The sequence below is a fragment of the Aquarana catesbeiana genome, linkage group LG01 (genome assembly GCF_042186555.1).
Source record: "Aquarana catesbeiana isolate 2022-GZ linkage group LG01, ASM4218655v1, whole genome shotgun sequence".
NCBI classification, from domain to species: Eukaryota; Metazoa; Chordata; class Amphibia; order Anura; family Ranidae; genus Aquarana; species Aquarana catesbeiana.
In genome coordinates, this window is record NC_133324.1 from 825,494,362 (window position 1) to 825,638,540 (window position 144,179).

At 43.1% G+C, this 144,179-nt stretch overlaps 1 protein-coding gene across 2 annotated transcripts; it reads right to left on the reverse strand.

Annotated features, from left to right (window-relative positions):
- Window positions 1-8,319: 8,319 nt before the first annotated feature.
- Window positions 8,320-103,901, reverse strand: SLAIN2 (SLAIN motif family member 2). Of its 2 annotated transcripts, XM_073608476.1 has the most exons (9): window positions 103,381-103,901; window positions 57,157-57,305; window positions 52,216-52,383; window positions 44,772-44,936; window positions 39,820-40,179; window positions 36,566-36,703; window positions 23,136-23,207; window positions 20,856-21,138; window positions 8,320-17,828 (listed from the first exon to the last, which is right to left on the reverse strand). In XM_073608476.1, the coding sequence occupies exons 1-9, from the start codon at window positions 103,746-103,748 to the stop codon at window positions 17,762-17,764; spliced, it is 1,770 nt and encodes a 589-aa protein (XP_073464577.1). In that variant the 5' UTR covers window positions 103,749-103,901; the 3' UTR covers window positions 8,320-17,761. The 2 variants fall into 2 exon arrangements, with proteins under 2 accessions (XP_073464577.1, XP_073464578.1); XM_073608477.1 differs by lacking the exon at window positions 23,136-23,207 and having other exon boundaries at window positions 103,381-103,898.
- Between the last annotated feature and the right edge of the window lie 40,278 nt (window positions 103,902-144,179).

The following is a 144,179-nucleotide window of genomic DNA, read 5'->3' on the forward strand; positions in this document are numbered from 1 at the left end:
TCTGTCCATTAATGGGCAAAGCCCTGACTTGGTGGGGACTGGTATTATAAAGTTAATTAAATATAATTTGCTTGAGTCATCAAGGCTAAGCAATTTTGAGAAGGATAATTTGATTTGAGTTATAATTATGATGTTATTATGAGAATTATTATTTTGTGTAAATCAATAAAGGTGCAGCGGCCAATTTTTGCCAATATTAAGGAATCGTGTTTATTATTTATGGGGTGTGTTTGGAGATGGGGGGGGGGGGGGGGGTAAAGGGTGCAGAGTGCAATTCCATGTAACAGGAGGGCACAATTATTGGGCACACCTGCATGGGTTTGCCTGTGCTTTCCTCCCAGGTGTTAGCTGATTAACAGAGGCAGATTATTGCAGAGTAATTAGGGGAGTTTTGGCCCTCCTGTACACCCGGGGCAGGCGAGAAGAGGCCAATGAGTGTGGAGAGAATTTTCTGGAAGCAGCGTGGCTCATTATAAAAGGAAGAGCCCACTATTCCAAAATGTGGCTGACAGGCTGAAGGTCCAGTTAAAGGAAAGATTACCCCCCCCGTCGCGTGCTCTTTATGTGGTATATCACCTTACATATAAGGGGGACTGGTATTATAAAGTTAATTAAATATAATTTGCTTAAGTCATCAAGGCTAAGCAATTTTGAGAAGGATAATTTGATTTGAGTTAGAATTATGATGTTATTATGAGAATTATTATTTTGTGTAAACCAATAAAGGTGCAGCGGCCAATTTTTGCCAATATTAAGGTATCGTGTTTATTATTTATGGGGTGTGTTTGGAGATGGGGGGGGGGGGGTAAAGGGTGCAGAGTGCAATTCCATGTAACAGGAGGGCACAATTATTGGGCACACCTGCATGGGTTTGCCTGTGCTTTCCTCCCAGGTGTTAGCTGATTAACAGAGGCAGATTATTGCAGAGTAATTAGGGGAGTTTTGGCCCTCCTGTACACCCGGGGCAGGCGAGAAGAGGCCAATGAGTGTGGAGAGAATTTTCTGGAAGCAGCGTGGCTCATTATAAAAGGAAGAGCCCACTATTCCAAAATGTGGCTGACAGGCTGAAGGTCCAGTTAAAGGAAAGATTACCCCCCCCCCGTCGCGTGCTCTTTATGTGGTATATCACCTTACATATAAGGGGGACTGGTATTATAAAGTTAATTAAATATAATTTGCTTAAGTCATCAAGGCTAAGCAATTTTGAGAAGGATAATTTGATTTGAGTTAGAATTATGATGTTAATATGAGAATTATTATTTTGTGTAAACCAATAAAGGTGCCGCGTCCAATTTTTGCCAATATTAAGGTATTATGTTTATTATTTATGAGGTGTGTTTGGAGATGGGGGGGGGGGGGTGTGCAGAGTGCAATCCCATGTAAAAAATGACTCCACAGGAGACACGGATAAAAGTCTCATAGTGTAGTCATTTTTAATCAAGTAAAAACAGCAGCAATGATAGCAGTTACACTCACATGTAACAGTGCCTGACCTGGCACTAGGTGTAAACAGCGTGTGTGTCAGCTGATCCCTAGGGGTAGCGTGCATTCCACGTCTCGCTCCGAAGGTACAAACCCTGATGTGGGGTATCAAATATGAACCCGGAAATGATGGATTCCTCCGCTCCGACATGTTTCGCCCTGAATTGCACTTAAGGAAGGAGGCTTTGCACCTTCGGAGCGAGACGTGGAATGCACGCTACCACTAGGGATCAGCTGACTCACACACACTTTTTACACCTAGTGCCATGTCAGGAACTATAACATGTGAGTGTAACTGCTATCATTGCTACTGTTTTTACTTTATTAAAAATTGCTATACTATGAGACTTTTATCCGTGTCTCCTGTGGAGTTATTTTTTACATTCTAACTCCTTCCTGAGTGGCCATAGGAGTGGATTTATTCCAGTAGTGGAACCAATCTGGTGTACCAAGATTGTGTTTTTTGACCATCCTTTAAAAAGGGGTCAAACAACTCTGGTGAGTGGTCATCTTCATACTGAGCACTCTTGGTGGAAGATCTAGAAGTTTTATCTCTCATTCATTCACTTATGGACTTTATGCTTGCTTATTTTTTCATTCATTAATGTGCACATTTAAGTTTGATGCAGTGTTTTCTTTGTGCCAGTTTTTTTATATGAACATGTATAGCGCCTTATTCTTTATTTTAGACTTCTGCACAGGTCTGGAGACATGCTTGGCCAGTCCATCACCTTTACCCTCAGCCTCTTTAGCAAGGCAGTGGTCATCTTGGAGGCGTGTTTGGGATTGTTATCATGTTGGAATACTGCCCCGCAGCCCATTCTCTGAAGAGAGGGGATCATGCTCTGCTTCTGTATGTCACAGTACATGTTGGCATTCATGGTTTCATCAATGAACTGTAGCTCCCCAGTGTCAGCAGCACTCGTGCAGCCCCAGACCATGACACTCCCACCACCATGCTTGACTGTAGGCAAGACACACTTGTCTTTGTACTCCTCACCTGGTTGCCGCCGCACACGCTTGACACCATCTGAACCAAATAAGTTTATCTTGGTCTCAACAGACCACAGGACATTGTTCCATGGCCTTAATCTGCTTGTCTTCAGCAAACTGTTTGTGGGCTTTCTTGTGCATCATCTTCAGAAGAGGCTACCTTCTGGGACGACAGCCATGCAGACCAATTTGATGCAGCGTATGGTCTGAGCACTGACAGGCTGACCCCCCCACCCCCTCAACCTCTGCAGCAATGCTGGCAGCACTCATACGTCTATTTCCCAAAGACAGCCTCTGGCAATGACGCTGATCACGTACACCCAACTTCTCTGGTCAACCGTGGCAAGGCCTGTTCTGAGTGGAACCTATCCTGTTAAACTGCTGTATGGTCTTGGCCACCGTGCTGCAGCTCAGTTTCAGGGTCTTGGCAATCTTTCTATAGCCTAGGCCATCTTTATGTAGAGCAACAATTCTTTTTTTTTTTTTTTTTTAAGATCCTCAGAGTTCTTTGCCATGAGGTGCCATGTTGAACATCCATTGACCAGTTTGAGAGAGTGAGAGCGATAAAACCAAATTTAACACACCTGATCCCCATTCACACCAGAGACCTTGTAACACTAACGAGTCACATGACACCAGGGAGGGAAAATGGCTAATTGGGCCCAATTTGGACATTTTCACTTAGGGGTGTACTCACCAGCAGTTTAGACATTAATAAGCTGTACACTCACTACTTTATATTGTAGCAAAGTGTAATTTCTTCAGTGTTGTCACATGAAAAGATATAATACAATATTTACAAAAATGGGAGGGGTGTACTCACTTTTGTGAGATATTGTATGTAATTAGGATGATTGGTCTGTTTTAAACAGCACTTTAATGGTAAATGAACAAAGTTAGGAAGGCATTTCCAAAGCTGTGAAGGGTGACACATGGCCTTTCAGAAAACCAGCAGTGGTTCACTTTGTTATGCAAAAACACCACATTCATGAACTTAAGAACATAGTGATCTAACATGTCAATCAACCTGCAAGAGGCCAAGACCATGACTGTCTCCTATGTCGCGAGGCTTTCTGAATTTATTTACCTGGAACATTACAGCCTGGTGGACTGAATATTATTTCCTCAGGTTTGCTTAATAACAGATGACCTAGATCATATACCTAATGAAGGGGTCCTGCATGGCCCGGAAATGTTGAAATTTACTGCTGTGATCACTTTATTACATTTTTACACATCATTTTAAAGATCCATAGTGTACTGACGATATATGCTTTGATGTGTGTTGATAACGGTTTCCGGCAGGTAGTTGCTACACCACCAACTTGCTTCAAGCCATCTCCAGGACCATGAGTGATGGGAATATTCAATTTGAGTTAGACTGCATTACAGAAACCTCAGATCTATAACTCACAACCCAACCAATATACAGTACATGGTCTATGCTTTTGAGAGGGGAATAAAGATCTGAGATTGGATACTTCTGGTTCCAGAAGAAACAGTAGAGATTGGAAGCTTTCTTACCTGTCAAATCACAATTTACATGATTGCTCTCAGCTGGCAAGGTCTTCCCATTCCCCACAGACATTATTCTTTTAGATGGGGCTAGAAACAGCTGGGTTGGACAGCAATCATCTCATATGTACTGTACCTTAAAGTGTATTTCCACATTTGCAGCCAAATTGGAAAAACACATACTTTTATACTTGTTGCATGTGCCCATTCACAAACTTTAAAACTTGCTGCTTACATTTTTTTCATATGCTTTTGTGAAAACGCCAGGATTGAAATGTCCTACTTCTTTCTTCCTTACAATGTAATGTTTATGAGGGAGTTGGGGCTTGTTTGATCTGAAAGCTTGGGTGAGGTGCCTCCAAAGAAGCAATGAAAAAAAAAAAAAAAGGTAGGATTTTTTTTCTCGAATATTTGTAGTTATGCTGTGTGAACTGGGACCCCTAACAAACATATAGTGTAGGTTTCTGAAGTTTGACTTCAAAGGTGGAAATAGACTTTCAAACAAAATAAGTCATAGTAATGCTACTTGCTCCAAACATAGAAGCTGCCTTACAAATGTGACTGTGGGTAGATATTCATTGTGTAAACAAGGCAAACCAGCTATTCAGGCTAATTTTATAGATAGTAAACAGAGTCTGTAATTAGTGATGTTAAATCACATAACGATTACAGTTGTCATCATGTCGCTTCAGATGGAAGAAATTCTTTAATCAGGTTAATCATTGTAATTTACAGTCTATGTGTGGTTACACTGCCTCATTCTAGTGCAGAACCTCTTACATACTTCTGAAAGTAATAAAAGGAAAGTCAGTGCAAAACTAAACCGGCTTATTTACCCAACTCCTGATCATCTGACAACAGACAAGATCCTCCTCCAATACATTCATAAACCAGGGGTCCAGTACCTATATAGTTTAATGGCAAGAAGTGAGATGACACATTTCCTTTTGAGTACCTAACCTACCCTGCAACTGTCTGAGTCCTTTGGCTGGAACAAAAGTTTGGGGAGGAATGGTCACTGCAAGTTGCACAGCAATGCTACTCACCTCCTTGTATACACTCCTTGAACCACAAGGCATTTCTACACGCTGGCATATACACTGATAAGCCATAATCCATTGAGGCATGAACTCCACTAGACTTCTGAAGGTATACTGTGTTATCTGGTACCAAGCCATCAGCAGCAGATCCTTTAGGTGCTGTAAGTTACAAGGTGGGACCTCCATGACTAGGACTCGTTTTTTCCAACGCATCTCACAGATGCTTGATTAAATGGAGATCTGGAGGCCAAGTCAACACCTTAAACTTGTTGTGTTCCTCAAACTATCTTTGAATTCATCAAACTATGCCACCTTCTTCCATTGTTATGTCATCCAGTTCTGATGCTCATGTGGGCCCATTGAAGGTGCTTTTGGCTGTGGCCACGGATCAGCATGGTCATCCTGACCAGGCTGCAGCTACACTGCCCCATACACAAAAAAACTGCAATGTATTGTGTGTTCTGACACTTTTCTATTGGAATCAGCATGAACTTTTTTAGCAATTTGAGCTACAGTAGCTTTCCTATTAGATTGGACTACACAGGCTAGCCTTCGCTTGCATCAGTGAGCCTTGGTTGCCCATAACCCTGTCACCAGTCTTGCTTTCTTGGACCACTTTTGGTAGGTCCCGACCACTGCAAACTGGGAACATCCCACAAGAGCTGCAGTTTTGGAGTTGCTCTGACCCAGTCATCTAGCCAATACAATTTGGCCCACGTCAAAGTCTCTCAAATCTGTATGCTTGCCCATTTTTTCTGCTTCAGCACATCAACATATTCACTTGCTGCCTAATATATCCCACTCAATTTTAGACATCATTGTAACAAGATAATCAATGATATTCACATTACCGGTCAGTGATCATAATGTTATAGCTGAATGGGGTACCTTTCAACTTTGAGACATGAGCACAAAATATGTAGGCAAAGGATACACTGTGGCCATGTCCCAGGTGCGGGCCACAAAAAATTAACACACAAATGATTGGTTTAATGCATGAGTACTTAAGAAAGCAACATATTCAATAGCAATGATTGACTGAAGGGGTTGTACAAGTTTAAAGTATAACTAAAGCCAAAACTTTTTTTTTAAAATTTTGGATGGAGTGGAGAGGGATTAGAACGCCTGTCAGTTTTTATTGCTGTCTGTGCCTCAGTTAAAGAGATTCACACTCTATTTGTCCTATTTACCATTATCATTGAAAGTGAAAGTAGGAGGGGAAATCTTCTAATGGGGACACTAGTTCTGGTGACCTGGGGGTCCCCAGAGAATTCCTTACATTTGCAGGGATTTCCTCTCACTTCTTGTTTAGCTATGGGACAGGAAGTGAAGGGAAATCTCTGCAATGGGACACAAATTGTGAAAAAAAAAAATCTGACAGGGGTTATAACCTTCCCTTGCTTTGTCCAAAATGAAAAAAAAAAAGTTTTGCCTAGAATTCTACTTGAACTCTGTCGCCAATGGGCTTCTTAGCTTAAACTGTTTTATGTCATGACCTACAGCACAGAAGATGCCACCAATACATTCTGCTGCTTTTGTTGATCCATGGGTTCTTGTGTCGCATCTATATCATGATGATGTATTATTGGTTGTTTGTGCTGCTAGTGCAACTTGTCATATGATTTGACAGTTCCAGATTGCATGATAAGTCGCACCCTATTGTCGGCAATGAAACCATTCAAATCGGTGCGACGCCGACTTTGTGGTGCCATACCAAATTTTAGTTCTGCAGTATTTTTGGCAATTTCAGGTGCGACTTGCATAGATATCTGTGCATGAAATCGCAAACACGTCAGCCAAAGTCGCACTGACATGCAGCTTTGAAATCGTGGGATTACAAAGATGCATTCAGTGTGAACCAGGGCTTATTTATAGTATTGACTCAAGTAAAGTAGCAGGGCTTTTAATATCTGTAGAACAGCTCACATCAATGGGTGAACAGCCATGTGCAATAACATGGACAAAAAGCTTTTGATACATGCGAGCACTGCCAGTCTTTTATAGCCTGAACAGTAACAATGAATGAAAGTTGGGAACGTTCCCAGTGAAGGAAGTCCATACTGTGAGGACCATAACTCCAACTGGAAGACAGACTTCAGAGGAGAAGAGCAGCAGGGGGATGGGGAAGCGAAGAAGGAAGGCTTGCAGACTGGTGGCGAGGACAGCAGAGCAGTGGTGCAGCAGTTAGACATTAGTCTTTTTTGGACCTCACACTGCAAGAGGGTATTGACATCAGGAACTCCCCTGTCCGTGGTTGTTTTCAACATCCATTACCAAATTTCTTTGGATTGGCCCACTTTTTCCTTTCCTGTTTTATAGCCCTCTGCTAAACCACACCCCCCAGTCCAAGATGACCTGATAGGTCCTCTTAAAGTTACATTTTCACTGTTGGTTTTAATTGAGAGAGTGTATTATGGATAACTGTCATAAATTACTATGATAATCTGAAGAAGTGGTGTGTAACCGTGAAACGCGTGATCTTATCTACACACTTGACAGTATCTTGTTTGTATCATACAATTTCATTGAAGCATCCAATGTTATACATGTTTTTAATCCGATTCAAATTTTGTACAATAAAGCTTTCACTGTTTTATATAAATATTTAGTGTATTTGTTTGAGAATATAGAAATACCAGCAGGTTACTAAAAGCCCTTATTACTTTTCCTCTTTTTGGGGTGGTGACCTGGTATAAATTACCCTTTGACTCCCATACAGCCCCACTGTATATACAATTTTGTTGCTCATTGCAATAAGTGTACAACATACGTGTGCTTTAATTACATTTTTGCTTGGGAGGCATCTTGTGCTTTACTTGCCTGTGACCTCTGCACTCTGTACATTACTTACTCCTGACCCCTGCACTCTACGCGTGGTAGCAGGCTCAGACTCAATTACACCACAACTAATATTTAGCATAATTTAACCACACCCACATTTTCGACATGGTGCAGATCCCATTACTCCTTGTGGTATGCCTTCTTCTCCGGTTCTAAAGATGGAAATTATGCTGAATTTTTGGAAGGTTGTGGGGACACTGGGGTGTGTGTGTGTATTTTAAAGTATATGGGGGGGATAATTGGGAGGTGTTGGGGGGACTTATCAGGTAGGCTGTACAGGGCCCCATGATTTCGGATGGCTGACCTGTCTGGCATTCTTACAACCATTACTCAGCACAATGGCCTACCCCTTCTCTACAGCTTGCATATCTATTTTCACAGATACTGTATTAATATAAAAAAAATCATTATCACTCCACATCAACGGCATGAAATTAAACCAGACAAGTTTCTTGTTAAGAATAAATCTGTATTTTTACAATTTGTACATTTTAATATCACACATACAAAAATTTAAATACCTTTGGAAGCAGTAAAGTTACACAATCTGCTTGCTTACATACAAATGACAATTAAGATGCATTGGCACAAAAATAATCCACATTCAAAAGATCTTTTTAATACACAAAAACATAAATAAATCATAGGCACTATTTATCATATCCACACTTCTCTCAAAAACATCTTTTAAGTATAGAAGGTTAACCCCCGTTCCTGATACAGTAAAATAGAACAGGTAGGTTTTTTTCAAATGTTTATGAATAGAGGTACCAGAAAAGGTATGTCAAATTAAATGAAAGCACACCTGCACACAGTGGATAAACATTGCTTCAAATAAAGGGTCAGCAATACCGAAATTGTTAAGGGGGTGTTATGTCAGTGGTGAAGCATTGGTTTCCTTGAATGTCTAGGCCTGAATTAAACTTACTTGGCTGTGTCCTTCAGCAGCACCACTGTTGATTAAGCCCTTACTCCATATACCTCTCTTAGCTACATGATTCTTCCTTCAATATGAAATTCTAGCTACACTAGAACCTAATGTAGGTTTCCAGAGTTACAGCTTAAGAGGATGACATATCATGGGGTGTGGCACGAGCTGACAACTTGGCAGCCAGGCCCCCTGAATTAGAGGTCAAAGGTTAAGCCTTTGCTTCATTCCTGTACAAAGTGGAAGCACCATGTTGTTGGTTGGCCTGTACAGCAGAGGATGTGGTCTATGATTTTGCTAAAGGCCAACATGAAGTACATCAATACGACTGTAATATTGTTGGTTTCTAGTAAGTTGATATGTTGGGCTGTATATTTTAAAGCCACACAACATTGGTGTCACCACCACGCATAGGTGGCAGGTTCATTTTATATTTTCATCTTGCAATACCTTTTAGAAACCTGTTCTTAAAATTCTTATAGATGTGCTTGGTCTTTACTGACCAACTTTTCTAGAACACAAGAGATTTATCTACATGAGTCACTTCCTTGTTGTCTGCCTACGGCAACCAGTCAAACCTGTGTTTGTCAGTCTGGCAACAAACTCAATGAAGTTGCACTCTTATTGGTTGTAAGGATCTTTGCATATCCCTGCTCATTAGGACTATAAATTTATTTAACCTCATTGTAAAACCAAGCTCGGTCAAAAGGATCCCTAAATCCCTACTGAATAGCAAAGTGACTGCTCACTTCCAGTGCTAAATAGCACACAGACATGGCACACTAGTGGCAATGGGGATATAAAATTACTTATAAAGCAAGCTGAAGGCAAGAACAAAATCTGTATTTTGTGAAATACTGTGCCACTGAGGGTCCATTTAAACTTTCATGCTGCAGTAACATGAAGATCTGATGACCAATTTTTAGTGCAATTGTGTTATTGTGAATGGGCCCTTAAAGCAAACCTTTCCTGAGAGAAGCGTGGGGACTCTTTGCCGATCTCCTAAAACATGCTAACTGTATGGCTAGTATACCAAGTCACAGACCTGGAAGTATGCAGATCATAAAGTGATAAGCCCTTATTTGCATACTAGCCCAGAATTAGTGACTCAAAGAACTGAATCAACATGACAGCCATTTGCAGAATGATCAGTGGCAGCCTCCATGTTTCTCTCTTGAATTTCTATCATCTTATAAACTGCAAGCTTTTGGGACACACAGATCCATTCTTCCAGCAACAATGACAGAAGTACGGGTATAATCATAGAGTTTGTGTCCTGCGAAACATGCGACGCAAAAAATAAATATCCTTATTCTCCAAAAATCATTCATACACATCCACTACTTAATAAACCATTTTTCATTAAATTGTTTCTTACTGCAGGATTTTTGACTCCTTGTAATGTACTCCGTGAGCTTCTGAACCTATCCTCTCCCCCTTAATTTTCCTTTGCTTGAAACTAGCAGTGTGAGTTAAATATGCACAGCTATATGCACACAACAAATCCCATCAACAATCCCAAGTTCATTTCAGGAGCGAGAAAGAGGGTAGCTATGCTCCTACTTACAGTGGGACCATGGAGAATGAATGTAGCCACCTTCTAACATGAAGCCAGATCACAGCAGCGCAAAAAAATAAGAATTTGGAGGCGGCTGAAAGCAATAAAAGCTACATTTTGGTGTTAGGAATACATAATTGAATAGAATATATATATTTTTTAAACCAGAGTTTAGTGTTGCCTACGTACAAATGTTCTTGTGTATAATGAAGAGCTTGATTTCTAGCTGGCACAGTAGGTCTCTTGGTCTAAGAAAGAAATTAGGTGAATGAGGATTTCAAGCTGTTTGTAACACCAAAATATACTGTAACAATTTTTAGATACATGTAATTATTTTTGCCATAAGGTCATCCCCCACCATTCACTGGAAACAGCAAACATAGCAGTTCACAAACCCAAAGGCTGAACATTTGCTGGGCCTATTAAAATAATTCGAAAAATCAAATGTGGGAATAGTAGAAACTTAGTGGAAATAAATTGTAAAGCCTGGTGCCTGCCAAGACAAAGGGCCCATGGTTTTTGGCATGAGGTGATTGGATTGCCCATATAACTTGATTGAGAAGTACATATGCAGTACCCCAAATAGTCCAATTTGTGCTATTTTTTCTAAAGCTGGGATTGTCTTAGGTAAATTTAGAAAGCAACCTTCTGTGTTATTGAAAGGAACAGAAAAGTCTCCACCGTATAACATGCATTGCATTCCACTGAAACACGCATTTTCACAATGCAATAAATAACTTACTTTAAACAAACCACATCTGATATTGTAATTATGAGTGAATATTGGTATTAGTTACCCCATGGCTTCTCATCTCTGAGTACAGAGGCTGCCACTGCAGAAAATACTAGCTTCCTGGCTGGCATACTGATGCAATGTTTTCAGTGCATTCTAAAGCAATAACCTGGAACACATATGCAAATTAGGATATTGGACTTCACCCTGGCATTGTAATCTACATATTTGTGCCAGTTCAAAGTCTCACAGCGTAAACTATATACACCCAGGCAACTAGCATTTCTGAAGCCTCTGTTTTTTTTCGCATACATATACTTTGAGTGCCCAAACAAGCTGCCTGCAGCAGAGCACCTGGCTCTGCCACACTCATTATGGAATTCCACCCTCTGGTTGCACCCGGGAGTTCCAATTCTCAACCAGCATACTCTGCATTGTAAATAAAGTTAGCGATGGACCTTGGCCCAGACTCAGGGAATTGAACTATGTAAATAGTCATATCTTTAAAACAAACCCACACTTGCCTCTCTAGCAGCTTGTATTATGAAGTAATTTATTCCCAAAGATCTTTAATGATTACAAGAAAGTGGGGTTTCAGTTGGTTTGGAACATGTGATATTTATTTACAGAAGAGATTATGCGCATGAGATTTGCTCTAGAAAAAAAAAATCTAAGATTTCAGTGCCTTTGACATTTAAAAATTTCCTTGCCGTCAGAATACATAGATCAGCACCGCAGCCCATTGGCTGCAGGCGCTGATCAAATGGAAATTTTCCAGCAGGACAGTTCATAAGAAGTTGATGAATGGATCGACTTCTCACGAACAGAAATGACCATGGATGGACAAAAATTAATCCGGTTGCTACTGAACCAGAAGAATTTTGATCCATGTATGACCAGTTTTAGATCCTAGGCTAGGACTTGTTGTATGAAAATCACAAGACTGTAAACCTTACAAGTACTAATCTTCAAATGAAAAAACAAAAAACAGAACTAGATGTCTGCAAAGCAATGATCAACAGATCTGATTCAAATGCTTCTGGCCAAAGTTATAACAACTGCATTGATTGGACGGTGCAGAAATCAGACTGGAAAGACATAATGGGCTCAGGTCTCCATAACATTTTCTATTTTGCTGGCAGAGAAGACAAGGTCACAGGCATCCCCCTGAAGTATGTCAGGATTGTACAGTTATTTGGACTGTCTACATCATTGAATGTGGCAATAGAGACTGAAAATTCATTGCAAAGAAAAAAAAATGCATTAGCATGTTCCCTTTAGTGACAGGAATTTGACCCTGCCCCCCCCCCCCCCCCCCGCCAACCCTATTGCTCCTTTAGGCAGGGTTCACATATGTGGGGCCGCCGTTCCGAGCACGGGGTCAGGTGCATTTCTGTTTACCGGTTCAGATGCAATTTAAGTCCGAATTTTTGCCTGAATTTGCACCTGAACTGGAACCAAAAACACACAGGACTGTTGGAAATTGCACCGCGGCCACCCCGGACCTGTATGAACTGGCTACATTGAGAGCCAGTCCCACTAGCCTGTAATGTGAATTGGATGGGGTGAAAACCCCATCCAATTTGCACACATGTGTACCCGGCCTGAATGTGATCAGTGACCTTAATGACAAATAAGGTTGTATTATAGTGCCATGCCAAACACTTTGAGGAAAATTTGAAAAACAACTTCATCTACTTATACATCTGAAAATGCTGATCACACTTAAGATTGTCTTTGCTTATACTCGTTTTTCAGCATATGCTCTGCCTCAACACCCTAGCGCTATATTATATATATATATATATATATATATATATATATATATATATATATATATATATATATATATATATATATATATATTTTTTATTATTATTTTTTTCCCTCCCAAGGCAAGGTGCTTGAAAGTACATGTCAAAAGTTACGCACTCTCTACTATAGGAAGGCTGCAGCAGAAGTGTTGTATAGAAGAACTGGACTCCAAGTACTGAAAAGACACAGTCATTTGACTGGCACTTTCATATACAAAGGAGCCACATTCTTGATCCCAAGAAGAGATCCATTGCTGTGAAGCTTATCCAGCTAATCTCTTTACCATGTCATTTCAAGCTGTCGTCTTCATTCCTATCCCAATACATCCTTACATCACTAAGATAAATGTGAATCAGACTATACGATGGGGCTGCCAAAGTAAGAACGCTTTACACAATGTCTGCCCCATTACTTTCCAGACAAAATGTCATTATTGTTGTTGGCAGACGTCTTATTTAAAAGGTGATGTATACTGCAAGCAAATGCAAAGCAAAGCTGGAATTCAAAACGTACTTACTTGAGGAAGCCCTATGTGAAAAAACAACTAAGAAAAAAGGTATATGGCATTAGGCCTGCTCTATGTATAGGACACAGATGTGCACTAATGCATATAATGGAACACAGTAAAATGATTGTATGTTGTATGGTGTGTGGTAACATTCCACAATAGACTGTAAACAGGTCAATAATGACAAATGCTGGCATATATTATGTTACATATAGGATACGTAAGGCAAAGTACATTAACTGCAATACTGAAAGGCGCCCAGGAGGAAAAATGTTATTTACATCTTAAATACGTATGTAATGTAAAAAGCTAAAAATAAAAATAAGATAATGATTTGCAGAGAAGAACATGCAGGAGCTCGTCTATATTTTAACCTTATCACCACAGGAAGTCATTTTAAATTTCCAGCACAAAACGGCTGTGGGGCTACTTGGCACAGAGGGATTCACTCCACATGGTATCTCAGGTCTTGTTCACATGGGATTCAGCTTGTATAGGAGCAGGGAGTACAGAAGATTTTGCAAAGCACTTGTAGAGCTTTTGGCAAGCTTTGTTGAAGCTTTTAAATATACCATTCAGATCCAGTTTCAGAATGTTACCCACTTGTACCAGCCTGTATATATGCCATCATTGCACTTGAGGACACTTTTCTGTTTTCAGGGCTGTAATAGTTTGACCGACAAGTACTTGGTCATGCAACAATGCACCCAAATGTATATCATTTTTTTGAGACAGAGGTTTCTTTTAGGGATATCAAATACCCCTGTTTTTATTTATTTTTTAATAAAAAACAAAACATTGTTTGGTAAAAAAAAACAGTTTATGTTATTTTACAGAAATATCAAATAAAAAATGATAGGACAATATGAACAGCATAAAAAAAAAAAAAAAAAAAAAAAACCCTTTTTGGAAAGTAGACACCCCTAGGTGATGACTTTTTTTTTTTTTTGCAAATGAAGAAACATGCTGATATTTAGATGGTTCAAATATGGAACATGCTAATTGGGTACTAGATACAATGCATCATTAAGAAAAAAAGTCATCAGCTACAAATCCTGTAGCTGAAGACTTTTAATAAATGGACACTCACCTGTACAGGGATACAGCTCCCTCCTTACCCGGGCTAGTTCACTAGCCTTTGGGTTCCCAGCACCAGCAACCTAACTGTGGGCAGCCGGATATGTCGCTTTTAGCTTCACAGCCATCTGTACGCTGCGCTTGCACAAGCCGCGCTGTGCTTTGTGATCAGTCCCACAGTCTTCTGGGACCTGTCAAATGTCCCAGAAGACTGTGGGGAGGGAGGGGGGAGAGGCCCCTAGATCACTTTTACAGAAGAGCCCCCCCCCCTTTTTTTTTACTGGGCTCTGCCTTCTGACCAGGGAACCTGGTAAGGATGTGATCAGCGGCATCCACTTCCTGGGACACGATGCTGTTCCTTCCACTGTGTAACATTCAAAACCGGAAGCGATGAGAACTGATGAGATGCTTTGGAGGCCAGGGGTGAGCTATGCAGTCTGATAGGTCCTCTTTATGGAGAAATCTATCACAACCCATGCTATCACAAGGGACGTTGTTCATCCCTTGTGATAGCAATACAGTTGATCCACAAAAATAAAGTATAAAAAAAAAAGAAAAAAATCTAATAAAATAAAAAAAATTAAAGCGTCCCACCACGAACATCAGAGCAAGAGCAATAACTAACGTCAGACCTAGCCTATGGATATTTTTAGCCACTGTAGTTTCGCGCCATTCCACAGATGTACGCAATTTTAAAGCATGACACGTTAAGTATCTATTTACTTAGTGGTGTAACATATTTTATGTTTTACCAAAAATAGGGTATTATATGGTTGTTTGTGTTTCTTGGAAATCTGCAAACGCAATATCATGCAACATAAAAAATTGCAACATATATATATATATATATATATATATATATATATATATATATATATATATATATATATATATATATATATATATATATATATATATACATATATACATATACTCAGAATCCCCAAACATATATCATCATACATATACACACGTTTGGGGGTTCTAAGTAATTTTCTAGCAAAAAGAATGCTGATTTTTATATGTAGAATTGGCTTGGACTGGAAGCGGTTAAACAAGCTAGGAGATCTAAGGAAGCTTCAACACTACGTTGAGATTGTTGAAAGCCTGCTAGCAGCTTTCTTGGTGGCAAACAGCACTCCAATAAGATCTGTGAACAATCCAAAAACAGGCTAAAGAGTTCTTTAAAGGCTTCAAGAAAGTTGCTCTAAACTTGGCAAAAACTCTGCAGTCATACAAGCCGATGCCAGTGTGAACAAGGCCCAATGGGTTAACAATCCTACACCTCAAGTATATCAACAATGTCTATAGATGGAAAAACTGCATAATATCTGTGTACAGGCAATCTCCTAGTTACAAACAACCGACTTACAAACGACTCCTACGTACAGAGGGAGAGAAAATCTACCCCTAGTAAGAGAAATTCACTCCTGTAAGAGTTATCATGGGAAAAAGGTGTCTTCACTGAAGCTTGATCACCAATCCTTGTTTCAACAACCCAAAATTTTCAAAATTCAATTGTCATTGGGATAGAAGGTGAGGTGAAATCTTCTGAAGAGGAGCACAGACAGCAAAACAAATGTTACAGGGGTGTTAACCCTTCCCTATGCTATCCAAAAAGTAAAAAAATAAGTTTTTTGGCTGGAGCTGCACTTACAAAATGTACCTGTTCCAAATTACAAATTCAACTTAAGAACAAACCTACAGACCCCATTTTGTTTGTAACCCGGGGTCTGCCTGTATATTATATCAAAATGATGAATGTGTAAAAGATTCACTGTACACACAAGTCCGTATAAGTTTGAAAGAGCAAGAGCAAAGGTCACAGCCTGGTCTCCCCCCATTTTAAAATTCTAGTGTAATACCGCCAACAATGAGCACCCCTCTTATATATGCTCAGGATAGAAGACAATGCTATGTAGAACTGTAGAGCCACTCACACAGCCCAGCAGAATGCTGCAGATCTGAAATTGAGTATACTGTACATTCAATTTATGAATGTCTGTTAACAGGTTTCACATAAAAAAAAAAAAAAGTCATGTCACGCAGGTACACATAAATATCTTTTGCTGAAACACAAAATGTACAAAACGAATACTAAAAATGATAGTACTTTTCAACTTGTGAAAATATAAAACAATCTTTGAAGAGATACTCCAACCTTCTAAATACAACTGAAAGCAATCTTCTGTATGAACTGTCTTACTTGGCAAAGGTTTCATAATTCTTACCAGCCAGTCCGTGACCCATCTCATGTCATCTCTCTACCTCCAGACCACTGATTGGAAAGATGGACAACATCACAATACAGATTCGCTGTCCGGTCAGTTGGCTGATAACAAAAAGGTGCGGCACGGCTAAAAAAGAATTACAAACCCCTAGACAGGTAAAGCATTTCGAGCATATAGAATGTACTTCAACTATGCATTTAAGGGTTGTTGCTGTTATGCAAATGATTAAACTGCAGGTAAAAAGACTGCATATATAAGCTCGTTGTTAAATTATTATTATTTTTTTTTTTTGGAAGAATTGCAAACGTCAGACAACTTTGCCTACTTGTCTCAGATCAATTTTGTGAATTATTAGACATATGCTTCCTCAGAGAATTTCAAGCATGAGCCCTGTGTTTCTTCTAGTAAAATATGTGATGGTCCATTCACTGACAGAAGTGAAGAAGCTGATGGCTGGGAAGATTCAACAGCTATTACATAGAATAAAAGGCAACAAAGTTTCTCTCTGTATAAAACTGGAAAAAAAAAAAATCAGTCTTCAGAAGACCCAGTCTACCAAATCATATACCCCTGTAGACCTTTGAAGTATTAGTGCTAATATGCATATTCAATTTTAAAAGAGATTATATATACATTTTAGATGCATGTATAAAAAAGCATTTGAGGAGTTGTTCTTTGGCATTAACCAGATATTTTTTCAGAAAGAAAAGTTGTTTGCTACCCAAGGTTATTTATTTTGCAGTTAGTTTACCAAGAAGCCAGGAGATAATGCAGTGTGTTTGTGTCTAGATTATAAAGGGTTAAGATTACAGGCGGCAAAAATAAATTAGGAGAAATACCATGAAGGGGTGATTGATGACAAACATCTGATGGTCAGTGTCAATAAAGTGCTCCTTTTTGTAGCCTCTCCCGTTTGTGCTAGATACGGACAGAGGACCCTGGGATCAAACAGCAAAATCCCAAATTGTCCCATCCCATGGATGACGTAGAGTCCATTGAGCAGTCACACTTGAGGATTTTTTTTTTTGGGGGGGGGGGGGTCAGTAGCAGCCTTCTTTCCAGCTGTCATCTTTCATTAAGCCGTAATTCTTGGGAGCTGGCAATGATCTACAGGAAATGTAATGAAGATGAAGACATCAAATTAGAAGTTAGTTTAATAGTCCTAATGTACTTACATCTAACAATGCAATGTCTATTGTATGAACCACCTATAGATAGGCCCAGGCACCAGCACATGAGAAATGAGGCATGCTCATGTACTTCCTCTCCATAAGTTAGAAATTGCATATGCACTTTGCTTCAATAACGATGACTATCAAGTCTGGAATTGTCCTCTGTGCATTGATGAGAGAATAAAATTACTTCAAAATCACAGAATTGCTGTTAACACTAAAGTCTGTATTTGTTACAAAAAGTCAAAAATGTTATTGAACAGTAAGCCTGCAGAAATATGAACGTTACATAGAACAGACTCAGACTACATTCACGTGGGTGATGGCAGCGTCAGGAATCTGCTGTTTTGCCACCTCTGAGTGGCTAGCAGGTAATCCCTATCTATGTGAACAGCTATGGGATAGTTGCGGCTATTGCTGACCTGTCATTAAAGTGTACCAGCTCAGAGACCGCAGCTAGCCACTCACAGGTGACAAAAACAGCAGCAGGAATCAGTAGATTCCCGCCGCTGCCAGTCGCACTGAGCCAAGTCGCCGTGCAAATGTAGCCTAAGGTAAATGCATACCAACTCAAAATATGCACTCAATTAAAATGAAATATTTTCAATTTACATAATTAAATCTAAAAAGATCATGTACCATAATCCCAGTGTAACTAATTAGCACACAGTGTCCTCCAGGCCTCTAGCCAACTACCATGTACACTTCAGTATTATCAGGTTGTGTCTCACCACTCATATTAGAGGTAGTGAGCTAGTCAAAAGTAAATGGCTTCAAGCATGCTTGGGACAAAAACAGATCTATACTCAAGACAAAAAGGTAACAAAGAAAAAAAAAATTATATTATATACATACACACACACATATTATATATATATATATATATATATATATATATATATATATATATATATATATATATATATATATATATATATATATATATATATATATATATACACACATACACACACTACTTCCAAGAATCTCTGGAACCTTTCCCCTGTCTAACTAAAAAAGAAGAAAAAAAACAAAAAAAAAACAAACGCTATACATAAACCTTAAATGTGATAGGAGGAAATAATGCGCATAAAATTTTCATTCAACATCTAGTCAGTCTGAAGTGATTTCAAATTCACTCACAAATATAGGGGCCTTGAAAGGCATATTCTACTGGCAGTGTTTTTTTAGGAAACTATAGGAACTATAGGAAGCCCTCTACAATCTTCCTTATAACAGGCAAACCAGCGTGGCAAGTGCCAGAATTCCAAGACATACATACTTGCATATCCTTCGGTATGCAAGACTATAACTATACATGTATTTGTGTTTTAACTATTTCCCTGGATATTTTTATTTTTAACATTTAGGTTTTGTTGGCTTTGATTTTTCCCAATTCACAATTTGTATCATGCTGTACAGCCATTGGAAATATATATCGATCAGCCATTATATTATGACCACCCATCATACCTGTCCACGCATGGACTCCACTAGACCTCCAAAAGGTATGCTATGGTATGTGGCACCAAGCCGCCACTACCAAATCCTTTAAAAGGATAAGTTCACTGTAAAAAAGAAAAATTAAAAAAAAATATTTAAATGCACATCTTTTTGCAGGTAAAAAAAAATGTGCATTTATTATTATTAATTTATTTTTTTATTAGGAGCCCATGAAGCATTGCACCCATGATCAGCAGATCGTGGGAGCAATGCATGGTTAATGCAAACTGTCAGTGTAAGTTGTCTGCTCATAGCTCCTATGAGCAAGCAGTTGCACAATGACAGAAAGCATCAATGAACTACCACAGAGCTCACTTGCGCTTTGGTAGTTAATTTAAAACTACAAGCGGTCAGCCGCAAAGGGTGACAGTAGTTGTAGTATTCCAATTCACAGAACTCTATGAATGAATGACCAGGCGGGAAGGCGGATCCCCACATGGCTGCATTTGCTTTTAAATTGTGACAACGAGATCAGGGAGAAGCTGCAGCAGTGGAAGCATGTTACATGTTCCACCCTACAAAACGGGTGGGAACATGTAACATCTTCCCAAAGGTGAACTTATCCTTTAAGTCCTGTAAGTTGCGATGTGGAGCTTCCTTTGATTGGACTTGTTTATCCAGTATATCTCATAGATGCTCGATTGGATTAATCTGGAAAATTTTGAGGCCAAGTCAACACTTTATCGAACATTCTTGAATTCATCAGACCAGGCCACCTTCTTCCATTGCTCCGTGGTTCAATTCTGATGCTCACTTGCCCATTGTAGGCACTTCTGGCTGTGGACACGAGTGAGCATGGGCACAACACAATTACAACTACGCAACCCCATATATAACAAACTGAAATGCACTGTGTGGTCTGACTCCTATCAGAACCAGCATTAACTTTCAGCAATATGAGCTACATTAGCTCTGCTATTATGATCAGACTACAACGATGAGCCTTCACTCCTCGCGTGCATCAATAAGCCTTGGCTGCCCATGATCCTGTCACCGGTTCACCAGTTTTCCTCCCTTGGACCACTTTTGGTAGGACCTGACCACTGCAGACTTTTTTTTCGACAACTTCAGGTTCAACATGTTCACTTACTATAACTACTTAATATACAGTACCCCACCCACTTTCAAATGCCATTGTAATAAGATAATCAATGATATTCACTTTGTCTGTTAGTGGTCATAATATTATGGCTGATTGGTGTATTAACACATTTTTGTTTCATAACATAAGTGAATGTAAGTTTTATTTAAAAAAAAAAAAAAAAGGATTACTTTTTAAAAGCAAATACAGAGCAATTAATGTGTGTAAGGGGAAGTAACCTATAGAAACCAGACTTGTTTCCTGAAATCACATGAAAGATAGATTTTCATTGATTGCCGGGCTTGCTGTGCTTTTTTTCAGTAGCTTTTGCTTTACTGAGTAAACCTCATAATACGAACAAAAACTTGAAACAATTACCTGCGGACAGGCTGTGCAAGTTTGCTGCGAGGCACTGGTATGCTTCCTCCTGAAGGCGTGCTAGGTCTGGGCAGTCCACTCCTCATTGGCGTGCTGGCTCGTCCAATGGGACTTGCAGAGCCAGACTGCTGGCTAGGAGGTGGCCCTGTTGGAGGGATGTTCTGCGCAACAGAGGTTGCTTCTTGTGCAATTTGAGAACCATGATTAGACAAAGCCTTCATAGGCTGCCGTAATGCCAGTGGAGAGGGTGTTGCAGGGGAGCGCAACTTGCAAGGGGAAGGTACTGTCCAAGGAGAAGAAACAATGGTTAGTACAGAGTTTACAGGAATTGTCAGCATGCTCTTCATTTTATGAGCAGTAAAATCACTTTCACAAAGAACAAGCAGAGAAGACTAGTCAGGAGAATCTAGAATTGCACGGGTTCAAATTCTCTAGACATTCTGCCTGGGAAATGTGATAAAATATTTGCGAAACAGAAGCAAAATAAAAGCAAATCAAGTGGCAAGAGTGTATTAAGAGTACTAAATTAAAACGGTGAGCAACAATAAAATGACATATAAAATCCCCTTCTTACATTCAATTACCGATAATAAGACAAGACAACACAAGCAACACTGAAACACCAATTCAGAAAGCATGCTTCTAACTCGGCACTTCTGTCTGCAACCACCCAACAAGTATTTACCTGAAAACACAAACCAGCCAGTATAAGTACCATTAAATGCCAAGTTCACCTTAGTATAAAAGTAAATAAATGCACAGGATTTTGTAGGTTAAAAAAAATGTACATTCATTTTTTACACTGCAGCCTGCAAACTACTCATGACTACTGGATTGTGGGTGTCATTCAGGCTCCCGCAGACACTCAGTACACCTCCATACAGGCAGACAATTATTGAGGCTTTAGGGAGCGCTAAATACAGCTCTCCCAAACCGCCCCGAAGATGCTGCTTGCAGGACTTTTTCTAATGTCCCGCAAGTGCACTGCCCCAGTGTGAAAAGTCACACTGAAATGAATGGGAGGCGGTTTTCAGGTGCTTTTTCTAGTGCTAAAGCGCCTAAAAACCACCTCAGAGTGAAAGGGGTCTTTGGCTTTCCTGGCACAGGGGTTCATCAGTACTGCCATCAGTTATGCTAAAATCAATAAGGCAGTAAACCACAGCAGTATAACAGCTATTCTATTGCTATGCTCACTCTAAACTGGCAAAACATAAATGGCATTGGTAACTAAATGCTGCTATAGATCACTGTTTATTTTATTAATAAAGAAGTCAGGAGACTGTGGTGTACTATCCTCCTCTAGAGGCCCTGACTACAAAGATAAATGGGGTCAGGAAAGAAGAGATGGTCTACTTATCAGTGGGTTTACCTAGTAATTGGGTCTTTTAAAAGTACATTTTATTCAATCACAAAGGGCAAGGACATCAATAGATCTGGGCTGTATGTTGTAGATATAAAGTTCTACAACTGGGTAAGGGCCTTTGCTGACAGGCTTTTTTTTGCCTTACAACTCTATGGGAATGCAATACCAGCCTGCAGCAGGTAAGATGAATCTGTTAATGAATTTTGAAGGATCTCAGAAGTGTCTCAAACCTTTGACGTAAGCCCAAAGTCTGTGGACACAGGTCCTAAAGCAGTTTTCACTTCCAAGCGTCTGTACAATCCAACCAACTACGCCCAAAGGGAATTTACTAAAACTGGAACACACCAAATCTGGAGCAGTTGCGCATAGTAACCAGTCAGCTTTTACCTCAAAGGCCGGGTTCACACTGGTACGACAAACGCTCCAACATTGGGAGCTCATGTCGCATGAGGTGCGAAAATCAATGTTTCCCTACGAGAGCCATCTTAACTGGTCCGACACAAGTCGGTCCAACTTTGAAAATGCTCCCTGCACTACTTTGGTCCGACTTTGATCCTACTTCAGCCCATTGAATATCAATGAAGTCGGGAGGGCGCTAAAGATTCATACCAGACACAAAGTGCCTGCATTGTCAGGATCAAAGTCAGATCCCCATTCATTGAAGTCGAACGGATGTCGGACTTCAAGTTGCAGGGCAAAGTTGGATCCACAGTGGTACGACTGTTGTGTCATACCAGTGTGAACCCTCAACCTGTTTGGTTAGGCTTTGAAAAAAACAGCTAGAAGCTGTTTGGTTACCATGTACAGCTGCTCCAGATTCTGGCTGCCCCAGTCTTAGTAAATTCCCCTCTAAGTTTCTGTCTTGAATTAGTGCTACACTGAACATATCTGTGAACATTGTAGTGTCTCAACATTACCTCCTTTAGGGCCTGCAACAACCCGTTTTGCTTTCTGGGTTGTACGTGGCAAATTTATCTGCCTTTTTGATGCTGTTGGAACACAAGGAAATATTACATTTCTTTTAAAAAATAATGACATCGAGGAACATGGAGTTAATTAGGTGAGGTCATTAGAGAGGGAATGCATAACATAAAATGTTATGATTCATAGTGGGTTGAGAAAGCCGCTGCAGCCTAGAATAGAAAAGTGGTGTGTAGAGAAGCGTGGTGGAAATAATAGTTCAGGGTGAAAGCAGCTATTAAGGTTTGCCACTAATAAGTAGTATCAGGTAAATCTATTCAATAACTAATGTCAACATCTGGCACCTACAAATAACTGGATCAGCTATTACCTAGACATTTGAAGCATAGAAATTCAGGAAAATGTGAAAGTGAACAGATCCTGGCATAGCGAGCGACCACACATACTACAATCCAAAGTGTCTGAATGGAGACGGCTATGTTTCTCCACAAACTCTTCAACGTAGTTTGCAGATCCCTCATGGTTTCTGGCAAACTCCCAATGGTAAGTAATCCTTTCTTGTTTTCACCTGATCACCAATATCATATCAGGATACAAGCGTCATCTCCCTTCTCCTGAAAACCACCAAACCAGATCCGCTCACCCCATCCTACGCGGGACTCTATAAGGCAAACTTTCCTCCTATACTTAAGAAGCTGACGGACATGTTGTCCTCCTGGACTCATCTCCCATTATCCTGGTTCAGCAGGATCGTGGCAATTCGTATGACATACCTCCCGAAATTACTCTACTTCTTTAGAGTCCTACCGGTCCCGATCCCGCCGCATATCCTACGAATACACCAGCGCAAAATCCTGAAATTCGTCTGGGGTTCTACCTGCCCCATGATCAATAAGCAAATACTATATGCCCGCAGAATCAATGGTGGACTTTCAGTCCCTAACCTACAAACCTACTATATAGCTGTAAACATAGCCCCATTATCCCAACTCCATGCACAACACCAAATGCCGCTATGGGCCACTATGGACCTAGTGGATTCACACCCAACACCCATCTCCTCATTGCCCTGGCTCCCTCCCATACATCGCCCTCTCGTGACAGGGCCATGTCTGGCCCATTCCCTTTACATGTGGGACTCTGTCAAGTATTCGACTGGCTTGATTTCTCCTCATCTACCCCTACTTCAACTTCTCCAGTGCCCATTGTTCCCACCAGGCTGCGAAAATCCCCAGCAGTTCTCCTGGTGGAAAACAAACGGATTCACGGACATTCACTCTTTTTTCACCCCCACCAGGATAATATCATTTGAGGCTCTACGTTCCTCTCACGATATCCCGTTACGCGAACACTACAGCTACCTACAGATTCGTCACTTTCTCCAGGGGCTCATAAAATCTCAACCGACCCCTTATATTTTGACCCCCTTCAAGAACTTTCTGCAGAGCAAGAGCCCAAACCTCGGGTTTAATATTACTGATCTATTCCTCTATTATTACCTCTAAAAAACCACCGACACGGCTCTGTCACCTTCAATGGGAAAGGAAACTAGGAAAACAGCTCGATCCGGAGGACTGGCAGGTCATGACTATAGCAATATGCAAATGCTCAAGGAATGTCATCTTTTTAGAAAAGGCCTATAAAAGGTACTTTACAGGTGGTACTACAACACACCTGCTAAACTGACCCGGTTCATGCAAGCCTACTCTCCCTTGTGCTTCCAAGGGTGCTCCCAGGAGGGCACAATGTCGCACATCTGGTGGACCTGTCCGAGGGTACGCAGGTTATGGATCAGAGTTTACTCCCTCCTCCGAAACATACTCCATGCTGACCTCAAAAAGTATCCGTTCGAGGCACTTCTCTGCAACCCAATTGCAGAGCTGCTTCGCCCGGAGCGCCAACTGGCTCTGCATCCCTTTACTGCAACCAGACTAACGATAGCTAGGGCATGGAAGACACAGACACTAAGTTATGAGGCGGTTAAGAATCGCATGGACGATATAATGGTTAATGAAAAGCTGACTGCTGTCCTTTCGGACACTCATGATAAGTTCCTGAAGGTATGGAGGCCATGGGTCGAATATACTAAACCCACTAGATTTGATAACCCCCTTCTTCGGATTTAATGCACTCTTGCTCCCCACCGCGAGGACCCACCCTCCCCCCTTCCTTCCTCTTCTCTCCTTTCCCCCTATTCTTTACTCCTCCGTTCTTAGCTAATCTCTGCCCCTAGCTCTTCTTTAACCTCCCTCTCAAAACTGTTTTCAGCCTCTGTTATATTCTTATTGTTTTGTTTTTCTTTGATTTACTAGCATACTTATTTTATTTATAAGATGCTAAACTTTATGTTATGTTTATTCATGATGCATTATCTACACTGTTAAACTGTGAAATTGCTATGATTATCAATAAAACCCTTTGTAAAAGAAAACCACCAAACCCAAAAGGTGCTAAAGTGCTGTTCTTCTCTGCATCCTATAACTGAATGTTTGCTCTTGCCTTAGATGACCATTTAATTTGTCCCAACATCTGCCAAGGACATATTACAGGTTTGGCCAGAGAAGTACAAAGGATAAGCTGCCTTCCATCTGCCAAGTGGGCAGACAACAAAGAGCAGAAGCTCTACAAACTGATCTATGGAAGTGTATATCATGAAGCTTAAAGGGATTGTAAAAGTTCTTTTTTTTAAAAAATATAAACAACATGTTATACTTACCTGCTCTGTGCAAGGGTTTTGCACAGAGCAGCCCCAAACCTCCTCTTCTGGGGTGCCCAGGTGGTGCTTCTGGCCCCTCCTCTTCATCGAGTGCACCCACGGAGAGCCGCTTTCCATGGGGGCACCTGCGCAGGCATGCTCACGAGTCCCGATGCTGAGTCCATTGACACAGAAAGCAGGACTCGACCCCAATGGCTCCTGTTGCTATCAATCTATCCAATGAGGAGAGAGGCAGCGGCTGGAGCCGCTGGGCTCATGCTCGTCGCTGGAACTAACAGTTTCAGGTAAGAAAAAGGGGGGCTCTGGGGGGCAGCTTCAGCACAGAAGGTTTTTCACTTTAATGCATAGAATGCATTAAGGTGAAAAAACTTGAGACTTTACAACCCCTTTAAGGATGATCTACTTACAGAGCTCAAAAGGACGGTCATTATATACACTATATTGTCAAAAGTATTGGGGCGTCTGTCTTTACACGGACATGAACTTTAATGGCATCCCAGTCTTAGTTCGTAGGGTTCAATATTGCGCAAGCCCACTCTTTACAGTCTTAGTCCGTAGGGTTCAATATTGAGTTGGCCCACCCTCTGCAGCTATAACAGCTTCTGGGAAAGCTGTCCACAAGGTTTAGGCGTGTGTCTATGGAAATGTTTGACCATTCTTCCAGAAGTGCATATGTGAGGTCAGGCACTGAAGTTGGACTAGAAGGCCTGGCTCACAGCTCACAGCCTCCGGTTTAATTCATCCCAAAGGTGTTCTATCAGGTTGAGGTCAGGACCCCATGCAGGCCAGTCAAGTTCCTCCACCCCCAAACTGGTCCATCCATGTCTTTATGGACCTTGCTTTGTTTACTGCGGAGACTGCAAGCCAGGCCTTCTCGTCCAACATCAGTGCCTGACCTCACAAATGCGCTTATGGAAGAATGGTCAAACATTCCCTTGTAGACAGCCGTCCCAGAAAAGTTGAAGCTGTTACAGCTGCAAAAGGTGGGCCAATTCAATATTGAACCCTACGGACTAAGATTGGGATGCCATTAATACTTTTGACAATATAGCGTATATAATGAATATGAATATATTGAAACACAAGACAGAAAAATAAACAGAACCATTTAAATTATAAAGACCATACAGCTGTTGCAAATTAAAATGGAATACTACTTCACAGGTAAACCAACGTTTTTATTGCAAACATAAAATAAAACCAAGTAAAAGCTGCACAAGGTTAACTACACCAGAGCCCTTTTCAGTGTAAATATCAGTGAGAAGCACAGAGGGGAACAGACTGCATAACTGGGCACATGCATCACAGCAGCTGGCAAGCACACATGCACACCAAATAAGATCATTGCACCTTAATCTAAAGTCTACCATTTCCACATCATCACATGCAATATTAACATTTATTTTCAAAATACCATAAATGCACAATATACTTTTATTTTTAACTAGAAAATGAAGACAATCACAAGGGTGTATCTACAGGTATTTTAAATAAATTAGTGACACACGCAAGGCAATTCCAACTGTGTGCATGAGCAGAGGTTCATTTCAGTGAACACTGCATGTCAGACTGATCAGTGGATGAAGTTAGTTGCAAATCCTCAGGATTCCTGTAAAATCTTAACTTGGTCTTGTCCCCTACTGATACTCCCCCATTGATCCTTTTCTGCCATGGTTGGCCTCACTGACCAACATGGATGATTGTGCAGAGACAAATATAAACAACTCATCTCTGTATCTATAGATCAATGGCCAGGTTGAATTGCCTAGCTTCGCCTCAAGTTTAACCACTAGAGATCCGCGCTATAGCCGAATGATGGCTACAGCGCGGACCTGCTTTGCCTGGACGACGTCCATTGACGTCGTCCCGTGCACGAGTGGCCTGCGCGTCCCGCTCTGTGATCAGCGAGTCTATGAGACTCGCCTGATCACAGATCGGAGTAAGGGGTCGATCCCGACCCCTTACCACATGATCAGCTGTCAGCCAATGACAGCTGATCATGTGACATCAACAGAGCCGGTGTTTTGCCGATAAAGTTCCCCTCGGCGGATAATGACCACCCTGTAGTGCGCAGGCGCAGCGCTTGCGCGGTAGGAACAAGGGAGCCGCCAAAAAGTGCCGAAGCTGATCACCGGAGTCAGCTGTACACGGCGCGCCTGCTTGCCAAGACAATAGTAAAAAAAAAAAAAAAAAAAAAAAAAGACTTTGTAACAGGCACCTCGATACGCTCGCCACGCTTCGGGCACAGCCTCGCTACGCTTGGCATTTTAATATTCTAACTCTATGTCCACTTGGATGGTGGGGCTTTAACATAGACTTAGGTTAGAATGTAGTGTGCAGGCACCGTATACAGCTGACGATCAGCTGTTCTTCGGCAATTATCGGCGGCTCTGTAGTTGTTCGTACTGCGCAAGCGCAGCACATGCGCAGTACAGGGGGGTCCTTATCCGCCGGGGGAACTTTCTCGGCAAGACACTGGTAATAGGCTATTTTTTCTCCTCGCGCTGACAGCGTGAGGAGGAAAAAAAGACGATCACCGGCGGCCGTGAGAGGGACATCAGTCCCGATCACGGCGAGCACCACCAGATCCTCAGTGCCAACCTGTACCCTCTGCCAGTGCCACCTAGCAATAGTCAGCAGTGCCACCCATCAGTGCCCACAGTGCCTCAACAACAATGTCGCCCATCCGTGCCGCCCCTTCTGTCCCCATCCGTGCCGCCCCTTCTGTCCCCATCCGTGCCGCCCCTTCTGTCCCCATCCGTGCCGCCCCTTCTGTTCCCATCAGTGCCGCCTTATCTGTGCCTAGCAGTGCCCATCAGTGCAGCCTAGCAGTGCCCACCAGTGCCGCCTCATCAGCGCATATCAATGAAGGAGAAAAATTACCTGTTTGCACAATTTTATAACAAACTATGAAACTTGATTTTTTTTTTTTTCAAAATTTTCCATCTTTTTTTGTTTGTTTAGCAAAAAATAAAAATCCCAGCTGTGATTAAATACTACCAAAAGCTCTATTTGTGGGAAAAAAAATGATAAAAATTGCATTTGGGTATAGTGTTGTATGACCGCGCAATTGTCATTCAAAGTGCGTCAGCGCTGAAAGCTGGTCTGGGCGGGAGGGGGGTTTAAGTGCCCAGTAAGCAAGTGGTTAAATAAAAAATGTCTAGTCAAATTTCAAGGATATAGGACAAGGATTTCAAGGAGATAGGACAGGATTAAAACCATTATCAGGTTTGGATTGCTATCTTGGGCTTGATTAGAAAGATATCCTCATTGCCTGGCAACAAGTTTCACCAGATAGGAATTAGGGAAAGTCTTCAACAGGAAACAAATAATAAAAAGTATTTTTTCAGTAGTGCAGGGGAATTTTAGAACTCAAGACAGCTTTCTATTGCTGTCGGTCACGGTTGCAGATTTTCCCTCACTTTCAGGGCTGGTTTACACCACAAAAATGCACCCCAGATCCGTTCCGAATGCATTTCTGCATTCGCGTTTTTGACACGTTCTGATGCATTTTTTCTTGTTTTTTTTCACTGTACTGGGGTCCGGTGCATTCTGGTGTGTTTTGATGCATTTTACCGCGTTCCAGTCCAGTCAAACCTGAGTTAGACTTACCGGTAACTCATTTTCTAGGAAGACTTCCAGGACAGCCTTTGAAACCTTGGGCTCCTACCTCCGGACAGAAAACACATACCCCGCTTAAGATAAAAAGCGGTCCTCCAGGCCCACACCTCAGTATCACCAAGGACCATAGAAAGGCACTGGAAGACAAAACACAATCATTACAGCATAATAATATAAATGCTAGAAAACACATTGGGGGGGAATCCCGGCTGTCCTGGAAGACTTCCTAGAAAATGAGTTACCGGTAAGTCTGACTCAGGTCTTCTCCAACCGTCTTCCAGGACAGCCTCTGAGACGATTCTCCATTACTTGCCATTTAGGGTGGGACCACCACCTGGAGGACTTTACATTCAAACGCCTGATCTTTGCTTGTAAGCAGATCTAGGCGATGATGCTTTGCAAAGGTAAAGTAACTGGACCATGTCGCAGATTTACATATTTGCTTTAGCGAAGCACCAGCTCTCTCTTCCCCACAACGTTCACAAGTCTCTGGTTAAGTGCGCGTTGATAAATGGAGGTGGGGTTCCCTGCTGGCTATAACATTCAGCAATAACGAATCTGAACCACCTAGCTTAAGTGGACTTGGGTGCTTTTTGAACTCTGCGTACACCGGCAAAAACTATAAAGATTCTGACTTTCTAAACGCTTTAGAATTCTCAATGCAACATAAAAGACTCATTCTGACGTCTAATCGACTGAACAATTCCTATTCCTTGTTAGCAGGATTGGAATAGAAGGTGGGTAGAACAATATCCTGGGATTTATGAAAGGCCGAGGCTACCTTTGGGAGAAACACAGAATCTGTCTTAAGTATTACCCTAGCCTTGAAAATAGATAAAAATGGCTCCCTACTGGAGAGAGCCTGTAATTCACTGACCCTTCTTGCAGATGTAACTGCTACCAAGAAAACGTTCTTTAAAGGTTAGCCATTTAATGGATGAATCCTTCAAGGGCTCAGCATTAAAGCGGAGTTCTGCTTAAAAAAAAAAAAAAAAAATATTTAGATACTGCAGCTGCTGACTTTTAATAAATCGAACACTTACCTGTCCCAGGGTCCAGCGATGTGGGGGAACGAAGCCCTGCTCGTCTCCCCCTCCTCTCTGCGGCGCTGGCATTGTAACTGTGGGCGCCTGGCTGTGGCTTCACAGCCGGGCACCCACTGCACATGCGCGAGCCACACCATGTGCCTTGACTGGCCGGGCAATCATCTGGGACCTGTGACGTGTCCCAGGTGATTGCCGAGAGGGAGGGGGGAGAGGTGATCTCCCTTCCAGTGCCGTGGTGTGCCAGGAGGAAGTGGAAGCTGGGACCCTCTAAAAAGAGCGTACCCCCCCCCCCCCCCCAAAAAAAAATGACATGCCAAATGTGGCATGTCAGGGGGGTCACCTCCTTTAAAGCAGAAGTTCCATTTTTGGGTGGAACTCCGCTTTAATGCTTTAAGCACTAAAGATACCAGGCTGGACAGGACTTAACTGCCTGTGCTTTAGCGCTGGATAAAGCCTTAAAAGAATTGATACAAAATGATTCTGTTGTAGAGTAGTCTGAAAACACACACTGAGGGCCGAGGCCTGCACTTTTAAAGTGCTAACAGAGTCCTTTGTCTGCCCCCTCCTGAAAAAACTCCAATACTGTATGAACATCTGGGGTTGCATGGCCCTGGCTTGACATCCAAGAGTTTAACTTTTTCCACATCTTGGAGTAAATTGCCCTGGTCACGGGCTTGCGACAGTTAACGAGGGTCTTTACCACCTTCTCCGAAAAACCCTGCAGTTTTAGAAGCTGTTCCTCAGAAGCCATGCTGATAGCTTCAATGTTGTCACCTGAGGGTGAAGAACTGGTCCCTGCGTGACCAAGTCCTTCCTCTCTGGGAGGAGGATGGGTGGAACTGTAGAGAGGCTTTGTAGTGTGGAGAACCACAGCCTTTTGGGCCAAAAAGCGGCCACCAAAATGAGGTTGGCCTTTTCTGAAATAAATTTCCAAAGAACTAGGGGAATTAGTGTCACTGGGGGAAAAGCATACGCAAGACTGAATACCCAAGGATTGGCTAAAGCGTCTATACTTATCGCCTGATCCCGAGGGTTTAGAGAAAATAAATTTTTCAACCTCCTGGTTCTTTTTTGGGATGCAAAGAGGTCTACCTTCAGCATCCCCTATTTCTGTGCGATGGCTGTAAAACCTTCTTGACCGAGTGCCCATTCGTCCTGACGGCTGAGGAAATTCGCCAGCGAGTTTTGAGACCCCTTTAGGTGTATGGCTGAGATTGAGGCCAGCTTCTGTTCTGCCCAAGGAAAAATGTTGTTTGCAATTACCTGCCGCCGCCGACTTCCCTGCTTGTTAACCGCCGCAGTTATACTGCGTAAGGTTGGCTCCACTGCGCGAGCCGTCATAGCTATACGTCGGCTCGCGGGGCCGAGATAGTAGGTGCGCGCCACGCTGATGACCGCTGGCCACGAGCGATCGTGAGCAGGAGACACAGAACAGGGACGAGCGTGTGTAAACACACACTTCCCTGTTCTGACAGGAGTGACAGATTGTGTGTTCCTATTAGCTAGGAACCACGATCCGTCACTTCCTCTAGTCAGTCCCCTCCCCCTTCAGTTAGAATCACCTCCCAGGGAACACAGTTAACCCCTAGATCGCCCCCTAGTGTTAACCCCTTCACTGCCAGTGACATTTTTACAGTAATCAATGTATTTTTATAGCATTGAACTCCGTATTAATGCCAATGGTCCCAAAAATGTGTCAAAATTGTCCGATGTGTCCGCCATAATGTCGCAGTCACAATAAAAATCGCAGATCGCCACAATTACTAGTAAAAAAAAAAAAATATAATAATAATAAAAATGCTATAAATCTATCTAACTTTTGCGCAAACCAATCAATATACGCTTATTGCGGTTTTTTTTTTACCAAAAATATGTAGAAGAATACATATTGGCCTAAACTGAGAAAAAATTTGCTTTTTTTTGTTTTTTTTTTAAAAATGGAGATATTTATTTTAGCAAAAAGTACAGAATAATGCGTTTTCTTCAAAATTGTCGCTCTTTTTTTGTTTATAGCGCAAAAAATAAAAACCGCAGAGGCGATCAAATACCACCAAAAGAAAGCTATTTGTGGGAAAAAAAGGACATCAATTTTGTTTGGGTGCAACATCGCATGACCGCGCAATTGTCAGTTAAAGCGACGCAGTGCAGAATCGCAAAAAGTGCTCTGGTCAGGAAGGGGGAAATTTCTTCCGGGCCTGAAGTGGTTAATGTATGCCAATCGTGGTTACATTGTTCGAGTGGATCTGAAGAACCCTCTAGTTCTACCTGAAATGCACTCACTGCCTGCCGGACTGCCTACAACTCCCTTTGGTTGGAAGACCACCTTGCTTCTCTAGGGGACCAAGTCCCCTGGGCTACCCTGCTTCCCAGATGCGCTCCCAAACCAAAATGACTGGCATCAGTGGTTAAAACGTTTGTCTGTGGAGTAGTCCATTCCAGGCCTCTGCACAGGTTGTGCTGAGCCCACCACCAAAGGGATCTCTCAATCCTTGAGAGAAGGGAAACTTTGGTGTCCAGGGTGTTTCTGTTCCAATTTTTTATGAGAAAAGCCTGCAAAGGTGGAATTGGAACCTTGCCCAAGGCACTGAAAGAGAACAGGACGTCATAACGCCACCTGTGAGATTTCTCTCAGCAAGACCAATTGACTGCCCTGTAGTTTTGCCGCCAACCGGTTCATCTTTTTTTTTTTTTAATTCTTTTTATGGAGTTTTACATTTGAAGATACAAAAAACAGAGCCTATTGGGTATACCCAGGCTCAGCACGTAACATTGCAATAACACTATATAAAAAATAAAACCTTAACAGTAGTGCCACTATTGGCAATAGGACAAAACTACATGCTCCAACAACAGGTGAAGTTGTTGGTATATTATAGGTATCAGCTACTCAGGGATAGCATTAAGCAAAATTAACAAGATGGAAATTACAACTCTTAGACATGCGGATTAGGTGTGGGTTCTACACATGTTCACCTGGGTTTGTTAAATCGGTCCATCTTAAAAATAAAAAGTTTCTTTTGGTAGAAAATTCTTTCCCTCCACCGAGGCACTCTCGTAACCCTAGGTATGAGAACCTCTGGGAAGGTACTAGGCAGGATTTGTCCCGGTTGATCAACCAACCTAAAGCCTGGAGATAATCCTGAAGCTCCTTCAGTTCTGCTGTTAGTTGGTGATAGCACCTGGCTATCAAAAGAAAATTGTCAAAAAAAGGAATGATCATGATTGCTCTCATCAGCAAGGGAGACAAGGCCTCCGCTAGAATTTTTGTAAAAATTCTTGGAGCCGAAGCTAGGCCAAACGGCAGGGTCTGACATTGAAAATGGCGTATCTCTGATCCCATCCTGACCGCCAATCTGAGATATCTTTGAAGCGCTGGGTGAATTGGGATATGGAGATATGCATCTCAGAGATCCAGAGTGGTCATGAAACAATTCTGAAATAGGAGGATTCTCAATGAGAAGATGGACTCCATTTTGAAGTGTTTGTATCTCAGAGATTGATTCAGGGGTCGAAGATTGAGAATTAGTCGAAATTTGGCTGATGGTTTCTTCACCACAAAGACATGTGAATAAAACCCCTGTCCCTGTTCTTTCCAGGGAATTGGGTGAGTACTTTCTGGTCCAAAAGATCTCCTATTAGGAGACACAGTGCCTCTGCCTTTTCCCGATTCTGGGGGAGGCTTGTCACTAGCAACCTTTTTTTTTTTTGGGGGGGGGGGGGGGGGGGGGCATTGAGTTTTACAGATTCGAACTCCAACCTGTAGCCATTGTGGATCAGATCCAGACAGAATGTACTTGGAGGAAGTTGCTGCCCATTGAGGGAATAAGTTCCCCAGCCTTCCTCCCACTGGGAGACTGGAGGAGTCATTGGGTTTTAGTGGGTTTCCGAGGAGGATTGAAGTGTATCCGTCCTCTACCTCTACCCTTGTGTCCCGTCTAATGCTTTTTTGGGTGGTTATCCAGGTCAGGTTGTGCTCGTTGTCTCTGGCCACGAAAGAACTACCAGTTACCGGCTTTCTTTTTAGCCTCCAGGAAGGCCTTCTTTTTGTCTGCAGTGCGCTCTAGCACTTCCTTTAGGCCTGATCCAAAAAGAAGATTTCCTGAAAAGGGGATGCTGCAAAGGTGAAATTTGAACTCTGAGTCCCCTGTCCATGTTTTCAGCCAGAGGGCTCGTCTTGCTGAGTTCACCAAGGCAGCAGATCTGCAGGTAATTTCACTGACTCTGCTGAGGCATCTGCCAAATAACCTACTGCTTTAAAAAGCAGAGGAAAATAGTTTAAAATCTGCTGTCTTGAGGTCCCAGCCGACAGGTGTGACTGAAGCTGGGAAAGCCAACATTCCAGATTTCTGCCACTAAGGCTGGTTTTAGGTTGACCGAAGTGGAATCCCATGCTCTGTGCAGTAGGACATCTCCCCTTTTGTCCATTGGGTCTTTCAAAGCCCCCATATCATCGAAGGCCAAGTCCGATTGTTTGGCAAGAGAGGTGCATCCAGCTTTGGTACCTTATTCCAAAGTTTGGATGCATCTTCCTCAAAGGGGAACCTACTTTTTTAGGCCCCATAAAAAAAAAAAAAAAAAAAAATTGGGCACAATTAGCCATTTTCCCTTCCCGGTGTCATGCGACTCGTTAGTGTTACAAGGTTTCAGGTGTGACTGGGGAGAAGGTGTGCTCAATTTGGTGCTATCACTCTCTCATACTGGTCACTGGAAGTTCAACATAGCAAAGAACTCTCTGAGGATCTGAAAAAAAAAAAAAAAGAATTGTTGCTCTACATAAAGATGGCCTAGGCTATAAAAAGATTGCCAAGACCCTGAAACTGAGCTGCAGCACGGTGGCCAAGACTATACAGCAGTTAAACAGGACAGGTTCCACTAAGAACAGGCCTCGCCATGGTCGACCAAAGAAGTTGAGTGCATGTGCTCAGTGTCATATCCAGAGGCTGTCTTTGGGAAATAGACGTATGAGTGCTGCAGAGGTTGAAGGAGTGGGGGGTCAGCCTGTCAGTGCTCAGACCATACGACCATAGATGATGCACAAAGAAGCCTGCAAGCATTTTGCTGAAGATGAGCAAACTAAATACATGGTTTACTGGAACCATGCCCTGTGGTCTGATGAGACCAAGATAAAACTTATTTGGTTCAGATGGTGTCAAGCGTGTGTGGCAGCAACCAGGTGAGGAGTACAAAGACAAGTGTGTCTTGCCTACAGTCAAGCGTGGTGGGTGGGAGTGTCACGGTCTGGGGCTGCATGAGTGCTGCCGGAACTGGGGAGCTACAGTTCATTGAGGGGAACCATGAATGCCAACATCTATTGTGACATACTAAAGCAGAGCATGATGCCCTCCCTTCGGAGACTGGGCCGCAGGGCAGTATTCCAGCATGACCAATGACCCCAAACACACCTCCAAGACAAACACTGCCTTGCTAAAGAAGCTGAGGGTAAAGGTGATGGACTGGCCAAGCATGTCTCCAGACCTAAACCCTATTGAGCATCCTCAAACAGAAGGTGGAGGAGCGCAAGGTCTCTAACATCCACCAGCTTCCTGATGTCGTCATGGGAGGAGTGAAAAGGACTCCAGTGGCAACCTGTGAAGCTCTAGTGAACTGCATGCCCAAGAGGGTTAAGGCAGTGCTGGAAAATAATGGCGGCCACACAAAATATTGATACTTTGGGCCCAATTTGGCCATTTTCACTTAGGGGTGTGCTCCCTTTTGTTGCCATTAGACATTAATGGCTGTATGTTGAGTTATTTTGAGGGGGACAGCAAATTTACGCTGTTATATACAAGCTGTACACTCACTACTTTACATTGTAGCAAAGAGTCATTTTGTCAGTGTTGTCACATGAAAAGATATAATAAATTATTTACAAAAATGTGAGGGGTGTACTCACTTTTGTGAGATACTGTATCTGCAGGCTAATCCCAAACTTCCTTTAACATTTGAGCGCTTGCTGATCACATGACCAAACCACTGTCATTATAGAACACCTAATAATATATAACTCAGTAAGCAGCGTGAAGCAACACAAATTTTCACTTACTGGAAGTGCTCAGCGCTCGGGAGGATCCTCCATTTGGAACCTGCAGATTTGACTCACAACTTCTGCTGTTTTTTACAGCCTCTGCGGTTTGAATGCCTGTCGCCTTAGAGAGATTTGGAAGACTCCGTCTCAGTTTCTCTGTGCAAACAAAATACAAAAACAGTACGTAAGTAAAGAGTGCTGAGCAGCATACAACAGTTAGGCCTCATGTACATTGATGCTGCTAAACGGATGTTTAGGAGCAGTTGGGCATTTTTTTCAACTGCTCCTGAACTCTCCTCTATGTTATCTTATCAGTACATGTACACAGGGTCATTTATAGTCCTTTCTAGGCAGTTGAGTTTAGAGGACTTTTTTGGAAAGCAAAAAAATTAGTTCAGACGCTGAGTTTAGAGGCATTTCAAGCACCAAACGCTTCTAAAACGCGGTAACTGGGTTTCGTTTATAGGCATTTTTAATTTTTGGCTATTTTGAAAAAAAAAAAAAAAAAAAAAATAATATATATATAAAATTTTTTTCAAACGCGGCAAAACACCGCTAAACGCGGCATGTAAACACGGCAAAACGGACGTTTTAAACGTGGGTTACTATCTGTCAAGTTAAATCGTTCAGGAGAGGTTGTAAAAATGTCCCGTGTACATTAAGCCTAAGAGCTCAAGTGCCTAAAAGATAACTGAACAGATACAAGTCAAATTTTTACCCATGCAAGAAAGATGGACAGTCATCTCATATTTACCAGTTCTCACATCTTTAATGCTGTCTACATACTTTGCTTGGCTGATAACCTGGCTTGGAATACAGATGAGATCTTACATCAATTACTTTTCTGTTTTGCAGGCAGTCACAGCAGCCTTAGAGCTTCAGTCAGGGAATTACTGAACCATCTGATAAAAGGTGGGTGTGGGGAACCCTTTTCCCAGAAGATGACAGTTCCAGGAGCAGAAGGGATGGCAGGGAGGGGGGGGTCACACACTTCAAATTAGGACTGTTCTCAGTCTACAAAGTGCTATAATGGTGCAGCATAACAGCAAACTAAATAATCATAGGAATAGAAAAAACAGAAATAAAAACTGCGCTATAGAATATGTGAACGATTAATGATATAAACAGCAGCAATTCTAACAATAAACATCAATTGTAGAATCAAACATAGAAAAATAAAAGAATTGCGCTAGCTAAATGTGCAATTTAACATACATAACATAAATAAAAAAATCATGTGAAGGAGGATAAATGCAAAAGACAGCTGCATATAATCCACAATAGTGTCCCATCAAATGAAAAAGAAAAAAGAAATAAGATGAAGTAGTGACTCCTGATCATTTATGGGTGATCTGGAGTCACTACTTCATCTTATTTCTTTTTTCTTTTTCATTTGATGGGACACTATTGTGGATTATATGCAGCTGTCTTTTGCATTTATCCTCCTTCACATGATTTTTTATTTATGTTATGTATGTTAAATTGCACATTTAGCTAGCGCAATTCTTTTATTTTTCTAATCATGGGAATAGTCTAACCAAAGTTCTGATGTGAGAAAGCGGAAGAAAATGCTTCAAAGCTTGAAATTCCAGCACAGTTTGATTGTCTGACTTGTGTGGTTTAGAGGAATTCCCAGACATTACACAACGGAACCGAGGGTGCAAGACATCACAAAGTCGATCACAGTAATCCTAAAAATTAAAGCCTAACTCAAGCCAAAATATGTGTTTTTCCCCCAATTGAAAAAGAAAGGGGAAGAATTTAAATTTGTTAGGGTTTTGCTTCTTTCTATAACCCCTTTGGGGAAAATTTCCCTCCTCCTGTAATGCCTGTGGAAAAGAAAGGGGGTTCAGACTTTACCAATACTGAAAGCAGCAATAAAAACACCAACAAAAGTTCTAACCTTCATTCTGCAAAAAAATTGTTTTTTGTCTTTCTCCCAAAAAGAGGGATATTTCACTACCTTTCCTGACAGGGAGTAGGAAGACATCTTCCCAGCAGTGACACAGATTGCCAAACCCTCCCTCACTTCACCAAACAAAGCATGAAGGCAAATCCACAAACCAGCAAAGTGCACTACAAGTCCCAGCTTCTAATGTCCAGTGTCTGCAATATCAATGAGATTCACTCCAATCGGAATCCTAATCAGCATAGTCAGGGAATATGACAGGAGCATCCTGCAGCTTCCAGAAGAGCTCCTTGATGATCCAAAGCAGCTCAAAGAAAACAGGAGCAGAGGACCCTCATCAACATAACAGTAATCACTTATAAAGAAAAAAAATAGCACTTACAGTTAAAATTCTTGGTAATCAAAATGTCCTGGCCGGCATCACAGGGACCCCCTCTGACAGCTGTCAAAAAGCCACCAATAGACAGCAGTTAGTGCCGCTGCCTAATGCCTCGTGGTGGCCTCTATGGGCTGGTGAAAAGAAGGGGGGGGGGGGGGGGGGCTGTAACATGTTTTGAAGGACAACTCTTCTTTCTCAAACCAACCCCTAAAGGTAACAATTGGACTTGAGGTTTGAGAAAGAAGGGTTGTCATTTGAAACATGTTACCGCCTACCTTTTTCCACCAGCATGTAGAGGTCACCACAAGGCATAAGGCAGTGGCACTGGATCTGCCGTTTTCTCCTGTATACCTCCACCTTTGCGATTCCTACCACTTTTGCTAAAAGTCCAAGAATTTTAACAGTAAGTGTGCTATTTTGTTCTTTTAATAAATGATTATGGTTATGCTAATGAGGATCCCGCGCTCCTGTTTTCTTGTCACTTCACCAAACAAAATGTTTGGCTGGAATTAAATCAGCAGACAAGCATGTGAGCTAATAAAAAGAAAATGGTGCCATTAATCACAGTGCAGTGGATTTAAATAACTTCTGCCTTCCAAAGTAAGTAGCCGTTATTCAAGCTGCTGCTAAGATTTTCTTTATGAAAAGAGCTCCATGTGACCCCGTATTCTGCTGACTAGAAAGAATCTCTTTATAAAAAACTACCTCAAATCAATCCATTAAGACTGCGGTCCTGAGCAAAACTACGCTGCTCTGAGCAGTGGTAGCCTTACAGATGATACCGGTAGCTTCAGCTGTTAAAAGCTGATCACCATGGGATTTTAACTGACAGGGTCCTCAAACATTATAAGGGAACAAGTGATTGGGAGTTTATACTTCCTCTGTGAAAGTAGAAATCCTCTCAAATAGGTTCACATAACATGGAAATCTTAGAATAATGGATATCCAATAGAAAGTACAAGTGCTTTTTTAACAGTAACTTACCTTCATTTTTCACCACATTTGTCTGTAAGTCTGTGGTGTGCCCCTGAAGCGAAAGGCGGGGTTGCTGTAGACGGCTAAGCATGGGTTGAGGGGATACACCTCTGTAATCCAAGCTGCGTGCCGGAGACCTGGAGCGCGGAGAGTTCCTGGGAGACTGTCTGGGAGAGGGGCGAGGAGAGTGACGTGGTGAGGGTGAGAATCTGCTCACAGGCAAATGACCTGAATGGTGACTTCCATCTTCGTCATCTTCTAAGCTCTGAGCATCAAGTTCCTGGTCACTATACGCCCCTCTTCTCATGGAGTGACATGATGAACCAGAGCTGCGTCGAGAAGCTGAAGCTGCATACTCTTGTCGAAGACCTTAATGTAGAAAAGGAAGACACTTTGTGACCCAGCAGAACCTTTCACAAACATGATATTTCTCTAAAACAAACCATAAGCTCGGTAGCAGTTTACTGCTATCTGCAGTACTTTTGGAGCTATGAAACTTTGACCATTTGCTCCTTTTTTTCAGCAGAGATCAGGCTCTCTTGGCACTATATAAGCTTGCTGGCTTTTCTTTTTCCCCCCAGTATGAGAAAAGAATGGGACATATAAAACATTTTTTTCTCATCCACCTACAAATATACATAAAAAGTAAAAACTTATCTGAAAAAAAAAAAAGAGCTAGAGAGCTAAAAACCTGCATTTACTGAACCCTAAATGCATAATCCTGCCCATTATTACAAGACCACAACTGTCCAGTAACACGATTTGCTAGCATCTTACTTACATCGATGCCTGAGATGCCAGAGTAGCCATTTTACTTCACTAAAAAAGTAATCTCTGTTATCAGTATGTGGAAAATACTCCCACTTGCTGACATTGTTGTGTCAGCATTGTAAAAGTATCAGCGTGAAATACGTAGGCCAAGTGTGAGGAAAGGTCATGAGGGTATGGCTCATTAAAGTGCTTATAAAGCCTAAACATTTTTGACCCTAATATACTCCTTGCCTTAAGGTAAAAAAAATGTTTAGGCATCTGTATCGTCCTCTCACCTCCCCTCTTACCTACCTACCTGAGCCCTCATTGGGTCCAGCACTGTGTCTGTCTGCAGCTTTTCTCTCCTGTCAATTCCTGGTCTTACTGAGGCAGCAGTTCAATTGGCAATGACAGGTAAGAGGGGGACGGAGCTGCGTCCCACTGTCTGTGTCTATAGATGCAGAGAGCTGGGCTATAGATTGCACTGCGCAGGCAAGTATAAACCTGTTCCTTTTTAACAGCTGCTGGAAACTGCCCTGAGAGCCTAGCTTCTGGTATGCTAAATGTTAACAGCAGCCGCTGCTACTGAGAAAAGTTGCACTGCTCAGCCACCTCCTTCTGCCCACTCAGTATTATAAGGGATATGAATGACAATTCTCCCACAAAGCATTGCATTTTGCAAATAGAGGAGCAGTTGTTGAATGACCATCAGCCATTCAAAGAACACAATGAATTGTGTGAGTGGTAATATGAACAATATGAATGGCAGAAGAAAATTACCAAACTTCAGCTTTAGGCCTCATGCACACTGGATGTTTTTACAGCAGTTTTTGACTTTGGGTGTTTTTTTTTTTTTCTGCAGCCAGTAAACTCCTCAGCAGTTATCTTTAGGGCTGAAATAACTAATCGATTAATCGACAACTAATCGATTATGAAATTAATCGATTACTATTTTCATAATCGATTAATCGGCCAGTAACATAATAGGGTTAAAAAAAAACTAAAATGAGCCCTTTATAGTACAAAAAGAGCAAATAATCGCTACTGCAAATATTAATTTCACAGTTCTACACTAAAAAAAATTAACCCCTTACAGTAGTGATTATCTGCTTTTTTTTTTTGTACTATAAAGGGCTAATTTTAGTTTTTATCACCCCATTATGTTACTAAATGTCTTAGACCTGGTTCACATCTATGTGTTTTTTGGTGCTTTTTGCAGAAACGCACTACAGTTCATTCACATGGCTTCCTATGGGACACGTTCACACAAAACGGTGCTTTTTTGGTTCAATATATAGAGAAGCTGCAGAAAAGCATGTAATGCGTTTTTGCAGCAATATGTGTTTTTTAATCTGCCCAACAACAAATTGGCCAAAAAACTGCAAAAACGCAAATCGCAGCAAAATCACATGCACAAAAATCAAAACGCACAGCAAAAAGCACTGCAGAAACAGATGAAAAGCAAACTGCATAGGTGTGTACTGAGCCTTATGCTGGCCACACAGATCAATTTTTAGACGAGAATATTCAGACGAAAACTCTTTGTACATTCACTGAATGAAAGAACGAACGTTCTTAAAATTACATTTTTTTTTAAGGAAGACATTGTTTTTGTTTTTAATAAAAAAAATTGATCTCTGAGTCTGATGGTATTTACCAGATTCACCCTTTAATAGTATATACAGTATATCTCCTCTAATAGTATATACAGTATATCTCCTCTAATAGTATATACAGTATATATCTCCTCTAATAGTTTATACAGTATATCTCTCCTCTAATAGTTTATACAGTATATCTCTCCTCTAATAGTTTATACAGTATATCTCTCCTCTAATAGTTTATACAGTATATGTCTTCTGTCTGTTATTCTCAGAGTGGATTCGCTATTTTGCACCCTGACCATATAGTTGGTTATTCATATTTACCAATGCATAGAGATATTTAAGAATAAATTGCCTTTTTTTTAAAACTGTACACATTAACTAAATTATACACCACACTTTTTTTATAAGGTTATTAACCGAATAATCGAAACAATAATCGGCCAACTAATCGATTATGAAAATAATCGTTAGTTGCAACCCTAGTTATCTTACGTGTACAACCTTCAAAATGCAAAGCACACATACAGGCTTTAACAAATCAGGGTGGGCAAATTTAAGTGAACCTGCCCTGGTCTAAAATGTTCCTAAGCTTACACCAGTGATGAAGCAGTGGCACCTTTTTGTACCTGCAAAATCAATCCCTGTGTCTCTACAGAGCCCCTTGCATCCTAGGACTGAGTTGCACAAGACCTTGCAAGTCGAAAACAATAAGTACAACTAAAGTCTCCTATATGACATATATATATACCAAATCCAATTACTATGTGATGCCCAAGCCTCACAAAGCAAACAAAAAACTTCCTTTACCTGCCCTAACTGAGCCAGATCCTCCTTAATAGGTGTCCCACACACTCCCCCTCCCAGACACTGCAGATCACAGTGAGGGGTTTCAGCAATATATGCAGTGCTGTCAATCCAGAAAGCAGTGGGCAAGGCTAGGTGTGGCTGGGTGCGGATTCAGAACATGCAGGCTTGTGAAATAGCAGAGACAATGCTGACTGCCATGCCCTAATTTTTTCATCCCATTGTAGTGCAAACAGGCACAGCCTACATGAAAGTAGCAGTGCCACTCTGAATTCAGGAGTAGTGCAGCATCATCCCCACAGATCATAGGAAGTTGCACTAGGTGGACTTCACAGGTAGGATTAACAGGTATTAAGGGACTCTGCAGGGGGACTAAGAAAAAATGTGTAAGTGCAGATGCACTTATAAATTAGGGCATCTATTCAGCCCCTCTAAACGCCAGGTATAAAAAAAAGGTTATATGTGCATTTAGGAGCATCTGGCATTTTTTCCAGCTCTTCCCCTGAACATATCTTTTGCTGTTTTATTATTCAGCCTGTAAATGATCCTTTTCTAATACGCCTGCAAACGTATGTGCGTGTGCTTTTATTGGCAAAAAGAAAAACAAAACAAAAAAAAAAAATGAAAGCCAAAAACCTGTTTTTTTTTTTTTTTTTTTTTTTTTTTTTAAAGCCCAGTGTGTATGAGGCCTAACAGACTGAGAAGGCTCTAGTTTTTGACATCTGAATGGCAGGTAGTAGGGCCAAACCTTGAAAATAAACACAAAGGTTGAATTAGAGGTTCTTTATGGATAATAAATTTCACTTTAGAGATGTAATATATGAAGTCTAATCCTGTATCTTAAAAAGATACTTAAAAGGTAAATTTAACCAAAAAAAACCCCAAACATATACTTACCTGCTCTGTACAATGGTTTTGCACAGAGCAGCCCTGATCCTCCTCTTCTCAGGTCCCCCCGCTGAGTGCCCCTATAGCAAGCCTCTTGCTATGGGGGCACTCATGTGTGCTTGCATCCGACTCGGTGGGAGGGATTGCCCTGTCAACACTGTGTTGATGGGGGAATAGAGCGAATTTCTTTCCTGCAAGAAAGAAATTTGCTCTGTGTATGGCCTGCATTAGTATTATGAGTTACATGAGTTACATGAATACAATAGGAAATGTATACAATATATACAGTAAAACCTTAGCATAATTCGCTCCAGAAACATGCTTGTAATCCAAAGCACTTGTATATCAAAGCAAATTTCCCCATAAGAAATAATGGAAGCTCAAATGATTTATTCGACAACCATTTATTCATAAGTCCTTCAGTTTATAGTCCATATAAAAAGATTACAGCAATGGTAACCAGGTAGTGGAATCATAAAATGTCCATCCACAAATGGAAGCCTCCACAAGGGGATTAGAAGCAAAAATCAGCAGGAGCTACAGAGTATAAAAGAGAAGAGGGGCATCTCTAAGTGTAAAAATAAGTTGCTAAATGTTGTACCTTCATTAAATGTAACCATATTACTACACTTAGAGGCGCCTCTCCTCTTTTATACTCAGTTGTGACATGACGCTACTTGTATATCAAGTCAAAATGTATTAAAACATTTTACCTGTCTTGCAAAACACTCTCAAACCAAGGTCTTACTGTATATATTTATTTTTTATTCTTTATTTGCAAAAGTCCATTATGTTCAGCTGTCATTGTGTAAGACTTAATCCAAAAGTTAGTCACATAACAATACAGTCCACAAAACGTGACATAATAAAATGAAAATAGGATAGATTTCTAATAAAATGTTCCATACTCACTTTCTTCCTGCATCCGGGCCAATATCTGGACATCTGTGACATCATTTAGCTTGTAATTTGAACCTACGGAGTCTTCGTCCATCTCAGATGTACTGAGCTCACTGTCCACTGAGGATTGTGGGCTGACAGGAGGGGGGTTCCTGTCAGAGGAGCTTTTATAAAGTCCTAGTGAACAAAACACAGAAATTAAAAAAAAAAAAAAATTATAGTCTTTTTTCAACTAAAATAGTATAACATAAAACAAGGATTTTTCTAACCAATATCTGACAATTTCTGCCGTATACAGAGTATGCATTTAACCCACGTAAAGCAAATCCCTCCCTTCAAGTCTTTAGCAGGATTGGAGGAGGACTTTTGTCACAATGTCACATTTGACATTTTTCAGGGTTGACTAGTTTGTATACTAAAAAGTTAACCATACATGATCAGATTTCACCGCCCAGGTTCACACTAGTGTGATCTTAGATATCGCATGCGATTTTCACCCACACTGCAGGTGCCGATCACTTGCAATCTCTGTGAGATGCGAGTTCAGCCATACAGTTGTATGGCTAAACTCGCATTAAATTCACAGGGAAAAAAAAAAGCGCAGGGACTTCCCCTCCCCCCGCACTAAAATTGGATCGCATAGCTGTTCTCACTCTTGTGCGAGTTCACAGTTCGCACTGCTATCTGTGTACCGATCTGGGGGTATTGACACCTGCAGCGGCTCGCAGAAGGCAGTGTGAACTGCCTGCGGGAGAGATAGGATGTGGGAACCAGCGCTGTATTTGCGCTGGGTCCTGCATCGCATCAGGGCCGCTTTACACTGCAGTGATGCGGGAACCCTGTGAATCCACTGCGGGTTCCCACATCACATGTCTCCTGGCAGCAGTTCACACTAGCCCTATGTAAACTGCTGGAAGCGTCAAAAGTTAATGACAAATAAGTTTGCATATCACAATGTGATCTGCAAATTCGGACAGGAATCGGATCACATGGGTGTGAACATCCGTGCGGTGCGATTCTGCTGCGGACCAAAAAAAAAAAAAAAAAAAAAAAAAAAAAGAAAGGGTCCTATGCGAGTTTGTCCGAATGCAATTTCAGCCATACTATCTGTATGGCTGAAATCGCATTGCACAGATTTGGCATGCGATTTGCATTGTGGCGCGAATCACATCCGACCTTGGACAACGCTGCAGTGTGAATCGGCACTTAGTGTGAACCTAGGCACACGATGTATTGACAACCGCAGAGGTTCGCAGAAGGCAGTGTGAACTGCCTGCAGGAGAAATGCGATGCGGGAACCAGCACTGTAATCGCGCTGGTTTCCGCATCGCATCAGTGTGAACCTAGGCTCCATCTACATGGGACAGTGTGGATGGAGGAATCTCAGCTTCCAGCTATTGTTTTTATGCAGCCCCTGCACCCCCAGCTGCCTTAATATACAAACAGGGTCAGGGTGTGAAGAACAAATGCAATGAGATAAAAAAAAAAAAAAAAAAAAAAAACTTAAGTGATTTGTAACTCTAGGAATTTCAATTTTAGTTATTTCTATATGTAAATATACATTTGTATAATTGTGAATGATTTAGCCCCTTATTAAGCACAAGCTCACTTTCCAACACAAATTATATGGTATGACAAGCCAAATTCCTTTTTTATATATGTTCTGGAAATATTGTCAGGAAACAGACCAAGCACAACACAACCCTACCATGATGTCAAGGACTTATTTAAAGAGGTTTGCCACAAACATTTTCTCTAATCAGTATAATTTTAGATGTCTATGTCTAGAAATAATGGTAACGCCATCTACTATATTTCTAGTTGCCTTGCATTGTAGCGGTGAGTTTTCAGTTGTTGGCTAAAGATGTTCAAAGAGACTGGTTGCTAGGGGCCCTTCCAGCCAAGCATGCAGCTTGATCCTACATAATGACACTACACCCCCTACTTATATCTTCAGACACAAGGAAAGCAAGCTGGGCCATCTACAATGAATTCCTCATGCTATGGCCGGCCATACTCAGAAATAAGATGCTCTAATCAGATAACCAGACATACTTTGCCGGATTGTTTGGGAAATCTGGTCGTTTACATCTGCAGGTTTATAACCAGTTTTTTCCTAGGGCTCCATTAACAATTGAATTGTTGTAAAGCTGGATACACTCTATACAAATTTTCTGCAGATTTTTTTTCTTTTAGATTTACCAAAACCATATAATATGAGGTCAAACCTAAACACTTTCAATTTGCATGCAATCAGGCAGGCCCTTGCACTACATAGTTCAAGATAAATCTAAAGGAAATCGAACAAAAGTTGTATAGTGTGTATGCAGCTTAAGGTGGTTGTAAATCTAGTTACACCACAGGTAAGCCTATAATAAGGCTTACCTGTAGGTACTGTAAATATCTCCTAAACCTGCACGGTTTAGGAGATATTTACCATATACGCTTGCGCCTAAGTCATCGGCGCATGCGCACTGAAGAAATGGCTCGCTCGTGCCGTTTCTTCAACGGTCATGCCGTGACCGGCGGCTCCCGGAGTGACGTCGGCCAATCACAGCATCGCAGCCCACGAACCCGGAAATAACTCCAGGAGACATGTTGCCGGTCACAGCAGTGTGTTGATCTAAGGTAAGTATTTCATAATGAGCTAGTATGCGATGCATACTAGATCATATGTCTTTGTCTTACAGGATTTGATTTTTTTTTTTTTCTTCGGGTTTACAACCACTCTAAGTAGTTTCCTCTTTGCTTGTTGGCAATGTCTTCATTTGTAGCACATTGAAATGAACAAATAGACCAGTCTCTTAAGCTGGATACACACTATACTTTTGTTGTTCGATTTCCTTTAGATTTACCTTCAACTATGTAGTGCAAGGACCTGCCTGATTACATACAAATTGAAAGTGTTTAGGTTTGACCTCATATTATATGGTTTTGGTAAATCTAAAAGAAAAAAACTGCAGAAAATTGAATAGCGTGTATCCAGCTTAAGTAGTAAAGTAATAAAAACTGTCAGCATAGCAACGACTTTGTTCTTTAACTTTAACTCATCATTGAGATGCAATACTCAAGAGGCTGATAAAGAGTCACACCTAAAGTGTATCTAAACTGAAAAACAAATTCAGTATATAGAAGCCAAAAAAAATAAAAATAAAAAAAGTGTCTGTACTTGATCAGCAGATTGAACTCTTATAGCCATGGCCGAGCTTAGTGCATCCACCAGATTAGACTTCATATTGATCTTGTCAGATACACTTATGACCGAAATGACTCCCAAAGGAGTAGGCTTTGAAGGTTCTGAATTGGAGTCAGAAATAATGATAGGGGCCTTAGACATTGGCGAAGTCTCAAGAAGGTCAGAGGTAGTTGCTCTGTCTGAACATCAGACCAATTTATTAATCGGACACAAACTGAAAAAGTCAGCAATGGAGATTAGAGAGGGGTTGAGGACAAACCTATGGTATATAAAACGGGGGTACCAGAATGTTGACTAAAGACATCTGTTCCTACATGGGAGAAAGACAAATTGTCCTCAGAAACTGTAGGGGAACGTGGGACAAGGTCACCTGATATAACTTGACTGTCCTCTAAACCTTTTTAGAAATACATAATACACTTGTAGGTTGTTGTATGACAACTAGGGCAAATAGGAGGTAAGGCCTCAGATAATCATAAACCAGGGCAGATTAATATGGAGTGAGGTATAAGCAGTCGGAAGGTGACAACATCACTGAAGGCAGGCAGTGGGTCAGACTGGAGAATCTACATGGGGTTTCTAAAGTATGAGGACAGAAAAGAGGCAGAGTAGCATGTATGCATTGCTCTGTGCTGCAAGTGAGGTCAGCACTGACTTCTCACAGTCTGATTGCATCTTAGGGGAGAAAAAGCAGGAAGGTTTAGCTAAAGCTAAGGCCCCTTTCACACGGACGGATAGAATGGTGCTTTTAGCTGCGGATTTTCTAATTTTCTAACGCAGCTAAAAGCACACAATGCTTTCCATACTCATTCACATAGGGTGGGGGGCCGGGATCTGGGGTCTCCCGGATTCCAATAAGCCCTCCGCCCGCAGACCCCGACAACCAACGGCCAGGGTTGTCGGGAAGAGGCCCTTGTCCTCATCAACATGGGGATAAGGTGCTTTGGGGTGGGGGGGGGGGGTCGCAGGGCGCCCCCTCCCCCAAAACACCCACCCCCCATGTTGAGGGCATGCGGCCTGGTACGGCTCAGGATGAGGGGGGCGCTCACACGTCCCCACCCCCTTTCCTGACCGACCGGGCTGCGTGCTCGGATAAGGGTCTGGTATGGATTTGAGGGGGACCCCACGCCGTTTGGCATAGGGGTTCCTCTTAAAATCCATACCAGACCGAAGGGCCTGGTATGCCCCTGGGGGGGAACCCACGCCATTTTTTTATTTAAAATTTGGCGTGGAGCTCCCCCTCAAGATTCATACCAAACAGTGCTAGTCGGCACCCTGTCGGGTTGCCATGGAAATGGCGAACCGCAGCCAAACGCGACCGCAGCTAATCGCACTGTGCAAATACAGCTGATCGCAGTGCCTGGAGTCTTGAACTCCACAGGAAAAAAAAAAACATGCTTTTAACTGCGGCAGAATAGCCATCCATGTGAAATTCGCCTTAGTGTGTGAGAGCTGTGAGGCAATTCCTGCTATGCCAGAATCAGAATTCCTCCACAAATGAGTCAAAGGGACAGGGTGACACTCGAAAGCCACTGTTGTAGGTCTAGAAAAAGGAGACAGTAGTGCACTATTTCAGTACTAAAAGTTAATCAAGGTCACATCAAAAAGTGTTAACCATAACAGACATCTACTGATGGAGTTTGAAAACAGTGCTCTACCCATACAGGCACAGTACAAGGTCTGGGAAGTGCCATGGCAGAGCTGGATGTTCAAAGGAGACTAATTATATTGCATCGGCCCATGCAAGTTATTAACAGACTGAGCGAAATAATGAGAGCATTCATATGGCTAATTGACGTAGAACACGCAAGTCTGAGAGGCACCAAAATGCAGAGCACAGTGTAACATGCAAGGAAGGTGACATGACAGGATGATGTACTTCCTCAATGTATGTGTTAACGTGAAAATGGCAGAGGCTGGGTTAAACCAAAGGTTGTACCAATGCTCTGAATATTGTTAGCACTGTGTGACCAACTAAGGTGGCAGTAAGCAAAGGTGTAGCGAGATGTATATTTAAAAAAAAAAAAAAAAAAAAAAAAACCTTGGACCCGAACAACCCAAGTTCGCAACAGGAGTCTAAGTATAAGAGTCCCATGCAGACATTATGCAAACTCTACATGCAAAACCAGGAGCACAAAATTGTTACTACACATCAGGCCCTAGATGCAATGAATAACATAAAACCTTTGGCTTAAAAAAGACAGACTTGTGCTAAGGCTGTAAACTTACCCTAGAGACAGATTTTTAGAGAATGTGTATGGCAAGGAAAAGTGAATGTATCCCCACATAACCACTAAGGTATACAAAGGAGTGAAGGCTAAAACAAGTAACAAGGCCTTTATCAAGAGCTGGGAAGTTTTCTAATTCAGGCTCTCAAGCTCCGCTCCAGTGGGAATAGAAGGCTCTGTGAGAGACAGGTGGAGGTGACATTTCTGGCAGCTCTGGGTTGTATTAACAGTCTGCAGACTCTACCATGTGTAGGAAGGTACAACCTAATGCCTGGGAGTCAGCCAAACCCAGGTAACCGCAAATAGAAACAATTAATAATAATTAATGTGATCTGTGAGCTTACAGTGGGATTGGAAAAACCTTGTCCTCCCTTAAGGACTAATACTGCACATGCCAGTTTGCAAAAACAGACTTTCCCAGACTTGATTGTCAAGCCCACTAGATAGCCCCTAAAAGGACATCCACATTTTCTAAAGACATTTAGCTCTTGGAGATTACGTTCCTCTGTGCTTTCCTCACTGCTGGGGAATTAGCAACTACAATCACAGAAAGAATCATCCTCCTCTCCACTTAAAGTAGAGTAAATTTCCTTTCGCTGGACTTCCTACATGAATCAGCTGGGAAAGTCAGTGGCGTCGCTAGGGGGTGGCTTCTGGGGCTATAGCCCCAAGTCTCTTACCAGGTGCAGCGGTGCCATCAGGGCTGGACTGGCCTACCGAGAAATTTCCCGGGAGGCCGCCTGCCCTCAGTGCTCTGGGGACGCTTTGGGCTCAGAGCTTGCCTTCGAGTTAAAAGAAATGCAGTCAGCAGCCAAATTTTCCAGCACTGTCCACTGAACTGTTACCTGCAGGCTGTGGAGTTATATGCCTGAGTTCAGCAGCAGGAGAACAGAACGGCCGGCTGGATTTCTCATTGCATCCAGCCGGCGCCGCCCACTAGCCTGGTGCCTGACCTGCAGAGTCACACTGTAATTATGCCTGAGGGCAGCAGAACAGAACGGCCGTGGCGGAAGAGTTAAGGTGCTGCTGGAATCTGGATATATTCACTCATTCATTCTCTCCCCTTTCTCCTTAAGAAAAAAAAAATAAAAAATTGGGGGCAAGAAGGCTGGCAAGGGACCTAAGAGGAGAACCCAGGCTGCCCTGCGCAAAATCACTGCACAGAGCAGGCAAGTAGAACATGTCTGTTATTTTTAAAGAAGAAAAAAAAAAATAAACAAGAATTTAGTATCACTTTAAAGTGTATTTGGTGATCCATTTCCTGTTCTTGTTGGAGGAGGTGCCTATAACTCATATGCTCTCCTGGAAGACTATTTTGGAAAACTTTTTGAAAAAGGCCATGCTGCCGTTTTTATAGAATCCTGCTACTAAGAACAGATAACCCAAAACTGTCATTTTTTTCTTTTTGCATCTGTCTGAGATCAAATACCCTTGACTGGTTAAACCATGGATGGAAACTTGGCTGGTTCAGCAGGGACAGGCCGAGCTTCGATCCATCTATGGGCAAGCTGTTTGTACCAAAGTCGATCCATCGATCAACTTGGGTACACAACCAGCATGTCAGATTTTTAGCATGCAATTTTTTCCAGTGGCTGCAGCCGCCAGCAGTAATCATTGTGCTCGGCAGGGACAGCTCCCCTCGCCCCCTCCCTGCCAGGAGAACACAATAGCTCTGCAGGAGGGATTTCTCCATCAACACTGACTGTTGATGGGGGAATTGAGCCATTTTCAATGTAAACAAAATCGCATAATCTATGGCCTGCCTTAGAGCTCACAAACATTTGCTCATAAATAAAATCCTAAACTTGTATTGGCCTGCCCCTCTACAGTTGTACAAGTCAGCTACAGCCACCAAAAAAGCCTGCTGGGGATATCACCTCAATGACCAAAAACAGAGCAAAATGTCTGTGCTGACAAAACATGCAAATTCATAAACAAAACTCTTAAAGCACATACATAATGCAGACACGTTTTAAAATGGCACAGAAAAAAACCGCCATCCCCGCTCAAGTAAATACTGATGTTTACTCACCTGTGTTGCTAGGCAGAACCAGCTGCCGCACTACTGGGGGTCTCACTGGAGTGGAGGATGGGGAGCTATAGCCGCTGTTGTATGGGCTTCCACTAGGATTGGGACTGTAGGAGCTGGCATAGCTGGATGAACTATAAGGAATGCTGTACATACTCTGCCTCTTGGTGGCTGTAAAATAGAGAAATAGTTACATTACCATGTCAAATGTGTTCAGGCATTAAGGTATGTAGGTTTTATTTTCAATGTTATACAAAAACTATATAACTACATAAATAGATTTGGCCTTATAGTAGAACGGTTTAAATCTCTAAATATAAATTTACCAGTATAGGGAGTTTTTTTTTTGTGGACCAAACCCCACCAATGACAGCTATGACTTGGTTGGTACCCATCACCCTAAAGCGGTATTAAACCTTAAAAATGTATTACCAATTATTAGAAGGGTGGCTGCATTCGTTTTCTTTTCTCTAGCTTTTCTCCCCTCTGTTTTTACCTGGCGATATGACCAGTAATACATCTATATTAGCGAGACACAACTCTGGAGGAATGAGAACAGGAGGCATAGCAGGCAGCAATAACTGAAGCCAATCTCCAGCTCACACTTTATAATCAGTTACAGCAAACATTTTTTCTCCTTTTGGGATAAATGTTTAGCTTTAGCTCATGAAAAACAGACTTGCTGACTGGATTACCAGATGAAAATAGAAGAAAGCAAGCTTAAAGTGTTACTAAACCCTCAATAAAATCAGTCTGTATATGCAGTAAGGCGTGCTTATTACACTCACTGTGAAACCTAAGGGGTTAACCCTCTGCATTGTGTAAAAAGGCTGTTTGATCTGGTCTTCTCTGATCCTCCCCTTCTTCCACTGTCCCCATCTATCTCCTGATAAGACAGAGCCTTTGGCGTCAGGCTGCACATGCCCAGTTTGATGTGTATTGCTAGAGCGTTTTTCTTTTCCTTTTTTTTCTTGGGAGGGCGTATGTAAACCGCACGGGGCCAATCAGCACTGTCCAGACAGAGGCTCAGGGGTCATGCAGCCTCATAGAACAGTCAGAGTAGAATGAAAACTCCTCCTACAAGCTTTAACCAGACAATGATAGAAGTTACAAGATGGCTATATACTGCTGATGAGAAAAGGTATTTGGCAGTTTACATTTACTAAAATAATTGAATTTCCATGTTCTGTGTACTGTGGGAGACCAGATATAGTGAATGCAGGGTCCTGGGTTTAGTAACACTTTAAAAAAGAAAAACAAATGCAGCCATCACATCTAAGAATTGGTAAGCTGCAATATAATAGAGGTTTGCTTTTGGTTTTAATACTGCTTTAACAGACATGGGAATACCATAAGCGCTGTTTATGAGGTTTGGCGCTTTCCTTTTCTCAGAAAACCAAACAGGTCAATGTTGGCACAGATTTAGCATGGCTATCCCTAATCCTCAATGATCCTAAAGGGAACATGTCAGGATAGCAATGGAGAGTGCCTTACTTCAAACTTCATTTTAAAAGCTGTAGGCTCCATTGTTATCAATCGGTTTCTGGTTTCACCAAATAGTGAGCCAGGGATCCAGAACAAGCAAGCATTTAATGAATCTGAAAAATATAAAACTACTGCCTTCTATACTTGAACTAGGTCAGTGAATTCTCAGTTAGTAATCCCATGATCAGGATAACAGAGCATTGCAGTCTGCAACATTTAAAGTGGTTCTAAATGCATTCTCTGCATAAAAAGGTAAAAAACCCGTGTTCAGCTCCCACCAAGCCCCTCTTTATACTTAGGCATGCCATACACGGTGCAAATTCTTTCCTGCAATCACAGGTTGCAGGAAAGAAGTTTGCGTGATCCCCCCCACCCCCCATCAACACAGGCAATGCCGACAGGGGAATCGATTCTGCTGAGCAATTGTCTGCTCCCGGCAGGGGAAGCCAGCAAAGACAGTGATTATCGTTAGCAGCTGCTAGTGTTAAGAGAATCCGGCATGCTGGTTATACCCAAATTGATCGATCAACTTGGTGCATTCAGCCTGTCCATTAACAATTCAAATCTCCTACTGAACTGGCCGAGATTGGAACAGTGTATGGCCGGTCTTACCTGAGCCCGATCTCTATCCACCGCTGTGCTTGAGAGCAGCGACTCTCGACGCTCTCTCCCTCCTCACAGGGCAGATTGATAGCAAAGGGAGTCATCGGCTCTTCCTGCTGTCAATCAAATCATGTGCCGAGGGAGGGGTGGAGCCAAGCCATGGTGTTTGTGTCTATGGACACAAGCAGTGCGGCTTGGAATTGAGCCTGCCACAATAGGAAGCAGCTTCCTACATGGCACACTGAGAAGGAGGAGGAGCCAAGAGCGCTCACAACTGCTTTAAATTCATGGCAGCTTCCATGTTCCTAATTTCACTGGTTTCCTTATAGACAGTGAGGACTCATATTACACATTAAAAAAAAAATTGCATTAAGAAAAAAAACACAATCCAATATTAATCACCACCCAGGATAGCTGCACTACATGTTGTTAGCTAGAGTCAGTTAGCATAAAGGTCTACTGTACTAGTCTTATGTGAAAGAACGACATTATTCTCAGTTTAATTATCTACTTATGGTAGACACATTAAACAGTATGTAATTAAAAATAAAGCCTTTATGTTAGAAAATTTGACATGACAAATTGAATACTGCATTCCGTGCACACGAACATACTGACAGACAGTGCCGGCTGGTGGTTTTTTATTTTTATTGGGGGGGGTCTCTCCCCTCCCCGGCGCCCTTAAAGGACGGACTGCCCCTGCTGACAGAAAATGTTTCTTGGGGTAAACCTGTCTCTTATAGATCATATAGTGTCCGGCATCGATACTAAAAGACATCTAAACAAAACTTCAGTGGTTATATGTTTAGTCAGCTAGGACATCATGTCGAGAAAAGTAACACTCCCTACAAAACATACAAAGAAGGACAATGATTTCATTGTAATTCCTCCCAAAGCATTTGCTACTTGTAAACATGATTTACTCAATAGACTGGGCATTTAAGGAAAAAAAAAAAGTCACCAAGGCAACTAAAACAAATATCCTGACCCATCAAAATGTGTTCACACATTGGGGTTGTTTAATAAAGGCAAATAGACTGCACTTTACAAATGCAGTTGAACTCATTTTCTGCAGAGCTTAGAGCATGTGGGGAAGCTTCACTTTGTAAAAGAATACCCAATCAAGTGCAAGAAAAAATAAATTAAAAAAAGAAGCATTTTTGCTTTTGCGTGCACATGATTGAATGATGGAAAATCAGTAGAGCTTCGCACCACTAAGCTCACTGGACAATGACCAACTGCATTTGCAAAGTTCACAGGCTAATATTTCTATCCATTTAGTAAATCAACCTCACTGTAACCAGATCTGTGGTAAACAGATCACATAACACAGGTTGTTTAAAAAAATAAAAAAATAAATAAAAAAGCTTGCTATTCAACTCCAGTGGTGATTACATTTTTGGGGGTGATTTTGAAGGGTTGCAGCCTCTGTCAGGCTTTTATTTCTGAGTGTGAGGAGATTTTCCCCTCTCCTAACAACCAGCATAAAACTAAGGGGAAATATAAAAACAGGAATGCAAGCAGGTCTTAAAGCCTGATAAAGAATGTTTCCATTGAAAAGAGTCCCCCTTACTTCCAGTACCAGTGAGAACATAGGAAGTGTTTCTAATCTTTCCCCCCTCACCCTCCATAATGGTTTTGGTTGGAGTTCGACCTTAAGGTGGTTCTGCTGCATTAAGGTAAAAAACCTTCTGCAACCAGCTGTACATCCCCCCCCCCCCCAAAAAAAAAAAACTTACCTGAGCCCCATCTCGATCCAGCGATGTGCACGCTAGAGAGGCCCTGGGCTCTCTCCCTTCTCAATGGCTCAGACACAGCAGAATAATCCAGTGGCCATCAGTCACAGATCAGGAGCGAGCATGCATGAGTGCCTTGCTATGGGGGCATTCAGCGGGGTGGGGGACCAGGAGAGCCAGGGGGAGGTATAACCAGGGTCGCGGGTGAGGCACTCAAGGAGAAGAGGAGGATCAGGGCTGCCCTGTGCGAAACCATTGACCTTAAGGTGGTTCTATAGGCGAAAGGTTTTTTACCCTAATACATTTGCTGCATTAAGTTAAAAAACCTGCAAGCAGCTGCCCCGCCGTATACTTACCTGAGCCCATCTCGATCCATCAATGTGCAGGAGAGCAGTGGCTCTCTCCCTCCTCAATGGCTCAGACACAGCAGCAGATGCCAGTGGCCGTCAATCACGGCCAGAAGACCCACGCTCAGAGCCGGTGTCTGGCCGAGAAAGTTCCCCCAGTGAATAAGGACCCCCCGGTACTGCGCATGCCCTGCGCTTGCACAGTAAGAACGACTACAGATCCGCCGAAAGTCTCCGAAGTTGAACAGCTGATCGTCAGCTCTACACAGCGCCTGCGCACTGAGTCCAGGTTCAAGCCCCACCATCCAAGTGGGCATAGAGTTTGAATAAAACTATGCTGAGTGAAGCAAGGCCATGCCCAAAGCGTGGTGAGCGAAGCCCGCGAGGGGCCCTGTTACAGGCGCCGTGTACAGCTGACTGTCAGCTGTTCAGCTTCGGCTATTTTCGGTGGCTCGTACTGCGCAAGCGCTGCGCCTGCACAGTACAGGAGGGCCCTTATCCGCCGGGGGGAACTTTCTTGGCAGAACACTGGCTCAGGATGAGAGAATGCATGAGTGCCCTGCCATGGGGGCACTCAGCGGGGTGGGAGACCAGGAGCACCAGCGCAAGGGGTGGAAACCAGGAGTGCCAGTGAGGGACTCGAGGAGGAGGAGCAAGTATAACATGTTTGTCACTTAAACAAAAAAGCTTGGCTTTAGAATCACTAATAGGGAGAGCAAAGCCTGAGCTATATATTTCTGGGTCACGTGTACAGTGCATGATGTACTACTCACCTGACATTGTTTGCTCAAGTCTGTGGATTAGGTTTTTTTTTGCACACTCCACATCAGGTGTAGGACTGTCAAAAACCTGCCGACACCAAACCAGGGGACTGACTGTTTCCTGTGATGAGGGTAATTTTTTCTTTGGTGAAGTATACAACCTAAAAATAAAAACACTGTTTAGAATAGGGCCGAAAACAAATAATCGATTAATCGACAACTAATCGATTATGAAATTAGTCACCAACTATTTTCATAATCAATTAAATCGGCCAGCCGATTAGTTGGCCTGCATACAGAATGCATTATTTGTTTACATATCATGAAATACAGTGCAGCACACATGCTGCTCAGTACACCGTCCATACATGTCAGAAGACAAAGTGCAACATACACACAGCTCAGTACACCGTCCATACATGTCAGTAACTGCCTTGGAACTTGTGAATGTGTGAGGAGCAATGCCTCATGGGACATGTAGTCCTGGGCAGGAAGTGAGTGGGTCTAAAGGCAGTAGTTATTTTTTACCTTGCTATAGGGGCACGTTATATTACACTTTGCAGCTTGCTATTGGGGCACTCTGAAGGCAGGAGGAGCAAAAAGCCTTGGTGGGGGACCCCAGAAGAGATTCAGGGCTGCTCTGTGCAAAACCATTACACAGAGCAGGTAAGTATAAAATGTTTGCTGTTTAAAAAAAAATTACTTTAAAAACTCTGTGCAGGGAAGATCAGCATCTGAAACCAGAGAAGATGGAAGCTGATGGCCATAAGACACTCATGGTCATGTGCGTCTTATGGAGCAAAAAATACGGTATATCTCCCTCCCCCTTTCATATAGCTTTATGTCTGACTCCTAGTTATAATGCCCATAGATCCTACATCTGGGTGTATTAAAAAAAAAAAAAAGTATATATTATATATACACACAATATATTACTTTCACTGTTTCACAGTATAAATTAAACTCTTATAGTAGCGATTATCTACTCTTTTTGTACTATAAAGGGTTAAGTTTCATTTTTTTTTTTTTTTTAACTACATGATGACAGGTGATACAAAAAAAAAATCATGCTGCTGCTACTAAACGTCTTAGGACTGGTTCACACCTATGCGTTTTTTTTTTTGTGCTTTTTGCAAACGCACTACAGTTCATTTAACATGGTTTCCTATGGGACACGTTCATATCTAAGCTTTTCAGCCGCTGCATATTCGGAAATGGTCAAGGACTTTTTTCAACGCAAAATAGTGCTCTTTTTGGTTCAATAGACTTCAATGGAGAAGCTGCAGAAAAGCATGTAATAAGTTTTTGCAGCAACTTGCATTTTTTAATCTGCCCCACAACAAATTGGCCAAAAAAAAAAAAGCATAGGAGATGCAAATCGCAGCAAAATCGCATGTGATAAAATGCAAATGCACAGCAAAAAGCAGTGTAGAAACGGATCAAAAGCAAACTGCATAGGTGTGTACTGAGCCTTATGCTGGCCATACACGTATCGATTTTCAGACAAGAATATTCATATGAAAAATCTTTGTACATTCGCTGAACAAAAAAGACTGTTATTTGAAAATTTCCCTTGCTTTTAACATTCAATTTTAAAATGAATCTAATTTCTGAACAAAAACCACATACACTGTCTGAAAATTCCTTTGACCAAGAAATTTTTCATACTGCTCCTTCAAATTTTCACATCACTGTGGTCGAAAACGAACGTCTTTCTGACCCCACTAACGATTAGAAAATCAAACGAATGTTCTTAAAACGACATTTTTTTTTTGAAGGAAGACAGCATATTGCCAGCATATAATATACAGTTCTGTCTGAAAATCGGCAAAACAGTCTTTAATTTTTTTTTTTCTTCTTTAAATAAATTTTAGTCTGATATTTACCAGATTAGACTTCTAATAGTATATACAGTTTAGCTCTTCTGTCTGTTATTCTCAGTGTGGATTCGAAATTTTGCTCCCTAACCATATAGTTGGTTATTTTTACCACTGCATATAGATATTTAAGAATAAATTGCCTTTTTTTAAAGGTCATTATCCGATTTATCAAAACTATAATCGGCCAACTAATTGATTATGAAAATAGTCATTAGTTGCAGCCCTAGTTTAGAAAATAGCACAGAGAAAGCATTCAAGGAAAAAAAAAAATAAATTCTTGCTTACTGTGAATGGCAGATACATTTAGGTGTGTGCTTGCTATTTTACCATGGAAAAAAGGTTCTATTTATCTCCAATTGTCAAATTACCAACATAGTGGTATTTCTTAATGAATTAATGAGGGCCATAGCGCCAGCAAATAAAAGCGTGGATTGAAGAACTACCTGTTTTTTTATGCAAGAAAACTGTGCACGGCTTAGATAAAATTGGTGCAGAATTTCCAAGAACGGCCCATGGCACCAGAAAAGTGTTGCAAATGCTTTATTGAATCATTGCCCAATGCCTTATTTCTATACAGGCATGATCATCAGCTAAGGGTACGCCTGTATTTGTGAAGAGGACGGGATAATATTATTTTTAATCATTTATCATTTTTAAAGTGATTGTAAACACTTTACAACCACTTTATACTACAGGTAAGCCTATAATAAGGGCTTACCTGTAGCTACACTGGATATCTAGGAGATATCCCTGTATTTGCATGTGCCGACGTCATTGACGCATGCACACTTAAGCAAACTGAAGCAATGGCACGTACATGTTGTTGCTTCAGTTGTACTGTGCCGTTACTGGGAGTGACGTAATCGCGGCTCCAGCCAATCACAGCGCCGGAGCCGCGATACCCGGAAGTAACACCCTCCCAGGGGGATGTTGGCCGCCGGATCAATGAACAAGGACTGCTGTGGGGGCTTCAATCTCAGGTAATCAATTCATAATGAGCTAGTATTCTAGCTCATTATGCCTTTGTCTTGCAGGGTCTTTTTTTTTTTTTTTAAAATGGGTTTACAACCACTTTAAAGCTGTCCTTTACACCCCCCACAAAAAAATACATTTACAGAACTGAAATATAGTTACTATCCAAGCTCGCCAACACACAGATAAACAAAGTCCCCTCCATTACAAGTGTCACCAATCTGCCCCTTTGATATACTCCATATTGAGCACTGCACATCCTGCTGTAGGAGAACCTTGGATATCAATCATTCTTGAAGAGTGGAAATCTCAGAGAAGATATATAGGATGTCATCAGCCAGGAATGTAAACAAGTGTCTCATGGGAACACACACACTTAATATAGGCTGCCATGACTCTAAGAGGGTAGAGAAAACCGTGTGTAAATGTGGGCAGCAGCCAGAAGCAGCACAAAGACCCCTTACTGAAAACTTTGAGCAAGAGGAAATTTGTGCATTTCTGTTCATTTAGGTTCACTGCAGGAACAAAAGACTTCAACAGTGTAGAACATACTCCTTCTGAAGGTATGAAAGTGGTTGTAAAGGCAGGTTTTCTTTATCTTAAAGTGGGAGTCCGGCGACCAATCTTTTTTTTTTTTTTTTAGGTCATTGAGACACTTTGCTAATCCCAAAATAATACTCACAGTTTGGGTGTAATATTTCCACCTCTGTCTGTTTTCGTACTGAAGAATAACTTTAAAAATGTGATGCTGGCTGTTTCCATCTTGCTTGTGGGCATGTGAAGCCCACAAGCATTGATTTCCTGGATGCGGTGAATGCTGTTCATTCACAGCTTGTTCACACGCATGATCATTGTTCCCGCACTGAATCTTGGGAAATCTGACACTAAGCTCCCAGGAGACAGTGCGGCGCCGGGGAAAGGCAATAAACACGCCTACTCCCATGGGAGGAGAGACAGGAAGTGCCACAATAAAGTACAATATAAAGGTAATTACAGCGATAAAAAAAAATTTTCGTGCGGCATTTGAACATCTATGCAATTAACTGAAGGGGGTAAGATTAAGTTAAAAATTTGAGTGGAACTCCGCTTTAATGCATTCTATGCAATAATATAAAAATCCTTCTGTGTGCAGCATCCCCCCTAATATTTACTTGAGCCCCATCTCAATCCAGCGATACTGCACAAGAGTCTTGGCTGTCTGGGCCTCCTCTCCTCATTGGCTGAGACAGCAGCAAGCCCCATTGGCTCCCGCTGCTGTCAAAGTCAGTGAGCAAATGGGGAGAGAGGGGGCGGGGCCGAGCCGCAGCTCCGTGTCTGAATGGACACAGGGAGCCGCTGCTCAGCTCTGGTGCCCCCCATAGCAAGCTGCTTGCTGTGTGGGCACTCAACAGGTGGGAGGGGCCAGGAGAGTCGGCGGGAGAGCCGAGAGGAGGAGGATCCAGGCTGCAAAACCACCTGCGCAGAAGAGGCAAGTATAACATTTTTTTTTCTTTAAAGACTATCACTTTACAGTGGAACTTTAGATCGAAAACTAAGTCCTGATAGATCAGTTCAGGCTTGCCCCTTTTGCAGGTATAGCTATGTTAAACATTAAAAATAAGTGCCTATATGGTTTAAAATCCAGTCTCATTCTGCACATGCTCAGTTGCTCACCATTTTTTAGGCACTGCCAAATTTATAGAGGCCGATCTGCCGACAGCCTTAACCACTTGTCTACTGGGCACTGAAACGGCCTTCCTGCCCCAACCAATTTTCAGCTTTCAGCGCTGTCATACTTTGAATGACAATTGAATTACTCAGTCATACAACACTGTACTCATATGATTTTGTTTTTCGGCTTTTTTTCCACACAAAATAGAGTTTTTGGTTTTTTTTTGGTGGTAATATAATCACTACTCTATTTTTTGCGCTATAAATGAAAGACCGAAAATTTTGGAAATAATTATAAAAAAACAAAAATTCTTTGTTACAGTTATAAAATTTTGCAAATGAGTAGTTTTTCTTCATAAATTGTGGCCAAAAATTATACGGTTACATTGGTTTGGTAAAAAAAATAACCCAAATCAATGTATATTATTTGGTCTGTGTGAAAGTTATAGCCCAGGTTCATGCTGACTGGGGGTTAGAAATCGTGCGAGTTCAGCTGAACTCGCATGATTTCAAACCGGCAATGCAGTTTGACAGACATCTGTGCGGGTTCATGTACAGATGTCTATTCAAATCGCCCACGAAGTCACCAAAAGTTGTGCAGGAACTACTTTTGGAATCGGTGCGGCAAGTTGACGTTGAATTGATTCGGACAGTGCTGTTGCTGGCAATAGCCGCCGATTTGGCATGTGATTTGACATGTCAAATCGCATGCCAAAGTGGCCCGATGTGAACGTGGGCTTAGAAAAGGTCAGCACGATTCTGGCTAAAATGAGAAACACAGTTTTTTTTGCTTAGAATAAAGATCACGACTCCCTCACGATTCTCGCGGCTTAAAGGGGTTGTAAAGCTTCCCGTTTTTTTCACCTTAATGCATCCTGTGCATTAAGGTGAAAAAACATCCGATGCTTACAGGCCCGCTCCCAGCCCACCCGTTTACTTACCTGAGCCCTTGAAAGTCCCGCATCATGAACGCGCTGGCTTCTCAGCCCGGGCTTCTTGGATCTTCATTGGATAGATTGATAGCAACACAGCCATTGGCTCGCACTGCTGTCAATCAACTGAAATGACGCGGCGCACCAGGGGGGTGGGGCCGAGTCCTCTAGTTGGCGGCTATGGACGACGAATACAGGAGTAGGGAGTGCGCCCGCAAGGTAACCCCCCTGGGAGAGCGCTTCCCAGAGGGGGTTATCAGAAGCGGGGAGGAGCCGAGACAGCCGCCGAGGGACCCCAGAAGACGAGGATTGGGGCCACCCTGTGAAAAACGAGCTGCACAGTAAAGGTAAGTATGACACGTTTGTTATTTAAAAAAAAAAAAAAAAAAAAAAAAAAAAAATGTGAAGCTTTAGTATCACTTTAACATCTTTCACATTAAAAAAAAAATTGGGCTAACTTTAGTTTTTTTTTTTTTTTAAATTCATTAGTGTATTTTTCCCAAAAAATTGCATTTGAAAGACCGCTGCGCAAATACCGGCACATTATTCTCTAGGGTCTTTGCTAAAAAATATACATATACTAAAATGACTGTAAAGCGCCGCTAAAATTAGCAGCACTTTACCACTAATGAGGCCAGCGCTTCAGTGTGAAAGTGCTTTAAAAACGGTAGTAGACCCTGCTGACACTTTTATTGTTTTTTATACCCCTGTAAGGCAAAAGGCATAATGAGCTAGTATGCACTGCATACTAGCTCATTATGAAATACTTACCTTAGAATGAGGCATCGGTAACTCACCTGGTCCACACGCCAAGGTAGCTGACATGTTGCCTCGGCATGTCTTCCGGGTATCGCGGCTCCAGCGCTGTGAGTGGCTGGAGCCACGATGTCGTCTCCCGCGTGCATGCGCGGGAGTGACTTCTTTCCGGCAAGGTCCGGTGTCTGCCGGGCTTTCAGACAAGAATCCCCTGTGCGCATGTGCCGCTGTCAGTCAGCGGCTCATTGCAAGGGGAATATCTCCTAAACCGTACAGGTTTAGGAGATTTTTTTTTTACCTACAGGTAAGCCTTATTATAGGCTTACCTGTAGGTAAAAGTTAAAAATTTGACTATGCAACCACTTTAAGTCTTTAAAGTGATTGTTAAGGTTTGTTTTTTTATTTGTTTAAAATAACAAACATATACTTACCTCCACTGTGCAGCTCGTTTTGCACAGAGTGGCACCAAACATCCTCTTCTGGGGTCCCTCGGCGGCTTTCGCGGCTCCTCCCCACATCAGATAACCCCCTAGGAGAAGCTCCTAGGGCGCGCTCCCATAGTTACATAGTAGGCGAGGTTGAAAAAAGACACAAGTCCATCAAGTCCAACCTATGTGTGTGATTATGTGTCAGTATTACATTATGTATCCCTGTATGTTGCGGTCATTCAGGTGCTTATCTAATAGTTTCTTGAAGCCATCAATGCTCCCCGCTGAGAACACCGCCTGTGGAAGGGAATTCCACATCCTTGCCGCTCTTACAGTAAAGAACCCTCTACGTAGTTTAAGGTTAAACCTCTGTTCTTCTAATTTTAATAAGTGGCCACAAGTCTTGTTAAACTCTCTTCTGCGAAAAAGTTTTAACCCTATTGTGGGGTCACCAGTACGGTATTTGTATATTGAAATCATATCCCCTCTCAAGCGTCTCTTCTCCAGAGAGAATAAGTTCAGTGCTCGCAACCTTTCCTCATAACTAAGATCCTCCAGACCCTTTATTAGCTTTGTTGCCCTTCTTCGTACTCGCTCCATTTCCAGTACATCCTTCCTAAGGACTGGTGCCCAGAACAGCATACTCCAGGTGAGGCAGGACCAGAGTTTTGTAGAGCGGGAGAATTATCGTTTTATCTCTGGAGTTGATCCCCTTTTTAATGCATGCCAATATTCGGTTTGCTTTGTTAGCAGCAGCTTGGCGTTGCATGCAATTGCTGAGCCTATCATCTACTAGGACCCCCAGAGGTTCTCCCCCCAGTGTATAGATTTCATTCATAGGTTTGCCACCCAAATGCATTATTTTACATTTTTCTACATTGAACCTCATTTGCCATGTAGTTGCCCACCCCATTAATTTGTTCAGATCTTTTTTCAAGGTTTCCACATCCTGCGGAGAAGTTATTGCCCTGCTTAGCTTAGTATCGTCTGCAAATACAGAGATTGAACTGTTTATCCCATCCTCCAGATAGTTTATGAACAAATTAAATAGGATTGGTCCTAGCACAGAACCCTGGGGAACCCCACTACCCACCCCTGACCATTTTGAGTACTCCCCATTTATCACCACCCTCTGAACTCACCCTTGTAGCCAGTTTTCAATCCATGTACTCACCCTATGGTCCATGCCAACGGACCTTATTTTGTACAGTAAACGTTTATGGGGAACTGTGTCAAATGCTTTTTCAAAATCCAGATACACCACGTCTACGGACCTTCCTTTATCTAGATGGCAACTCACCTCCTCATAGAAGGTTAATAGATTGGTTTGGCAAGAATGGTTCTTCATGAATCCATGCGGATTACTGCTAATGATACCGTTCTTATTACTAAAATCTTGTATATAGTCCCTTATCATCCCCTCCAAGAGTTTACATACTATTGATGTTAGGCTAACTGGTCTGCAATTCCCAGGGATGTATTTTGGGCCCTTTTTAAATATTGGTGCTACATTGGCTTTTCTCCAATCAGCTGGTACCATTTCAGTCAGTAGACTATCTATAAAAATTAGGAACAACGGTCTGGCAATCACTTGACTGAGTTCCCTAAGTACCCTCGGATGCAAGCCATCTGGTCCCAGTGATTTATTAATGTTAAGTTTCTCAAGTCTAATTTTAATTCTGTCTTCTCTTAACCATGGAGGTGCTTCCTGTGTTGTGTCATGAGGATAAACACTGCAGTTTTAGTTACTGAAGCCCCCCGATTCACTCATGAAGACTGAGGAGAAGAATAAATTCAATACCTTCGCCATCTCCCCATCCTTTGTAACCAAATGTCCTTCCTCATTCTTTATGGGGCCAATATGGTCTGCCCTCCCTTTTTTTACTGTTTACATACTTAAAGAGTAAAAAAGGGAGGACAGACCATATTGGCCCCATAAAGAATGAGTCCAGCATTCGGCGTCCATAGACACGAATGCCGACTCGGCCCCGCCCCCCTAGTCATTGGATTTGACAGCATCGGGAGCCAATGGCTGCGCTGCTATCAATCCATCCAATCAGGACCGGAGACACCGGCTTTTGCTGGTGTGCTCATCCCCGGGACAAGATAAAGGGGGTGCAGGTAAGTAAAACGGGCTCAGGGAGGCTGCAGCATTACAGGAGGCTTTTCACCTCAAAGCATAGAATGCATTGAGGTAAAAAACCTCGAGGGTTAACAAACCCTTTAAGTGGATAAACTGCCCCCATCTACAGATAGAAGTTCATTCCTTTGATCTGGATTCTAAAAGAACAAGATGTTACTAGACCTGTGCAATTCATTTTGTTCCAAATTCGTTTTTACAGACATCTGTGCGGGTTCCTGCACAGATGTCTTGTATAGACAAATCACCCCCGAGGTCGCCAAAGGTAGTACAGGAACTACTTTTGGGAATTAACTTTGTATGGACACCCGCACTGGTTCGCATATGGTAGTGTGAACTGCCTGCGATTTGGGTGCAATGCGAGAACGCACAGTGGATTCGCAGGGTTCCCGCATCCAATGTGAACCAAGCTTTAGCCTAGGTTCAGATTGAAGAGATTTGGCATGCAATCTGACATGTCAAATCGGCAGCTAATCGGCTGCCAAAAAAAAAAAAAGGGCGTCCTGCAAGACTTTGGTCCAAATGCAATACAAATTCAGCCATACAATCTGTATGGCTGAATTTGCATCACACACAGACATCGCATGCGATTTGTACAGCAGTGCGAAACACATGCAATGCTGGAGAGCGCACCAATGTGAACCAAGCCTAAGGCAATTTGAATGACAATTGCGTGGTCATGCAACACTGTACCCAAACTACATTTTTATAATTTTCTTCCCACAAATAGAGCTTTCTTTTGGTGGTATTTGATCACTTCTGTGGTTAAAAATGTTTGCGCTATAAACGAAAAAAGACCGACAATTAAAATAAAAAACAAAATAGGCAGCACTGACGAGGAGCTACTGACAGGCATTACTGAGTGGCACTGATTGGCGCTTTTTTGGGCACTGACCAGTGTTTATTATGGGGACAGGCTGGCAGGAGTCGGGCACTGATTGGCACCTTATGATGGGGGCTGTGCTGATAATCAATGTGCTGATTATCAGCACAGACCCCCCCTCTGACAGGGAGAGCCGCCGATTGGCTCTCCCTGTCAGCGTGAACCAAGGAAAGAGGTTCCTGGTTCACGCCATGATCAGCTGTAATTGGGCACAGCTGATCACGTGGTAAGAAGCCTCTGTCAGAGGCACCATACCATGATCAGAGTTGCGGTGTGTCAGACCGACACAGCACCTCCGATCGCCGCGGGCGTGCGGCGGCTGTGTTATCCTAATTATGTCATATGATGTCCGGTCAGGACATCACAACCACTATGCTGCCGTCATTCTGCTATATGGCGGGCGACAAGTGTTAAGGAATCTCGAACAACCTCTGGAGGAACCTTAGCTGGACTAGACTATAAAATAAACTCAAAGTACAATCCCAGTACGGAGTGAGCTACGACTAAGAGCTAAGAAAGCATGAAACGCATTAGCTGGTGATGCTGTTCCCCTCTATTTGTGGTTTTAGATATGTTTTTATGGACTTGCTGAAATAAAAGGTAATTTTATTGGACGTGCGGCCAACCAGAATTCTCTTTTGCTCATTACAATCCCTGTACTAAAATGTAATAGTTTAAGAAAGTGCGAACTGTATCCGATTGGCAAAAAATAAAACCGAAAAATTAGTTTAATTTTGATTTAAACATTTCTAAAAAACTGGATTGCAAAACAGTGATAACCAGATCTAAAATAAGACCAAAATCTGCCTGCGTTGTCTGGATTCAACACACCCTGAAATTATAAGTAAATCTCGGCCCTGTCACATGAAAAGCACACATCTGTCACACCAAGCTCTACTACTCTATAAATCTGTTACTATGTGTGTAAGGTATGCAGGGCTGAGCAGATCATTGCTTCTGTCTATAATGAGGTGGAGGCAGGATAACTTAAAGGCAAACTGACAACAGCTGCTAATTCTGACAGATTACAAACAAGCCTATAAAAAGTATTGTCTGGACAGAACACAGACTATGGCTGCCACAATGCCCATTATCCCTAAGCTGGTCACATACAGGAAGAGGAGGTCATCCCAGACAAAAATTGTTTCCATCACTAGGCCAATTACTATAAGAACTACTACAGTCCATTCAATTGACCGATGGCCATCATATGACGTTCTGGTCTTTCAGCTGTTTTTTTCCGCCAGTGATTCCCTTCACCGCAAGAACATTCATAGCGGTCGACACTTGATCGTTCTTACAGGCGGCAGGAGGGGACGTCCCCCCCTCCCGCCACCCCCTGGCGCTTCTCCCGGATCGCACGTACGATCGGCGACCCAGAGAAAGAATCCGCCTCGGGCAGAAGTTAGCCATAGAGATTTCCGAGGGACAGATGGTGCCCAGGAATCTCTATGACTCTCGAAGGCCCGGGCGCGACGTTATGACATCACGTCTTATAGACCCCACATCTCTCCAGAAAAAGGACCGATCATGCACTATACCTATTACAAGGGATGTTTACATTCCTTGTAATAGGAAAAAGTGATCAAATTTATTTTTTAAAAAGGGAAAGGCGAACGTGAGGCGAACGCATACATAGGTTGTGCCCACATATGTAAACAATGTTCAAACCACGTATGTGAGGTATTACCGCAAATATTAGAACGAGAGAAACAATTCTAGCACTAGACCTCCTCTGTAACTCTAAAAACGTAACCTGTAAAAAATTTTAAAACATCGCCTACGGAGATTTTTTATGTACTGAAGTTTGGCGCCATACCACAAGTGTGCGCAATTTTAAAGCGTGACATGTGAGGCATCCATTTACATGGCATAACATCATCTTTCACATTATACAAAACAATTGGGCTAACTACTTTGTTTTTTTTGTTTTTTATTCATGAAAGTGTTTTTTTTTCCCCAAAAAAAAAAAAAAAAAAAAAAAAAAATCACATTTGAAAAATTCCTGCACAAATACCGTGACAAAAAAAGTTGCAATGACTGCCATTTTATTCTAGAGTCTCTGCTAAAAAAATATTTATAATGTTTGGGGGTTCCGAGTAATTTTCTAGCAAAAAAATGATTTTTACATGTAGGAGAGGAGTGCTGAAATTCGCCCGGTGGGTAAGTTTTCAACATGGGACACGTTCACATCCATGCTTTTTTCAGCCGCTACATTTTTACAAAGCGTCAGGGACCTTTTTAAAAGCAAAAGGATGCATTTTGACTTCAAAGGAGAAGCTGCAGAAAAGCATGTAGTGCGGTCTTGCCGTGATTTGCGTTTTTTAATCCAACCAACAATAAATTGGCCAAATAAAAAAAAAAAAAAAAAAACTGCATAGGTGCAGGGTGGATTTGATTTAAATTAAGTCGATTTAAATCATAGTTTTTAAAGAGCCACTCTCATCTTTGTCCTGCAGCGGCTATTCTTCTGACCCGCTGGTGACTCACCTACAGTCCCATTCACTTTAATGGGACAGCTGGTGATGCTGCAGTGACACAAGGTGAGGGACGTGGCGGCAGCAGATGAGTGGATGCCCACTAACAGGCACTGCCATGATGGATCTGAAATAACAGGTGCTCTTTAATCACTTCCTGCCCGGTCTATAGAAGATTGATATAGGTTCGACTTTTTGATCCATTTGGGAAAGAAAAAAAAAAAAACACATAAAAACTCTAATAGATGCTAAAAACGCCATTACAAAAACTTTGAAAAACTCACTGCAAGGCTACTGCCATTTTTATAATGTTATTTTAACGTCCAGTGTGCATAAGGCCTGACAGACAGACAGACAGACAATCTCAGTGATAATTCAATGTAACATTTTAACCACTTCCATACCGGCCCATTGTCATATGATGTCCGCAGGAACACTCAGTTTCCCCTGGGCGGGCGTCATATGACGTCCTGGGCTTCTCACCACTCCTGCAGGCCCCCGGGGGCCCGCAGAGCGGCGTTCGGGGATGAGGCGTGTCCCTTGGGGACGCAGCCCATCCCAGATCAGTGTAAAGAGCCAGAAAAAAAAAAAAAAAAAAATCGGCTTTTTACCACTTGACCGGCTGTGTCCAGTCACAGCCGGTCACATGCATTGTCCTCGGGCACGAGGCTTGCCACACTCACACAGCCCATTCTCGATCGCAGTAAAGAGCCAATAAAATTGGCTCTTTACCGCGTGACTGGCTGTATCCAATCACAGAATGTCAACAAACCGCAGTAACAAGCCGCTACCAGACTCTCCTCCTCACACACACAGCTCATTACCGCCTACAGTATACACCAAACACACTGTCACCAGGCCATCAGAGTACCTATCTGCAGCCCATGCCTCATAGAATATGTCAGGGTGTTTGCTGTCCAAAATTGAGTCATTTTGTGGGCAATTCCATTGTCCTGGTGCTTATAAATCTTATCTTATAAATTGACCACTTTCTGTAAAAAAAAAAAAAAAAAATACTTTAAATTTTCTTTCCACGTTTTCCGAAGACTTGTGGAAAAAATTAACCGTTCAAAAGACTCATTATGCCTCATAGAATATACTTTAGGGTGTTTGCTTTCCAAAATAAAAAACCCAGTGGTGATTAAATAACAAAGGAAAGCTCCATTTGTGTGAAAAAAAAAAATGATAAAAACTTTGTTTGGCTACAGTGTTGCTTGACTGAGTAATTGGCATTCAAAGTGCTGGAGCACTGAAAATTGGTCTGGGCAGGAAGGGGGTATAACTGCCTTGTTGCCATGTTTCTATTTTAAATTCTTAGCTGGAAACATTTTTTTTATGAAGCACGTATATACATTGTTATCTTTAAGGATTTACTGTTGAAAAGAATACATGGTTTAGTCCGCGTCCAGCCCAAGCTGCCTTTTCCGGACCGCCGCGATTGCGCCATTTAGTCGTCGCTTTTGTCCCCAGCCTCCTCCACTGTCATTAGAGTAGAGAGGAGCAGACGGTGGGAGGAGGGACAATTCAATTCTGGACTAGAGGCGGGATCAGCACTGCGTGGAGAGAGGTAGCTGCCTGTCACGTTAATCGGGAGGTGACTGGCTGCTAGGAGGCGGTCCTACCAGCCAATCACTAATATGAAGTTAACCCAGCAGCTCCCGCGTCCCGCCCAGTGCTGCTGTGCCTTCAGTTTAGGATTGTCCCGCCTCCTGCTCTCCACTCTGTGAAAGGTGGGAGAGTGAAGGGAGGGAAATACATGGAACTGTGAACGATGGGGAGCGGGGGAAGGGGGGCAATGCTGTGTGGGGGTGATATGTGAAGGGGGGCAATGCTGTGTGGGGTGATATGTGAAAGGGAGTAATGCTGTGTGGGGGGGTGCCCATGCTGACCGGTGACCACTGCCAAAAGCACCTTCAATGGAGTACCTGAGCATCAGAACTGGACCACAGAGCAAGAATAGTTTTGGAAACACAAAAATGAGTTAAAAGGTGTTGACTTGGCCCCCAAATTCTCCAGATCTCAATTGAATTGAGCATCTGTGGGATGTGCTGGAAAACAAGTCCAATCCATGGGAGGCCCCACCTCACAATTTACAGGACTTAAATTGGTAGTATACCCCAATTTGTCATTTTTACCTACAGGTAAGCCTATAATAAGGCTTACCTGTAGGTAAAATTACCATCTCCTAAACCTGTACAGTTTAGGACAGGGGTCTCAAACTGGCGGCCCTCCAGCTGTTGCGAAACTACAAGTCCCATAAGGCATTGCAAGGCTGACAGTTACAAGCATGACTCCCACAGGCAGAGGCACGATGGGACTTGTAGTTTTGCAACAGCTGGAGGGCCGCCAGTTCCTGGTTTAGGAGATATTCCCTTTGCATGCAGCCGCTGACGTCCGTGGCACACGCGCTCTGAATGCTCGGCTGAAGGTCCGGCAGACGCTGCCAAACCTTGCCGGGAAGAAGACTCCTGCGCGCACGCGACGTCAATGCGGCTCCAGCCACTCACAGCGCCGGAGCCGCGAAGGGGGAAACGCCGAGGGCTAGATTTCATCTCCCTCGGCGTGGACTGGGCTGCGATACAGGGGCTTTGATCTAAGGTAAGTATTTCATAATGAGCTACCGTAGTATGTACCGCAAACTAACTCATTAGCCCCGCAAGGCAAAGCCTTACTTTTTTTGATGTGTGGGTATACAACCGCTTTAAAGGATGTGCTACCGATGGCTTGGTGCCAGATACCACAGCATACCTTCAGAGATCTAGTGGAGTCCAGGCACTGAGGGGGCTATGGTGGGTGGTCATAATATTTTTTGCTGATCAGTGCATATGAAGTTCATATCCTGTGAAGTGGTTTTACGATATGGGGAGCAAACACTTCCCAGTTTTAGCATGCCAGGGAGTGCTCGGAGCGAGTAAGGTTTGTGTTCCAGCAGAATGAGGCAAGCTCAGACAATAAAAATAAAATAAAATTCATCTTTGCTTTTTCACATGTTGAAAATCACAAGAAAGTGTTTTTAAATTAGTAATACATTCACAAACCCAATATACAAAGTAAACTGAACTAATTGTCCTAAAGTCAAACAAAAAGGCAAAACTGTTGTCATTTTGGATAGAGTGAGAAAGGGTATAACTCATCAATATATTTCTTTTCAGCCTCTGTGTTCCCATGGGGAGATTTCTTTGCATTTCCTGTCCCACGGCCAAAACAGGAAGTGAGAAGGAACTCTGTCCAAAGTAAGGGGTTGTCACCAGAATTAGTGTCCTTATTCTAAGATTTCCAATCTATTCCTGCTATGGTGACAACCCAAAATGTGGCCTCACTTTCACTATTGGTGAACAGTAAACAGGATAACCAAAGAGGGTAAATCTCCCCAACGGGGGCACAGACGGCAATAAAAACCTGACAGGAGTTCTAATACTCTCCACTAAATCTAATTAAAAAAAAAAAAAAAAAGTTTGCCTTTAGTTATATTTAAACCCAGCCTTTTACTACTTAATACACGTTATATTGACACATTTATAAAACGTAATGGCAGAAAAAATGGCTGTGGAGACCACCGGAAGCTGACGCGGTAATTGTCGTTTATACACAACAGAGTTCAATCCAAATTTCCAGGGCATACAGGGGAAGCCGAAGAACATTCTTTGTTAAGCCCACCAGAATGACAGAAAAGTGCAGATACAGAATAGGATGAGAAGTGATTAAATGAGGTCCTTATCCCAACAAAATTAATATGTATGTAAATCGGAATCCTTTTTTCTGTGGATTCTTACCGCCAGTTCTATTTGTAGTCTACATGCGTTTTTAGGAGACTGATAAGCTTACAGGAATGCATGTGACATCGGAGCGACACTTTCCAAGCTATATAAATAGATGTATAAAATACCCAACTGTACTGTAGTGTGAAAAGAAATCCTATATAGTGTGCTGTTCAGACTGTCTATGGTAAGCACAGCTGGATGTGACAGTCTATGCAATACAGGACGGTTTATTCTGTACACATGAATATTGTAGTGGTGTTATAATGACAAAGTGTAAAGTTGTGTATTTAAACACAAAGCAGGTTTCAAGTGCACTGCCTGGGGCAGCTAGCAAATCCCTCTCTGCAATACTGGGACACACTAGGCAAAACTCCTGGCCACCATCAGACAACCTACCTCCTCAAAGTAGGTGTAGGTGGCAAGCAATGTCACTATTCAGAGAGGACTCCAAATCCTTTCTGAAGGTCAGTGACCACAAGTCAGAGATCTGCATGCTTTTACTGAGCAGATTGGTGTTATAGCCGAACTCAGTGCACACATTTGATGCAGAATAGAAGGCTCATTTCACTAGGGATGATCTCATACAGGGGAATGTATACCTTAAAGTGATTGTAAAGTCTTTTTTTTTGCTTTAAAAATGAGGAGGGGAGTCCCGGGCAGACGAAACACTCGTGCAACATTGCTGGATAGAGACGGGGCTCAGGTAAGTATTAACTGCTACACACAGATTTTTTATCTTAATGCATAGAATGCATTAAAGAGATTGTAAAGGTTCGGTTTATGTTTTTTTTTTTAAATAACAAACATGTTATACTTACCTGCTCTGTGTTAAAGTTTTGCACAGAGTGGCCCCAATCCTCCTTTTCTGGGGTCCCCCGGTGGCACTCCTGGCTCCTCCTCTTTACTGGGTGCCCCCACAGAGAGCTGCATTCCATGGGGGCCCTCCCGAGTCTTGCTACTGTGTCTATTGACACAGAGAGCAGGACTCGGCCCCACCCCCGCTGGATTTGATTGACAGCAATGGGAGCGAATGGCTCCTGTTGCTATCAATCTATCCAATGAGGACCCGAGACAGCGGCTGGAGCTGCTGGGCTTGTTCTCGTCGCTGGAACGATTGGTTTCAGGTAAGAAAAAGGGGAGCTCTGGGGGGCAGCTGCAGCACAGAAGGTTTTTCATGTTAATGCATTAAGGTGAAAAACCTTGAGGGTTTAACAACTCCTTTAAGATAAAAAAAAACAAAACAAAAAAAAAACCTTCTGCTTTTACAACCCGTTTAATCTATGGTCCGGCTGCAGCCAATGGACAATTTCTCTGCTAATGAGTACTGGTCCTGCATTGTACTTGATGATGTTGGGGAAAGTGACAAGACCATTATGGTGTGCGGTTGGGCTTGGCCCTTTCGTTCCAGTGAAAGGAACTTTTAATGCGTCAGCATACCAAGACATTTTGGACAATTTCGTGCTCCAAACTTTGTGGAAATAGTTTGGGGATGGCCCCTTCCTGTTCCAACAAGACTGCACACCAGTGCACAAAGCAAGGTCCATAAAAACATGGGTGAGCGAGTTTGGGGTGTTTAGCTGCAAAGGGTGGGCCAACTCAATATTGAACCATACAGACTAAGACTGGGATGCCATTAAAGTTCATGTGTGTACAGGCAGGCGTCCCAATACCCAAAAAAAGTGTGCAAAAATAAATAAACCCCTTTAAGGTTTGATCTAAATCAGTGCCAGGATTAGTGTGACCGTCAAGTAAGGCTCAAAAGGTGAGGGTCAGTATATTTTGGACAGGATTTTTTTGTTAAAAGGAGAATTTATCTTGGGTTGTTCTTTGGTGGTAGGTTATGGCAGTGACAAGAAATCTACAGCTTTTTTTTTTTATTTAAATTTTGGGCCAACTTTGATAATAAAAAATAAAGAAAGAAAGAAATAAATAAAAAGCAGGGTGAGGTATCCATAACCATTTACCACAAAAAAAAAAAAAAAAAAAAAAAAAAAAAAAAAAGCCCAATTTGTCTAGAAAAAATAAAAGATACAGTCCACAAAGTAGTTGTGATGATATGTATGGTTCTACTAACACATATCAAAGTTGAAAAATTGTGCTTAGGAATTACCATTTTACTCTTAAGTGTGAAGGGGATAAAAAAAAGAAAGAAAGAAAAAAGCGCAATACCACAACTACTTTACACATTACAGACTCGAAGGCTGGGTTCATACCTATGCCAACTGGATGTTGGGAACCTGCATCCAATTTGCAATAGCAGGAGATTTTTACTGGCTCTCTATGGATCCGGTTCACATATCTCCGCTGCGGCTCCGATGCGAATTTGCACAGATGCCCTGTGCGTCTTTTGGTCCATTTCAGGTCTGATTTAAAAAATTCGGGCTGAAATTAGACCTGAAACGGTGAACCAAGACGCACCAGACCCCTGCTGTGAGCCGGATGCTGCGATGGTGTGAACCGAGCCTAAAGTCAGCAATTATTTCCCCCCGTATGAAAAGCATTAAAGGAAAATTTACCAGATATCTTTGGACACTTTCTCCAGCCAGAATTACTCCACTAAAACCTACGAAGGGACTGGGTATGCCCAACTCTTTTTTCTTGGTTTCTTTCTGGATCAAAGAAAAACAAAACAAAGGTTTTCTGACATTCCATTACAAAGAACGCCCTGGATCTCTTCTTGTACTTCTTTTGGGCATCCCGCGATTCTGCTTGTGTGTTTTTACCGCAACTGGACGGGCGACAATCATGGCAAAATCGCACTGCGATCTGGTGCCATTCAAAATAGTGGAGATTGCAAAGGCGTCCTACGATTTGCGACGTTTCCGAATCGCAGGCAGAATGGCGGCAATTCCTCCCACAAAACAGAATGCCAAGGTGTGAATGGAGCCTAAATAAGTATTATTTTTTTTTGTTAGAAGCCTGTAAAGCATTGCACTCATGATCAGGAGATTGTAGGTGCAATGCCAGGCTTCTACAGACTGTCAGAGCTGTCTGCCCGTACCTCCAATATGGGCAGGCAGTTACTGAATCGGAGGAAGACAAATGAACTACAAGAACGGTCACCAGCACCCTCGCAGTTCATTGAGAACTACAAGATGCCAGCCGCAATGGATGACGGTAGTTGTAGTTCATTCATTTGCACAAACGATGTGGCTGTGCAGGCGGACCCCCACACACGGTTAGACAAATTAAACTATGGAAGCCCGACTTTGGTAAAACTAAACATTCTCCTTTGCTGTGGAAACACTGGAAGGGTTAAAAGCTCATTTCTGTCAGGATGAGAACAGCACTTTTCCTTACCCAATTTTTCAACTCACCCAGCAGCTGGCACTCCCCTATGCTCTGGCGAAAGGCTGTCCCTTGGCATCCTCACATCCAATGAAGGGCTACAGGCCCTGCATCGGTCTTGATGACAGAGGATCTTAGAACATAGGGAGAAGAGGCTGCAGGGACCTGTCTAGCAGGGCATGGCAGCCTGTGGGAATGAAGACTCAAGCATGTAAAACTGTTGTAACCAGTCCCCTATACATACACAGTTAACCCTTGCGACACAGGCAAAGCCTCACTGCAAGAAAGGTATCTTAGCTTTCGCAGAGTTCAGATTTAAAAAGTGTTTTAAACCCCGGACCCTGCATTTACTAAATCTGGTCTCCCACAGTACACAGAACATGGAAATGCAATCATTTTAGTAAATACGAGCTGCTTAATACCTTTTCTCATCAGCAGTATATAGCAGTCTTGTGACCATCGGTGTCCGGCTGAGCACTGGTTAAAGCTTGTAGGAGTTTTCATTCTTCTCTGACTGTCCTATCCGGATGCAGAACCCCTGACCCTCTGTCTGGACACTGATGATTGGCCCTGTGCTAATCACATGCACCCTCCCAAGAAAAAAAAACAAAAAAAAGCATGTGCAGCCTGACTTTAAAGCCTTTTTACACAACTGTCTTATCCGGACCTGTTTTGGAGTCCGTGGAAGAAAGGGAGGATCAGAGAAGACAGGATCAAACAGCCTTTTTACACAATGCAGAGGATTAACCCCTTAGGTTCCACAGAGTATAACAAGCATGCGATTCTGCATAGACTGATTTTACTGTTGTGGGTTTAGTAACACTAACTTTTAAAATCATTGCTATGATTCAAGACACAAGGTTGTAAAAACTGAATGATTATAACTGGTTTAGATATCAGAATGAAACTATAGTCATAGTCAGTACACTTCTATAATATGACCTCTCCCTGGATAGGTTGAGTTGTCTCTTCACATCTTCCTCAGTGGCTGGAGTCATGCAACATTACCGCCTGAAGCTTTTTTTTCTATCAGATTCTGTAATGTGCATTATAAACTATCCAGTGACCCAAAATCAACCTCCTCCCTTTTTTTCCTGGCAAATGAAGCCATACTTCTACACGCTGCAGATTTATTACAGCTTAACAGAACATTTGCTGCCGGTAGCATATTTTCAATTCATTCCAATTTCAGAATGAAAGTGTAAAGGATAACTATAGGTATAAATACGGTGTTCCCAATTGCTGCCCCCCCCCCCCCCCCTTGCCGTCCCAAGCAAAGCTATTTGGCCCAACAGAGACTTTAGATCAGACAGTCATTCCGTCTAAAAGGCCAGTTCACTTTCTCTTTGGTTCAGTATCAGTTACTCCTGTGCTGAGGCCTACAATGCAGTCTCCAGATTTCATAGAGGGGGCAATTGCAAAAACCTTATGTAAAATTATTTTTAAAAGGAGATGTAAAGTCACAGCATACACTTTTATTTTTATAACATCAACATTTGCAACATTGTAATAGCAATACAATAGTTATTAGGGTTGTCCCGATACCACTTTTTTAAGACCGAGTACAAGTACCGATACTTTTTTCCAAGTACTCACCGATACTTTTTTTTTATGTCATGTGTTATGCATTCTCTTTATAAAGGGGGGGGGGGGGGGGGGGGTGGAGTGGACAGCGTCAGTGTGTTTTTTATTTTATTTTTAATTATTTTTTACAATGAATTTCTTTTAATTATTTATTGCAATTCTTTTGTTTTTTATTATTATTATTATTATTAGCCCTGTTGGGGGGGCTTTGGCAAGAAATCAGGGGTCTTAACAGACCCTTGACATCTCCCCTTTGAGACAGGGAAAGGGACTGAGGACACGTTTCCCAGTCCCCTTCTCAGCAGCCTCAGCTGCACCGAAAATGAATGGAGAGGAGACAAGGCTCCTCTCCATTCATAAACACAGGTTACGATGTTTCAGTTATGTGAATGGACACAGTCAGTTATCACTGACTGTTCATTCAGAAAGGGAAGAAGCCAGATTTACTGGCTTCTACCTCTGCTCCGTCCTAAGAGATCGAGGGGGCAGAGGAGAACGGAGATGGGCAGCAGAACAGAGGAGAATGGAGGGGAACGGAGGGGGGCAGCAGAACGGAGGGGAACGGAGGGGGGCAGCAGAACGGAGGGGAACGGAGGGGGGCAGCAGAACGGAGGGGAACGGAGGGGGGCAGCAGAACGGAGGGGAACGGAGGGGGGCAGCAGAACGGAGGGGAACGGAGGGGGGCAGCAGAACGGAGGGGAACGGAGGGGGGCAGCAGAACGGAGGGGAACGGAGGGGGGCAGCAGAACGGAGGGGAACGGAGGGGGGCAGCAGAACGGAGGGGAACACGGAGGGGCACGGAGGGGGGACAGGAGCACGGAGGGGAACACGGAGGGGCACGGAGGGGGGACAGCAGCACGGAGGGGGGACAGCAGCACGGAGGGGGGCATTGAGGGGGACAGCAGCAGAACAGAGGGGGACTGGAGGAGGATACAGGGACAGTCAGCGGTGATCGGTGCAGCTTTGGGGGCGGTTACAAGCACTGATCACCGCTGTGTAGATTTCACTAGAGCAGCTGAAAGGGGCGGGGGGAGAGAGAGAAGTGGAGAAACGGCTGTCAGGCTCAGGCAAATGCTCAGTATCGGTACCGATACTAGTATCGGTACAACCCTAATAGTTATATTTGACAATCCAATATCAGCTTACTTGGGAAAATCTCCTTTCATGCTGGTCATCTCTTTTCACAATTTCCTAGACTCCCTGCATGCTTAGCAGCTTCTCCTCTGCGGTTTACTTTCAGTTTATAAGGACTATATATCCCATGGTACCTTACTGCCTGCAAGCAATGATGCGGTATGTTTCCTGCACCGATTACGCCTCCTGAAACTCCTCTCAGCATCAGGGGCTTAGATATGGCAATTTGGGCAAAATTAAAAAAAAAAAAAAAATCTAAATTTTTCAAAGCTGCAGTTTTTTTTTTTTTTTAACGTACTGGGGGCCCCTTTACAGCATAGGCACTATTCCTGAAAACTACTTTCCAACTTAGGGGGTTAACTAAAACTAGAGAGTATATACCTGGTGCATCTGTGCATGGTAGCCAATCGGCTTCTAACTTCAGCTTGTTCAATTAAACTGTTGAAGTCAGTCATGAAATCTGAACAAAAGCACATATCTGCAGTGTTTACTTATTTCTCCAAAGCTCTAAGTGTCCTTTCTCTCTCTGGTACTTCTTTCCTCTTATCTGAATGAGTCATAGAAAGTTTCGGGGAGGAGAGCTCAGCACACAGCTGGTCTATTCACAACACCGGTCTTCTGCTGTGTGTAAAGTGGGTGTGTTCCTTTCCTACAACCAGCTCTCACACAGTGTAACTGCAGCTCTCCTCCCCCCTCCTCTGTGATACTAACAGATGCAGAAGAATTTTAACATGATTCTGCCCTTTTGAAAGGGGTAGGGAAGAGAAGACTTCGGATAAACAAGTAAAACCTATGTAGGAGGATTTGTTTCATCTTTGTGTATCATCTGAAACTATTCACTTCATGTGTATATTTGAGGGTTTACAACCACTATTTAGGCTTTGACAAAAAACCTGGAAGCCAATTGTGGTTTCTATGCAGAGCTGCACCAGATTTTGCACTCTCCAGCATCAGTAAATCAACCAAATTGTGCACTTTCCCAACATGCATGGAAATGCACTGTTCTTTAGCAGACACACAGAGGTGCCAATAATAATTAGTGGTTCCCCCACACATCTGCTAGCGCATGCTAAAAGGTATGGTACTGCAGCACCATGTGGTTCAGTGTGGCGCAACTTTGCATAAGGGTCGGGGACTTCCTTTGTGTGTTTTTGGCACACGCGCTTGTCGCATGCCCAATGCGTGACCCTGGTCCAAAAAAAAACAAACTTGGCCCTTAACACCCTATTTACATAAACCACTTTTTGCACTGTAATTTATATACCGTACTGGTGTCTCTATCAGACAGGAATGTGGCCCACAAATTTCCATCCTGACATTCCAGAATATTTGCTATCCTTTGGTGTTCTCTTGGCAATATACATTTGAGATTCTGTATCAGCTAAATAAATTTAATGTGAAAACCCAAAGATGATGATCATGCAGGATAAGCAAGTTGTAATTATCTTGTTATACTAAAACTGGCTTTCATATTAAATCCTGGAGAAAATTCCTCAAAAGAGAAGTCAGCCTGCTCGTGCCACAAAATCAGAACACAGAGTAGCAGCTTTTCTATTCAACAGACTTGGTTTATTGTGCTGACTGTAATGCTATGTTCACACTTGAAAAACAATATAATGCTGACACTAACTTAAATCAACAAGCCTATAGCATTAATAAGCGTTTTAAGGAGTTATTAAAAAAAAAAAAAAAAAGCACCCCAGACACAAAGTGCTTTTTTTTATGGAGATGCTGTTGAGTTAAGAAAGAGATCTAATGGGATAATTAAAGTAGTTGTAAAGGCACAAGGTTTTTTTACCTTCATGCATTCTATGCATGAAGGTAAAAAACCTGTGTGCAGGAGCCCCCTCAGCCCCCCTCTCAATTCAGCGATGTCCACGAGAGCTTTGCCCTTGCACAATGCCCCCATCCCTGGTCTAAAAGCATACTGTATCTGGAAGCTACATGTACCCAATCCCTATAACAATAGAACTCTAATGCCCTGTACACACGATCAGAAATTCCGCCAGCAAAAGTCGGATGTGAGCTTTTGGTCGGAAATTCCGACCATGTGTATGCTCCATCGGACTTTTGCTGGTGGAATTTCCCGCCAGCAAGAGATTGAGAGCAGGTTCTCTACTTTTCGGTCGGAAAAAATTCCGATAGTCTGTACCAATTAGGGCGCATGCTCAGAAGAATTGAACTTCATTTTCTTGGCTCGTCGTCACCGCATACATCACCGCGATCTTGACGGTCGAACGTTCATGGAACTTGTGTGACAGTGTGTATGCAAGCCAAGCTTGAGCGGAATTCCGTCGGAAAAACCATCCAAGATTTTTCCGATGGAAATTCCGCTCGTGTGTACGGGGCATTATAAACATCACTAAGTACCAGGAAAACATCACTTCACCAATCCCCATTTTATTGCTACAGTGTCCATGGAAATATCACTCATTTCCACTGCAGACTCAGCAATGCCATAGAATAAATCAATAATCATTCCACAGGACAAAGGACTTTTTTTATGGAAAATACCTTCACTTGGGATGCAGTTTTTATAAATGGCTCCCTAAATCTGACTTGCATGGGCTTTATGCATATTAGTGTTCCACAGTCCCTTATGGTGGAGCCATTGTTAGAGAAAAGGACAATGACATCATTAGGCCAAGTATGAATTCCGTAGGCAAATCTTGTGGAGTAGAAAATAATGAAATGCTGTGTGCTCCTGATGCTGACCACATTCATCAGACATCTATAAATGGAAAAGACTGCTCATGTGCGCTGCCAAGTTACTATTTACACTGACGACAATGGATTACAAAATACTCATAACGCTGGCAAGCTTAGATAGAGACTGAAGCAAATGTCATACAGAACGCTGTCTGCCTATAGCTACATAGGGCACAAAATATAGAGATCTTTGTAACACAGATAAACCAAAAATCCCGGTAAAAGGAGATGGATCCAAGAAGCTAAACTATGTCAAACATGTACTATAACATAAGACTCTCTGTTCATCATTCAGATATCGGCGTTCTCAGCTGTCGATTTCCTACGCCATAAGAACGATCATAGCGGCTAGTCAGCCGCTAGATCGTTTTTATGGGCGGCGAGAGGGGATGCCCTCCCCCCTTCCCGCCACCCTCCGGTGCTTCTACCGACTCCCCTCTGCGATCGGCGAGTCTGAGAACGGATCAGTTGGCCCCGGATGTCCACAATAGAGATATCGGCGAGTCTGAGAATGGATCAGCTGGCCCCGGATGTCCACCATAGAGATTTCCGGCGGAACAGATGGTCACCAGAGTCTCTATGATCATCGGAGGCCGGGTGCGATGTTATGATGTCACGCCCGGCCTCTGCATTAAAAACAAACAGAGCTGGGAAGCTGTGATCTTTTTTTTTTTTCTTTTTTTTTTTATTTTAGGCTTCCCAGCCTAGAGGTGAGATGTGGGGTCTTATTGACCCCATATCTCACTGTAAAGAGGTCCTGTTATGCCATATTCCTATTACAAGGGATGTTTACATTCCTTGTAATAGAAATAAAAGTAAAAAAAAAAAAAAATGTTTTGATCAAAGTGTCAAGTTAGAAAATTAAGTAAAATTAACAATAATAAAAAATTTTTTTAAGTGCCCCTGTGTGCTCGCACGCAGAAGCGAACGCATACTTAAGTCCCGCCAACGTATGAAAAGGGTGTTGAAACCACACATGCGAGGTGTTGCCGCAAACGTTAGAGCGAGAGCAATTATTCTAGCCCTAGACCCCCTCTGTACCTCAAAACATGTAACCAGTAAAAAATGTTAAAGCGGCGCGTGTGCAATTTTGAATCGTGACATGTTGGGTATCTATTGACTCGGCGCAACTTCATCTTTCACTTTATGCAAACAAAATTGGGCTAACTTTACTGTTTTTTTTTTTTTAAAGCATGAAACTGTTTTTTCCCCAAAAAAAGAGCATTTGAAAAATTGCTGCGCAAATACCATGCAAGATAAAAAGTTGCAATGACCGCCATTGTATTCTCTATGGTCTCTGCTAAAAAAACATATATAATGTTTGGGGTTGCTATGTAATTTTCTAGCAAAAAAAAAAAAAAAAAAAAAAAAAAAAAATGATTTTTACATGCAGGAGAGAAATGTCAGAATTGGCCTGGTGGGCAAGTGCGGTTAACTACAAAAACAAACAGCATACCCTAGCAGAACGTATAACAATTTTTAGGCTCCATGCACACTGGAGCTGATAAACTGCAGTTTATTGGCGCTTGGGTGTTTCTTTTAAAAGCCCATACACTTCACTCTATGTTAGCCTATGTGTCCATGCACACATGGACGTTTTTTTTAGCTTTAATGAGCAGTGGAGTTTATGGGCTTTTTTCTGAACGCCAGAAATTCGCGTTCAAAGTGCCGTTTTTCACTGCTAAAAAAAGCCAAACGCAGATTAACGCTCATAAAAGCGCGTTAATTAGCGTTCGGCGTTCTATTTTTTCAATACATTGTGGGGGTTTGGAATGCATTGTGGGATTTTTTGGAGTGTCCTCTGTGTATTTTTATTAAAAACGCCCATAATTGCTAATGCTAAAAAACACTCATTAACGCTAGTACAAGCTAGTTTTTCAACCAGCGTTTTCTGCCAGCAATTTGGCGTCAAGAAAAAGCTTTTTTGAGCTCCAGTGTGCATAGAGCCTTATGGCGTATGTGTTTAGTATCACTTTAAGTTTTAAAACAATGCACGCCTTCAGGGGAGTCATAAGGATTCTCATATAAAATACAGAAAAGGTTCAAGCTGTCACTTGATGGAAAGCTACAGCTTAAAGCGGTTGTAAACCCTTACAGACCACTTTGACCTACAGGTAAGCCTAGACTAAGGCTTACCTGTAGGTCCAAGAAATATCTCCTAAACCTACACGGTTTAGGAGATATTTGCAAAAAGACAGGCACCGCTGTCTACGTCGCATGCGTCGTAGACAGCGTCGCGCAGGCGCACTGAGCATGCCGCTGCTAACAGCGATATGCTGTTAGTGGCGGCTCCTGTGCGCATGCGCGGGAGTGACGTCATCGCGGCTCCGACCAAGAAGATGGACGCTCCGTAGCAGAAAGGACAGCGGTGACATCGCAGGCTCCTGTGTCAGTTAAGTGACACATAATGGGCTACTACGATGCATAGTAGCCCATTATGCTTTACCTTTGCAGGGAAACAAAGAGGAAGTAAACCCATCAGGGTTTACTTCCTCTTTAAAGAGAACCATTGATCATTCACAGTCACCCATTATGATAGAACTGTAGAAGCTATTCTCGTTTTAACTTCAACTTTGTCTGAACACACACACAGTCAATATAAAAAGTCTACACACCCCTGTTAAAAATGTCAAGTTTCTGTGACGTAAAAAAAAAAAAAAAAAAAAAAAAAAAGGAAAAGAAAAGATAAATCATTTCAGAACTTTTTCCACCTTTAACGTGACCTATAAACTGTACAACTCAGTTGAACAACAAACTGAAATCTTTTAGGTGGAGGGAAGTAAAAATAAAAAAATAAAATATGGTTGCATTAAACGAATACTTTGTTGAAGCACTTTTTTTTTTTTTTTTTCAGCACTCAGTCTTTTTGGGTAAGAATCTATCAGCATGGCACATCCTGACTTGGCAATATTTGCCCACTCTTCTTTGCAAAAACGCTCCAAATCTGTCAGATTGTGAGGGCATCTCCTGTGCACAGCCGTCTTCAGATCCCCCCACAGATTTTCAATGGCATTCAGGTCTGGGCTCTGGCTGGGCCATTTCAAAACTTGAGTCTTCTTCTGGTGAAGCCATTCCTTTGTTGATTTGGATGTATGCTTTGGGTTGTTGTCATGCTGAAAGATGAAGTTCCTCTTCATGTTCAGCTTTCTAGCAGAAGCCTGAAGGTTTTGTGCCAATATTGACTGGTATTTGGAACTGTTCATAATTTCCTCTACCTTGACTAAGGCCCCTGTTCCAACTGAAGAAAAACAGCCACAAAGCATGATGTTGCCACCACCATGCTTCACTGTGGGTATGGTGTTCTTTTGGTGATGTGCAGTGTTGTTTTTGCACCAAACCTATCTTGGAATTATGGCCAAAAAGTTCAACCTTGGTTTCATTAGGCCATTACAATGTTTTCCCACATGCTTTTGGGAGACTTCAGATGCGTTTTTGCAAAATTTAGCCGGGCTTGGATGTTTTTCTTTGTAAGAAAAGACTTCCGTCTTGCCACTCTCCGTCTTGCCACTCTACCCCATACATATGAAGAATACGGGAGATTGTTGTCACATTTCCAGTTATTTCCACAGCTCATTTAATGTTGCTGTAGGCCTCTTGGCAGCGTCCCTGACCAGTTTTCTTCTTGTCTTTTCATCAATTTTGGAGGGACGTCCAGTTCTTGGTAATATCACTGTTGTGCCATATTTTATCCACTTGATGAGGACTGTCTTCACTGTGTTCCATGGTATATATAATGCCTTAGAAATTCTTTTGTACCCTTCTGACTGATACCTTTTAACAATGAGATCCCTCTGATGCTTTGGGAAGCTCTCTGTGAACCATTATTTTTACTGTAGGATGCGACTAAGAAAATGTCAGGAAAGACCTACTAGAACAGTTGAACTTTATTTGGGATTAATCAGGCATTTTAAATGATGGCTGGTGTGTACGGACTCCTATTTAACATGAGTTTAAATGTGATTGCTTAAAGCGGTAGTAAAGTAATAAGGCTTACCTGTAGGTAAAAAGAAAATCTCCTAAACCTGTACTGTTTAGGAGATATTCCCCTCGCAATGAGCCACTGACTTCAGCGGCGCATGCGTTCTGGGGATTCTAGGCTGAAAGTCCGGCAGATGCCAGACCTTGCCAGAAAGAAGTCTCCCACGCGCATGTGCGGGAGTGACGACATCGTGGCTACGGCCACTCACAGCGCTGGAGCCACAATACACGGAACACATGCCGAGGGAAAATGTCAGCTCCCTCGGCGTGGACCAGTTGAGATACCGGCGCCTCGCTCTAAGGTAAGTATTTCATAATGAGCTAGTATGCGGTGCATACTAGCTCATTATGCCTTTTCCCTTACAAGTGTAGAAAAAAAAAAAAAAAAAAATGGTCAGCAGGTTTACTACCGCTCTAATTCTGAAAACAGCTGCATCCCCATTTATAAGAGGGTGTGCAAACTTATGCAACCACACTATTTTAGTTTTTTATTTTTTAAATCAGATTTTTTTGATTTAACCACTTCAGCCCCCAGAAGATTTTACTCTCTGACCAGTGCACTTACAATTTGGCACTGCGTCACTTTAATGGACAATTGCGTGGCTGTTCGACGCTGTACCCAAACTAAATTTGCGTCCTTTTTTTCCCACAAATAGAGCTTTCTTTTGGTGGTATTTGATTACCTCTGCAGTTTTTATTTTTTGCACTGCAAACAAAAAAAGAGCGACAATTTTGAAAAAAAAAAAAAAAAAAAAAAACTAAACTTTTTTTTTACTTTTTGCTATAATAAATATCCCCAAAATAAAAAAATAAAACCTAAAAAAAAAAAAAAAAAAAAAAAGTATTGCAATAAGCGTATATTGATTGGTTTGCGCAAAAGTTAAAGCGTCTGCAAACTATGAGAAAGATTTATGGCATTTTTATTATTATTTTTTTTTTTTTTTTTACTAGTAATGGCAGTGTTCTGCGATTTTTAGTGGTACTACAACATTGCGATGGACAGATCGGAGACTTTTGACACATTTTTGGGACCATTGGCATTCATACAGCAATCAGTGCTATAAAAATGCACCGATTACTGTGTAAATATCACTGGCAGCGAAGGGGTTAATTGTGTGTTACCATCAGTGCATTCTAACTGTATGGGGGATAGGATTGACTAGGAGAGGAGACATATCAATTTCCCTACTTAGTAGGAACAAACAATATGGCTCCTCTCCTCTGACAGCACAGGGATTTTTGTGTTTACACACACAAATTCCCATGCTGGCGCTCATGCACGCTATTGCACGTAGCCGGCAGCGATCGTGTCCGCAGCCATGCGCATCGAGCCCCCCGCACACGCCCTCCGGTGCCGAAAAAGGGTGGGACGTAACCGTACGGGAATTCGCTTAGGAGAGCCATTGCGCCGCAGTAGATCTGCGTGACATGGTCAGGAATCGGTTAAAGAAAATTTTTTTTTAAAAAAGTCGATTTTTATTTTTATCCAATTTTTTTTTAATAGAATGCTTTTGGAGCAAAAGTCTAATAAAATGCTTTTGGAGCAAAAGTCTAAAAGATAGTTTTCTATTTAAGATACATTAATAATTTAGTTTATTCAGCATGAAGTGGAGCTTAGTTATGTAGCATAAGGCTGTATATTCTGCAATATTCACATTTTTGGTAAACTCATTCAATTAATCCAAGCTCTGCAAGCTGAGATAACATGCACTACATTGATGCATAAACACGACTTCGCAGTAACCATGAGATAACCCAAAGTTCAGCAATATTCCTTTATCCCATTGTTGTGCAAATCTATGTACACTACAAACTGTAAGATTGAATTGGTTCTGATTTTCACTAACCTGACAGCTTATTATCCTAAATAGGAAAACTTTTGTTTGCAAATATTAAAGATTCTAACTACCAGCAAGAATAAGGCCTGACATTTAAAGAGCACCTGTCATTTCTGAAATTGAAAGAAAAAAGCACTTAGATTGCCACGTCCGTAAATTTAGGGAGAAAAAGGAGGGTACTACTAGGGTAACCTGGCCTTCAAAGTCCGAATTCTTGGTTACCCTAGTAGTACCCTCCTTTTTGCCACCTGTCATTATAGAGCCATCATGGCAGCGCCTGTTAGCGGGCATTCACTTGACCGCTGCCCCCACATCCCTCACCTTGTTATGTCACTTCCGCATCACCAGCCGCCCCATTAAAGTGAATGAGGCTGTCGGTGAGTCAACAGCGGGTCAGAAGAATATCAGCAAATGCTGCAGGACAGAGATGACAGTTGCTCTTTAAAAATGATGGTTTAAAATCAAGTTGATTTAAATCAAGTCTTTTTACTAGTGATTTAAATCTAATCCACCCTGGGGGACATGTACAGTATGTTTATAGTGTGTGTGTAAATGTCTAAAAATCTGTAGGTCTATTTTACTGATATATTGTACACATAGACTTTACTAGGCGTTTGTAAATATATATATATATATTTATTATCTGATACATAACATACTGCTCGCCTGGGTGAGCGGCTCTATTTTTCAGCTAGCTCCTAGATCACAGCGAGATTTGTTCAGGCCTGTTGTGCAGCCACATGCAACACTGCAATGTAACTGACAAGTGAAGTAACAGCTGTCTACTTCTAGACCTTCTATATAAGTAAGACTGCAGCCCACATCTCTTATTTCTCAAATAGGTGACAGCTTCAGGCTTGCCTGCCCTTTATCGAGCCAATAATGAACTCCAATGAGGGGGAATCCATCGGGCACGTTATTGACAGAAGAGAAATGTATTTAGTAGAAATCAGCCAGCCTTTTCTTTTTAGTAAATGATCTGCGATAGAGGTTACATGCGTCACACATGCAATTTTGGGCATGTGACAGCACAACTTATCAAAATCTTGGGCCAGTGCATGTGTAATAGATTGTAAGCTCTAATGAACAGGCCCTCAGATTCCTCCTGTATTGAATTGTATTTGTACTGTCTGCAGTGTTCATTTTGGCAGCAAATTTCAATTTAGTTTTAGTCATCTGCAATTGTTTTAGTCATATTTAGTCGACTAAAATCGAATGGGTTTAGTTAAAATGTAATTCATTATTTAAAGCATTTGTTAACCTAACAAAACCAAATTCAAACAAAAAACAAAACACACAGATACTGTTTTTTTTTTTAAAGGGGTTGTAAACCCTCGAGTTTTTTCCCCTTAATGCATTAAGGTGTAAAACCTTCTGTAGTGAAGCAGCCCGCCCCCCACCCCTTTTACTTGCCTGAACTCAATCATTCTATCGACGGGGACGAGCACAGCAGCTCCAGCCGCTGTCTCGGGTCCTCATTGGATAGATTGATAGCAGCAGGAGCCATTGGCTCCCGCTGCTGTCAATCAAATCTAGTGACACAGGAGTCGGGGGCAGGATTGAGTCCTGCTGTGTGTGTGTGTCAATGGACGCAGCAGCAGGACTCAGGAGCGTCCTCATGGAATGTAACTCTCCGTGAGGGCACTCGAGAAGAGGAGGAGCCAGGAGCGCCGTGGGGAGACCCCAGAAGAGGAGGATCGGGGCCACTCTGTCCACTCTTACCAGGAGGTGTTAAGTATGATACTTTTTTTTTTTTTTAAATAACAAACAACCCCTTGTGCTGTGTCATTTGCCCCCCCTGTAACACCTAAACAACCTGTCTGATCCTGCCTGGCTATACCCTCCCCAGTGTAAGCCGACCATGGAATATCAAGCCTGCTGAGCCCTGACACCTTGGTCAGTTTACTTGCCTCCATCATCCGCAGCCCTGCTCTGTCCTTTTCCCCCTCCCTCCATCCCTGTCTGTCTGTTCATGTCAGCGCCCCTGTGCCTGTGTTATATAAAAAATATGCCGATCTGTACCTAGCGGCTCCTCGGCTCTCTCTTCTCTCGTCAGCGGGAGTGCTCGGCCCCGCCCGCTGGAGCTGTCAACCGAGCAGAGGAGAGAGCCGATGTACCCCATACTCATTCACATAGGGTAGGGGGCCGGAATCTGGGGCCTCCCCTTATTAAAGGGGGCTCCCGGATTCCGATAAACCCCACGCCCGCAGAGCCCGACAACCAACGGCCAGGGTTGTTGGGAAGAGGCCCTTGTCCTCATCAACATAGGGACAAGGTACATACCGTACTGTACCGTTGGGGTGGACGCAGGGCACCCGCCTGCCCCAAAGCACCCACCCACCCCCTCCATTTTGAGGGCATGCGGCCTGGTACGGTTCAGGAGGGGGGGGGTGCTCGCTCGTCCCCACCCCTTTTCCTGACCGGCCGGGCTGCGTGCTAGGATAAGGGTCTGGTATGGATCTAGGGGGGACCCTCACGCCGTTTTTTCGGCGTAGGGGGAGCCCCTTAAAATCCATCCCAGACCGAAGGGCCTGGTATGCCCTTAGAGGGGGAACCCATGCCAGTTTTTTTATTTAAAATTTGGCGTGGAGTTCCCCCTCAAGATTCATACCAAACACAGTGCCTGGTATTGGCGGAGATCCAAGTCGGATCCCTGTTCATTGAAAGTCGGACATATGTCGGCTTCAAGTCACAGGGCAAAGTCGGATCCAAAGTAGGACGGCTGTCGTGTCGCACCAGTGTGAACCCGGCCTGAGGCAATATTCCTTCTATTAACACCGATGATGGGGTACGATTTTTTTTCACCAACACCAACAATAGAGCATAATTCCTCCCAATTACACCAATAACGGGGCATCAATAACGGTGCACTGGTCACAGTCTGGCTCCACTAAACTAGTGATGCACCAAAATAAAAATTCAGGATGCACTTGGCCGAAACCGAAATTGATTTTTTTTTTTTTAAAACCAACCACACACCACACACCATAAGCAAGATAAAAATCACTGCAAAATAGTGGGCATTTTCAGCAGCCATTATCTCCACTTTTTTTTTTTCTTTTCGACACAACGTTACAAATCCTATTTGACAGATAAATTTCAGTGCATCACTACAGTAAACTGGGCTTTTGGTTAGGAAGTTTGAAGACCTCTGCTCTAAAGAATATAGTGGTAAAGCTTACCTAATCCCAAGAACAAAAATGTAATATATTGCAGAATACCAGACCTTACATGTAGTGGCTGCATTACTTTTTTCAGCTTTTCCCTTTATTTTCACCTGGTGATCCTGACAGTAACATTTCCTGTCACTCCACTGTATCTATGGAGAAGCAGTATTGTCAATCTAGGACAGGAAGTACTTGAAGGCTACAGAACATTTCCCAGTCTCCTCATTTCCATAACATGGGCTAAGAGTTCTGTAGTCTACAAAGAGAACTGAAAATTATGCTAATGACAGTCAAAGGCAAGCACAGGAAGTTATCAGCTGACAATAGTTTTGGCAGAATCAAAGTTTTTTTTATATATATATATATATATATATATATATATATATATATATATATATATATATATATATATATATATATATATATACCCTTTTAAAAAAGGGAATACTTATTAGAGCCAAAGAGAACAAATAGAAGTTTGAAGTTTACATACACATTAATGACAAGGCACTCTGCATTATATATCGGAAATATATATGATCGCTAGCGTAATTAGTGCAACATTACTAATGGTCAAGTGCATTTATGTAATAATGCAATGAGGAGAGATCTTGCAGCTCATAAATAACACATTTTGACATACATATATTAGTGGCAAGTACTTCTTGTGAAAATGCTGAGCTTCAGCTAATGCAAATGCATCTCATAACTTGTATAGCTACCTAAAGTAATCACATCCGGTAAAATGTAATGTTGATGGAGTGCAGGACCATTTACCCAATTTCTAGATAATGCAAAAACACTATCATACTTATTGTATAGACAACAACCCCAAACACTGATAACAAGCCTGGAGGGGTAGTAATTGGAGTTAAAATAGAACATTGTAATCCCAGTCCACTAAGAAAAAATAGAAATAAGCATGCAATGGTTTAAAATGTCCAGCCGCAAAGTCACCATTAAGCCCACTGGGTCAATGACGTTTTCTACTTAACATTACAAAATTTGAGCAAAGTAATTAGCATTGGTGTCTATGGTACATCTATTCTGTAAATGAGGTGGCAATGTTATCTTTTATCTGACGCATGTTTCTAATCTCATAGATAGGATCAGAAACCACTAATCTTGCTTGACCGTCTTGATGCCTGTGGATTAACCAGCTTTACATCTATCATTAGCTATAAAGCAGGCTGTTATGGAACAACCAGCCAGACAAAACCTAATCCCACACCAGTAAGACGTATTCAGGCTGTAGCCCTCTCCTACTTCATTTGTCTATTCTAGCAGAAGTCAGTACTAGAGTGGTAAGATGGAAAATTCAAAATATATGACAAATGCACACTTAGTTGGGGGGGAGGTCACACCACATCTCCATATCACTGAGACGTACAGAGGCTCACACCACATCTCCATATCACTGAGATGTACAGAGGCTCACACCACATCTCCATATCACTGAGATGTACAGAGGCTCACACCACATCTCCATATCACTGAGATGTACAGAGGCTCACACCACATCTCCATATCACTGAGATGTACAGAGGCTCACACCACATCTCCATATCACTGAGACGTACAGAGGCTCACACCACATCTCCATATCACTGAGACGTACAGAGGCTCACACCACATCTCCATATCACTGAGACGTACAGAGGCTCACACCACATCTCCATATCACTGAGACGTACAGAGGCTCACACCACATCTCCATATCACTGAGACGTACAGAGGCTCACACCACATCTCCATATCACTGAGACGTACAGAGGCTCACACCACATCTCCATATCACTGAGACGTACAGAGGCTCACACAACATCTCCATATCACTGAGACGTACAGAGGCTCACACTACATCTACATATCACTGAGACGTACAGAGGCTCACACCACATCTCCATATCACTGAGACGTACAGAGGCTCACACAACATCTCCATATCACTGAGACGTATGTACAGAGGTTCACACAACATCTCCATATCACTGAGACGTACAGAGGCTCACACCACATCTCCATATCACTGAGACGTACAGAGGCTCACACCACATCTCCATATCACTGAGACGTACAGAGGCTCACACAACATCTCCATATCACTGAGACGTACAGAGGCTCACACAACATCTCCATATCACTGAGATGTACAGAGGCTCGCACAACTATAATATATATACACATACATACAAACACCATTGTTTGTAGATGCTATAACATTCACACAAACCAATCAATATACGCTTATTGGGATTTTTGTTTACCAAAAATATAAATATGCAGTAGAATACATATTGGCCTAATTTTATGAAGAAATTTAATTTTTTTTAATTGAGTATGTTTTATAGCAGAAAGCTATTTTTTATTTAAATTTTCAGTCTTTCTACATTTATAGCGCAAAAAATAAAAACCCCAAAAGGTGATCAAATGCCACCAAAAGAAACTTGTGGAGAAAAAAAAATTATATAAAATTTCATGTGTGCACAGCATAGCATGACTGCGCAATTGTCAGTTAGGGCCCTTTCACACTGGGGCGGTTTGCAGGCGCTATTGCGCTAATAATAGCGCCTGCAAACCGACTCGAAAGTGCCGCTGCTTTGTCTCCAGTGTGAAAGCCCCGAGGGCTTTCACACTGGAGCGGTGCGCTAGCAGGATGGGAAAAAATTAAAGTTACGTACCGGTAACGTCTTTTCCTGTAGTCTTTCAGGACAGCCACTATTGAGAGATAGTCTCCTCCTCTTCCTGTAGGAAACACTGCGCCAGCCCATAAAACTCTCACTTCCCCTGCCATACCTCAGTTTTTACAAGATCACCTCCGGTCAGCTGGGGAGACACAAGAACACATTAATAACATACCATTCAATATCATTATCATATTGCGTTCTGGTCTTAAATAAGACCCCCCCAAGCTTAGGGTGGGTAACTAGGGCTGTCCTGAAAGACTACAGGAAAAGACGTTACCGGTACGTAACTTTAATTTTCCCTTTACGTCATTCAGGACAGCCACTATTGAGAGGATAATCGAGCACTTACCAATTAGGGTGGGACTACAGCTTGCAGAACTTTTCGCCCAAAAGCCTGCTCACCTGCCGCCACCAGGTCCACTCTGTAATGTTTAACGAAAGTGGAGTAGCTGGACCATGTCGCTGCCCTGCATATTTGCTCTGGCGTTGCTCCAGCCTTCTCTGCCTGGGAAGTTGCCACGGCTCTGGTAGAGTGTGCCTTTATGCCCATAGGAATCTCTTTCCCTGCTAGAGAATATGCTTGCCCAATAGCTAACCTAAGCCATCTGGCAATCGTGCGTCGAGACGCTCTGAATCCTTTTCTGGACCCGGAAAATAAAATAAATAGAGAATCAGACTTTCTTATTGTTTTAGTCATTTCTAAGTATTGTAGGATACACCTCCTTACATCTAAGAAATGAAATTTCAGTTCCCCTTCTCCAGCAGGATTGGGACAAAATGAAGGTAGGACTATTTCCTGGCTTCTGTGAAAGCTTGATGCCACTTTAGGCAAAAATGCTGGATCAGTCTTAAGGACTATTCTATCTGGCAAAATAACGCAAAAAGGAGGTCTAATTGATAACGCCTCAATTTCACTGACTCTCCTGGCAGTTGTCACTGCCACTAAAAATGCTGTTTTTAAGGTTAACTCTTTTAACAAACATTTGTCCAAGGGCTCAAAGGGAATTCCTGTTAGGCTTTGCAACACTAAAGATAGATCCCACCCGGGAAAGGGGGGACCTCGGACAGGTCTCTGCCTGGACAGTGCCCTAAAGAACCTGACCACCCATGGATTGGTGGCCAAAGATTTCTCTAAATAAGCACTAAGTGCTGACACCTGGCTTTTAAGGGTACCTACGGATAACCCTTTGTCTGCTCCACACTGTAGGAACTCCAAAACAGCTATGGGGCTCTGCGCCGAGAAGGAGTTTTCAGTGCACCACTTGTTGAAAAGGAGCCAGACCTTTTTATAAATATGACGCGTCTCCTTTTTTCTACTGTTGAGAAGGGTGGATATTAATTTCTGAGAAAATCCCTTAGATTTTAATATACTCTCTTCAGTAGCCAGGCCGCTAATTTCCACTGGTGTACCTGTGGACAGAGGATTGGACCCTGTGAGAGAAGATCCTCCTGAGGTGGAAGGAATAGGGGCGGTTCCACCGCTAACTGACTGAGAATTGAAAACCATGCCCTTTTCGGCCAATGTGGAGCTACTAGAATGAGGGAGGTGTTCTCTAGTTGGAACTTCCGCAGAACCGCCGATAATAACACCGGAGGGGGGAAGGCATAGCATGTCCTGAAATGCCAATTCTGTGTTAATGCGTCCACCCCCAAGGCTCCTTCTCCTGCGTTTAGGGAGAAAAAACAGGGGATTTTCGCATTGTCTCTTGAAGCGAAAAGATCCACTTCCGGGGGTCCCCATTTCTCGGATATGAGATTGGGTCCTCAACCAGGAGGTTTTCAATCTCCCTCTCTCAGCCTCCTCCGGCTGAGAAAGTCCGCTATAACGTTCCTTTCTCCTCTCAGAAACACCGCTGAGAGTGAGAGAGTGTTGGTCTCGGCCCAATTTAGGATGTCTGTTGCTAAGGCCAGGAGACTTCCGCTTCTGGTGCCACCCTGTTTGTTTATATAGGCTACGGTAGAAGAATTGTCTGACCGTACCTGTATATGGTGGCCCTGAAGCTCTTTTTTGAAAAACCTGAGGGCCAGGCCGACCGCCCTCAGCTCCTTCCAATTGGACGATCTTTTTAGTTCGTCTCCCCTCCATACGCCCTGCGCTAGAAGGGATCCCAGATGCGCCCCCCAGCCCTTGCCGCTTGCGTCCGTGGTTACTATCCGTGAAACTGGAATAAGCCACAGACGTCCCTGCGACAAGTTCGCTTCCTTCCTCCACCACCAAAGAGATCTCTTTAATCGATGGGGAATTTGTACTAAGGTGTCTAGATCCTTCTGACTGTGGTCCCATACCCTTAGTACGTATGACTGTAGGGGACGAAAGTGTAATCCTGCCCACTGCACTGCTGGGAGAGTAGAGGTCAGCAGACCTAGAGTTGACATTAAGGACCTTTTGGACACCCGATGGTTGCATTGGAGAGATAAAACTGCTCTGTCCAGTTTTAGAATTTTTTCTCTTGGAAGAAAAACCTTCAAGAGTGTTGAGTCTAGCAGGTATCCTAGGTACATAATGCGTTGTGAAGGAATGAGACTGGACTTGTCTAAGTTCAGGAGCCATCCCAATCCTGTCAGTACCTTTTTTGTCAGGTCGAGGTCCCTGAGCAATTTCTCTGGGGATACTGCAAAAAGGAGCAGGTCGTCCAGATAGGCTATAACTGACACACCCTGCAGTCGCAGGAAGGCCATGGCCTCTGCTAGGATTTTGGTAAATATTCGGGGCGAGGAGGATAGCCCGAAGGGCAGAGCCTGGAATTGTAGGTGCAGTATTGCGTCGCCCAGGTTTATTGCTAAACGGAGAAACCTCTGAGAGGTTTCTGCAATAGGGACGTGCAAATACGCGTCTCTGAGGTCCAGAGACACCATGAAACAATTCTGCGGTAACAGAGCCCTGACCGTAAAAATTGACTCCATACGGAATCTTTTGTAACAAATTGACTTGTTTAAGGGCTTTAAATTCAGAATCAATCTGAATTTTCCTGAGGGTTTTTTTACCATAAATACATGGGAATAAACCCCCTCTCCTTCCTCCCCCTTGGGTACTCTGCAAACTACATTTTGTAGTTCTAGCTGCTTCAGAGCGTCTAACAAGGCCTGGGTTTTTGTCATGCAGCTGGAAAGCTGCGTGACAAGGAACCTTTGTGAGGGGGGCCTTGTAAATTCCAAGAGATGCCCCCTTCTTATGATCCCTAGAATGAACCGATTGGGGGAAATGATCTCCCACTGTGGAAGGAAGGCCCCCAGTCTTCCTCCCACTGCTTTTAGAGAGTCATTGATCTTTCTGGGCTTTTTCAGGAGGGCGAAAAATCGCCCCTCCTCTGCCCTTACCTCTTTGGCCCCAGGTTTTCTTCTGTCCCCCTTGTTTAGGGGCTTCCCTGCACTTTTGCGGACGAAACCCCCTCTTTCTCTGTGTAGGGGTCTTTCGTTTGAGTGGGAAGGACTTCTTTTTGTCTGCTGTCCGGTCTAGGACTGTATCTAACCCAGGACCAAATAGTAGGTCACCTGTCAGGGGTATCCCACATAACTTGACCTTAGAGGCGGCGTCACCCGGCCATGTCTTCAGCCAGAGGGCCCTCCTGGCCGAATTAGCCAGGGCCGCTGATCTGGCTGACATACGGACTGACTCCGCCGAGGCATCTGCTATGTATGCGATGCCTCGCAGAATCGTGGGGAAAGATGCTAGGATAGTCTCTTTAGCTGTGCCAGCCTCAATATGCTCCTGAATCTGGAAAAGCCAATGTTCTAAATTGCGGGCTACCACAGTAACAGCCATTTCTGGTTTTAAGTTACCGACTGTTGAGTCCCAGGTCTTTTTCAGTAATGAGTCTATCCTCTTATCCATGACGTCTGATAAGGCCCCCATGTCCTCAAAGGCCAGGTCTGTGTGCCTAGAGACCGGAGAGAAAGCTGCATCCAGTTTGGGATTTTTATTCCAAATGGACGCTGGACCCTCTGAAAACGGAAATCTTCTCTTAAGGGAACTAGAGAAGAAGGGCTTTCTTTCCGGATCCTGCCACTCTTTTTTAATCGTCTCCACCAGAACCTCGTGTACTGGAAAAACTTTTCTCTTTTGATCTCCTAAGCCCTTGTACATAAGGTCATGGAGTGAGAGGGGTTTTTTATCCTCGTGTATACCGAGGGTTGTATATATTGCCCCTAGGAGATCTTCCACCTCCTCTAGGGACAACTTATACCTGGAGATTTTCCTGGACTCCCCGTCCTGGTCCTCTCCCTCTGATTCCTCATGGGAGTCAGAAGTGCCACTGTCTGGTTGCCTAAGCTCCACCCCGGAAGGGCCTGCAGCCTCCTCTGCCGTAGCCATACTAGTGGATCTGGCAGGAGCCGAGCCCTGAGCATGAGGCGGGGTTGAATCCTGCTGAATGGGATTAAGGGGAAGCTGAAACTTCTCAAAAAGCGTTTTAAAGGATGAAAAAGTGGATGACAGCTCCTTTACAGAGGCTGCCAAGCCGGACTGCTGTTCAGAGTCCCTTTCCTTGACCAGGGAATCTATGCATTCCTTACACAGAACCTTGGTCCAAGCTTCCCCTAAACTGTCCCTACAAGAGGCACATTTCTTTTTAGAGACATGAGTGGACTTTGTCTTTTCTGTGGATTTCTGAAATTACATACAGAAAGCACATTACATTCAGCAATTTTTTAACAGAAACAACCCTGGGGGTGTACCCAACCCACCTGTAGGGATCCGAGTCACCCCCACCCCCTGACCACCCAGGGGGTCTGTCCCCCCCTAAGTAAGGAACCGTACATGGGGGGGGACAATCCTAGGTAGAGAGGACCCCTCCCCAGGGAACTCTTACCTTCGGAAGGCTGGAGCTAGTGTCCGTATGAGCTGCAGCATCTGCCTCAGACATGACTGCAGGTGGTTGCCTGTGTAGAGTCTTACACTGTCTGCACGTGTGAACCGACTCCTCCAGCCTGAGCCCGGCCCCCTATCAGCACCGCGACCGGGAACCGGAAGTCGCGGGTTAAAGGTAGACATCCGCCCTCCGCCGGAAATGACGTCACCCGTCGTCCGGCCCGTTCGTTCCATTAACAAAAAAATGCGGCCTGCACAGTGTACAGGGAGAGCGGAGTGTCCTCCTTGCTGCGGCCCTGTGGACGCGATAGGGGGCCCCCACAGCCTGATGCCACGCTTGACAAGGAAGGGGTGGCTGCTGTTTTGCGGGTATGTACCGCCTATCCACTGCTTGGAAGCCCCTGCTCCCCTGGGGATGTTCTGAAAGAGGCCACAATCTCCCTGATTGTATCAGCCTGGTTCCCTGCACAGTGTCTCCCCTCCGGAGGAAACACTATTAACTGAGGTATGGCAGGGGAAGTGAGAGTTTTATGGGCTGGCGCAGTGTTTCCTACAGGAAGAGGAGGAGACTATCTCTCAATAGTGGCTGTCCTGAATGACGTAAAGGGAAAAAGTCTTGCTAGCAGCATCTTCGGAGCGGTGAAGGAGCGGAGTGTATACCGCACCTTCACCGCTCCTGCCCATTGAAATCAATGGGACAGCGCGGCTATACCGCCGTCAAAGCGCCTCTGCAGAGGTGCTTTGCGGTGGTTTTTAACCCTTTCTCGACCGCTAACGGGTGGTAAAACCGCCCCGCTAGCAGCCGAATACCGACGGTAAAGCGCCGCTTACAATAGCGCCACTTTACCGCCCACGCCCCAGTGTGAAAGGGCACTTAAAGTAACGTAGTGGCAAAAAGCAAAAAAAGGCCTGGTCATGAAGGGGTAAAAATCTTTTGTAAACAAAGTGGTAAACAAATGCCTTAAATATTTATGTTTTCTACTATTTATCACTAATTTTAGGTTCACGACAACAGGATTGAAATCGTGCGAGTTCATTCCCGCATGTCAGTCCTGACTGCGTGGGGCGATTTCAGAGACATCTGCGCGGGTTCCTGCACAGATGTCTATACAAATCACACCCTGAAGTTGCCAAAAGTAGTATACAAACTACTTTTGGGAATCAGAACGGCGTTGCACCGATTCGGACGGCACCATTGCATGTCAAATCACATCAATGTGAACCTAGGCTTATTTTACGTTGCCTTTTTTTTTTTTTTTTCACAAGCCAACACTGTTATTTATTGTTCTATGAATGAAGGCACAGAGAAATATTGCGAGTCCAGGAAAACATCTTGAGCCTTGGTTCACACTAATGCGATGCGAGAAATGCACAAGATTTGCTGCATTTTCCAGTATTGCATTCCAAAGCGATCTGCTGCGGTGTAATGTCAGATTAATGACACCCCAAAACAGACCACAAAACGCACTGCGATTGCCAGATTGTTCACACCCATGCGATGCGATTCAGGTTCCAGGAAAAAATAAAAGGGTTTTGCATAATTTTGGTGCGGATACAATGCGATTTGAGCCATATAAAATGTATGGCTCAAACTGCACCACACAGACATCGCATGTGATGTGCACAGGAATGCAGTGCGATGCCTGTGCAAATCACATGCGGTTTTCCACACACCAGTGTGAACCTAGGCTCAGGGTTTCCACAAAAACATCTCCTTCTAGTGAAATGTTACAATGTATTTCCATTCCTGGGCTCAGGACAGAACCCTTCACACCGATACATTGTATACATTTACCTTACCACCCAGTGCATCAGTTCCCCTCATTGCGATTGTGTACATTCCTAAAACAGCCACTGCCTGTGTTTCATCAGATTAGGCGACCCATCAGAATGTGTAACAAAGGTGACGTTTTGTCGCCTCCATCTTGCTACACCCAGCACTCCTCCATAGTAAGGATACACTGAGAAGGGGGAAAGCGGACATCTTGTTACACCCACCGGAGTTTTGCATTTTACACACATTTTTAACAGTAAAGTGAGTTTATATAGAGAAATACAGTACTTACAACTACGTATGAATGTTTAGATGTTGAATTTTAAAAGCAGCGAACTTCTGTCAGATTAGCAAACTTATGATATGTGCAGGCTTGCCGCTGCTTTTAAAATAAAACATCTAACCAGTCAGATGGAGTTCTAAGTACTATATTTCATTATATAAACTCACTTTACTGTTAAAAATAAGTGTAAAACGCAAAACTCTGGTGGATGTAACAAGATGTCCGCTTTCCCCCTTCTCAGTGTATCCTTACTATGGAGGAGTGCGGGGTGTAGCAAGATGGTGGTGACGGAACGTCACTTCCGTTACACATTCTGACAGATCGCCAAATCTGACGAAACACCTGTACCATGAGATAAATAACCAATGGGTGTTTTTTTTTTCTTTTTTTAGTGATCAATCTAATTTTTGTGGTATTTATCTCAAATGGGATATTTTACTTTGATGAATTGGTTTTTGTATTATGGCATGCTATGGTTCCAAAAAACACACATCATTGCTGTAAGAATAATTGGTGAATTGTGTTCCCACTCACAGAACAAAATCAAGTCAGGCCGAGAGTCATTCACAGAAAGCTTTGTATTTTCTGAATGAATATAAGGTTTCCTCTGATCGGCTGAGGTGGAGATTGTGATTTCATCCACCCTCCTCTCCACATTGGCCAATCAGAAGCAGCCCTGTATTCATTTCATTCAAACTAGGGCTGAAACAACTAATCGATTAATCGACAACTAATCGATTATGAAATTAATCGATTAATCAGCCAGCTGATTAGTTGGCCTGCATACAGAATGCATTATTTGTTTACATATCAGGAAATACAGTGCAGCACACATACAGCTCAGTACATCATCCAGACATGTCAGTGAGAGCGAATGTGTGAGGAGCAATGCCTCATGAGACATGTAGTCCTGGGAAGGAAGTGAGTGGTTCTAAAGGCAGAAGTTTTCTTTACCTTGCTATTGGGGCACTCTATACTGTACTTAACACACAGCAAAAACCACTGTAGAAACAGATCAAAAGCAAACTGCATAGGTGTGTACCGAGCCTTATGCTGGCCACATGGATCAATTTTCAGACGAGAATATTTATATGAAAAATCTTTGTACATTCGCTGAATAAAAGAATGTTGTTTGAAATTTTCACTTGCTTTTAACATTCCGTTTTAAAATGAATGTATTTTCTGAATGAAAACCACATACACTGTCTGAAAATTCCTATGACCAAGTATGTATTATTTCTACATTTTCCTGTCACTGTGGCTGAAAACGATCGTCAATATGACCCCACTAATGATTCTAAAATCAAACGAACGTTCTTAAAATTACATTTTTTGAAGGAAGACATTGTTTTTGTATGGCCAGAATATAATACATTACAGTTCTGTTTGAAAATCTGCAAAACAGTCTAACTTTTTTTTTTCTTTAAATAAAAAAAGATCTGAGAGTCTGATATTTACCAGATTTAACCTCTAATAGTATATACAGTATATATCTCCTCTAATAGTATATACAGTATATATCTCCTCTAATAGTATACACAGTATATATCTCCTCTAATAGTATACACAGTATATATCTCCTCTAATAGTATTTACAGTATATATCTCCTCTAATAGTATTTACAGTATATATCTCCTCTAATAGTATATATCTCCTCTAATAGTACAGTATATATCTCCTCCAATGGTATATACAGTATATATCTCCAATAGTATATACAGTATATGTCTCCTCTAATAGTATATATCTCCTCTAATAGTATATACAGTATATATCTCCTCTAATAGTATATACAGTATCTCTCTTCTGTCTGTTATTCTCAGAGTGGATTAGAGATTTTGCTCCCTAACCATATAGTTGGTTATTTATATTTACCACTGCATAGAGATATTTAGGAATAAATTGGAGGTAGCAGATGGTACACAGTTTATACAGCACTCACAGCTTGAGTCAGTTTGGTCCAAATGACAGAAAACTGGAGTTTGGCTTTAAAGCAAGTTTCCAGCTTCAGTTTAACTAGTTTGTTTGGGTCAAGCTGGTCCAAATGAACTATTTCCTACACTAACAGGTGCACCCGCTGTCAGTGCTGTATAAACCGTGTACCATCAGCTACATAAAATATACAGCGCTGTGTTCCAGCAGAGAGAGGATGACTCCCTGTCCTGCTCCAATAACAAAGTACGGTCGGGTTGAGTGCTGATCATCCATTCACAGTAAGCTTTGTATTCTTTGAGTGAATACAAAAGCTTCTTCCAAAGCTTCTAGGCCAATGTGGATGGATGAAGTCACGATCTCCACCTCAACCAATCAAATGAAGCTTTGCATGCACTCAAAGAATACAAAGCTTCCTATGAATGGCTGAGCCCTACTCTATTTTGTTTCAGGAATGGGACAGGATGGTCTCATCGTTGTTTACAGTGCTGTATACCGTATGTGTATGTAGTATGACGGTACACACAGTTTATGCAACACACTGCGTGCATCTGTTAGCGGGCCACCTTGACCCAAACAAAACTAAAGTGAAAGTAAAGCTAGGCGTTCGGCTATAACCAATATGTTCATCTTTTGAGAAGTGGAAATAGCATTCTCTTGTCAAAGGGACACCATACATGATGACATCACGAGTAAATCTGGCCAAATGACATCATGTATAAACACAGCCTGATGATGTCATGGAAATCATGGCCTGATGACATCTAACTATAGGCAGATGATATCATTGATAAACATAAGCATGACCAGATGACTGCAGGGGTATACATGGCCCCATGACATCACAGGTAAACACAAACTGATGACATGTGTAAACATGACCCCCATCACAGGTATAAGAGGCTCTATGACACAATGGGTATACATGACATGATGACGTGTAAACATGACCCTGATTATATAACAGGTCCATGACATCACGTGTACGAGTGACATCACGGGTCCATGACATCAGAGGGATGGGTGACATCACGGGTCCATGACATCACGGGTCCATGACATCACGGGTCCATGACATCACGTGTACGAGTGACATCACGGGTCCATGACATCACGTGTACGAGTGACATCTCGGTTGACGCTCCGTGCCTTGTGTAGGGAATGGGAAGTATTACCAGCTCTCCTCCTCGGTGAAGTCCACCATCCTGTCCATGTCTTCTAGTCGGAGCAGCACCACCTGGTCCAGCAGGAGCCCACTGTCCTCCCTCCTCCTCTCTTCGGACACGGCCTCCAGGAACTCTTCCCAGGCGGCGCCGTCCCCTCTCCCTCCTCCAGCCTTGTCAGGGATAGCAGGGCCCGGGTTGAGTAGTAGGGAGGAGGCGGTGATGTGGCCCGGTGGAGGCAGTGTAGGAGTCCGGGCTGAGTTCGGTAGTTGAGTGGAGCGGGAGCGGAGCTGCTCGTTCTGTTTCTCCAGCTTCTTGACCAGCTCCTGCAGCTTCCGCACCTCCTGGTCTGCGCTCACATTGGAGTTCACGTCCTCCATAGCGGCCGCTATGATCCTCCCGGCTCTCCGTACCCGGCTCAGCCCCGACCCCAGATCATCGCTCGCCGACTTCCACTAACTGCCAGTCTGTGCCAGCAAACCACGCCCAGACGCTACAGCCGTGACCTCACCCACACAAGCCCGCCTCCCAAAGATTCATTCCACCAACCCTCGCCCTCCCCGGGTGTCGTCCTGCTCCTGACGTCACCGCGTAGCGGCGGAACGTGGCATGGAGTGCTAGTGACTAGTTCCTTCATTGGGTCCGCTTTACTAGACGAGCTGCAGCCATGTTTGATGTGGGCACCAGTAGAGGCTGCTGTGATTGGACGAAGCGGTCACACTTTTGCTTGCGACGTGAAGTTTTAATAGTTTGGTAACAACTTGTGGCAACAAAGCGGAGTGTGTGTGCGGGGATCACATGGTGTGCCCTCTGCCTGTCCTACAACCACACAGAATGATGGGAGGTTGTGACTGCAACCAGGATCCATCTGATCCAGGAATGTGCTGTTAACTTATTTAGGCTCCATTTACCAGAGGTGGGGGACTCGAATCACATGACTTGACTCGAGTCACCTGTTTGAGGACTTGCGACTTGCTTGACAAAATTAAATAAATGACTTGACTTGACTTTGACTTGTCACTAATAACTTGCGACTTGACTTTGACTTGGGCTATTTGACTTGCAATGACTTGGCACCACCAGTGCTGTGTCTTGGCCTAGGCAAAAGCCGCCCCCCCCCCCCCCCACCACAAAAGAAAGCTCCCCCCGAGTCCCGGTTTTGGGGTAGATCAGTATTTTGACTTAATTTGTGACTTGACCAAAATAAATGACTTGACTTGCTTGACTTCTAGCAGGGACTCGACTTGATTTGCTTGCTTTTCGCCACAGTAACTTGGGACTTGCTTGTGACTTGAAGGTTAAGACTTGAGACTTGCTTGTGACTTGCACATATGTGACTTACTCCCATCACTGTCATTTACATCTACGCGCTCTGTGAATGCGCAAAAAACGCCACATTTGTGGTGCTATTCATTGTTAATGGCTCCCCAAACACGGCCAGCAGCACAGGAATACACACAAATCTCAGAAAGGTGCAGGAATGTCTTTGGCACATTTGTTGTACACAGGGCAGCCCGTTCACATGGACTGTATTCTTCATGCCGTATTTGTTTATTATTGTAGTGATTCCCCTGCAGGAGATGCTTAACCACTTGCCTACTGGGCACTTAACCACCCTCCTTCCCAGACCAATTTTCAGCTTTCAGCGCTCTCACACTTTGAATGACAATTACTCAGTCATGTAATACTGTACCCAAATGAATCTTCTGTCCTTTTTTCATACAAATAGAGCTTTCTTTTGGTGGTATTTAATCACCTCTGGGTTTTTTATTTTTTTTGCACTATAAATGAAAAAGACCGAAAATTTTGAAAAAAATTATTAATTTTTCTTTCTAAATTTTGGCCACAATTTATACTGCTTCATATCTTTGGTAAAAATAACCCAAATTAGCGGATATTATTTGGTCTTTGTGAAAGTTAGAGAGTCTACAAGCTATGGTGCAAATCATAAAAAATTGATCACAGCTGATATACTGACGACCTATCTCATTTCTTGCGAACCGAACAAGCCAGGAAAGTACAAATACCCCCCAAATGACCCCTTTTTTGAAAGTAGACATTCCAAGGTATTTAGTAAGAGGCATGGTGAGCTGTTTAATGTTGTCATTTTTCCCACAATTCTTTGCAAAATGAAGATTTTTCCCCCCCCCCACAAAATTGTCATTGTAATAGGTTATTTCTCTCACATGGCATGTATATACCACAAATAACACCCCAAAATACATTCTGCTACTCCTCCTGAGTATTGCAATACCACGTGTGGGACTTTTTCACAGCCTGGCCACATAGAGAGGCCCAACATGCAGGGAGCACCATCAGGTGTTCTAGGAGCATAAATTACACATCTAACTTGTTAACTACCTATTATACTTTTGAAGGCCCTGGAGCACCAGGACAATGACACGTGACACTGACTTGGCACTGATGACAGATGGCACTGATACATGGCACTGATGACAGATGGCCCTAATGACAGATGGCCTAATACGTGGCACTGATGACACGTGACACTGTAGACAGATGGCACTAATATGTGGCACTGATGACACGAGGCACTGATGACAGATGGCACTAATACATGGCACTAATGACAGATGGCACTATTACATGGCACTGATGACAGATGGCACTAATACATGGCACTGATGACAGATGGCACTGATGACAGATGGCACTGATGACACGTGACACTGATGACTGATGACAGATGCCACTGATACGTGGCACTGATAACAGATGGCACGTGGCACTGATGACAGATAGCACTAATATGTGGCACTGATGACAGATGGCACTAATACGTGGCACTGGGGACAGGTGACAGTGGGGACAGATGGCACTGACGTCACTTTTTTTTTCGTTTTTTTTTTTTTACTCAGGCTGCAGCAGTTCGCTCTCCCTCCCCACACACTGTCTCTGTGTGAGGAGGGAGAGCTGGCGACGAGAGATGATCTCATATGTTTACATATGAGATCACCTCTCATTGGCACCGCCGATCGCGCTGAAAACGGCCGCTATGATTGGCCGTTTACAGCGATCTGTGACTGGCTGTGTCCAAGGGACAAGGGCCAGCCCAGAACTTCCCGGATGCGCGCCCGCGGGAGCGCGCACCGCGGAAGTAAACAGGAGGACGTCCAGGGACGGCCTCCCGGCAATTGGCGTCCGTACTGCAGCCGTCTTTTGGCTATATATCGCGGGCGCGAAGTGGTTAAGTATGTCCAGTCCGTTACTCTGCCTCTCAACCCCAATAACAGCCTCAGCCCCCTCTGGCACACCTGGCAATAGTATAAGTGCAATGAACAGTGAGAAACACACAGGTTATGATAAAAAACATAAATTGTCTTTACTTCAATATTTCTGTGGAAGAATAACAGACAGTAACAGTATATAATCAACTAGAAATCAAAAACTGAGATAATAAGAGCAATCTAGCTCTTGATCCAATATTCAAGCTGCTTTCAGGTGATTCCGAACCTGAGAATGTCCCCAAGAGCAGAGGCACACTTGAATGGTAAATAAAGCACAATATGACACTTCAAATTAGATTGGTTACCTTTACTCAGATTGGCTCTATGAGTCCAGGCAGGAGGAGAGCAGAGGAATGTCTCCCTTTGTGCCAGGCCTCTCTCTACTGTCCCCTGACACCACAGGCCCAACTTTACACACCTATTCAAGTAAACAAACAATGGTTTAACTTTATAGATAAACTGTCCCACACACCCAATGCATATGCAGAGCCCTGAATATGTGTGTGTGGATACATATGGTACTAACAGCTTTAGTCCTTTTTAAAGCAAAGATAAAATTTGGTGTCTTCAGCTAGTCACTTTCATTGGTGCACTTTAACTCCTGCATAGAAGGCCAAACAACACGACTGGTCCAGATTATCAAGTGAAACAGACAGGATTTTGTTCAACAAGGTGAGAGGACAATGATGTCTGTATACAATGTCCCAGAAATGGATAACCTTATCCTTTATCCCTGTAGTTCTACAAGTGTCAGCAAGATGACTACCAGCAATGATATTTGTATACAGTGTTCAAATAACTCTCTGTAGTGCAGTGTCTCTGTTCCCTGCAGATGTGCAGAAATGCCTTCTCACCAATTCCTGTGAACAGGGCACAAGCGAACGTCCTGGAACAGGCAGGCTTTCCCGGTGACCCAACCAGTCCCCCCACACTGGAACAGTTCACCGTTGGTGGAGATGCGCCTCAATATACACCTGGGATCCCCCTCTCTCAGGCTGGACGTCCCGACTGGCAGTGGAGGCCTGAATTGCGCAGAGAGATCATCTGAGAGACAGAACCTCTCCCTCAGGTCTGGTCTCTTCCCTCCCTCAAGGATGACTGAACTTTACCTCGGGACACAAAATGGAGTCCTTTACTTTCCTGTCAGCAAAGCCTCTTGGGATTTGTATTTTTCCCTGTATACCAGTGTATGGGGCCGTTTTGTGTGGGAACTGCATGACCCAGAATCCATTGCAGCTCTCCCTGCAGTTCAGTACAATCTCTTCCATTGGTTGTTGTAACTGTGCCCTCAATTGTTTCCTTCTTCCAGCCAATAGGGGGACAAGAGAGGCCACTGAATGCAGAGCTCTGTGTGAGTCCGCTCATATTACATTAACTCAGTCAGTGAAAACAGGAAGAAGGAGGGGGGGATCCCCACCTTACAACTGCTAGCAGGCAGCTCTCCCTAAGGCTACTTTCACACCGAGGCGTTGGCGGTAAAGCGCCGCTGTTTTTAGTGGCGCTTTACCGTCGTTTTTGCAGAGGCTTTTGGCTGCTAGCGGGGCACTTTTAACCCCTGCTAGCAGCCGAAAAAGGGTTAAAATGACCCGCAAAACGGTACTTTGCCGGCGGTTCGTCAGCGCTGCCTATTTATTTCAATGGGCAGGAGCAGTGGAAGAGCGGTGTATACACCCCTCCTTCACCGCTCCAAAGAGGTTGCTTGCAGGAGTTTTTTAACATCCTGCCAGCGCATTGCCTCAGTGTGAAAGCACACAGGCTCTCACACTGAGGGCCGGTTCACATGGGGGCGACTTGTCAGGCGACCTAGCCGCCTGACAAGTCGCCTCCCGTTCTGTACAATGGAACCGTTCTAATCGGAGCGACGCAAGTCGCTCCGACTTAGAAGAAAGGTTCCTGTACTACTTTGGGGGCGACTTGCATAGACTTCTATACAGAAGTCGTCTTGCAAGTCGCCCCGGCAGTCGTGTGCAGGTCGCCTCGGTGAGGCGACCTGCAAGTCGTGCCGCGTCTAGTGTGAACCGGCACTGAGACTGCAGGGGAGCCGTTTTACAGGCTCTATTTTAAGCCCAAAAGCGCCTGAAAAACGCCTCAGTGTGAAAGGGATCTAACTCAAGCTGGAAAGCCTGTGTACATTGCTCCGGCCAGCTTGGCGGGATTGCGGGCTATAGAGTGAGACACCTGCTACATTATTAAAATACAGGATTTTTATAGCGCCAACATATCAGTATACCCGTGTCTCATGCTGAATGTCACAGTAAATTATTTCAGAACTCAATAAAACTTGTAAAACAAATTAATTGGCTGCCCTAACATAGCTGACAACATTTCTGAAAAGTTAGAGACACCTTCTCGGCTGTGGGCAGAGTATGCACTTTAATTAGGGGTGGGGCAGTCATTTAATATGGGCGTGGTTCTACAAGAAGGTTAATCATGTGCTTCCATCAGGGATCTGACACCAATAAAATAGTGACTATAAAGTCTCCTTTTTCTTTTCTTTAAAAATAACAAATATGTTATACTCACCTGCTCTGTGCAGGGATTTTGCACAGAGCAGTCCCGATCCTCCTCTTCTCGGGTTCCTCTTCGGCTCTCCTGGCCTCCTCATCCTGTCAAGTGCCCCCACAGCAAGCAGCTTGCTATGGGGGCACCTGAGCCGAGCCGCAGCTCCCTCTGTCCATTCAGACACGGAGCTGCGATTCGGCCTGCCCCCTCCCTCTCCTGATCGGCTAACTGACTTTGATTGACAGAAGCGGGAGCCAATGGCGCCGCTGCTGTGTCTCAGCCAATCAACAGGGAGAGTCCCGGATGGCCGAGGCACTGGTGCACATCGCTGGAGGAAGATGGGGCTCAGGTAAGTGTTAGGGGGGCTGCTACACACAGAAGGTTTTTTTTTTTTTATCTTAAGGCATAGAATGCCTTAAGATAAAAACAACCTTCTGCCTTTACAATCACTTTAATAATGTCCATCCACCAGGGATCTGCTTGTAAAAAAAGGGTTAAAGTAATATTAACCAGTTCAGTGCCAGGCCCATAGCAGTTTTACTGCAGAAAGGGTGTCGGGTAGGGGCATGCATGTGTGCCACTGGCGGCTTGAAGCCCAGTGGCACGTACCGCTGACTAGATGTCCGCCATCACCTGCTAAAGATCAAGTAGAGAGGCAGAACGGCAGACTGACAGGGGGGGAGGCATGCATCCTGTGTCTCTGCAAGGGAGAGACTAGGATCCATGCCTTCCCCTAGTAAAAGCACCTCCCACAGTTTAGAAAAACACTGGCTAGGCACACAGTTAACCCTTTGATCGCTCCTGATGTTTACCCATTCCCTGCCAGTGTCAGTACAGTGAAAGTGCCTATTACTTTAGCACTGATCACTGTATTAGTGTCACTGGTCACCAATAAGTGTCAGTTAATGTCCGAATGTCCTCTGTAATATCGCAGTCACTGATAAGTCACTGATCCCTGCTATTATTAGTAAAAAAATAAAAATATCCCATATTTTGTAGACGCTATAACTTTTGCGCAAACCAATCAACATACACTTATTGGGATTTTTTTTTACCAAAAATATGTAGCAGAATACATATCGGCCTAAATTAATAAAGAAATTAGATTTTTCCCATTTTTTTATTGGATGAGTTTTATAGCAGAAAGTAAAAAAATATTGTTTTTTTAATTTTTTTTCAAAATTGTCAGTCTCTTTTTGTTTATAGCGCAAAAAATAAAAACCGCAGAGGTGATCAAATACCACCAAAAGAAAGTACTATTTGTGGGAAAAAAAGGACATACATTTTATTTGGGTACAGCATTGCATGACCATGCTGTATTGCAAAAAATGGCCTGGTCATGAAGAGGGGTAATTCTTCCGGAGTGGTTAAAAGCTTTTTTTTTTTTTAATAACAAATATGTCATACTTACCTGTTCTGTAATGGTTTTGCACAGAGCAGCCCCGATCCTCCTCTTCTCGGGTCCCTCATTGTCGCTCTTGGCCCCTTTCACCTGCCGAGTGCCCTCAGAGCAAGGAGCTTGCAATGGGGGCACCCAAGCAGTCTCCTTCACGAGTCGGGGCTCTGTGTGTCCATTCACACACACAGAGCCATGGCTCATCCCTGCCTCCTGCTGCTCAGCCAATGAGGAGTGAGAGTCCACAGAGAGCCTAGGCTCCCGTGTACATCACTAGAGGAAGATCAAGTGAGTATTGGGGGGCTGCAGGGGGAGCAGCACACAGAAGTTTTTTTTACCTTCATTCATATAATGCACGAAGGTAAATAACCTTGAGCCTTTACAACCACTTTAGTTATGTACAGCCAGCAAGGATCTGCTTGCAATAAAAAAAGTTAATACCAGTCTCTAACCATCAGGGATCTTATTAGCCCAAAATCCCTGGTGGCTAGAGACTGTGATTACATAGTAACATAGTAGCTTAGTTGGTGAGGTTGAAAAAAGACACAAGTCCATCTAGTTCAACTTATGTGTGTGTGTTTATGTCAATAGTACTGTACATCGTTTACCCCTATATGTTGTAGTCGTTAAGGTGCCCATCTAATAGTTTTTTGAAATTATTGATGCTCCCTGCTGATACCACTGCTTGGGGAAGAGAATTCCACATCCTTACCGCTATGACAGTAAAGAACCCTCTACGCAGTTTAAGCCCTGGTTCACATTGGTGCATTTTGGCATACGATTTGATGTGTCAAATCGCATGTCAAATCGGCGGCAATTGATGGCAATGGCACCGTCCTAATCGGTGTAATGCTGCATTTGCGGCGCTGCACCAATTTCAAAAAGTACTTTCTGTACTACTTTTTTGCCATTTCAGGGTGCGATTTCCATTGACATCTGTGCAGAAACCCGCATAGATTTCTGTGAAATCGCCACTGAAATCTGGACTGACATGTGGGAGTGAAATCGCGTGAGTTCAGCTGAACTCGCATGGCTTTATTCCTGCAGCTCAGTGTGAACCTGGGCTCAAGAGGAGTTCCCTCCGCCCCTTTAAAAATTAAAAGTCAGAAGCTACACATACTGTAGCTGCTGACTTTTAACATTAGGACACCCACCTGTCCTGGAGTCCAGCGATGTAGGCACCGCAGTCGTCACATCAGCTGGTCGGGTGCTGCCACTGCCATTGTTGGTAAGGGAACCCGGCAGTGTAGCCTTTCAGCTTCACGGCCACTTCCCTACTATGTGTGAAGCGCGCTGCGTGCTCTCACTGGCCCGGCAGAAGGGGAGGGAGGAGAAGGGAGGCCGAGCTGCTGACGTACTTTTCCACGGTCTGGTCTCCCAGAAGTGGGTAAGAGGACCTGTCAAAAACAGGTCCCCGTTCCCTCCTCCCCCCTGAAAGGTGCAAAATGTGGCACTGGAGGCGGGGGGGACGAAAAAGCGGAATTTCCACTTTTGGGTGGATCTCCACTTTAAGGTTAAACCGCTTCACCGCTTCTCTTCTAATTTGAGTGAATGACCGGGTGTCTTTTTAAATTCCCTTCCACTGAAATTTTTTTGCCCTATGCTAGGGTCACCAGTATGGTATTTGTACATTGATATCATATCCCCTCTCAAGCATCTCCTTTCCAGAGAGAATAAGTTCAATGTTTGTAGTCTTTCCCCATAGTTGAGATCCTCCATTCCCTTAATTAGCTTTTTTGTCTCTGGACTCTCTCCAGTTCCAGCACATCCTTCCTGAGGACTGCTGCCCAGAACTGGATGGCATACTCCAGGTGCGACCGGACCTTGTAGAGCGGGAGAATTATCGTTTTATCTCTAGAGTGAATCCCCTTTTTAATGCATGCCAATATTCTGTTTGCTTTGCGTGCAGCAGCTTGTTGCTGAGCCTGTCATTTTCTAGGACCCCCAGGTCCTTTTCCATCCTAGATTCCCCAGAGGTTCTCCCCTAGCGAGTAAATTACATTTATATTTTTGTCACCCAGATGCATTACTTTATATTTTTCAACATTAAACCTCCTTTGGCATGTAGTTGCCCACCTCATTAATTTGTTTAGGTCTTCTTGTAAGGTTTCCACATCCTGCGTAGATTAAACCTGTTTTAATGATATCCTTGCTGGCTGTACATTCCTTTCAGTTGCCAACTGTATGAATTGACAGGATTTTACAACTGGGTTGCCACATATATCACTACAGAACTCTGAGCTCAGCTGCACCACTGTTCATCCTGTCAACATGATGATGATCCAAATAGTATGGGTTGCTACAGGCTAAGGCTGGGTTCACACATGGTGCGGCTGCAACTCACAGAGTCCGGTGTATCCCTGTTCACCGAATCTGGTGGGAATCAGGTCTGAACTTCCGCCTGAATTCGCAGCTGATTCAGAGCCAAAGGCGTACAGGATCCTTTCCAAATGCGGACCGCGGCCACCCCGGAGGTGTGTGAACCGGCTCCATTGACAGCCGGTCACACTCTCCTGTCATGTAATTTGGATGTGGGGAAACACGCACCCAATTCACATAAGTGTGAACCCAGCCTTACAGTCCGAGTAGAGCCTTGCATACACCTCACCACAGGTCGGGCATGATCACCAGAGGCTGGCTACACCCTCTCCCCAAGTCCTGCCCAATCATTGCCATCAAAGATGAGAACAACTTCCTTCTCTAAGCACACCACAAAAGTGAACAAATCCTTAACTGGATTTGGCAAAGGAAATCCCCCTTCTAGGAGCTTTGTGTCCCCTGGGTGGAATTTTAGCAAAAGTCCCAACTTGCAGGAGTTCTATGTCCTCTCTCTGGATAAACACCAGTCCACCTGGCTGCTTAAGGGAAATGTCCCAGGACAAGGGATTGGGATATACCTTGTTGGCACAGTCCCAGAAAAGCTCGCTGGATATTGCATCTGGCAGCTTTAACCCTTTTTTACCCCTGGGGGTGTAAAGGTACTCACACTGTCCCTGGAAATCTTGCTGTTTCAGAAGAAACTACTGTTCAGGCCTCCTGCTGACCAGGTCCTTCAATGCAAGCCAGGGTGACTCCTGGCAGAGACTGTGGGGTAGTGAGGATCCCTTTGTCCTTCTTCCTCAGCTTCCAGCCTAAAGGCAGAGCCCCCCTCAACCCCGGGGTCCCCTCCCAGGCTACACGGCACAGCTTCCCCACTCCACCTTCCACCCGGCTCCTCTGCTGGCCAGGCTCCACAATATTTATGGACTGACCCAGCCACCCTGCCAGGCCTCCTGTCTGGGGATTGGCCAGATTTCCATGAATATGCAGACGAGTACCTTCTGGCCTCCACCCACTAGCTTCAAGAAATTTCTCCAAGCTTCTAGAACCGTAGGCCTGACCTGTAGGGCCCCCAGTTTGACCTTCAGTGAACCTCACCCAATTACCAGACTCACACAACTAACATGAGCCAGAAGTAAATTGTCCTACTATATACTAAGCACTAGAGGGTGCTACACATGTTTAGTATGAGTGGTATGTGTTTTTGATCAGAATTATTTTATCCTGCTACTCTTGCTTGCTTTTGTTAATCCAAATACAAAATGCTAGCATATTTGACCATATTTTAATGTATGAACAGTAGAACATTAAAGAAAAAAATTGGAGATAATTTTGATTCTATACTTTTTTTTTTTAAGAAAAGTGCTATAGACATAATTATCTCTCTAAAATTGCAGACAGATAACTCTGGTTTAAATAATATAGAGGTGTTACACCCAGAAAACTCTTCGCCTAAAGAACCACTCCCTCTAATGACCAATGTATAGTCATTCTGCTGACAGATTAAAGGAGTTGAATTTGGGGAATACATCTATTCTTACTTCATATCACACAACCTCACATTTATATTTTGTATTTGTAAAGCATTATCAGAAAATATACAACCATCACAACAAATAGTCAAAAGCTTCTTCCATTGTTATAAATGCTGCAACATATGGAAATATAACACATTACTAATAGTTTAGTAAAAATATAGAACCACAAAATTAACCCTGTAGAGAGAAGGACCACATCCATAGGAAGGGGAGACTCCGAAATCCACAGGGAAGAGGAACTTTGAATGTGCCAAGCAATGAGGAAAAGACAAAGGTCAAATGCATAAAAACATACAGTTATTATATCACATTAAAATGAATAAAACCACATAGTAAGAGACAAGTGATATGTTTAAGCAGACAATAATAGATGATACAAGCGTGTGAAATCACACACGCTTGTATCATCTCAGGATGATACACGCTTGGACATGGCAACTGAAAGGATAAAGAAAATCTTAACAAAAAAGAATATATATTAATACATATTATTCATCATATTAACCAAACACGACGAAAAGAAAAAACGAGGTGAAGGGGCGGGAAGGTCTGGGGAAGAGAAGGAGAAGGGAGAAAAGGGGGGGGGGGGGAGAAGGAAGGAGGGAGGGACATGGGGAAGAGGAAACAGGAGAAGCAAAAAAGAAAAGAAAAAAAGATGAGGAATCATAGGGCACTCATGGGGGGGACAATAAAAAACGCAAAGCACCCCAACCAACCACCCCGAGGTACGTGGCTTTTTTGTACTTATTAGTAAAAATATAGAGTTTACTGCAGACAAAAATGTACTTACCGTAATTTGAGATGCCTTCCACAGCAAACACCTCGTATTGCTTGACATCTTCTTTTTGGGTTTTCCAAAGTGTCTGATATCCATCCTAATTTATTGGTTGAAGCTTTAACATGCATGTATAGACAATTTTTTTTCTTTCGGCTTTGAATAGCTTAGGGATATTTTAGTTTATGGTTTTCAACACTTGCTCCCATATTAGGTTATTGTCTGCTGTCTGTGTCCCACTCAGGAGAAATGTGAGGAAATCTTCCCAAATGGGAGGGCCACACTCACTGCACAGTCCATCTCATAAAATGTACAGTGCCTTGAAAATGTATTCATACCCCTTGAAATTGTTCACATTTTGTCATGTTACAACCAAAAACGTAAATGTATTTTATTGGGATTTTATGTGATAGACCAATACAAAGTGGCACATAATTATGAAGTGGAAGGAAAATGATAAATGGTTTTAAATTTTTTTACAAATAAATATGTGAAAAGTGTGGCGTGCATTTGTATTCAGCCCCCTGAGTCAATACTTTGTAGAACCACCTTTCACTGCAATTACAGCTGCAAGTGTTTTTGGGGATGTCTCTAACAGCTTTGCACTTCTAGAGAGAGACATTTTTGCCTATTCTTCTTTGCAAAATAGCTCAAGCTCTGTCAGATTGGATGGAGAGCATCTGTGAACAGCAATTTTCAAGTCCTGCCACAGATTCTCAATTAGATTTAGGTCTGGACTTTGACTGGGCCATTCTAACACATAAATATGCTTTGATCTAAACCATTCTATTGTAGCTTTGGCTGTATGTTTAGGGTCATTGTCTTGCTGTAAGGTGAACCTCCGCCCCAGTCTCAAGACTTTCCGACAACAAATGTTCGATGTGAGCTTGTTGTCGGAAAGTCCGACCGTGTGTATGTTGCATCGAACATTTGCTGTCGGACTTTCCGACAACAAATGTTTGAGAGCAGGTTCTTAAATTTTCCGACAACAAAACTTGTTGTCGGAAATTCCGAGCGTGTGTACACAAGTCCAACGCACAAAAGTCCACGCATGCTCGGAATCAAGCAGAAGAGCCTCACTGACTATTGAACTTAATTTTTCTCGGTTCGTCATACGTGTTGTACGTCACCGCGTTCTTGACGTTCGGAATTTACAACAACATTTGTGTGACCGTTTGTGTGCAAGACAAGTTTGAGCCAACATCCTTCGGAAAAAAATCCACGGTTTTGTTGTCGGAATGTCCAATCGTGTGTACGGGGCATTACAGGTTTTCTTCTAAGACCTCCATGTATCCATCCATCGTCCCATCAACTCTGACCAGCTTCCCTGTCCCTGCTGAAGAAAAGCATCCCCTCCAACATGATGCTGCCACCACTATGTCTCACGGTGGGGATGGTGTGTTCAGGGTGATGTGCAGTGTTAGTTTTCTGCCACACATAGCGTTTTGCTTTTAGGCCAAAAAGTTCAGTTTTGGTCTCATCTGACCAGAGCACCTTCTGCCAGGTGTTTGCTGTGTCCCCCACATGGCTTTTCACAAACTGCATACGGGACTTATGGCTTTGTTTCAGCAATGGCTTTCTTCTTGCCACTCTTCCATAAAGGCCAGATTTGTGGAGTGCATGACTAATAGTTGTCCTGTGAACAGATTCTCCCAAATGAGCTGTGAATCTCTGAAGCTCCTCCAGTGTTACTATGGGCCTTTTGGCTGCTTCTCTAATTAATGCTCTCCTTGCCCGGCCTGTCAGTTTAGGCTGGCGGCCATGTCTTGGTATGCTTGCAGTTGTGCCATACTCTTTCCATTTTAAGATGGTGGATTTCACAATGTTCCATGAGATGTTCAAAGCCTGGGATATTTTTTTTTAACCTAACCCTGTTTTAAACTTCTCCACAACTTTATCCCTGACCTGTCTGGTGTGTTCCTTGGCCTTCATGATGCTATTTGCTCACTAAGGTTCTCTAACAAACCTCTGAGGGCTTCACAGGACAGCTGTATTTATACTGAGATTAAATTACACACAGACGGACTCTATTTACTAATAAGGTGACTTCAGAAGGCAATTGGTTCGACTAGATTTTAGTTAGGGGTATCAGAGTAAAGGGGGCTGAATATAAATGCATGCCACACTTTTCACATATTTATTTGTAAAAAAATATTGAGCATATTGAAATCACAATACTTGATGTACATCAAATACATCAAGTATTAGGTTGGCATCTATTACATTAAGTGCATAGGACTGTCTGTCTTCACTATAATAAATTCAACATTTGCTCTTCTAGACTCTCCTTTAAATCCTCCAACCCCATCTTCGCTCTCTTTTTTTTTTAACATGATGTCAAAACAGTCGATATCAACCATAAGAACAAAATTCCAAACATAGAAATAGATACATCCCCCCCCTCCCCTCCACCAGTTTTATTCTTTCCAGTGTATTGTATGCATCCTCTCGTGCACCACAGTATTCTTTTTCATCTCTTTCTTACGTTTAACTGTCCCCGCTGTTCCTTTCCCCATCCTCATCTAGGGTATTTTTGGAATCGATCCACCTAAACCATACCTTCCTAAACTTCCTGGGGGCTCCCCTTGCCTCATACGTCATTTTATAAAGAGGTACATCTGTATTTATTGTCTTCACCCACATTCCCAGAGTGAGTTGTTCATCATGAATCTATCTTCGGGCGATCAATTTACGCACTTCGAAATACAGAAGTCTGAAAAACAATTTAGTATGCACATTAAGCTCCTCTTGCTCAAAAACTCCCAGGAGACACCTTAGGGGGGAACATATATTCGGCAGGTCAAAATGCTCAGATATGAACTCGGTCACCTGGGACCGCAAAGGCCTTATCCTAGGGCAATCCCATATCATGTGTATAAATGTTCCTTCTGCTCCTCTACACTTATGGCACTCTGCAGTATCCCTCCTGTGCATTATGAATAGTCTGGTCGGTGTATAATATACCTGATGTAGATATCAAAGCTGTATCATTCTATCTGTGGAGGAAATAACTGAGACTAAGCATGTATCCAGCACCTCCTGCCACAGTTCCTCAGTCAATTCTGGTATAACCGCTGTCCATCTGGATCTAGTCCTAGCAGTCAGGTCAGGGCCTCCCAGTCCTATTTCTATCTAGTATCTGGATATACACTTAGTTGGTTCAGGGTCAATCAGGACCCTTTCTAAAGCAGTGTTTTGCACCCAAACTTCCCCTCTCCCAAACTGGGCTATCTCTGCATGTCTCAGATGAGCATATCTGAATTGCCAAGTTCTAGGTATGCTGAACTGTTCCCGCAAAGGAGGACAACCTGTCATCTTGATATATAGGGTGTAGATATTTCACCCCATATTTGGCCCATCTATACCCATCTTCTAGTTTACAGAACTCATTTAGGGATTTATTGCACCACAAAGGACAATTAGGTGACATCCATAATAGGTCATTCGCCATTCTCTGCGCACATAGGTGAAACACCCTACCTGGGAGCGCCATTACCGATGCCACCTTCCTCCCCTGTATCCTGTTCCTGAACAGCATATTCAATAGGGTTTCCTGTGAAGTAGTGACTGCCGCTTCCAGTAAAGTAGTGGCGTTAGGAACCTGGGGGAAGCATCACCAATGCAAGAATGTCAATTGAGACGCAAAGAAATAGGATCTTTGATCTAGCATGGATAAACCTCTATTGTCACAGGTAGCTTCAGTACTGCCAGAGAGATCCTGGGGGCCCTGGATTCCCACAAAAATTCCACCACAATAGAGTCTATGTTCCTGAATACTTTCACCGAGACGTACACAGGTGAGTTTGAGTGAATGTACAGCAGCTTTGGAAGAAAGATCATTTTAAATAGGGTTTATGCTACCCATTACCGTCAGCGTCATGTTTCGCCATCTCTGTACTCTCTCCCGAAGCGCCCGTATCACTGGTCTCAGATTGAGGTCCAGGAATCCAGATATGGGAAGTTGAACCACCACCCCCAGGTATTTAAATGATTGAGATAGCTGGATGAGGCAGTCCACCGGAACTGCCACTGCATCATCAATAGGAAATAGGTATGATTTAGACCAATTGATACGAAAACTACAATAATCTCCAAACTCCTGTATCAATTGAAAAGCCGTGGACAATGAAGCACCGGGATCCTACAGTTATAGGAGCATGTCATGGGCATAGAGGTAGACACGTTCCTCTATCCCTCCCACCCTAAGTCTATTCATATGAGCACTGTCTCTCAGTTTAGCCGCCAAGGGCTCTATGGCCAGGGCAAATAAAAGAGGAGACAACGGGCATCCCTGTCTGGTCCCCCGGAGAACAGGGAAGGGTTCCTATATAATCCCATTCACTCTCACTCTAATTAATGGTTCTGTGTATAACAATTTTACCCACGAGATAAATACAGGCCCAAATCCCATTGTCTCCAGAAGCCCAAACAGGTAATCCTACTCAACCGAATCAAAGGCCTTCTTGGTGTCTACAGAGGCCACTACTCTCTTCCAAGAATTGTCATGCACAGTTTGCAGGTTAACAAAAAGTCTCCTGATATTCATTTGCGCACATCTCCCTTTTCTTTATTTTTAATTTTGGTGTCGACGTTCATCATCGAGATAGGATTCACATTCTTTAGGATCCTTTCCCCCTTTATGTATTAAGAACACTAGGGCCTCTCTCATAGAGGGAGGAAGTCTGCCCTCCAACCTAGCAGCTGTGAACCCTCGTAAGATACGGGGTGCTACGGGGTGCTAGCCCACTCCCAAAGGTGTGATACCACTCCGAGGGCATTCCATCAAGACCCAGAGATTTCCTAGGAGCAAAGGAAGAAATTGCTCCCTCCACCTCCTCCACAGTAATGTCTGCTTCCAGGATATTACAGTACTCGCTTGTTAGCCGAGGCAAGTCAATATCATTCAGATAATTGTCAGAGTACTGCCCCCCCAGAGGGGCGCATGACTTATAAAGTTCTTTATAGAGGTGGGTGAAGGCTTGTAGGATACCCACGGAGTCGCTCACCTCATCTCTGCCCTGGTCATATACACTCATTATATACTCTGGTTTTGCCAAGTACGCTAACAGTCTACTATTTTTGTCTCCAAACTCAATAATGTGTCTACGTTGTGCAAGTCTAAGATTGGTAGTCTGGTCTGTCAATACCTCTCTATAAGCCCAAGTCCCGTCCTGCAGAGTCCTCAGGCCTTCCTCAGCCAGTTGTCTAACGTATTCTGCTTCTGCTAGGGATAGTTCCCGTTCCATGTTCTGTATCGAAGAAGCTAACTGCTTCTTAAACCCACTCACCTCTGCAATAAATACCCCTCTTAAGTGGCTTTAAATGTCTCCCACTGGAGGAGGTCAGATCCAGTGGTCTGGTTTTCCTTCCAGAACCGCTGGATAGCCTCAGTGCATTTAATCTTTACATATTCTTCCTGCAACCAGCTAGCTTCCATCCACCAGTGACGGATCCCTTATCTCTGCCCCAATGTGATATCCAGTAGCATAGGAGAGTGGTCCGAGTGTACTCTGGGTAAATATAGCACCTCCCCCATCATTTGCAGACCGTCAGTTTCAGCTAGCACGGTGTCTATTCTGGACAGCTTCTTATGCGTCTCAGAGTAACAGGAGAATTCCTTGCTCTCCGGATGCCTAACCCGTCATATATCACAGAAGCCATTTGCAGACAGCCATCCCGCAAGTGGTGCAGGAGTCCCCGGTGGCGCACCCAGCCTATCCAGTGCCGGATCTGCCACCGCATTCAGGTCTCCCAAAATGAAAATCCTCCCCTCCGCTATCTCATAAACAGCGCGTAGCATGTCATTCAAATGAGACAAGGAGAAGGGAGGGGGTACATATATCACAAATGTCAGAAATCTATTATGAACTTTTATCACTAGAACATCATATCTACCCTTTATCAGTTTTAATCGCATGAATGCATATGGGCATAGATTTTGCCATCAAAGTGGAGACTCCCCTAGCATAGGAGGAATAACTGGAATGATAGGCTCCAGCAACATGTGCCCATTTCAGAGAAAGAGTCCTGGAACCCTGCAGGTGAGTCTCCTGCAATAAAATCAAATGTGGTTTATATTTTTTGATGTAATCAAATACCAAGGAGAGCTTAAATTTAGAATTAAGGCCTCGAACGTTCCAAGACACTACTCTAAGATTCACAGCCATAGCAATTATGAGCAAGAATATCTCCCTCCCCCTGACAATGGTGAAGGGCACCATTCAGGGCTCCACGACTCCTGTCCTTCACCTCCACAAGGCGACAGTAAACAAGGCAGATGACATACATTTCAGACATACTGGATAGCGAGAGCACACAGTGAACATAATGACAATTGTCCCAACATCTCTTCCCCACCCACGTCTCCCACCCCCCACCCTACACCCGACCCCAACTTGCCAGACACTTAATTCCCATAACCTCTACCCAAAAAGTGGGTACAATGGATGTGATACTCAAATTAGTCTCACAGGCTCCAGCACCGTGAGGTGCAAGTTCAAGCATGAAGAAAAAAGTTCGACAAAAAAGAGAGAAAATACAGTTAAAGAGAAAAGAAAAAAAACCCAAACTTTCTCCCCTCCCCGTGCCCTGTTCTTCTCTTCAAGTTTGCAGTGAGCAGAACCCTCCGCAGATTCCTTTTATGCCGTAGGATACTCTGAGCAGATAAACATATAACCGGACATACTCCATCTTCTGAGCAGCATAATTAGCCCCCTGGACTACCAGGTGGGTAAGGCATGCCAACATGTCTCTAGGCAGTTCATCCTGGTATCAGGGAAACAAAGCAAGGAGAAGAAGAACATTAAGGATGCATCCAGGCAATAATACATTCCTCACTCTGTTCCCACAGTCATCCCTCAGGACCCCTGCTGTAAGTGTATGAGGTACTATGGGGGTTGCGGGGAGATCCTATCCTATCCTATGGGGAGGCCTCCATGGGATTTACTTTTCCATTGTCCACAATGCGCAGCTTCGCAGGGTACAGCATACTATAGATCAAGTTCAATTCTCGAAGCCGTTTCTTAATCTGGTAAAAAGAAGCTCTCTGTTTTTGCGTGGTAGCTGAAAAATCAAGATAAATAGATATCCGGTAATTATTGAACTTTAGTTCAGGCCCAGTCCTGGCCACTTTCAGGATATTCTCTCTGTCCCTGAAGTGTGGGATCTTTGCAATTTGGGGATTGCTCCCTTCGGTGGTGCTCTACCCGGGACTTAGTGTGCCCTTTCTATTGCAAACATATCAGTAAAAGTACCTGGGGCCATATGCACTTTTAACCACTCCTCCAAGAACTCCTCAGGATGGTTTCCTTCCACCCCCTCAGGGAACCCCACCAGCCTTATGTTGTTCCTTCTCATGCGGTCCTCCATGTCGGCCATTTTTATAGTGTGTTCAGAGAGGGTTTTTTTAATCACCTGAACATCTGTGCTCATAGGTCTGACAGTGTCCTCCAAAGAAGCAATGCGGTGATCAGTAGCCTGTGCCTTTTCTCTGAGCTTCTGCATGTCATGCTTCATAAAGGAGAATTCCACCTTCAGTTCCCCAAAATTTTGGCACCCCTGTATGGCTGCCATGATTTGTGTGAGGGATGGCTTCTCATCCTCCTCCAGGGCCCTGCCAGCTCTAAGCATGCGGTCATCCCCCCTGTCCATGGATCTTCCCCTGCGTGTGGTGTAATCTCTCTGCACTCTGGGACTCACCCGATCTGGGGTATTAGGCACTGGCCGTGCTGTATCCTCATGTGTCGGTAGCGGTGGCCATTCCTCCTCCTCCGGCGCTGCGGCACCATCTTAAGAGCCCCAGGCAAAGCGGGCTAGCTGCTCTCCTGGTGTTTTTGGCCAGGGTGGCCCATATTTCACCATCCCCGGAGAATCCCTCACTCAAGCCCCAGCAGTCCAGGCTGAAATTCGAGCATTTAGCTCACAGGATCTGGTCAGTATCAGGAATGTGCAGAGAGAGCTCTGTCCCTGCCGTCCTCACATGCTGTGCGCCGGCTCCGCCCCCCCATTGAAAACCATTAATAATTTTCCTTCCGCTTCACATTTATATGCCACTTTGTGTTGGTCTATCACATAAAATCCCAATAAAATACATTACTTTTCTATTTATAACATGACAAAATGTGGAAAATTTCAAGGGGTTATGAATACTTTTTCAAGGCACTGTATGTCTAGTGTATCTGAAGTTTTGTGGAGGTGGGCTTGTTCTTTATAAGGCTACCACATCCCATCTAAAAAATAATAAGCAAAAAGCTAGCACCGTAGCTAGCACTGAAAGCTCTATTTGTGGGGAAAAAAGGACATACATTTTATTTGGGTACAGCGTTGCATGACCATGCTGTATTGCAAAAAATGGCCTGGTCATGAAGAGGGATAAATCTTCTGGAGTGGTTAAAAGTTTTATTTTTTTTAAAATAACAAATATGTCATACTTACCTGCCCTGTAATGGTTTTGCACAGGGCAGCCCGATCCTCCTCTTCTCAGGTCCCTCGTTGGTGCTCTTGGCCCCTCCCTCCTGCCGAGTGCCCCCAGAGCAAGGAGCTTGACACACCATTAACACACACAGAGCCACAGCTCATCCCTGCCTCCTCTGTCTGCTGATTGGCTCACTGGCTTTAAATGACAGCAGCAGGAGCCAATGGCTCCCGCTGCTGCTCAGCCAATGAGAAGTGAGAGTCCCTGGAGAGCCAAGGCTCCTGTGTACATCACTAGAGGAAGATCGAGCTCAAGTGAGTATTGGGGGGAGGGGGGTGCAGGGGAGTGGAACACAGAAGGTTTTTTTACCTTCATTCATAGAATGCTCGAAGGTAAAAAACCTTGAGTCTTTACAACCACTTTAGTTATGTACAGCCAGCAAGGATCTGTTTGCAATAAAAAGGTTAATACCAGTCTCTAACCATCAGGGATCTTATTAGCCCAAGATCCCTGGTGCTAGAGACTGTGATTACATAGTAACATAGTAGCTTAGTTGGTGAGGTTGAAAAAAGACACAAGTCCATCTAGTTCAACCTACAGTGGGGACGGAAAGTATTCAGAACCCCTTAAATTTTTCACTCTTTGTTATATTGCAGCCATTTGCTAAAATCATTTAATTTCATTTTTTCCTCATTAATGTACACACAGCACCCCATATTGACAGAAAAACACAGAATTGTTGACATTTTTGCAGATTTATTAAAAAAGAAAAACTGAAATATTACATGGTCCTAAGTATTCAGACCCTTTGCTGTGACACTCATATATTTAACTCAGGTGCTGTCCATTTCTTCTGGTCATCTGAGGTGGTTCTACACCTTCATTTGCGTCCAGCTGTGTTTGATTATACTGATTGGACTTGATTAGGAAAGCCACACACCTGTCTATATAATACCTTACAGCTCACAGTGCATGTCAGAACAAATGAGAATCATGAGGTCAAAGGAACTGCCTGAAGAGCTCAGAGACAGAATTGTGGCAAGGCACAGATCTGGCCAAGGTTACAAAAAATTTCTGCTGCACATAAGGTTCCTAAGAGCACAGTGGCCTCCATAATCCTTAAATGGAAGATGTTTGGGATGACCAGAACCCTTCCTAGAGCTGGCCGTCACTGTTTAGTGCCCATGCTATCCAGCCACAGCTTGCAGAGGAGGTGGTGGACTGGCTTACTAAACCTTCCTCATCCTCCTCATCCTCTGTCACGCAAGCAGAGACAAGTATGCAGTCCCCTGCAGTTGCCAGAGTGGATAAACCTGCTTCCTTGTCCACATCTATTCCTGCCATAGCCTCAACATCAGCCATTGAGGAGTCAGCTGAGTTATTTGACCACAGTGTCAGCCACTTGCTTTTGGTATAGGTTTTGGTATAGGTATAGATTTTTGCTTTTGGTATAGGTTTTGGCATAGGTTTCATGGGCACAATTAACACCCAAAGACCAATTTTTCAGCACCTGTTTGACAGGTACATATCATTGCAATTTTTACAGCAAGGCCAATTCTTGCTTTCATCAAGAGTACCTCTATAGGGTTATGGTGGGAAGGTGCCCCCAACACCCAAAGAGTAATTTTTCTACACCTGTTTGACAGGTGCATATCATTGCAATTTTTTACAGCAAGGCCAATTCTTACTTTCATCAAGAGTACCTCTATAGGGTTACTGTGGGAAGGCGCCACCGACACCCAAAGACCTATTTTTACGCACCCGTAACTTCTATACAAAGTCAAAGTGATACCGGAATGTATCCAAAAAATCTCTAATCTTGTTCCCAGTGCTCTACATTGTGGCCTCATCATACACACTGGCTCCCCAGCTGTTGCTGAGCAAAATGAAGGCAGCTTGCAGGGAAAATTTTATTTTTTTGGGCTTTATAAATGCAATTATTGCTGCAGAAGATTCTAGACATGGTACAGATCTGCCACTTTACAGGTATACTAAGAGGACTCCCCAGGCACTATATTGGAAGGAATTTTTCATTTTTATGCTTTCACTTTAAAAATCTGAAAATCACTGCTCATTTAAAAATTACGTTTTCACAAACTTTTTTTTATTGATACATGCCCCCCCAAGGCAGGACCTGGACCCCTATAACCATTGTATGCCCAACTACTTGCATATAAGCCTTCAAAATGGGCACTTTTGATTTTTGACGTTCGGGTCCCATTGACTTTAATGGGGTTCGTTATTCAGGTCCGGACTTTCGCGGTGTTCGAAAGTTCTGGTGCGAACTGAACAGGGTTCCGTTCGGCCCATCCCTAGTCCTAATCGGTGCGATGCTGCATTTGCAGCGCCGCACCGATTTCAAAAAGTAGTTTCTGTACTACTTTATGCGTTTTCAGGGTGTGATTTTCATTGACATCTGTGCAGAAACCTGCACAGATGGCTGTGAAATCGGCGCCGAATTTGGGACTGACATGCGGGAGTGAAATCATGCGAGTTCAGCTGAACTCGCACGGCTTCATTTCCGCAGCTCAGTGTGAACCAGGGCTCAAGAGGAGTTCCGCCCGCCCCTTTAAAAATTAAAAGTCAGAAGCTACACATACTGTAGCGGCTGACTTTTAACATTAGGACACTTACCTGGCCTGGAGTCCAGCAATGTTGGCCCCGCAGCTGATGATCACATGGTCTGGTCAGGTGCTGCCACCGCCATTGCTGGTAAGGGAACCGGGCAGTGTAGCCTTTCAGCTTCATGGCCGCTTCCCTACTGCGCATGCGCGAATCGCACTGCTCTCTCTCACTGGCCCGGCAGAAGGGGAGGGAGGAGGAGGGGGGCCGAGCTGCTGACGTACTTCACCGCGGCCTGGTCTCCCAGAAGTGGGGAAGAGGACCTGTCAAAAACAGGTCCCCCCTCCCCCCTGAAAGGTGCCAAATGTGGCACCGGAGGGGGGGGACGAATAAGCAGAAGTTCCACTTTTGGGTGGATCTCCACTTTAAAGTGGAGTTCCACCCAGAAAAAAAAAAATGTCATTAATGTGCATGAAGTCTGCCTCCTTCAGCACCTGGGCTCCTGACGTCACTTCCCTTGGCGCCTCCGCTCGCTACTGCTCCTGGGAGATGTGTGTCATCATTTCCCAGGAGTCAGTGTGCTGCGCCGAGGGTTAGGTTGCCATAACAACGGGGCGGGCACTTCCGACGATGCCGCCCGTTGTTATGGCAACCTGTATACTTTACAGCCCTGCTACAGCGCATTGCGTGAGAACAGGGCGGTGCATGCTGGTCCAGCAGCAGTACCGTAACCAGGAAGATAGTGCTTGTGGGCTTCACATGCCCACAAGAAAAATTGGAACGGCCAGGACACGATTATATAACTTAATTTTTTATATTACAGCAGACAACGGGGGACAAAATCTTCTAAACAAGTGAGTGTTATATGTTTATGTTCTGACCTTTAGAAGTGCTTAAAAAAAAATTAGAACATGTCGTTGGAACTCCGCTTCTTTTCTAATTTTAGTGCATGACCGCGTGTCTTTCCTTCCACTGAAAAGTTTTTTCTCTATGTTAGGGTCACCAGTATGATATTTCTACATTGATATCATATCCCCTCTCAAGCGTCTCCAATCCAGAGAGAATAAGTTCAATGCTTGTAGTCTTTCCCCATAGCTGAGATCCTCCAGTCCCTTAATTAGCTTTGTTGCCCTTCTCTGGACTCTCTCCTGTTCCAGCACATCCTTCCTGAGGACTGCTGCCCAGAACTGGATGGCATACTCCAGGTGCGGCCGGACCAGAGTCTTGTAGAGTTTGAGAATTATCGTTTTATCTCTGGAGTGAATCCCCTTTTTAATGCATGCCAATATTCTGTTTGCTTTGCGTGCAGCAGCTTGGCATTGCATGCCATTACTTTATATTTTTCAACATTAAACCTGATTTGCCATCAGTTGCCCACCTAATTAATTTGTTTAGGTCTTCTTGTAAGGTTTCCACATCCTGCGTAGATTAAACCTGTTTTAATGATATCCTTGATGGCTGTACATTCCTTTCAGTTGCCAACTGCATGGATTGACAGGATTTTACAACTGGGTTGCCACATATATCACTACAGAACTCTGAGCTCAGCTGCACCACCGTTGATCCTGTCAACATGATGATGATCCAAGTAGTATGAGCTGCTACAGGCTAAGGCCGGGTTCACACATGCTGTGGCCACGACTCACAGAGTCCGGTGCATCCCTGTTCACCGAATCTGGTGGGAATCAGGTCTGAATTTCTGCCTGAATTCGCACCTGATTCAGAGCCAAAGACGCATAGGACCCTTTCCAAATGCGGACCGCAACCGCCCCAGGGGTGTGTGAACCGGCTCCATTGAGCACTGATCGCTGTAAAAATGACAATGGTCCCAAAAATGTCTCAAAATTGTCCGATGTGTCCGCCATAATGTCGCAGTCACGATAAAATTCGCAGATCGCCGATATTACTAGTAAGAAAAAAATTATTAATAAAAATGCCATAAAACTAACCCCTATTTTGTAGACGCTATAACTTTTGCGCAAACCAATCAATAAACGCTTATTGTGATTTTTTTTACCAAAAATATATAGAAGAATCGGTCTAAACTGAGGAAAAAAAAATTTTTTATATATTTTTTGGGGATATTTATTATAGCAAAAAGTAAAAAATAATGCGTTTTTTTCAAAATTGTCGCTCAATTTTTGTTTACAGCTCAAAAAATATAAACTGCAGAGGTGATCAAATACCACCAAAAATAAAGCTCAATTTGTGGGAAAAAAAGGACGTCAATTTTGTTTGGGAGCCACATCGCACGACCGCGCAATTGTCAGTTAAAGCGACGCAGTGCCGAATCGCAAAAAGTGCTCTGCTCTTTGGCCAGCCAAATGGTCCGGGGCTTAAGTGGTTAAGCAGACAATAATAGATTATAGAAGTGTGTGAAATCACACACGCTTGGAGATGCCAACTGAAAAAAAAAGAAAATCTTAACAAAAAAAGAACATATATTAATACATATTATTCATTATATTAACCAAACAGGACAAAAAAAAAAAAAACGAGGTGAAGGAGCAGGTCTGGGGAAGGGAAGGGGGGGGATTCATGGGGAAGAGGAAAGGGGGGAAGCAAAAAAGAAAAATAAAAGAAAAAAAGAAGAGGAATTATAGGGCACTCATGGGGGGACAATAAAAAACACAAAGCACCCCAACCAGCCACCCCGAGGTACATGGCCTTTTTGTACTTACAGTTGTGCTCATAAGTTTACATACCCTGGCAGAATTTATGATTTCTTGGCCATTTTTCAGAGAATATGAAAGATAACACAAAAACTTTTCTTTCACTCATGGTTAGTGTTTGGCTGAAGCCGTTTATAATCAATTAACCGTGTTTACTCTTTTTAAATCGCAATAACAACAGAAAACTACCCAAATGACCCTGATCAAAACTTGCCATACCCTGGTGATTTTGGCCTGATAACATGCACACAAGTTGACACAAAGGGATTTGAATGGCTATTAAAAGGTAACCATCCTCACCTGTGATCTGTTTGCTTATAATTAGTGTGTGTATAAAGGTCAATGATGTTGTGGACTCCTGACAGACCCTTGCATCTTTCATCCAGTGCTGCACTGACATTTCTGGATTCTGAGTCATGGGGAAAGCAAAAGAATTGTCAAAGGACCTGCGGGAAAAGGTAGTTGAACTGTATAAAACAGGAAAGGGATATAAAAAGATATCCAAGGAATTTAGAATGCCAATCAGCAGTGTTTAAACTCTAATCAAGAAGTGGAAAATGAGGGGTTCTGTTGAAACCAAACCACGGTCAGGTAGACCAACTAAGGTTTCAGCCACAACTGCCAGGAAAATTGTTCGGGATGCAAAGAAAAACCCACAAATAACTTCAGGTGAAATACAGGACTCTCTGAAAACATCTGGTGTGGCTGTTTCAAGATGCACAATAAGGAAGCACTTGAAGAAAGATGGGCTGCATGGTCGAGTCGCCAGAAGAAAGCCATTACTACGCAAATGCCACAAAGTATCCCGCTTACAATACGCCAAACAGCACAGAGACAAGCATCAAACCTTCTGGCACAAAGTCATTTGGAGTGATGAGACCAAAATTGAGCTTTTTGGCCACAACCATAAACGCTACATTTGGAGAGGAGTCAACAAGGCCTATGATGAAAGGTACACCATTCCTACCATGAAACACGGAGGTGGTTCGCTGATGTTTTGGGGATGTATGAGCTACAAAGGCACAGGAAATTTGGTCAAAATTGATGGCAAGATGAATGCAGTATGTTATCAAGAAATACTGGAGGAACATTTGCATTCATCAGCCAGGAAGCTGCGCATGGGATGTACTTGGATATTCAAACATGACAATGATCCAAAACACAAGGCTAAGTCAACCTGTCATTGGCTACAGCAGAATAAAGTGAAGGTTCTGGAGTGGCCATCACAGTCTGCTGACCTCAATATCATTGAGCCACTCTGGGGAGATCTCAAACGTGCAGTTAATTCAAGACAGCCCAAGAATTTACAGGAACTGGAGGCTTTTTGCCAAGAGGAATGGGCATCTTTACCATTTGAGAAGATAAAGAGCCTCATCCACAAATACCACAAAAGACTTCAAGGTGTCAAAGGAGGCAATATATGGTATTAAGAACTGGGGCATGTAAACTTTTGATCAGGGTAATTTGGGTAGTTTTCTGTTTTCATTATGATTTAAAAAGAGTATACACAGTTGACTGATAATAAATGGCTTCAGCCAAACACTAACCATGAGTGAAAGAATAGTTTTTGTGTTATCAATCATATTCTCTGAAAAATGGCCAAGAAATCAGAAATTCTGCCAGGGTATGTAAACTTATGAGCACAACTGTATTAGTAAAAATATAGAGTTTACTGCAGACAAAAATTTACTTAATTTGAGATGCCCTTGCCCTGCACAGCAAACACCTTATATTGCTTAACACCTTCTTTTTGGGTTTTCCAAAGTGTCCGATATCCATACTAATTTATTGGTTGAAGCTTTAACATGCATGTATAAGCAATTTTATTTTTTTTGGCTTTGGATAGATTAGGGATAGTTTAGTTTATGGTTTTCAACACTTCCTCCCATATTAGGTTATTGTCTGCTGTCTGTGTCCCACTCAGGAGATCTCCCTTCACTTCCTGTCCTGCAGATGCAATAACAAAATGTGAGGGAATCTTTCCAAATGGGAGGGCCACACTCACTGCGCAGTCCATCTCATAAAATGTACAGTGCCTTGAAAACGTATTCATACCCCTTGACATTGTCATGTTACAACCAAAAACGTAAATGTATTTTATTGGGAGTTTATGTGATAAACCAACACAAAGTGGCACATAATTGTGAAGTGGAAGGAAAATGATAAATGGTTTTCAAATTTTTTTACAAATAAATATATGAACAGTGTGGCGTGCATTTGTATTCAGTCCCCCTGAGTCAATACTTTGTAGAACCACCTTTCACTGCAATTACAGCTGAAAGTCTTTTTGGGGATGTCTCTAAGACCCCTTTCACACTGGGGCGGTTTGCAGGCGTTATTGCGCTAAAAATAGCGCCTGCAAACCGACCCAAAACAGCCGTTGCTGTTTGTTCAGTGTGAAAGCCCAAGGGCTTTCACACTGAAGCGGTGCGCTGACAGGAGAAGAAAAAAACTCCTGCCAGCCGCATCTTTGGAGCGGTGAAGGAGCGGTGTATTCACCGCTCCTAAACCGCTCCTGCCCATTGAAATCAATGGGACAGCACGGCTATACCGCGGCAATACCGCGGCTATAGCCGCGCTATACGAGCGGTTTTAACCCTTTTTCGGCCACCAGCGGGGGTTAAAACCGCACCGCTAGCGGCCGAATACCACAGTAAAGCAGCGCTCTAAATAGCGCTGTTTTACCGCCGACGCCCCCTACCGCCCCAGTGTGAAAGCAGCCTAACAGCTTTGCGCATCTAGAGAGTGACTTTTTTACCTATTCTTTGCAAAATATCTCAAGCTCTGTCAGATTGGATGAAGAGCATCTGTGAACAGTAATTTTCAAGTCTTGCCACAGATTCTCATTTGGATTTAGGTCTGACTTTGACTGTCCATTCTAACACATGAATATGCTTTGATCCAAACCATTCCATTGTAGCTCTGGCTGTATGTTTAGGGTCTTGCTGGAAGGTGAACCTCCGCCCCAGTCTCAAGCCTTTTGCAGACTCTAAGAGGTTTTCTTCTAAGATTACCCCGTATCAATCCATCTTCCCATCAACTCTGACCAGCTTCCCTGTCCCTGCTGAAGAAAAGCATCCCCCCAACATGATGCTGCCACCATTATGTCTCACGGTGGGGATGGTGTGTTCAGGGTGATGTGCAGTGTTAGTTTTCCGCCACACATAGCCTTTTGCTTTTAGGCCAAGAAGTTCAGTTTTGGGCTCATCTGACCAGAGCACCTTCTGCCACATGTTTGCTGTGTCCCCCACATGGCTTCTCACAAACTGCAAACTTCTTATGGACTTCTTATGGCTTTCTTTCAACAATGGCTTTCTTCTTGCCACTCTTCCATAAAGGCCAGATTTGTGGAGTGCATGGCTAATAGTTGTCCTGTGGACAGATTCTCCCACCTGAGCTGTGGATCTCTGCAGCTTCTCCAGAATTACTATGGGCCTTTTGGCTGCTTCTCTGATTAATGCTCTCCTTGCCCGGCCTGTCAGTTTAGGCTGGAGGCCATGTCTTGGCAGGTTTGCAGTTGTGCCATACTCTTTCCATTTTCAGATGATGGATTGAACAGTGCTCCGTGAGATGTTCAAAGCTTGGGATATTTTTTTATAACCTAACCCTGCTTTAAACTTCTGAACAACTTTATCCCTGACCTGTCTGGTGTGTTCCTTAGCCTTCATGATGCTGTTTGCTCACTAAGGTTCTCTAATAAACCTCTGAGGGCTTCACAGGGTGACTGTATTTATACTGAGATTAAATTACACACAGGTGGACTCTATTTACTAATAAGGTGACTTCAGAAGGTAATTGGTTCCACCAGATTTTAGTTAGGGGTATCAGAGTAAAGGGGGCTGAATATAAATGCACGCCACATTTTTCACATATTTATTTGTAAAAAATGTTGAAAACCATTAATCATTTTCCTTCTGCTCCACAATTATATGCCACTTTGTGTTGGTCTATCGCATAAAATGCCAATAAAATACATTACTTTTCTATTTGTAACATGACAAAATGTGGAAAATGTCAAGGGTTATATATAATTTTTCAAGGCACTGTATGTCTAGTGTATCTGAAGTTTTGTGGAGGTGGGCTTGTTCTTTATAAGGCTACCACATCCCATCCAAAAAATAATTAGCACAAAAGCTAGCACCATAGCAGACTTCTAAGGTACTCACACATCACAAAATATAACATCAGAAATGTATTTTATTCATATTAAATTATGAAAAATTCTTACAATTTCACAATGCCATTTTTATATATGAAGCATTGGCCCCTCCAGCATATACTATTGAATAAATTTGTATGATCCTATGACTCAATCTGTCAATGTGTTATTAGATATGCTAATGCAGCGGAGGCATGGAGATTTCTGCTAATGTGTTTTTTGGAAATTATTCTGCATCTTCAGGAGCACAACAGGGGCTGGTTCTACAATAAACATAAAACTACATATAAATATGTATAAATCCTGTGAAATTGTGTACATATATGATTAACTATTGCTTATATTAACAGAAGATACCTTCTCGCTTGTAAATTATACCCACCAGGGGAGAGTGCAAGGGTACAAAAGAAACCCAACACAAAGAATCAAGTGCTGACTCAAGCTCACCCAACTATCCAATATATATGTCCAGTGTAATAAATTACCCAATAACTACATCTTTATAACACTTATAATGTATGGGGGGCTCAGACAACCATCTCCATATGGCTGTGTGTCAGTATTTCACCACTCAAATGGTCACTGTGGCTACAAATGTTATAGCCTTCTGTATCTCATGATTAGGTCAAGGGAATCTGCTACAATTCAAAACACAAAAGAGACTGCTCCTTGCTTAGCAGTCCATCACCCACCTATTGCACACTCTTGAAGGAACAGCTACATGTGTACCACCTTAAAGAAGGGCCCCAACGATAGCTGGCTTATACTGATAAATAGGCAAATCCAGGGGTACCCCTTTGTTATGAAGCCGCACACCCACCCACTATTAGGGCTGTATGTGCAGAGTACACTTGAGGACACCTTTTTGGGATATATACTGCCATTATATTTTTCACCATTTATATCCAGCTAATATTTAGTTAGATCTGTTGCAGTATATCAAATGTCAATTGCCAAATAAATGAAAGGCCAGTGTTCACGCTATTTAGTCCAGCATTTTTAAATGTGTTTAGTTGTCTGCCTAGGTTTATGCATTGTGTTTGACTTGCTTTAACACAATATACTTACTTTAGCTACTATCCAGTTTGTTGTGGCCTATCTGTGTATTATTATAGAATGGTAGCATACCATTGCTAAGTTACCCAGGTGTGAGGGGCCAGTCATTGGGGACCTAGCAGCTTAGAGAGTCCTGGAAGAACAGAGAACCCATCATCTCCAGCAGCTTCTGCAGGGGTAAGTGCTACACACCTATGCGTCCCAGTGCAGGTAGTCACGACCTTTCATGGGCATACGCTTTAGTATGCCTGATGTAAGCATGGCCTTAGAAGAAAGAAATATGGCACTGCCGATTATTTTTTGAAGGTGCCATCTCTGGGGTTGTTGATGTCATCATTGCTTCATTACTTCATATTTAACTCCGGACACAAAAACTTAATTAAATATATTCCTCAATAGCCACAATGCATATAAATCTACTTTGTGTGCACCAAATTTATTTTCCAACGAAAGATATTACCTTGTAAACGTAGCAATGACTCACTGGGCTGTGCAGAGAGTAACGCCGTGGGAGGGTCCCAACAGGCCCACCCAATGCCTTCAGAAAACTAGAGGAGGGCAGATACAAACCAGTCACCCTGCACATGGCAGACAGCAGCAGTGTCTTTAATACAGGAATATCCTGCACAGAGGCAATGGATTATTGCATAGATCTGAAATAAATTCACAAAGTACAACAAATAAGAATACACAAGCCTCTTGTATTTAGTCAAAATTTGCCTATTCTGGCATACAGTTTTAAAGTGGAAGTAAAAGCTACATAGAAATATTCCTAAAACCACTGCTTCCTCCTCTACCTACTTATACTGTATACCGCTGGTAAAAAAAAATCTGTGTAAATACCTTTTTTCATATACAAAAAACTGGGTTGTCCTAATCAAGGCTGAAAGGAACCAGAGGACCAAAATGAGTGACACAGTATACAATATATAGGAAAGTGAAAAATGATTAGAATTGTATTAATAAATAAAAATCACTATAAAACTCCTCAAAAGGAGAAAATAATTGGGATACTGAAAAAACTAGACAAACAGCCAGAGACGCCAGCATCAAGTCACCTCTGAGTGTGGCTACAAACAGCACAGGACATAGACAAAACACACAAAAATGAAAAACAGATAAACAATCGTCTGGATGACAAGAATCTGGATATGGATGCGCATGCCACGTCAATGACGTATGGAATGTAACACAATTGTGAATAATAAGGTATGGGCATCCATATAATGGTCCCTGGGAGGCTCAAGCCCACGGTATCAATGGGAAAGAAGGGGAAAGGAGGGAAGGGGGAGTGGAAGGGGAAAGGGGAAGAAACTGTGCCTCGAAAGGGAACTGACTAATATATAAGGGGAACTCAAATAAAGTCAATATCTGCTGATGATGGAAGAGACAGCCTAGATGAAAAATAATAATTGCACTTGGAAAAGAAGCATAACTGCTGAAAAATAAACAGAAAGAGTCCGTGATCATTCCATGTAAATTGCTAAAGATAAAGTCCTGTATTAAAATAATGGGGACAACACCCCTATAATAGCAAAAGGAATAAAGTTAGGACCAGTCCGTAATACACCTGGATGTTGGGGATTGAGGCAGTTAATAAATGCAATCACTTCCTGGTGTGCTCTTGCATTAGATGTAACATACAGTCAGGTCCTGATATTTATGGACCTGACTGTACATTTTGTACAAGAAAAAAATTGTGTTCACAAAAGAATGCCATATCCCCTCCATTCAGAAAAAGAGAGATCCACCAGATCACTGTGGGAAGTCTATAACAGTGTGTATTACTAGGTTCTGCGCACACCACTCTTTTTTCTTTTTTTGGGAATTAGCTGAGATCAGGTAGAAGTCAGGGATAGACCGAGGTGAGAAAGAAAATACTAGAAGGGGATGGAGAAAGAGGGTGGGGGGAGAAGGGAAACAAAAGGGGTGGGTGGGGAGCAGGGGGGGTGGGGATTGCAGGAGGGAGGGAGATGTGTCATCCCCAGGAGCCTGGGTCATCAGGACCTGTCAAACAGCAGGATTCACTGGCAAAAATCCTGTTCAAGCGTATTGGAGAAATTCATCAGAGAAGCGGAATTGGACCCAATAAAACCATCTGGTCTTATGTTCCTCTGCCTTAATTCGCAGAACCGAGGTCAAGTCTTCCATTTTCTCTATATCATTCAGCCCTGCGAACCATTGAGCCACTGTTGATGTAGATTGTTGTTTCCATAAAGGCGGAATGCACGCTCGTGCAGCATTAAGGAAGTGCTTGAGGAGGGATTTGTGATAACGTTTCATTGATAAAGGAGAAAGGTTTAATAGGACCGTGGCTGGGTTGTCCTGTAGGGAAATATCAGTAAATTTATGTATGAGTTTAAGGACTGGTTCCCAAAAAGTTTTGAGTACAGGGCATTCCCAGAAAATGTGCAGGATAGTTCCCCGGTGAAGGCCGCAGCGCCAACAGCAGTCCATTTGATTGGGGAATATCTTTGCCAGGACTGATGGGGTTCTATACCATCGTGTAGTTATTTTGTATGTGGTCTTCTGATATTTGCTACATAGAGCAGACTTCTGTGCAAAGAGTATCTGTTCCTTTTGGGGTTCCGAAAATGTAACTCCCAAGTCCCTCTCCCATTTTGCTAGGTACGGGGGATCCTTATCAGAATGGAGTTCCAGCAAGGATTTGTAAGCGGTAGAGAGAGAGCCCCGAATCGGGCCCTCCCCCAGACAAAGTTCATCAAATGAGTGAAGTTTTCGGGTAAATAGCGTTGGTTTAGGCAGTGAGCCAAGAAAGTGTGAGAGCTGATTAGTCCTCCAATGATCTAATGTTAGAGGAGCTCGTCCAGAGAGCACAGTCTCTACAGGGAACCAGCCGGAAGATTGTAAAAATTGGGAGGCCTTCAGGAGCCCCTGTGGAACTTGCAAATGGAAAGTTGGGTCAGTGAGGTTGGGTTTGAACCCTGGATGTCCAACAAGTGGCGTCATTGGTGAAGGGAAATTGCTCAGTGAAGATAGATGAAAGTATCTATCCATTTCCGCTAGAGTAGGGCTCTGTCATATGCTTAGTGTGGATTTTCTCTACCCACGGTAAGCCAGCAAGCGGCGCATGAGCGGCTTCCTGTTCCAGTGTTACCCATAGTTTTGTGTCGCTACGTCTGCACCAGTCAACAACCCTGGCCGTATGTGTTGCAGTGTAATACAGGACAGGATCTGGGAATCCAATACCGCCTCTGAGCTTGGGTCTTAACAACAACATTCTGCCAAGGCGTGGATGTTTACCTCGCCAGATGAATTTTATAAACGCTGATCGAACAGTGTGAAAATAAGACTGGGGTATTTTAATAGGCAGTGTTTGTAATCAGGGCAGTTTTTTCCACTGGGCACGCTGGGCAGTTGCCTGGGGGCCCCACTTACCTGGAGGGCCATCCAGGGCCGATCCTCAGCGCTGCAATCTGCTGCTTAAGTTGACTGACTACACTGGTCGCTCACTTGCTAGAATCGCCGGCCACCCGGCGTCTAGCTAGCAACCAGTGATGTCAGTCAGAGGCCGCGGCCGCCCCAGTATTTATAGTGCACCGTGGCCGCCCCTAGTGGCTAGTGAACAAGCTCCACCCACCTCTACCATGTTCTTCAGACAGCATGGAGAGGGAGCAGAGTGGAAAGACGGCTCTGATTGATAGCTGGTGCTGCCTTGCTGCTGTGAGTGACACACTGTACTGCACCAGGCCGGCGGCCTCAAGTAAGTCTAGCACTGTCTACTTAAGTAAGTTCAAGTTGTGCATCAAAGCTGCCACTGTGCCCATCAAACACAGCCACTGTGCCCATCAAACACAGCCACTGTGCCCATCAAAGCTGCCACTGTGCCCATCAAACAGCCACTGTGCCCATCAAACACAGCCACTGTGCCCATCAAACACAGCCACTGTGCCCATCAAAGCTGCCACTGTGCCCATCAAACGCAGCCACTGTGCCCATCAAAAGCAGCCACTGTGCCCATCAAACGCTGCCACTGTGCCCATCAAACTCTGCCACTGTGCCCATCAAAAGTTATATTGTCCAAACGTTGTGTTAATGTTTAAACACTGATTTTGTTGGCAGTACCAATAAATATAGCCTTATTGATAATTTGCATTTTTATTCTCGTGCGTGATTGTGTAGACAGGGCCCCAGTGCACTGTATTGCCCGGGGGCCTATAATGCTCTTAAGATGGCCCTGTTTGTAATAGGTACAGGAGTCTAGGCATCGCATTCATCTTAAGAACATTACAGTGACCAAACCATGACAGGGCCAAAGGGTCCCATTTTTTGAGATCCGCAGTTAACGTCGATAAAAAAGTCTGGTAGTTGAGGGGAAAAATGTCTTTCAGGTTTGCAGGAATTTTTGTTCCCAAGTATTGTATAGAACGTACTAAATTAGAAGTCCGCGCTTAGGAAAATATTATAGAAGGGCTGCAGCCTCCCCTTAATTAATTCCTAATAGGAGTTAATTGGAAGTATTAAAAGAAGAGATCTGGGGAATTGGCGCTGCCCTATTACCATTAGATGTTAATTAAAAATCACAGAAACATATAAATAAATGTATAAAACGAAAGGAGCTAAATGTGTATCCCTTAGGTGAATGTACCCCTACGCTTGTGCCAGAATAAATAAAATTAGTGAAAAGGTGTGATTCTTTAAAGTGAGCGTGCAATTCCTCTGTATTGCGTAAATGAATATTACAATATATGGGTTTAGTTTAAATTTGCCCCACCTCCATTGCAAAAGTACACATTTACAACATATCAAATCATATCAAACTAACCAAAACTTTTGAAAAATTAATATTAAGTAGCCCCCTATAATATTGTTGGGGTCCGTGACAAACCACACTATTTGGGGGCTAACAGTATCCGTGTGAGGTTACCACATATCCCTAATATATATGGTGACTAAAGTGCACTATGCATAAAGTGAAACCAAAGTGCATTAGACCTTTATGATACAATCCCAAAATTCATATATAATAAATTCATATATAAAAAATTCATAAAAATAGAAATCCAAACCATTGACACTCAAAATAAAAAGTAACGAATATAAATACACATCTGTGAAAAAAGTCCCTGTGATGGACCCAAACAGGGTTAGAATGTCTTATTTTTAGAGACAAGGATATTGAAAACGTCAGGATCGGTTGACATGCATTTACAAATGCCCAAGGAGTGGTAAAAGGTGACTTCCGTGCATGTAGAAGCTGGTGACTCCAAGTGCTCCCCCCCGTGCTCCCCCACTCACCAGAATCCGTCACCCCCTAGGGGGTATTAGGCAGAGGAGTGGGTGTCTCAAGATGACTGCCTGTGATGAATGTCCCTCTTAGGCTTTACTGCTCCGTGAGTTCCTTCTATTACACTGGTGGTAAGGGTCCCCTTCTGCTGATCCAGGTCCAGGTACCTTCACTACTATCCACCTCCGTACTGCTAGATCCTCCAGGAACTTCCACACAGCTCTCTCTGCTCAGCAGCTGCACCCATCTCCTTCTTCAGGGAGATGGGTGCAGCTGCTGAGCAGAGAGAGCTGTGTGGAAGTTCCTGGAGGATCTAGCAGTACGGAGGTGGATAGTAGTGAAGGTACCTGGACCTGGATCAGCAGAAGGAGACCCTCACCACCAGTGTAATAGAAGGAACTCACGGAGCAGTAAAGCCTAAGAGGGACATTCATCACAGGCAGTCATCTTGAGACACCCACTCCTCTGCCTAATACCCCCTAGGGCAGTGTTTCTCAACTCCGGTCCTCAGGGCCCACTAACAGGCCAGGTTTGCAAGATAACTGAAATACATCACAGGTGATCTCATTTGCTGCTCAGTGATTGCAGTATTCTAGTCTGCATCCCCCCAAGGTAATACTTAAAATCTGGCCTGTTGGTGGGTCCTGAGGACTGGAGTTGAGAACCACTGCCCTAGGGGGTGACGGATTCTGGTGAGTGGGGGAGCACGGGGGGGAGCACTTGGAGTCACCAGCTTCTACATGCATGGAAGTCACCTTTTACCACTCCTTGGGCATTTGTAAATGCATGTCAACCGATCCTGACGTTTTCAATATCCTTGTCTCTAAAAATAAGACATTCTAACCCTGTTTGGGTCCATCACAGGGACTTTTTTCACAGATGTGTATTTATATTCGTTACTTTTTATTTTGAGTGTCAATGGTTTGGATTTCTATTTTTATGAATTTTTTATATATGAATTTATTTTATATGAATTTTGGGATTGTATCATAGAGGTCTAATGCACTTTGGTTTCACTTTATGCATAGTGCACTTTAGTCACCATATATATTAGGGATATGTGGTAACCTCACACGGATACTTTTAGCCCCCAAATAGTGTGGTTTGTCACGGACCCCAACAATATTATAGGAGGCTACTTAATATTAATTTTTCAAAAGTTTTGGTTAGTTTGATATGATTTGATATGTTGTAAATGTGTAGTTTTGCAATGGAGGTGGGGCAAATTTAAACTAAACCCATATATTGTAATATTCATTTACGCAATACAGAGGAATTGCACGCTCACTTTAAAGAATCACACCTTTTCACTAATTTTATTTATTCTGGCACAAGCGTAGGGGTACATTCACCTAAGGGATACACATTTAGCTCCTTTCGTTTTATACATTTATTTATATGTTTCTGTGATTTTTAATTAACATTGTATAGAACGTGTTGCCCATTTAAATGGGAAAAAGGGCGCCGTCTCACCACTGTGGATTCTGGCAGGGAGACATCTCCTGAAGCAGAGAAGGCAAGGAGATGAGGGGTTCCGTTATATAGAATAAGAGATGGTCGGCACCACTGTGTTGGTGTGAGCCAGCTTGAATGCCTCTAATAGACAGGTTACCTCTGATGTGGTGCAGAAAGGGTTCCAAGGAAAGGACAAACAGTAAATGGGACGGGGGCAGCCCTGTCTAGTGCCGTTTGAGATTGAGAAAGGGGCGGAGTTGTGGCCAGTGCTATACTTCTTATATAGATCCACGTTGGCCCAGCTTAGGAGGATATACAGTAAATCATATCAAAGGGCCAGAAGAGGTGCTATGGTCAGAATTGTATAGAACACATCCTATATACAATAACGTGATGTACATAGTACATACGAATGGTGTACCGCCCCCCATAGAGGTGGGCAAGGCAAGATTCCTGCTTCCCCATCTGCACATTATTCACACCAAATGGGACCTCTGTCATGCTTTTGTTATTTAGGTTGATGTTATGATAATGTTCAGTAAACATGCATCTTAGTCACAAGGACTAAGACAATGGAAAAGAATCTCAGAAATATCACACAATATATATTATATTCTGAAATATGCGCTAAACATAAAATAACCACACCTATTTTGGTTCATAGATACAAATACAGGGCAAACGAAACATATATACATTATATATCTGCAATGTACATCGGCTAGAGCCTCTGTCATGTTGTAAACATATGTGTTAATATCAAAATCATGTACACTGAGAATGCGCCTGTAACACCCAGGTTACTGAAATAGCAGTATATATCTAAGATGTCACAAGACAGCAAACAAAACGCACTCTAAGTGTATGCGCCCACACCCACCCACAGAAAATACATGCACAGCGTGAAAAAGCATGCGGGAGCACCCACATAAAATTCAGACCATGCCGAGAGCCACATAATGGGCCCCGGCATGTCCTATGTCTCCAGTAGGGATGAGCTTCGAGTTTGAGACGAACTCATGTTTGACTCGAACATCCGCTGTTAGCCAGTTCACCGAACAGCGAACAATTTGGGGTGTTTGCCGGCAAATTTGAATCCTGCGGAACACCCTTTAAAAGTATGGGAGAAATCAAAAGTGCTAATTTTAAAGGCTTATATTCATGGTATTGTCATAAAAAGTGTTTGGGGACCTGGGTCCTGCACCAGGGGACATGGATCAATGCAAAAAAAAAGTTTTAAAAACGGCTGTTTTTTCGGGAGCAGTGATTTTAATAATGCTTAAAGTGAAACAATAAAAGTGTAATATCCCTTTAAATTTCGTACCTGGGGGGTGTCTATTGTATGCCTGTAAAGGGGCGAATTTAAATGGGCAACACGCTCTATACAATACTTGGGAATCCCGAACCAAAATTTAAAAAAAAATTACGTGGGGGGTCCCCTTAAATTCCATACCAGGCCCTTCAGGTCTGGTATGGATATTAAGGGGAACCCCGGCCAAAATTAAAAAAAAAAAAAAGGCGTGGGGTCCCCCTCAAAATCTATACCAGACACTTCAGGTCTGGTATGGATTTTAAGGGGAACCCCGCGCCAAATTTTTTTTAAAAATGGCGTGGGGTCCCCCCAAAAATCCATACCAGACCCTTATCCAAGCACGCAACCTGGCAGGCCGTAGGAAAAGAGGGGGGACGAGAGAGAGCGCCCCCCCTCCTGAACCGTATCAGGCCACATGCCCTCAACATTGTAAGGGTGCTTTGGGGTAGCCCCCAAAACACCTTGTCCCCATGTTGATGAGGACAAGGGCCTCATCCCCACAACCCTTGGCCGGTGGTTGTGGGGGTCTGCGGGTGGGGGGCTTATCAGAATCTGGAAGCCCCCTTTAACAAGGGGACCCCCAGATCCCGGCCCTCCCCCCTGTGTGAAATGGTAAGGGGGTACAAAAGTACCCCTACCATTTCACTAAAAAAGTGTTAAAAATGACAAGAGACAGTTTTTGACAATTCCTTTATTTAAATGCTTCTTCTTTCTTCTATCTTCTTTCTTCTTTCTTCTATCTTCTATCTTCCTTCGGTTTCTTCCTCCATCTTCTTCTTCTTCTGGTTCTTCTGGTTCTTCTGGCTCTTCTGGTTCTTCCTCCGGTGTTCTCGTCCGGTATCTTCCTCCGCGGCATTGGCTCTTCTTCCCTTCTTCTCCTCGGGCCGCTCCGCATCCATGATGGCATGGAGGGAGGCTCCCGCTGTGTGACGCTTCTCTCTTCATCTTCTTCTCTTCATCTTCTTGTCTTCATCTTCTCCTCGGGCCGCTCCACATCCTTGATGGCATGGAGGGAGGCTCCCACTGTGTGACGCTTCTCCTCTTCTGACGGTTCTTAAATAAAGGGGGGCGGAGCCACCCAGTGACCCCGCCCCCTCTGACGCACGGGGACTTGATGGGGACTTCCCTGTGGCATTCCCCGTGATGTCAGAAGGGGGCGGGGTTACGTGACGGGTGACCCCGCCCCCTCTGACGTCACGGGGAATGCCACAGGGAAGTCCCGTCAAGTCCCCGTGTGTCAGAGGGGGCGGGGTCATCGGGTACCACTCCATATCAATAGAACATCATCGATGTATCTTAACCGGGTATGTACATGGTCAAGATACATCTGCATGGTGAAGACCTGCTCCTCCGCCCATAATCCCAAGTGGTGACACACATAGGCCGGAGCCCATGATGCTCCCATTGAGGTGCCCTTGATTACGGTGTGTTTTCGAGCATAACGGAGGACAGATACTAAGCAGTACCTTGGATGTAGACCCGATATAGATCACATCACAACAGGAGGGTATCGTATGCTAGATCTTTACTTTTTAAATTGCTTGAGACACTGTGCACGATAAAGTGGATTGCTGGCAATAGACCCTGGAGTTGCTTTGTGCTACATTATACACTGGCTTGTCTGAGTGTTATCTATGTTACATCTAATGCAAGAGCACACCAGGAAGTGATTGCATTTATGAACTGCCTCAATCCCCAACATCCAGGTTTATTACGGACCGGTCCTAACGTTATTCCTTTTGCTATTATAAGAGTGTTATCCCCATTATTTTTATACATGACTTTATCTTTGGCAATTTACATGGAATGATCACAGACTCTTTCTGTTTATTTTTCAGCAGTTATGCTTCTTTTTCAAGTGCAATTATCATTTTTCATCTAGGCTGTCTCTTCCATCATCAGCAGATATTGACTTTATTTGAATTCCCCTTATATATTAGTCAGTTCCCTCTCGAGGCACAGTTTCTTCCCCTTTCTCCTTCCACTCCCCCCTCTCCCCTTTCTCCTTCCTTCCCATTGATATCGTGGCCTCGAGCCTCCCAGGGATCCTTATATGGATGCCCATACCTTATTATTCACAATTGTGTTTCATTCCATACGTCATTGACGTGGCATGCGCATCCATATACAGATTCTTGTAGTCCGGACGATTGTTT

Excerpts from the sequence above, each read along its gene's own strand:
- SLAIN2 (XM_073608476.1), bottom strand. The coding sequence starts at position 103,748 with ATGGAGGACGTGAACTCCAATGTGAGCGCAGACCAGGAGGTGCGGAAG. Across the intron at positions 40,180-44,771 it reads GGCCCGGATGCAGGAAGAAA|GTCTTCGACAAGAGTATGCA; the intron begins GTGAGTATGGAA and ends TTCTACATTAAG. Across the intron at positions 23,208-36,565 it reads CCGAGCGCTGAGCACTTCCA|CATCAAAAAGGCAGATAAAT; the intron begins GTAAGTGAAAAT and ends GTGTTCCAACAG.